Here is a 109,696-nt window from a genome sequence, read left to right as displayed (position 1 = left end):
GTTTTGGTCACTGATAACGGCACACACTTCACTGCAAAATTCCTCGAGGAATGGTTGAAGGGTCTTGGTTGTCGACATCTGTTTACTGCTCCGCGACATCCCCAGTCGAATGGACTTGCTGAAAATTTTGTCCGAATACTTAAATCTGCTATTATTTCACTCTCTCCCACTACTTTTGTGGAATTGGACCGTGGGATTGATAATTTTCTAATGCAATACAGGAACGCCGTCCATTCCGTTACTGGGAAGAGTCCCGCGCTTCTATTTAAATCTCGTTCGTTGCGTACGAGTCTTGACTGTGCCAAAACGGCTGATGTCACATTTTTCAAGGGTAATGATTTACGACCCGCAACTGGAATAGTGCTTTCATCAAATGGCAAACGAATGGTCACAATTCTCGATTTGGATGATCTCTCTTGTCATCGGAGACACATTGACCAGGTTGAGTTCAATACCAGAGGTCAGTCTGTTAACGGCACTCCTGCTGTTTCAAATACTAATGAGTCCTTTGTAGGTGATCTTGTGGTATCCGAACAAAATGCTGTATCTGAAGAACGTACTACCTGTGAAGATTCTGAAGTTTCCATTCCGAGAAGATCCGAAAGATTGCGGTCAAGACCACCACTGGACTATAAACACCCGCACGCTCATTCAAGGTGTGGTGGATGTGATGAACATGACTGATGCTCTATTCATTGCTCTATTCATTCTTGTTTTGTTTTAATATTCCATATGCTGTACATATTCGCCAATTCGAATATATACGTGCTGGTTGCCACTCTTCGCTGAATTCTGGAAGTTTGTCGGGATATACGTACGAAACTTAATTACCACACGATATTTCACCAGGCTTATTGAGGCTCCATTCGGGCTCCTTGGCTCTACCCAATCTGGATTCAACACGCCGAGTTGGTTAACCTTATGGAAGAGTTGACTAACAAAAGTCTTGCAGTAAACACCATTTTGGTTATAAGCTGCTCGTGAATCCACCTTGTCAAGGTCGAGTGGGGTGAGGTTACCGATCAAGATGCACGCCTGCATACCGTTCTCTGCAGGCTTCTGATGCGACTCTCTGGTCACTCATATGGTCCCCGCTTCTATACCTCAGGGAGAAGCCTGTTAGCTACTTTCCAGGATGATTTCTCATCCCCAAATAGCACATCTTTGATTTTCCAGTCTGAGCCTAGTATCTTGGCTTGTTTTTTCTGTTGCATGGAAGGATTTCTTACCTAAATTGGTTCCGCCACTTACAATATGCCAACTTGTCTTTCTAGGTTCTTGTAGTCATCTTTTTGAGTAATAGTCGGGACCAGAGAATCCCGAATCATTTGGGTAGCTTCCGCTTCTTCGGACTGCGCGCTGGCCTCTTCAATACGAACGTCTCATCAGCTTCATGACTTTTCTGGACAATCTCCCTCTACTGTCCTACACTGTCTCCACTCCAAATTTGTCAAGAAAATGACGCACCCTGAGTAGTCTGTTATATAGCTATATGTATTTCACTCTAACTAAGGAGGGGCATGCAGGGAAATACTAATGTGAACAAACGTCAAAACAAGCGTGCGCGAGTCGTAGAATTCGACTCTCAGATATGGCGTCTGGATTCAGGTTTTTGTGGTGGCCCTACAATCTTCCGAGTTGGTTGGAGGGGAATAGGCGCATACGGTGCAGTTGGCTTTAGTGATCCCTATAACTAAGTGCCATTTGGATAGCCGCGGTGGTTTTAGGTACACAAAAAATATATATTATGACTGCAGATAGAGCTGGCAACCGGACCATTCAGTTTCTTGGGGGAAACTGGTTGTCCACAGTGGACCGAAGTGGAGGGAAGAACAGAAATAAGGAACGTTTTCCGTTGCTCGTTTAAAACCGTGAAAAAGCGCTTAAAAAGCACAGTTGTGAAAGCCATTAACATAATAGAGCTATTAGGGGGAAGAAGGACATTACGCGCAGCCGAGACGCAGTTGCTTAAAGAAGGGCTTACGTAGGTCGCTAAGTGGTTGGGAAAAGTGAGAGAATAAGAACAATCCAAATAAGGCCACAGTATAACCGGAGGTGCCGGAATGAAAACATGCAGGGAGCAGAATACGAAGCCTGAGAGATCGAGCTAATAATCAACTAGATTATCGCACCAGGCTAGTGTATTACTCTGGAGTCAGGAGAACTCCATTTTTTCACCCATTCTCTGGATACCATCGCACTGTTACCGCTTTCCTGTGCATTGGGGTGGTTACAACCAACGTTTAACTACTTGGGAGATCCTCTTCTCTCTTAGAAGGGGACAGTGACCATGCTACTAGGTTTTTGTGAAGCGCCTCACAGGGTTCCTGCATGTAGTTCGTTTGGGCCAGCTGACTTACCCACGTCCGAGATTTTTACCCCTCGTAGGCTTCATTTTTCATGCTCGCACTGTCCACAACGTTCAAGCACGGAAATTTTGAGCGACATGCGGACGTGCGACATCCTTGATGTTTGATGTGCTATTCATAAAGATGTTAAAAGATGTTATTGGCTGAATGTGACGGAATATTTGGAGGCTGACACTTCTATCAGTCACATCGCCAGCCACATAACGAGAGACTGTCTGAACATAGCTTAAGTGTGCTTTGGGACCGCAACCGGTATTTATTTCTGGTTCCAAGTCGCATGCCACTACTCGTATCCGTGTTTGGTTGTACGGCGCCAGGTTATGTTTCAGTAAGGCTGGTATAACATGCTTAGGCCACATTTGCTTCTACGCCGGTATTGAAAATGTTGTTGAGGCAGTGTGACCTTGAAGGCTCTAACTCCTTCAGGGCGTTCACGCCATATAAACTGAGCAGAGATTTCTGAGGCCGCGAGCGCCCTGCTCTAATTTGTTCAGCTCTTGACCCCTATTTGGGCCTCTCGAGATTACCAAGTCTGGCGTGTCTTCTTTGTTCCGGATTGTTGGTCGAGATGCTTTGCGCGCATGCTGATATAGGGCCGGGTGAGTTTAGCAGTTAACGAGGGCCTCAAAAACGATCCCATTAGGGGCATTCTAGCACCAACTCCGCTTAGCATTAAATTACCATGATAACATGGTTATGTGATTCGTGATCGTTGCCCGTGTGATTGAAAAGCAGTTTGCTTTGTTCTCTGGGAGTTAGGTGTGGTCTAAGTTATTGCTGGATGCATTACCTGAATCTGAAGGTCGGAGTACAACGACCACATGTTTTTCGTGGTTCACGTAGATCAAAAACGTAGTGCGTAATGATTTGGTACCGACTGGATGGTCTCACCACTGCTCAGCCCCCTGTCCATCAGCTGCTTGGGCAGTAAATCTCAAGGGACGTGTGCTACCTGTGGCCTTCAGCAGTAGAGTTACTTCCGTGACTAGTGTCCCTGTGAAACCTCATTCTTCGGCCATACGCTCCATCCGGTTTTTAAGCACTGCATGTATTTATAAAGACAACTACCGATCACACTATATCCTGGAATTTTTGAGCTCGCATATTGTGAGGAAGTTTCTATACATTAAAATTGCATGTGCAGAGTAGAACGAGTCTTAAGGAGTGACATCGGTACCTTTAGGATAGCGGGTGCGTGGGCAGAGCGTTTCAAACGCCACAATAATACGCGACCGGCAGAACGGGTGTGAAAACTTTCATGGCAAGAATTTTGCCATTGGCCGTACGACCATGTAAACGGCCATATTGGTCCATTCATCTGTACGGCCTCTACGCAGGAACCCTGTATGTCCGCCCGGACAATGCGGCCGGATTTTGAGCTCTTCGGTCCTTTAACCAGGTAGCGTTTAGGCGTAAACAATAGGCAGCTATCCAGAAAAAGGTCGACAATGGTCGCCCCCAAAGCTTCATACTCTCCCATTTTCCGGTGAGCAAATCTGTAGAAGCTAGAACCAATTTGCCTGTGTTACATGGTTGATTGATTAACTAATTGATTAACCGGGATCACCGCGGATATTCTGCTACCTTGTCTAAGCAAAACACTCGATACCGTAGAATTTGACGTCATCCCAGGATTGAAGAATTTTTACTTGCTACCTCGCAATGTAGTCAGATTTATCCAAACATGACCCCAGCCGCTCTATCACTGACCCCTAATGAAACTTTCTTACTTTCGTGCATATCCTCTTGGGTAAGCATTTACCACATTCCTTGTAACATTAACGTGCAGTTACTCAGCACCCCGCCCTGAGAAAGACTGTGACCGAAGTCGTCGTAGCTGAAAAAATCACAAAAATCCACTGACTAACACGCAAAAAAACAAGATCAAAGAGCTTGTAGAAAACCTGACTCAGAGCGTAAAAAATGACAGACCACAATCATAGAGATGAACAGTGAGTTAAGCGCTACTGGGAATATTTGCGAAAAAATTGAAATCACTCCCAAAATCAGCTTTCAGTCTACTGATAACTTGGAGTATTACATTAAAACAAGTTTGGATGAATTAACAAACGTCCGCTCCCAGCTCATGACTCCTGTTTACTGCGACATTTCGTTAGATCGAGGGAGCGCGATTTTCACTACTTTCCTCAACGTCTCCAAAAATGCAACTGGGACGCGAAACCATATTTGACTGCGTATTGTATTCTCTTCCCAAGTGTATAGACTAGGACTTATCGTGCGTTCAGTTCTGCGGCCAAACTTTCAGTTCGCTGGAAAGTCCTCCCAGCATGCCTCACTGAATACGAGCCATTTTGTGGAATAAGCCTCTCTGACAGCCTCCTCCCCATGGAATAAGCCTCTCTGACAGCCTCCTCCCGATGGGCGTGCCTCGTGGCTGAACGTGCCGTTTCAAACGGAGACAAAAGAAATCACGGTACATCGAGGGCCACATGACAAGACTGTCACTGTGGAATGAAAATAACCGTTTAAGATTGCTTTGTGGCAGCAGATGGAATGCAGTTCCTCAAAACTGTCGTATTTTCACCCGTCTTGTCGCAATCTTCACTGGCCTCAAAATCCCTCATGTATCTAAATTCGAAACTGTGTTCATAACATGTGAGCTCAATAAAAAACCTAGAACCTTAGACGATTCTACACGGAATACCCATTAAGGTGCAGCAATCTCAATGTCATTTGTAAGGAGACAATTTTTCATTTATCCCGACAGAGAAATTTTTGATGTGCACCTGAAAAAGCAAGTGATCTATGAACGAACCCGTTGGGATGCTCCCGGAGCCTGCGTCTGGTTCCGATAAAACGTCCGTGCTCACTACTCTCCCAACTCTCGCAAAACAACTTATTGGATAGCACACTTCTGTAACGCTATTGGCCTTCAGTTTTCAACGGATATTAGAGAGTTCCCATGTTAGGTGCTTCCGGGAAATCTCGGTAGATTATATCAGTCCTTTCATCCCCGTCTTGTGATTAGGTTATGTCATCTGATGGCACAAGGAATCATTTTCACCACTCCACACGATAAGCTTGGTAGACTTATTGGACAAGAGTTCGTTTATCGGAATGAGGAGTAGAATAATGGTGACTTTTGCTCCATCTTCAAGCGGTTTTTCTTCAAAATACCGTCTAAATAACCAACAGATGAATGCACAGTAGCATCTGGCAGCTTCACCAACTGTGGACGGATATGTTGACGATTATGTAGGGCTCTTGTTCACCCACTCTAGGTGCAGCGCTAGAGTATGTACGCAGAAACCGAACTAAAGTAATTCACCATAGTATGAGCTATGCTACTTGGTAAACATCTCATATCTGTTTAAATTGTTTGTACTACCCACTTCCTTAGCCCAACCTGAGACTGCACTTATCCAGCGAACCCGTTTGACTGTGTATGGCTCCTCAAGCGGAATGCTCTGATTCTCCTCATGCATAAATGGTTGCATTTTGTGTCTTTTGAATCACCACAGAATTCAGGTACTTTGGCTGCTGCCGCATTCACCAGACAGCTTCACAGAACACTGATTACTACCTATCGTCAATTTTCATATACAAAGACGAAGTATCACGGCATGGCAACTTGGGTAACGCACACAAAATTTGTGCAGAGTAATACGCGCTCTTATGAGAACAACACCGGTCAATGAACACATTCAGTCATGTATCTGCAGGGCAGACATTGTTTTTAGCACCACTGTTGTGGCCTAGAGCAAACGATCATCAGACCGTCAAACAGGAGAATCACTGAAAGAAAAACAGCGTCATTCTAGGTTACGGCTCCCGAATGGAACTTGGTTATTTATCATAAACATGATGGAAAATACCATGTTGACGGGGCGGAAATTAGCGTCCTTGCCAAATCTGACCGACTGTAAATAAAAACGATGGGTCTAACAGGGCTCGGAGCCAGCACTATTGCGCTAGGAATGCATTAAATAATCAGACTCTGGCTTGGAGACTGATCGGATGGTTTCACACTTTCAGCTGGCTTGCTTTAGGAAAGCCGCACCTCGGAAGCTGAGGTCCCCGTTTGTGTCGAAGGGGTTTGAGCTTGCTGGGGTGTCGGTAACGTCTCTTAGCCTGGCTTGAGATGCGGCGAGTAGGCTCCTTTCATACATGCCAATATTCAGGTATTTATCATTGACGATTTACAAAGCATCCTTTTAACCATACCGATAAAATACAGTGTAATTTCGGGAACCTTACACCTACTCCGTTTTTTAAAGTTCCACACCAAGCGAATGCGCCGTGGAAAATATTTAAGATCTAATTTTTTTAATCACCTGGCATGGGAGCGTGTGCATGTAAATATCAACCCTACAACATAAACTGTACAGGCTAGGTTGAGCACGAGTCACTTGAAAATGTGTCGGCGTCGTTCATAGACGATATGAGATCCCCAGAAATAATGCCAACTCGGCCCGCGAATCTCTTCAAGTCAAAATGAGCTGATCCCAGAAGTGAATAGCCTCAATAATTACAAGTGGATAGGTTTTTTGGGCGCCTTTTTAGGTCTCACCCTGTTTTTTACAAATTTTGCATGTGTACTTTAAATGAATGTGCGCGTATTTTGCATACAAAGCATGCGAAAAGAAAATGCTAAAATCCGCCTGGCAAGCGTCGCGTGCTGCTCGTCATTCAAATATTTGAACCAAACATACGTTGAAATATTTATAGAAAGACTACAGCATCCTTGTGGTTAATCCTCGCTTAGACTGGCGTCAGCCAAAAGAAATGGCGAGGCAACTGGTTGTATAGATTTGGCAATACAGGCGAATACGTATTTTTTATGCTAAAACATGGTAGGTGACCGGCAGCATCGAGTGAGTGCTGAACCACAAAGCGGCCGGTACCACGCACGGTCTTACTCAACAGATCTATGGATAGACTGTAATTGCTTTGGCAGAGTTTCTTCATTTTTTTCAGCGCCGTTTGTTCTAACTCACACGTTTTAAACCTGGCACAGGTCTTTCGTCGGGGCCAGTGGCCGGGACCGAAAAAATAAGATCCTGCTCCAAATACTTTTGAGTGGGAAACGAAGCTCAAATTTGAAGTGTATTATGTAAACTGCAGATAAGCTTCTATAACAGCTAAGTTTTCCAAAATGATGACATAAGTGGCTTTAGGTATTTAATACTGGTGGGTACTACAGGAGACGTATTGCCGTCAGCAAAAGGATTTTGGATGACCCAGTTGTTGAAACGATGCGAGAAAAATTGTGAAAGTGGGTATGCTATATATTCCTTTGAGGGCCTCAAAAGAGTATGAGAATCGTGATGTTATTAAAGAACGAGCCTTCGCTAAATGAATCGTCCGAACTGCTGGTATGTGTGTGAACGTACACGATATGGAGCGAAATAACCAAATTCTAGAATGAATTGGCTTAGGTTGTACATCACGATCAGCCAGTTATCTCAATGCGTTTATATGTGCATGCCTGTTCGAATCCTTTCAAAAAATATAGTTCGTGAGATTTCTCTCCCTGAAAAGTGAGGTAGACTCAGGGGCATTCCTAAACGCACACCTATGGTATGCACACGTGCATGAAAAGTTCAGCGCATGGAAGCTCTCTCGTTTTTTATGTGACCACTTTGTTGAGCCATACTAAGGAACTAATTTGTCCCTCATTTTGCAAGTTTTCTTCTCATCTTTAAGCTGATGCATTTTCCTCAATTTTCAGTTAGCTTGGCGATTTTTTTTTCAGTCTTTGTTACGCGTGTTTTTGCGTTCATCTGGGTCCATTTACACCCTAGAGAAACCGATTGCCGGGAGGTTCGCCGACGAAACGCTTAACGACGACAGATCGTTAGGTCTTGTTGTCTGGCACAAATATGAGGAATCTCAACTCATTTTCAATTGAAAGCGTTCTCGATAGTGTAGGTCTGTGGACTCGTTTTAAGCGTACTCGGTGATAGAAATAAAGCCTACACAGCTAAAATGAGGTGGTATAGAATCAACATTTTCAGCTTTAAAGCAATGGTTTGAATAATTGGAGTGGTTGGACACTGGTTAGATGACGTTCAAGATCAACCAAAGAAAAGCAAATGTGCACAATTTAGTTTATGTCCATAAACTGTGACACGGCGAAACTTTTCAAATCGTTTTTGATACACTACCAGCTACAGTCTAGTACATGAGTTACCTAACAGAAAAATGGGACGCCCTTTGAGCGGTACCGTAATGCCAACGGCGGTATTTCCAGCCGATCGGCCTGTGTGACCATAACGGGCATCAAAGAATGCAAGCGTGGTCGTGCAGACGGTACCAAATTATTTTAACATAATGGGTAAAAGTGGAATCGTTTTTTGCTGACAGGTGAGCGATTGTGGTTTTCGGGATCGATAACGAGCCCTTGGAGGACACAATGCTGTACTATAATAAGCGTAGTGGTGACACATCCAACTTTTAGCCAAAACTTTTTTCAGTCGTGAGCGGCTCACGTGTAGTTTCGTGGAGGTTCGGGGGCTCTTATGGTGCGGCCTTATTCTCAAGAAAAGTGTTGCCCAACAGCACTATTGGTTGCAGCACCGAAAGACGGATGACAAAGTTACTTTCAAACCCTCTTCACTCGATTGTGCTACATCTACATGTGACTTAAAGTGCGATACTTTTACGCAGCTCAATGGTGATAAGGGTTAAATTAGGATTCGTTTCCAATGACAGGCCACCATCCAGGCAGCCACGTTAATTGCACCAATACGTTCTGAACTCAAGCATGACTCGACGTCGACCCCTTTTCCGCATGTGCTAAGCTGGAGTTGATGAAAGCAGCTTCTTATTGGTACATATATGTCTAGGGATATGTCTCGGATGGTGATGTGCTCGCAACTAAACGGGTATGAAAAAATTCTAAAGTCGTCTGCTGCGTACACCGGAACCACCGAAATAGGCTACTCCACCACTCGGTAGCAGTGAGCAGGGGGTAATTCACCCACTTACAAGCTTAAACAGATGTGCAGGAAATTTAAGGAGTAAGGTGGCAAAAAGGCGCCGCCAGTAAAGTCTGTGAATGGCATACTTGACGTTCTCAAATGTGACCATGGTGGCTTCGCTTGGTAGGACGAACGCTTGGTAGGATAGGATGAACGTACATCCTTGGTTTGCCACAGGAATGAAACCGTCGATTTCTTGTGAATGCGCATTCCGCCCTACCGCATACCAATTCAGGGTCAAGCCAAGATCCAGAAGGCCCCCGAGGGATGCTGGCCACCCAACCAGTGCAACCACATAAAATATCGTCTCCTGCATCCATGCTCCTTTTAAACAACAAGGATTTGGCCCGGGGCACAGTAAACGGCTCCTCCTGGAACAAAACAATAAACGGGATTCTTTCCCAGTTTCGAACAGACTATATATCTTGCCACATAAGCACTATACTTAAAACTTTCTCAAGGCATGATTTCACCCTTGGATTTGCCTCGCCCACCTTGACGCTGCCAGTATTGAGGCGGCTCGCCAGACCCCAGGTTGCCATTCTACAACGAGCTTTATGAAGCCCTGAATGGGGTCACTTTCCAGGTGCAACAAATGGAATACTGGCGCCTCCAAAATCAAATGAAGTTATCTTAGGGCTTGTGGACGGACTCCTTAAAAGAGGCACAAGTATAGAACTGGCCAACCCAAATACAGAGGAGGAATCTTCCAGTTCACCGGGCATTATATCATTACTTCAGGTTGGATCCGGACTTGGAAAAAAACAGCAGCCCCACTAAATGAACTGGTTTCTTCGGCGGAGCTGGGAAAAACCACCTTGTAGGCCACAATTAGGGACATTGGCTAGAAACACACCCAAATTATTACGTCGGAAACATAATGTCTTCGAGATTGTGAGTTAGCCGATCCATTTGCACCTCCCGGTGACGTTGGTTGTAGCATTTTAAGCGAGCGAATTTGCAAGTTCGTGAACCATCAATGCTTCGCATTTTGTGACCAGTTTACGCGAGCTAAAACGCGAAGAAGCACTTCAGCACATTTTGGCTTTCTTCATTAGGAATAAAAAACCTCTGAGGAGTATTCAGTGCACTTTCGCAACTGTTGGGCTCACATCTACGTGCGACGCTGATTATGAGGCCTTCCCTACGTACGGCAGCCAAATCCAACGGCTACCCATAGCTACAATGAACATCAGACCAGTATCCATGCGGGTCAGTGAAAACAGGGCCTCAATTGTACGTGATAGCCTAATCCGGCGGCCTGTCATACCCATTGATGCACTCGCCTTACCCGGCTACCTATTGTACCGTGTCCATGTGCGGCGTTGATTAACCTGTAACCTAATGCAACCTAATCTGTCGTACTCGTAACCATAAGTGATTTCTTATATCTTTGCTACTTACGATAAACACGTGCTAGTAGTTGTGCGAACTAATGAATACGAGGCCCAAAATATGCACGCGTACCTAATCTAATGGCGAACGGTGGGCCTCACACGCGCGATGTCCTCTACATTGACTTTTTAAACTGCCCGGGGCGCTGATTATTAGGCCTCAGCTATGCGCAATGTCCTAATGTAACTAACAACGACAGCCCCTTATACCGATAACTCTGCACGCCCTCACTCATGTCTGCCACCCATAGTGAACATCAGGCCAGTATCTATGCGAGCGGTGGGAATTATCCTAATCTAACAGCTAACGACGAGCCGTCATACTCGTAACTGTAGTCAATATCGCCTACCTTGGCCACCACTAGTAATTGCTAGACCTGTATCCGAGTGCAGCACTGAGTATGAGTCCTCAACTATTCCCAGTAGCCCGGTCCAATGGCCAATGTCCATCCGTCATTCTCGTCAACAAAGCCGCAGTTTCTGAACTGGACTGAGTCAGATGTGCGGGGACAAGAAGCGAAGCGAATTTCCAGCTCCACTCCGTCAAAAGCGGCCTCTCTGCTTGTGGACACAACCGTCGCCCAGGACCCCGACACCCAAAGCCATAAACATGACTACAGCCATCCTGAAAATCCCTCGTACACCCAGTTGGCTACGCTGATCGCTGGCGGATCGGCTGTTGATACAAACACGAAAGAAGAGCGACTGCAGCCAAAAGAGCCATATTAAACTCGCCATATTAGAAAACTGCTGGCTGGCTTCAAGTTGCAGTCCTCCGCGAAAACGAGCCTCTTTGGAGCGCCACCAAAATCGTTACTTCTTGGTGCCATCACCCAGCGACCAGGGCTCCACAGCGACACTTTTACGGTTAAACCGCACCAAAACGCCCGAGGATCAAGAAATGCGAAGGCTTACAGCAAACCTTTGATCAACAGCAAATCTGGTCAAAGAAAAAGGGATGCTGAAAGAGATACAAAGAGCATCGGTCGAAATTTTCGCGCATGGGGAAAAGAACTCCGTCCCCCAAAGCCAAAAAGCCCGAGCAAACCGAGCTCTCACGGAACGAAAAAACTCGCAGGCGAAAAGCACCCCCAGAACCCACAAAGGCAGGAAGCAGACAATATCGGCCCAGAGGCCCCCTTGGAGCCTTGGACTCAGACTCAAACCTGGTGCACAACTATTAAGTCTGCTAACCATCCTGGTCACTTAACATTCGGCTCCTCACCCTCGGAGGCAGCAGAGACAGTGTTGGAATGCTTGTTTACAAACTGGGTCAGCCTTTTCAACAAAATGGGCGATGTTAAACAGTCAGCTTGCCTTGAACAACCGTCCATAATCACCCTCACAGAGACCTGGCTCACACCAGATGTCTCCGACGCGGAGATCTCAATAGACAGTTACTCTATTTTTCGAGCTGACTCAAAATGAGTGGGGACTGGTGGGGTTGCTCTGTACTTAAATTCGGCCCTACCAACCTCAATTATCCTCTCTGACACCACTCCTGCACTCTTCTGCGATGCACTGTGGATCCAAATCCAGCCGCGCGGGTCCGATTCTCTCCTCGACCTGGTCTTCCCTAGCCCTTCGAGTCCCCCTGAAGATTACCAATTCCTCATACAAACACTTGAGTAACTCTCCTCCAACTACAACTTCACTCATTTCTTCCTGGTAGGCGACTTCAACGCTTCAAAGGCCTCCTGGATGGAACTCCAGCGCGTCGAATCAGGCGGACTTTTTGCAGCGGCGCTGTTTGAAGTTGTCCAACAGAGCGCTTGGACCCAACATGTCGTTGCACCCACCAGATACCGCGCAGGCCAACTACCATCCCTTCTGGATTTGGTCATCACCAACGAGGGACACTTCGTTGATCAGGTAATAATTAACGCTCCAATGGGACATAGCGACCACTGTGTGCTGACCCTTGATTTCATCTGCTATTGAGCCAGGAATCACAAACCTCAAACTTGGTTTCGAGACTTCTGCCGTGCAGACTTCTCAGGAATGCACATCTTTCTTGAACAAGTCAAACTGGGACCACTTCCGGTGGAAGAACTATATGGGACCATTGTCCAGAAAGTCCACAAGGCTGACCCGACGTTCGTCCCAAGAAAACCTGCACACACTTGGATGAAACGCAGGATGCCAAAAAGAATCCGGCGAATTCTGGAAAAAAGATCCCAAATCTTTTTCAAAAAGTTGACCACAGGGGATGCAGAGGATGAGCTGGCAGTTCGTAAAATGCGGAACTGCTGGAAGTCACATACGAAAACAAGCCACCATTCTGGACCTTGCTCGAAAAAAAACGTACCGTCCAAGTGCATGAGACATTGCGCAGAAACAAGCCATTCGTGTTCTCCTTGGAGGACAGAAACGGAGAACCGACAAATGAACCAACGGTGGTATCTGAGGCTTACAGAGAACACTGTGCGTGTCTATACACAGCCCCAGCGTCCTCGTCACTTCCAATCTTGTGGAAGTTTCCACTCTGGAGAAACCACGAACAGCCTATAACCGACTAAGTCTTCACGGTGAAGGACGTTTGTCAACCCTTGCAAAAGGTCAACGCATTCTGCGCGTAGGGGCCCGACGAGGTTCATACAAGCATCGTAAAATAACGTCGTCCACACTGGAAAATCACTTGAAACTGGTGATTCATCAATCGCTTCACGAAGGCCGCCGTCTCTTTGCTTGACACGCCAATGTAAAAAACTGGAGACCGATTATCGCCTGGCAGGTACAAGCCTATAAGCCCCACTAGCGTGCCGTGCAAGGTGATGGAACGCATTCTGAAGCGAGCTATCCTAGATCACCTTACTTCCAGCAATCTGATATCCCCAGCCCAACACGGATTTCTCCCAAACCGTTCTTGCGTGACAAACATGCTCGTGTTTATGGACAGCTTAACCCAAGCCAAGGACGAAGGACTCATATCGGATGCCATATTTTTCGACTTCTCAAAAGCATTTGATAGGGTCCCACACGTCCCGCTGCTCCACAAACTCGAGTCTTACGGGATTCAAGGGAAAATCCTTCGCTGGATCAAGGCGTTCCTATCAGACAGGTCATTCCGAGTGAGAATAGGCTCAACCTATTCCTCTCCAGCGCCGGTCTCCATTGGAGTTCCTCAAGGCTCCGTCTTGGGACCACTCCTGTTTCTGATCTACGTCAACGACCTCCCAGACGTTCTTGCGAGTCCATGTTTACTTTTTGCGGACGACTTGAAATCCTGGAGTTCCAATGCCAGCGCCCTCCAAATGGATGTAGACGCTGCCAAGCAGTGGTCGTTGGACTGGCACCTTCCTCTGAATGATGAAAAGTGCGTCCATGTGTCGTTTGGAGGGGATTCAGCGAATGCCTTTGTTATGCATGGTGAAAAGGGACCAGAAAACATCATGAGGATAGATGCCAAAAAAGATTTAGGCATCTGGGTCTCCTCAAACTTGTCCTTCGCACTACACCATGAGAAATCGGCCCAAAAGGCATTCGCCGTTTTACGGATGATCCGACGTACCTTCTCCCGTATTACTCGCATGGACTTCCAAATACTCTATGGGGCCTACGTCAGACCGCTCCTGGAGTACGCCAACCAAGTTGTCTACTCAGGACGTACGAAAGACGTTACCCTCATTGAGCGTGTCCAGCGGGCCGCCACGAGAATGGTTGCCGGCCTCAAGTCCGTGGACTACGAAACGCGTCTCGCGACGCTTGATCTCTTTCCCCTGGAGTACCGTCGCCTCCGAGGGGACCTAATTCTTACCTACGCCCTGTTTGAACAAAGCTTGGCAAACAGGTTTTTTACCGTTGACCCAGCAAACACCCGGCGGGGACATAGTAAGAAAATCTTCAAGCTCAGGGCACACACATCCGTTAGACAAAACTTTTTTTCATTTCGGGTAGTAGCTGCGTGGAATGACCTTCCTCCGACGGTTGTACACGCTCCTTCTCGAACCCAATTTAAAGCACTATTAGACATTTATTTATGCGAATCCTCGCGCTGGCGAGCATACTGCCCCGCGCTGAGAACATAAAGAGCAGTGCTACACCCTTTTTTCACTTGTGCCTTTCAGGTGAACGACAGCCACTGACCGACAAGAACAAAACCGACCCGGCAAACTTGGGCAAAAGCCTCGACCCCGTGTATCAGTCCTTGAATCCGTGAATAACTGTACCCGATTTCACCTGCCGAGTCTACTCATAGTAACTGCCGGGCCCGTGCAAACGCTCGTAGCTGAATATAACGCCCCAACTATACACAACAGACTAATCCATATACCAGCCATGGTCCTCCATATCCATCCGTCGTCAGCCCACCAAACATATGCCTAAGAAACACAACCACCTTTAACAAATCATGTTTTTAATTAATAGTTTCATCGGTACAAAGATAATGCGTGGCCAATCTAGTTCCTAATGTTTTACTCAATATTCGCAAAATGGAACTGATTTATCGAAAACCACGAGGTTTTCAAGATTACCACTTCATAGTGAAGAATGTTGACGTCTACTGAACGTTTAGCTACTTATTTGCATGGATAATTTTTTAAGTCGGCAAATCTTCAAGGTTATCTGTCACCACCAATTGGGAAACGGTGCTTAACGTAATGAGGTGTCGCGGATTGCGGTAAAATATGAACCACTTACAATACATGGAAGTTGCAAGTAGTTCTCCCACTGGGATAATTTACTAAACTTTCTGGAGTCTACATTTTACCTGTGGATGCAAAATATGCCGAAGTGTCACTCCTGTAGTTACTTTCTGCTATGTATACCCTATTGACTGGACGAATGCCGAAATCTGTGTTCTGGGACCTCGATAATTGCCATTCTGAGTTATCATCGTGGTGGACGCAATCACTTTCTTTCGACAGCTTGTACGATGCTTGAAGAACCTTAGGTTGCAGATCGTAACGACCTATGGCTTTATTCACGGATTCACGGATTGATACACGGGGGCGAGGGTTTTGCCCAAGTTTGCCGGGTCGGTTTAGTTCTTGTCGGTCAGTGGCTGTCGTTCACCTGAAAGGCACAAGTGGAAAAAGGGTGTATCACTTCTCTTTTTATTCCCAGCGCGGGGCAGTATGCTTGCCAGCGCGAGGATTCGCATAAATAAATGTCTAACAGTGCTTTAAACTGGGTTCTAGAAGGAGCGTGGACAACCACAGCTACTACTTCAAAATGAGAAAAAAATTTATCCATTGAACGTGTGTGCTCTGAGGAAGAATGTGTGCGCTCTGCGTTTGAAAATTTTCTTGCTATGTCCCCGCCATGTGATTTCTGGGGCGATGGTGAAAAACGTGTTTGCCAAGCTTTGTTCAAACAGGGCATAAGTAAGAATCAGGTCCCCTCGGAGGTGGCGGTACTCCAGGGGAAAGAGATCGAGCATTGCGAGGGGCGTTTCGTAGTCCACGGATTTGACGCTGGCAACAATTCTCGTAGCGGCTCGCCGGACATGCTCAAAGAAGGTGGCGTCTTTCGTGCATCCTGAGTAGACGACTTGGTTGGCGTACTCCAGGAGCGGTCTGACGTAGGCACCATAGAGTATTTGGAAGTCCATGCGAGTAATACGGGAGAAGGTGCGTCGGATCATCCGTAGAAGGGCGAATGCCTTTTGGGCCGGTTTCCCATGCAAAACAGAGACATTCACTGAGCATCCTCTAAACGACATATGGACGCACTTTTTTCATTCAGAGGAAGATGGTAGTCAAACGACCACTCATTTGCAGCGTCTACATCCATTTGGAAAGCAGATGCACTGGAACTCCAGGATTTCAGGTCGTCCACAAAAAGTAGACATGGACTCGCAAGAAGGTCTGGGAGGTCGTTGACGTAGATCAGAAACAGCACTGGCCCCAGGACGGAGCCTTGAGGAACTCCGATGGAGACCGGCGCTGGGGAACAGTCGGTCGAGCCTATGCTCACACGGAATGATCTGTCTGATAGGGACGCCTTGATCCAGCGAAGGATTTTCCCTTGAATCCCATAAGACTCGAGTTTGTGGAGCAGCGGAATGTGTGGGGCCGTATCAAATGCTTTTGAGAATTCGAAAAATATGGCGTCCGATATGAGTCCTTCGTCCTTTGCTTGGGTTAAGCTGTCCATAAACAAGAGCATGTTTGTCATGCGAGAGCGGTTTGGGAGAAATCCGTGTTGGGCTGGGGATATCAGATTGCTGGAAGTAAGGTGATCTAGGATAGCTCGCTTCAGAATGCGTTCCATCACCTTGCACGGCACGCTAGTGGGGCTTATAGGCCTGTAGCTGCGTTTAGGTCAGGATTGGTGGTAAACTGTGACAGGGTTCTTCTTTGTAACTGACAGGGCATACAAGGACAATCGTGAAGTTTATAACCATGTTGATTCCAGTGAACTCAGGTGACACATATATTTAAAATGCGACTAGTTTCCACGATGCTTAATCAACTAGTCCCATGGAACCAACTTTGATCATATCAGACAGGTTAATGAATATACCAAACGCACACGACTTACATGCGCCTGGGGGAAGTCGAGTTCCCATGTCATCGGCGATCAGGAAGATGTACACCCTGTGTCTACAGGCCACATTAGTTGCTCTGAAAAGGCTAACGCAAAATGTCCGTCGCGTGTGCTCCATCGATATTTACGACATCTGGGAAGCGTCGAAATGGTGACACCTGCTGCCATCTGAAAAAGCATATGTGGCTGTAGCGACCTTCCTCTGACTGCAGCACAAGCGCGCATCCGGACTTCCGAAGTTTTGCCGGGACTGAAGACATATCATCTGCCGCAGTTAAACCCGACTATCGGTCACTTACTCAACAGATAAAGCGGTAGTTGTCTATGCCCTGAGGGGAAGGAAGCTTGCCGAATTCACCAGACACCAACTGCCGCTCTCTACACGTTGGCGCTCCATGCTCCAGTGGGGCCCTGCAGATGCACAACTTCTCTTCGGTTAGCCGTCGATTTACCGGGAGCCGGTCGTACAACCCTTGGAAACCTTATGGTTGTGTTCAAGATCATAAAAGGTGACCGAGAGGAGGTTCCTCCACCCTATTAAAAAACTTACTGGATAATCGGTGCTTTGCGTACTTTGGTAATAACAGATACGTTCAGCATACTGGCTTCTTTTCATTCCCTAACTTTCCGTTGATTTTGCTGGCCACCTTTTTTATTTCTGGTTTGCCCACTCGTAACGCAAAATAGCTTTAGGGTTTTGATTACAAGCTACGCGCATGAATACCGCGTAGTTATCCGACATATGATCCTTTTACACCTCAAGAGGATGAAAGGCGGAAAGTCCCTAATTTCTCAACAAACATGTGTGAAGCCACTTCGGTAGCCATAGCACAGCAAGTCCGAAGTCGAATACGCATCAATAAGCAAAATGGGAGATTAATTAAAATGGATCAAGATAAAGAGGAAGTAGACCAGGGTGATTTTTGGTTTAAACACACATACAACAAAATGCAACGTTTTTGCGTAAACTTTACCATGTGATCTACATAGGTTTTGCAAAAAAGAACATTATCCGCATAAGGGTCGACCAATTAGGCACTGTTATTTTCAACAATCCAAACTTGAACGTTATTCTGTAGAACGTTGGGCTTTTTTCCGGCCCACCCGCAAGACGAGGCCCAGTCGGTTGAGAATGGGCATCGACGGCCAACTGGCCGCTATCCACTGGGTGCCCGTTGCTAATGCTGTGTTCAGAGATCTTGCGAGTTTTCCAAGCGTACGCTTTAAATACATGAGATTTTGACCTCATTTAGGTGTTAAGCACACTTTGTGCACCTTTGAAGCTCTTCTGAAAACGATAGCTTAGGGGGATTAGACCGAAAACAGAGCTGGGGCATTACCGATTTAACAGAGTGAAACACATTAACGAGGTTTCGAAAAGCCCTCTGCTAAGCAACCATCCCAGAATTTTCAGACGTTTCATCAGTTACCCCGCCGTTTGTCTTAGACACTGATGCAAATGACCTGGTTATCTAACCTGTCCAATCACAGGGTGAAGTTGACTACTGAACAACCGAAAAGAGATGTTTGCGTTGTTAGTTTTTCATGTACTTTCGACGCTACTGAGCCCACCGTTCGCTATACGAACAGATCACACAGAATATTTTGATATGTTTGAAAAATCAATACCATTATGTCAAACGCATATGACCTGTGAAGGCAGACTATTTTAGCAAAGTAGTAGGACTAAACATCATACTACCGATTTTTGTGAACTGCCTCATTGCGGTTATAGTTGATTACTTCAGCAAATGTCCAGGGGCTGTAGCAACATCAGCGCTCTGCAGCTGTAGACAAGCATGTTAAGTAGAAATATTCATAGTATGGAGAAATAATAACTTGTGGCCGCCAGTTTTCTCCTTCCTGTGCCGAGTGGAAGCGACCGACAAGGAAAATGAGAACAGTAACAAGTATGATGAGTCGGGTCAATAACTGCCGCCTCCCTAGATGGATACCCCGGAATTCAACTCACCAGTTGTTAATCGCATGTTAGAAACCCCCCTGCCGCGCAGTCAGTGGCGCTCTTGCAACAAAGCTATTGACTTCATTGTCCGGCTAATTAGTGTTGCAAACTGATTTTCCGTGCCGTCGCATCTAACGCCTGGCTGTATCTACTGCTATACCATTTTACGGTCCGCTAGAACCAACTCACCCTTTCTAAATGGTTTGTAGCTGATAAACCACCTGACGGACTGCATCTTGGAAATATGGTGTGTGGTGAAACTGGCTTGACTGATTCCGTTTTGGAGATTAGTAGGTGGTTAATGTTTTTTAGCATGCAAATTGCTGCCGTCAAGAAAAGCAGAGTTTATGTGTAGAACACGCTACGAGTGCTTCGCAGAGGCATGCACGGAAGACGTTTGATAGACCAATGCAAAACACATTTCACTGTCGTCAGTAACTAACAGTTTACATCCGAATGTGTTGCGACGCGTTTCCTTGGACAGAATATGTGTAGAAAAAATAAGAGGTCCGCAGACATTTTGAGACCACAGGTTGCAGCTCCAATGACCATTGCAAAATTCTACGGCAAAACTCAACTGGGCACTGGCATCAAAGTGACCGGGCGTTTTTGCTGGAGCAGTATATTCTTGACATCTTCAATAGCACACCGTGCCTTGAGTGAAGGGTTGATTTAGCCATTTGTGTGACCCTTGGGCGCATTTGTAAACGGACACAGAAGAGTAACGCGGTCGAAGTACCTTTCTCCGAAAAAAAATAAATCAGTGGTCAATATCATGAAGAACTAGAAGTTGCAATCATCATTGTCAGCAACACCGCCGAAGCTCACTGGTGCTTCACTGCCATACAGCCATGTCAACTTATTTGAATGAGGCTCTATAGTGGGAAGAAGAATAAATGGGACTGGGAGATGGACCTAGTGCTAACCTAGCACAAACATCCGAGAAGCCTACACATCCAGAACCCAGTGAGACAATCTGTATGGAAACGGGCATCACTAACGCTATTGACATCGGTCAGCAATAGTCTTGTATCAAGAACCCCGTTGGCTATGTGACAGCCATATGCGTCAGGATCAATAACGGTTGGTTCGTCTTATTTCGCGGTCATAGTTAGGGAAAGCGCCACTTTCCAATACGGCTGAGTTGATTAGTAAGAGCTTTCATGCTTTGCTATCAACTCATGTGTTGACTGTCGTCTCCATCCGATACAAGGTAAGACGAAGATAACCTCGCACATCGATCAGTCCTTTGCCATACAAAGTACGTGGCCTAACCAGTCCAGTCTATTTAGTGTGATCAGCTGATGTTTGGAGGGAGGGCGATCTTCCCCGAACCTCTGTAAATAAAATGACCTAGTAGCTTTATGATGGTTTAATTGCCTCAATGACCCACTGAGCTATACTGAGGGACTCCATTTGACACCCACAGAGTTTCTTCTATCAGGTTGGTTGGTAAATATAGGTCTGAAGAACAGTCTCTGGATCCTCCAGGTTGAAACTTAAACAGACACGTGAACTTGTTCATTAATAAAACCCGTGTTGCTAGAACAGTATGCCGGCACCCATTCGTTACCTCGCGGTCAGGATTTTGAACCGCAGGTTTCGGATCAGGACTAAAACCTTTCTTTCTGTTCAGATCTAATAGTCTTTACATTATCCTAGCCGATGCACAACCACAGACGTCACAACTGGTTGCCTGGTTGCTTTACGTGCTGCATAAAACAGCAAAAAAGCGCAAGGATGCTGCTGCTAGCGCCTCTTTCTTATGCTCTCATGCATTCCTCCCCCAACCTAGCCCCACTATTATTAGAGTGTTTTCTCTGTAGTTCCAAGCAATAGTACTGGTTTTGCTGTTTTTTGTGCATCACGCTCAGCCTGAAGCTCCTGTACGTACTACCCCACTAACAACCCAATATACCTCGAGCACCAACCGAGATTTCGACCGGGTAGATGCTATATGGACCACATTTTTCCACTATCTCGGATGCAAACAATCCTTGACTCCAATTGTGTATTGGATCCTGTTGATTGCTTAGTTTCCATAAGCACATTTGCTCAACCTGGGAGTTTTTGGATGTAATCTGGTCCCTATTTCGCATACTTTGTGTGAATGTACGGCGATCTGTCCAAAAGCTTTCCTACAAAAAGTGGCTCCGCACAAGTATATTCTCTCTCTCAGGGGTCTCGTACACCAGGCTACGGTGAGAGCCGTTCTGTTGTATGGTTGCGAAACACTGTCAGAGCCAAGCAGTTGTCAGAGCTACAGTCATCATCTTCATCATTGTTGTAAGAACCGCGTAACTGCCGTACATTTGTTATGGCTGCCCCAGTTTCGATCACATGATAGTAGGAGAACATGAGGGATGCAGCCAAACATTTGAGGCGATGGCATGTACATTTAGTTCTAGACCTGGGTAGCCACGCGCCCAACCGCGCAGTCAGTGGCGCTCGTGCACCGAAAGTCAAACACTGATAACATTCTAAGGGATGACAGTATAGCTTGTTGAACTCGCCCCCATTCATCCTCCAGGCAATCATCGTCATCCTCGTGACTGTGCGGTTCCAGTAACTTTTCATCCCGATCAGCTCAATAGATTTAAGCTACTAAATCTTTTTAAAGTCGAAAAGTGTGGTTCCTTCGCTTTGGTACGCGTAATGCTGACCGAAATGCCAACCGGTACCGCGCTATGTCATGGTCAGAGTCACGGTGCGCGCTCCAGAAGAGACGGCCATCTTTAATAGAGGATCTAGCTCGGCAACCGATAGCCACATGGTTCATCTGGGTCCACGACTCTCTTGCAGTTGCCGACCTTCAAGTGACTCAGTGTGAGTGTTCGTTCTGGAAGTTCGTACAGGCCAGGAAAAGACTAATATCAGCAAACAACTGAAGAAGTTGCTTCACATTGTCCGTGGGCTGATCACCGACTCCAAATCTACCATTAGATTGTACTTCCTCCGGGCTTAGTCGTCGAACCTGGATACTCACATCACCCAACAGGCTTAATATATCAGTCTTTATTGCAGACAGAGTATTTGCAACAGATATCGCTCAAAACCCGTTCTTCTCAACACCAGTACTGCATCTGTCGGAGCGTATGCTTGTACGACAAATAAACACCGTTTACCACATCTACCTGCGTTGATCTTAATTGATCTGGACTACCGCACAGCGTAGAAACGACTGTTTACTGGGATCTAACACAGTAAATCGCTTTCAGCCTCGTAGTTGAGCGCAACTCTTACATCGTCGACACCACAAACCATTGTGTCAGGATCACTAGCTACTTAAAGAGTGAAGTGTGGAACGTCTGGACTAGTCCTGAGCGGCTTGAAGTGCACAATCGTGGCGTGTTTTGGAGGTACAACGTACATTCACAGAGAAGGGAGGTAAGGTTTCAGCAATGGATGCTGGTTGCCCAATTTGACATAGATCACGGACATTGAAAGCTGCAACGTGCGTCAGATCTCTTGAGGGTAGTAAGTCATTATTTTGATTTGTTTTTGTGGTCGACAGTTCATACCGGCAACAATGGCTAGGGTACTGACAGATGGCTCACGCGCACTCCATCATTCGATGAGTGGAGAGACGAAGGGCTGGCGGGCGAAGAGCTGCAACGGCGAATGTTACTTCCTTGTTGCCATAGCCGAAGAAAGGGGGTGGTTGAGATACTCCATCTTAACCCTTTGACTTGAAAGCCTGACCCACGAGGCAGTAAGGGGTGTAGGGTTCTGTTTTGGGGCTCTGTCACTAACCTGACTCAAAAGTCCCAACTGCGAATCAGTGGTTGTTAGAATCATCTTAACAGACCCTTCCAAGAGCCAATAACTCAATGGCCAAGCCCATTTGGCTTCCCAGAGCTGGACAGACCTAATGACGCAGAGAGTAATGCATTGCTGCTTCACTCCTAATGCGACTGCGCACAGCAACTTCTCTTTATCAGCACCAGAACTGTTGTTTTCGAAGTATTTTGACCGCATTTAATAATGTATCAGCGGTCACGGTCAATCTTTGGGCAATCGGAGTCTTCGATTTTTAAGGCCGACCTTTTCATGTCGCTCACAGACATCGACCGTGGATCAGATTTTGCTGTGAATTGTGGACCGTAGGTGGCTGAATCCCCGGACGATATAGGATCCGATCCATCCCCACACGGAAGGCAGTTTGTGCAAGGTAAGGTGAAGCAAGCTACATAACAGTAGCGAAGAGGTTGCACAGCTGGTTGATTTGCTTTGGTGTTGGATATACAAACTCATTGCACCGTCCAGTTGGACTGACTGCTAAGTGCATTTGTCATCGCTCAATGTGAGAAAAAATGCCACCATCGTATTTTTACTTCAGTCCGTTGTTTTGTTATATTACAGGTTGTTGCACCCCTACATTCACAAATGACCGATCAGCCAAGCTCCATCAAACAAGCGACCTCTGCACAGCGTGGAAACAATGTCACCAAGTCACCATATGACGATCGAAACTACAAATACACAAGCTTAAAAAATGGTCTTCGTGTGCTTCTTATCAACGATCCCGAAACAGAGAAAGCGGCAGCTTGTCTATCTTTGAATGTAGGTAGGTCACACGTTCATCTTAATACGAATTCGAAGTTTAGGCTCACTTTGCGACCCGCCACAGTTGCCAGGACTTGCTCATTTTTGTGAGCATATGATATTTTTGGGATCAGAGAAGTATCCACAAGAACACACGTACACAAAGTATGTTTCCGAACACGGAGGACAATGCAGTGCCTGCACCAAATCTGACGAAACTTCCTTTTCCTTCGAAATAAAGGAAAATCACCTTACCAAAGCACTAGATATGTTCGCTAATTTTTTCATCAGACCACTGTTTACGGAATCGGCAACAGAACGTGAGGTACATATGTTTGTTATACTGTGTATTATTTTTATGTAATATACAAGAGCTATTCGGAGTAGTATTGGGCACTGTTTACCTCCCGCCTAAAAGACTGTATACAGTGGTCTTATGCGACCTAGTCTAAGTAGTTTCTTGTAGAGAAGGGGGTCAGTTAAAGAGAATCGGTCGAGGTCTTTCTGGTGGCTGAATGGTTCTCTCATCATCCCGTCAATTTTTGAAGGAATCCGCTATATCTTTGCACTCCAAAGTATTCCTTCTTTAGTGCTTGACATATTTCTAAAACAGCCCATTATTCTTTACGGAAACCAGCTGGTTGAGGTGCGTACTAGATAGCTTTTGCGTGCTCTAGAAACCTGTCTGCTGTTCTTTAAAATTCCTTGTTTTATTCTCATCTCAATTGTTTGATTTTTGGTCCTCAGCTTCGTCTGATTTTGTCATTCAGCATTCGAAATACAACCCATTATTCATGAAAGAGATAGTTCTAAGCGGCACACCTTGTACCTTGGCAGATGCTATTCGTAGCTCTGCAATCAAAGTTGAGTGGTTCGTCACAAGATTAGATGTCGAAGAAAATTTTATCTTCAATTTAAAACTTGAAAGTGTGTTCAGATATAAGCAGGAGACGACATATAGCAGCAATATGAGCACCATTTTCAGTCTGTCATCCTAGTTTTGGTTGACTGTTTCGGCGATTGATTTTCGACGATGGTGTCGTTGTCAGTGATAGCGATAGTGAGGCTGACGTCAGCGAGGAAACGACGATGGTGAAGTGACTGATGCCAGTGACAATGGTGAACAGAGGGGTTTGGAGTAAATAGCTACAGATCAGTATGGTAAGTTAGTACGAGCTTTCGTATCAGCTGGAACATCACCAAAGCCTGGCACTGAATACACATAGAATCCAGCCTTTTTTGCATGGCCTCACGCTTATGACGAAGGATATCCTTTAGGGACTAGTCGAATTGGGACGAATAGGAAGAAGTTACTGCCATCATGTTCTCAATAGAGTCCTAGAGTGTGAAAGTGTAGTCAGAAGCTTTCTGATGAAAGGAATTTTTGCATGGTTAGAGAGACGTTGTCAGATATGGCCTAGTCGCGCTTTCACTGGCGCTCGTACATTCAAGCTGTTACCTTCAATGCATAGTTCCCTTCCTGATTTCCCAATAAAAGTTCCACTGGCATCCCTGTATCTATGCAACAGTCATATCAGCTACCATCTGTAATGGATAGCTATCTGCTCAACCTCTGCAAATTATCTGCAAACTATCGAAACTGTCAACTATGACCACTGCACAGCAAGTAGGCGGTTTTTATATCTGATGATGACGATACTTGATATTCTGTGGTTCAGCCCTACCTTTGACTTGCTAGGAAGACAGTATCCCCCACGCTGCTTATAGCTCTGAAGGATAGTATCTGGATTAAGTCATGGCCAGTAAATCAGTAAGCAGCCTAACCACCCCTATTGGTTTTCATCAGTTCTGGTGTTGAGAGCACGGAGGACTAGCTAGTAAGATTAAAATGGTGTGGATTCATCCCAATCTCCCTGGACTGTCCATCACCCTTTTGAAATTTCGTCACAAACTGCTAGTCCCTAATCCGCTTTCACAATCCTTTAGATCAACGCCATTCAGGTGGAACATGAAAAGAACTCTTGCAACGACACACGCCGGTTGTATCAGCTAGAACGCTATTTGTCACTACCAGGACATGACTATTCCCGCTTCATGTCAGGCAACCGGTTTTCTCTTTTTCAATCCGCATGTGCTCGTGGGATGAACCTACAGGAGCAGTTGCTAAAGTTTTATAGGAAATGGTATTCGGCCAATTTGATGGCTCTGGTCGTTCTTGGATCGGGTAAGTTATCCGGTGGAAGTTTGTTGGAGTCTTTTTCTACATCCGGTGATTCAGTGTCATGGTATATACTAACAACCCAATACCCAACTCAACAGACAAAAACATTAGTTGCAAGGCTCATGGTGACAATAGTCTCTTCGAACGGCACTTGCTGGTTGTAACGATATCCTACGTCAGTCCCCTCAGTTTGTTTGATGATGCAGCGCTCTTTCAACAGAGTTCACTTCGGACAGTCTGCTGCCGTAGAGTCTGTGACAGTGGTTCTCGTTAGCCACTATCTAATATGCCTTTCCACTCATGGATGACTGAATATCCCGTCACTTTTATGTAAAGATCATTGTATTGGACATAAATTCCCGGGACGGCAAGGTTAGGTCTCAAGTCGCATGCAATATGGTGCCATGCTGATCACCCTTGTTTCAGTATTTTTTGTTTCTTAACCACCAGTAATGTATACAACACCCAAGAAAATGCATCGAAAATGATATTTTTCCTTCGCGGACGATAAGACACTTAAGAGCAGTATCCTTGAGAAGTTATGGGTCTTCATACTAAAATCTGAAGTTGCTTACTTGATTTAATGACCTTCAAATCATGTAGGTGATAATTTGGCCAGAAGCCCTTTCTGGTATGCTGTTCTAGTGCGCTTACCTGGATCAACACCCGATGGATCCACCCTGCAGTCCTGACGATCCTTGCAAGCGTCCCATGCGCAATGTTCATCGATTTGCTCCGTCCAAATCCCAGTATAAAGTGTGTGTTTAGTTTCTAGAGAAAGGTCTGCTGGAGATGGGGACTACTTAAACGGATTATATTCTGATTTGCAAACCCTCCGGCCATTCATTTGACTTGGTGCCGATTGTTTTCAGAACCGTAAGACTCACCAAAAGCTTCGGTTTCTAATAACTAGGGAAAAACCCCGTACCACTATTGGCAGCGTACCTTTCAGAAGTCAGTGTGATTCTTCACATATTACTCCTTCCAGAATTCCCGAGATTCATCTTCAGAACTGGTGGGTTTATCGTCGATCACTTTCTGGCCTCACGTCCAGCTTTGAGTGTTTCGGGACAGTGCAAGCAATTTATCTACTTATCTACAAGCCGGTATTACTTTGGATAAATAATGGCGATTTTTCTGCGTACGTACCCATTTTTGGTTATGACTAACTAACTTCCTCTCTTTTTAGAACCTGTTGAGAAACTAGAAGCCATGGTTCGCGACACATTCTCGCTAATCCCGAACTTCGATGTCGATGTCCCTGAGTGGGAGGACTCCCCATGGGTTGAAGTTGTTTTGAAAGTAAGGAACTCGCAATGCAACTTAGTGCGCTTTTTCCTTCAAAGTTAGCTTATCAGAAAGACGAATCTCTTCTCTATTCCATCAATCATGATGCTAATGTGTCCATACTTTGGCTTACTTGGCAACGAGTATACAAGTTAACGACACTCAGTCATACACTTTTCGAGTCTATTTATGAGACGAAAGGAAACTGACGGACGTTATTCTGCATGAAGATACTGTGGACTTGTGTCGTTCATCAGCGGGACGAAGGCTAAGTAACGGTGGTTTTCTCGATCCGTGTGGTGTCAAAAAATGTACACAGCGATAGACATGTGTCCGACCATGATCNTAAGTAAAGTAACGTGTGGTGTCAAAAAATGTACACAGCGATAGACATGTGTCCGACCATGATCTTATGACGCAACTTAGAATGTGCAATACCTTAGCATGAATTTTTTATTTTGATTGTGTTCCTGTTCTTTCCAGACCTCTGTATTTATGCCGCTCGAATGTTTTTCGTCGTGAAAACGTACGGTTTTTGAGGCTTGAAGTTACTGTACTTTTAAAGCAGGTCGTTCGTTAGTGCCAGCCTGGTTAAACGCAATAAAAATTCGTTTTTTGGGTCTTCAGGAAAACAATCAAAACCAGTGGAGAATTTACCGGATTTCGAGTGCTTTGACCAGCCAATATCCTTACATGATAAGACAGGGGTTCGAAGAACATAGCTAGCTAAATCCCATAACCGTGATGAAAGAAAAGGTTTGCTCAGTTTAGTACATTTACGTAGCACAATCTGGGAAGGCAGTCGAATTTGTGAGTTTTTACGGTTGTTCCAAATGGAAAATTACAGCTGTATGATTAACCTAACTTATAGTATCATGAATGATTTGCTAAAACAAAACCAAAATGTGTGACGTTGGCCGTATCCATACAGCAGTTTCTCGCGGACGATCAAGCTACTCCTATTAAGACGCAACTACTTCGTCGAGTAGAGCCGTGAGAATTGATTGCTCCGACAATCCACCGTGTTCTACAATAAGTATGTCTAGGCTTTTGCCTAGCTCTCGCAGTCAGCAATGAAACTTACTGCAGATGGTTTGTTTTTATTAAATGTTCGTTCATGTCCCGAGTATTATGCTCAGTGGCACTTCTTGTGTGACTGAAGGAGCTACAAACACTTTATATATACAGTACTTGCCAAACTCCCGCGAACTAGTCTGGATGTGCTGTGATGTACCAGATGTGAACCACAATCCGATCACGGCTTGGTACAGCCACGTTGTGAGTTTAGCAGGTTGTGCAATCTTTTTTTCTAAACCAGCACCAAAATCCTCTTGTCCGACGCTTCGTACTTGCACTCGTATCTGCTGGGTTATACTTGAAAGAACTCGCTCGTGTAATGAACCTGTGGGTCGTTCGAGAGCCCTTCGGTGCTCCCGTATGGCTTCGCGATGTACGAGGCATCATCATTGTTGGCAACACTACAAGCAGTAAATGGGTATTCAGTGCCCTTACCACTGCTAGAGGGAGTAGTCCTCATCCTTTCAACAGCAGTTGTAAAGTTGCACATCAGTTTGAAAGCTATACAGTGAAAATCATGCGAAACAAGTTCATGGAACACACAACATTTTCCTTACAATGTCTTGTGTTCCAGAAAAAAATTTACATGACTCCACTCACGGAGCTGAATCAACTCCACCTTATGTGGCCTATCGAGGATTACACAGATATGTATGCATCTCGGGTGAGTCTTTGAAATATTCCGATAAGTTTCTTTCCGCTTATGGTTTGTGATTGAGGGGCTGTTGGATATTTGGCTTTTTCATTTCCGGTTACAGCAAACTTGTATGCCTCTAGATTTTTAGAAAACAGTATGCATTAGTTGGTGTTTTATACAGATTTTACTGACCCTAGCTTTTGAAGTTGGAACCCAGCAGAGTTTTGAGACTTTCATTTTGGGCGTGACCTCGTAACCAAATGATTTGCACGCCGTTCGTCTAAAAGTGGTTGAAGTCCCGGAAATACTCTCAAGATAGGCAGCGTGTGTCAGTTGACTCCGACCTCACTTCTTTTGCGCCTTGGCTTAAGTTCCCAAGTAACCAGTATTTGTTTAGTCATTTACTCCAACTTGATGGCCTCTTCACAAGTTCCTGGAGTGGGATAAACGTAATGGACTTCTGCAACTTTGCTAGAAACCGATCACCGGTGGAGTACTCCGAGTGCCAGTGAACAGATTTATCGGAAATCGGTGGTCGAAATGTGTACATACATTTGCGATAACTACAAACCCCATATTTATACTGTTTTGCTGACATACTAGTGCTCATTGGTGTCCCGCGATTCAAACAGACTGGAAACATGCTGAATAGTCACCGTGGGATGATTGCTTCGACTAGCTAGAAAATGGTTTCTAAGTGAAAGACGGAACAATACACGAAACATTTTTTATCCGTCATCCGACTAAGATCTTGTCTTGCAACGAGGTATTAATATTCAGATCGCGAGGATGATAAAGTTGATTCGTGATGTAGCTTGGTGTTTTGTCGCAAGGATATTGGTCAAGCACAGCTATGACCTGTATATTTTCAACGAAGATCATGTTTATCAAACCCTAATCTATTGCTTATTCGCAGGGATCAAGAGACTGGGTATTTGGAAGGAGAAATGCACTTTGTTAGGAAGTAGTCTTCATCTTTAAAGTACATTCATTAGATGAATAAACATTAGAATTGGCACAAGAGTGCTATCTTACACTTGAAAATTTGGTTCCACTCGATGCAGTCCGTTTCTTTCTCTAATTTTCGTTTCCCATCCAATACTGAAACAGCGCACACCATAGAACGCCCCAGTGTATTGATTTGCTGTATCACGGAATACTGAACTGATTACCAGAGACCCAGGGGTGATCGTCCACTGAGTAAGCTGGACCTTGTTTGGCAGTTTTCAGTAACAGGAAGTGAGCAGATAGCTGAGATGCATGTGAAACTGGGACATCACAGTGGACCACGGACCCTAATAGTAAGAATGAACTTTAAGAGAGCATAAACTGGCATGGAAGGTTGGTACATTGTGCAAATGCGGTTGCTGGTTTTTTTTGGGGCGCTTTCTTTGATACATATAGTTTTCATGTAACTGCATGACAGATTAGCGACTGAACCCAAGGAGCTAGGTTGTTGTATCGTGTATGACCCCTATAGGTTGGTTGTTCCTCTGCTTCACGGACAACAGCATGAGGTAACTAAGGATTACATATATATTTGCTTATCGTTGAACCCTTTGGGATCAAACTTTCTCAAATCTGAGAACCCGGTTTCACCAGTTTGTTGCTGAAAAAGTCAAAGTGAAACGCTTGCCCCCTGTATATACTTTCGGAACATTGCTACTGAAACCATTTGTAAAGCCTAATTGTTTACCATTGAAGTGTACACTTGAAGGCGGTGTAGTAATATAATGAGCCAGAAAGTCATTTTTCAGTTAGAATTACTACCAAAAATTTTACATTTTCCTCTTAGCCAACTGCGTACGTCACTCACTTGCTTGGTCATGAAGGTCATGGAAGCCTTTTGAGTATGCTGAAAAAGTTAGGCTGGGTAAACCGATTATCCTGCGGCGTAAGTCGCCCTGGAAAAGGATTTGCTTCGATCATCCTTAGCATGGATCTTACTGAGAATGGCTTGGGTACGTCGGTGGTTTGTTTGATTTCGGCAAACTCTGTTACTTTCACGGAGCTATATTTGGTTTACCTGGCTTTGTTTACGACGTGAATTTGTTCACAGGTCCATTTTACACTTCTTTTTAATGCAATGTCTTGTGCCTTGCTGCTGTCTAGGTCATGCTGATGACATTGTCACAAAAGTGTATCAGTATCTAAAAATGCTCCGCAGTCAGGAACCTCAAGAGTGGATTTTCCTCGAAAACCAAGTAAGTACTCCTTGGTATATTCTTACTAAGGAATGTGCTACGATGCACTGATGATGTCTTCTCAATTAAGTTGTCCAACTGAGTGAACAGTACAATGACTAAGTGACCATTTCATGAATCCGCTATTCATCACAGTATTTCTTCGGTTTGAGTCTTCCGTATGAGGATTCCCGACCGAATACGGTTATCACCCTCCTCCACAACACGTCGACAACGAACACCGGCGTTTCACCATCGTACAATTCTGAGTTCACTTGAAACCATTTTTACGGAAAACGAATGGGAGGATGAGTGTAGGAACTTAGTGGTTGTGTTGCGCCACAACTAGGAAACCTCTACAATCTTCAGTCTTTATGCGTTCACCCGTAATCGATGTTTGGTTGTCCTACTTCAAATAGGTGTTCACCAAGCATCGTCCTTGCTTCGATGTTGGATGTTTCCACTAGACGAAATACGTTGAAAAAATTTCGCTCTAATGTATAATCCTTTTAAGCCCAACCGAGTACTAGTTTTGTTGTGGGATAGTGAAGCATCAATGCCATCGTGGAATTTGCTTTTTGTAACTATATTATTGTCTCATAGTTAAAACACACTAGAAGTGGCTGAATTTTTTTGCTTTACAATGTAACAACCAACAGAATTCTTTCGTTATCATGTTGTTGATTTGATTATTTGATAATACATTGAACGCACACAAATTAATGTTGATGCACTTATTCGGGACCTTAAATGATTCTCTACATCAGAGACAAAAATGTACATTTCTGCCGGGGATTTTGGCCCCAATTCTACTGAAGCGCAGAACAAACTCTCACCAAATTTTAGCTATAACATTGGATGTTTTCACAGAAGCGTTGATTAAATTAGGTATGACAGTTGCTGGGCTGCGTTTTCCGAATATATACACTAAAGCAGTCGGAACTAATCATCGCCTTCAGTTCTTGTACGTTGGTCAGCATTTTTTACATACGTTGTTTATTTTCTCGCTGCTTGTAAACGGTTTACCTCAAGTAAGAAATACTGTATAGAAAAATTAAGACTTTTAAAGCTAATTCCAGAAATCGTTGTAGTCTAGTGTTAGGAGTGAGCATTTATGAAAATAAAGTTTGGCCCAAAGAGCGGACGGTAGAATTACAGCTTTGATTGCGGAAACGGTTGTTTGTGTATTCACTAAACTGGAGTGTGGTGACTAGCCAAGATAAACCCCAAACGTAAAAGCAACCAGAGTTGATAACATACAAGACGCAACCAAGAAAGTTCAACTCACAGAACTGAGTTGTGCACTTCACGCACATCAAGTATGTTCACATGAAGAAGTTATACATGCCACTGGTCGATATGCTGGGAGTGGATGTGCAAGCTTCCCAGTGCTTGTTTGCCTACTGATTCTAGCTCCACTGTACTTATGACCATCTTACTAGGCTTATCATAGTTGTTTGCTTCTAAGGCGAACAGGTTCCATGGACTCGTCCTTATCCGTATGGTTCTTCCATCAAGCTTTTCTCATTTTTTTCACAGGCCTTAAACAACCTGCATTTCCGGTTCAAGGACAAAGAACCCCCGTACGAATACGTCGTTCAACTGGCTACAAATCTTCATGTAGGTAGTTTGGAAGGCTGAAAAGTAGACTAGTTTGGTGGCTATTTGTATACAGTTTTTATTCACATCCATCAGCCGGTAATAAATCATAAAACTGATAAAACCAATTCGGTGAATTGTCACCTAAATGTATCCTTATTTTGCGTCGTTTTATTTTTTATATATCACGCAAAAATCCATAAATGTTCATCAGTGCGAACGAACCGCTGTGATTGAAGATGAATAACAAGTGAACTTTGACTGTGTCACTTTGATTTATAATAGTTCTGATACAGAATCTCCCTTGTAAGACGATAAATGGTCTAACCACAATCGATTTTTGGCCGAAGTCTGTCTTACACACGCTACTCGTTTAGCTGTTCCCACCTGAAAATGGTGAACAGGCTTCTGGTCCCACAGGGAATGCATGGAGCATTCCAACCATATATATTGAGTAATCTGAAGCAGAGGTGCAAATCAGATCTAGTAATCCGACACATACAGTCGCACCGCTTCGCATGCGCTTCATATCTTCAAGTTCCATTCCAAAGCCTTCATGCTTGCGACTGAACTGATCGGTGTGGTAGGTAAATTCACTGAACTGACCAGCTGCACAATTTTTGTGACGTTTGAAATCACTCCCCACATCAGGAAATTCACGGTGCTTTCTGCCCATATCTTACATTCGTGTTGCTGCGATGTTGTCAGCTGGTCTGTCGGTGACGGTTTAGGACGTTTTTAATTATCCATACCTCTCCATGCTAATTAAAGTGATTCGCTTATAGGGTGTTTAATTGTCGATAAATTCAAAGCCTTGGTGTGTCTATGTGTTAAGAATATTTGATAGCCTTTAGACAAAAAATCTTTTCCACAGTCGACAAGCCAGTCATTTAAGCCTTTAAACAAGTAGTTTTTCAGCCTTGGTTGGTCAAAATGACCTAGTTACTGATGAGACCAGGAAAATTATTCATTAATAAACGCGGATTCAAGAAGTGCAGGGTGATGATTGCGCATGAATCGCGTCCTAAGCAGATTTATTCATATCAGCCTATTGGCCATTGGGTATGCATCCTACCGTAACCAGAAGCTCTGTTTTATTTTGTTATATCTGCTGATTCATCTGTGGTGAGATTTATTCATATCAGCCTATTGGCCATTGGGTATGCATCCTACCGTAACCAGAAGCTCTGTTTTATTTTGTTATATCTGCTGATTCGCCAATCTGTGGTGTCTGCAGCTGACCCGCTCCAGTGTTCAGTGCTTGAAAAAAAGACTCACAGAAGGGAACACAACAGCTATATTCCGAACAAGCGAGTGCGAGAGCATCGGTTCGTGCGAGTGCGAGAGCAAAAGTTACAACGGCCCCACGCCATTCAAAGAGGACTTTCTGGCATTGATCCAGGCTGTCTGATAGGCGCTGGTGAACACCCGTCAACATCGACTTGCCTCAATGAAGTACCTGAACGCTGATCATATTCGGTTGAGTGCATGAACACTTATCAGCTTTTGCTGAATTAATTGAATGATTGACTGGCCTGGATGCTTGTCGGCTGTCCTCTTGAGATTTTGGTGGAGCACTAGGTTCCGGGCGTTCTGAGGTTACTTTCAGGAATCTGACCTTCCTGACGTTCCTTCCAGACTTTCTGGTGTTCATTCATAGGATACTTCCGAAACGGTTGGAAAAAATTACCGTCCATAGTATGCATGGAACAACCAGAGAGTGCCTTTTGGACGAAATGTAGGAAACTGTCGCCCTACGTGTATGGCGATGCAACTTATTCAATCAGGATATTGTAGTTTTTGAAACTGTGGTAAATTACCCTCGTTAATGTATCAGATGTTTTCTTCATCTATGATAGTTTGCAAATTACATACAAAGTGCACTTCTACGAAATTCCTAAATCGGGTAGGTGGTACAACTTGAAAAATATCCGGTTGTCGGACTTAGGTCGTTGCTACTATTTTGCCACACAGATCGGATCTGGTGGGAGTACATAGACGTCAAACTGTATTGACTAGACAAGAATGGATTGACCGGTCTGGGGTGTGCCTTGGTCGTAAAAAAGCAGATCATCTGTGAGCTTTGGGGACATAGAAGTAGAATACTTATGCTACTGAAGCTCAGCTCACATAAACTGGCTACACAAATAATCTTCCAACTCGTGTCACACGCCTGAATGCGGAGCAGTTGTTAGATGCCAAATATTCAATGAACTATCTGATGAGTGGATCCAAGGATGGCTGTGCTACCTAATTTGGTGTCACTATTTTCCTCATAGTCTGTCGTACAATGAGCCTTACGTTGGGATGTATTGTTTATTGACATCGTAAATGACAAATATTCCCCTTTTTATCCAGCGATTTGCTCCCCAAGATGTCCTCCGCGGGCCATACCTGCTGAGGACTTTCGAACCTCAACTGATAAAGGACGTCCTTGGTTGCTTGCATGCTAGCAATTCTCGGTAAGCCTTTCTCGCGGTGCACAGATGTTAACTTTGAGAAGAAGCTTTTCGTGGACGGGTGAAGGTAACTTTATTGTAGTTTTATCGTAGTTTGCCCAAAAGTACTGTAACCTATAGGAACTGTTCCGAATGTGGACTCTTATTACACAAATCGGGCTCTTGTTTATCAACTCATAATTGAGTAACAATTACGCCATCTTGGCGGGATGACTAACGATTGCCTACGTTACCTGTCCCATAATTAGCTCCCATAAAGCACTCACCTCATTCATCAGGGGTTTTAATCTTCGTTAGACAGCTCATCGGGCTTCGTGGACTATCGCATTTTAGAAACTGGCAATAAATTTCCAGTGAATTTCAGGGTGAGCGGATTCCAGCGTCGTGTACTTACCTTCAAGTCTACTCTCTATCAACCTCTGCCAGAGTGGGTTTACAAAAGCGCACATCAAATGCATTATTTATCGTGATTTTATTGACGAAGGTCGTTAAGCCTTCCTGGAAGCATGCATACGTCACACCTTCATAAGATAGTAACAGAACATGCCAACATGACTAGTCCATTTTACTCGTACACCTGAGAAAAACAGAACAGACCTCATCAACATACTGAAGTACACTGTATCCTCATTGTTTTCTTGCTAACATTCACGTCTATACTTGATTATTCCGAAGGAGGGCTATACTGGACCCGAGCTCTTAATATAGTTCATCAGAATTGCATACCTATTCTTGCGCTAGCAAAACTTGAAATCCAGTCGTCCGATCGTCCTTCAGCACACGCTGGTTACCCAACTCCCGCCTGAGCAGTTTGTGTTGCTTCGCATGACCACTCAAACGACCACCCAGTTACTGTCCTGGTTACACCACCCTCTGGTATCTTGGATCTGTTTAGTCAGATAGTGCTACACACACTAAAACTTCCACACACCCACATTGCTTGTAAATAGCCGCGGGAATTCCGCGCTTCGCATCCACATCACTCGACTGAATGATCCTACCGCCCAGGCATCGGACATCAGGTTCTTGTACACTGCTCGCGTGTGTTGGTTCAGGAAAATCCAGCCTCCACAGACCAAGTAGCAGTTACACGCTTTCATCGTATATCAAACTGTCGAGAACCCGATTTCAGGCGCGGCCGAGAATTTGCACGGTGGACAAGACCTAGTGCGAACGGATTTCGAATACACGTTTTTTTGTCCCCCGATGTTTACCAACCAATAGTCGTGCTCGCAAATTCCCCAAATACCTACAACCAAATTACTGTGTACGTTTTCCTTAACTGTGATTCTAAACAGCCCTTAAACCGCAACTGTTATATTCCCAACATCCCAGTGTTCATTGAAATTTCATGACGGATACCTTTAGGCTTCTTCTACGTCTCAGGTAAAAAAAGTTCTCGGCTTTGTATCTTCTTCTTACTGGAAAAGTTTAAAAAGTGGAAGGGCATCAGCTTTACCGGATAATCGGATCACTTGAATATCCCCATGTGAGTGGGCTTACTGAGATCTATTTGTTTGTCTGTACCCGTTGGAATATCTGGCTGGGTCCTGTCCGGTCTCATAGTGCAGGCTGGCGGTCGAAGTTTCGAACACCTGGCTTGATTTCACGCAGCACTGTAGTACGCATTGTTTAATCAAATCGTCTATTTGATCTTTTAAACGGGTGCACAGGTTTTCTCAGATCGGTTGGTCATTCAACTATGAACTGACCAATTTACACATTAGGTTTGCTGTTGTACTCTCTGCTTTCGGACGCTGATGGCGTGGGTAGATACGGTGACCGTCCGACATAGTCGGCTGATGTCATCAGTGAATGAGACGTACGCGTATTCACAGCTACGCGTACGTTATTTTTGGTGCTACAGTGATTGCGGTTTTGCTTATCACTAACGTTGCTTTCACAAACCGCCCAGAATCAACCGATGGTCGGTATCCGTCGATTTACCACGGAATATTTATTGGGATCAGTTGACTGATGGAAAAACTAATCGGTGTAGACCATTTTTCCATATCCAATGATTTTTTCTCAACGGCACATTATAAGCAATTTACCCTTATCAGGTTCCATCTTGTAGAACCAACCAATAGTGCGTAGTCCGATTCATTTCTACTCTTTCTGCAGACTGTTCCTGGTCAGCCGATCGTATCAGGCCCACTGCAATGACATAGAACGGTGGTACAACACTCACTATCTACGCGTGGACATACCAGAAAAGACAATACAGGTAACGCACTCGTGTCCAATCTTCCCTCTCTCTACGAAATCTCTTGAAGCCGTCTTTGAATGATGGTGAATTATTGATTTGGTTTGTCAACAACTGTACACTGATAACATGCTGAATGTGCACCTGAGTTCACAAAACCTCCCTTAGTTCCGTCTGGTATGACGTGATACCAAGCTCTTACAAAGCTTGGCACCTTCAAATCAACTGCCAACTTCGAACAGATACACGAGTTAGCGCATCAGAAATTTCTGCTGAGAAAATGTGCTGATTATTGACTTGGTCTCTGAAGCGTAAGATTAGGAGAGTGCTTAGGCACAATTCCTTCTTTTTTGTTTCGTTCTTGGATCGACTACTGCTGCTCCAGAAATGAGTTTTTTCGCTGGACTGTAACCGACCTTTCTTTGGCAGATGATACGATTGACGTATGGAATTCTACCTGAATCGGTATCTGGAGAAACTTGGCTTCCTGCTGCTTTGGCGCCCACCCATACATGTGATTGTGGGAGAGAGGGCACTAAGTATGCTGGATGACACCTGATCCTCAGTCAAGGGTTAACTCTGCGCTTTCTCGACAAATTGCATGCGAGATTCTTCGGGCTTAGGTTCTGGCTGCCCAGCTCAAGAAGACTCCTCACTTTGGTCTGAACGACCGAGTGGTATCACAATCCTCAAACCAGCCGTGAACGAATTGTGTGTGTTGCATCGGACTGCTTCCATTCTCTAGAAATCTGTAGACGCTGTTCATTCTCATGTGACCTGACGGTGTCTGTTTAGCTTAGATGACTTCTGTCAACTGGCCGACGCCAGGTATCAGCAAATGACTTGCTGAATACACACTATTGGTTGTTGCTTTTTTTGGTAGCATGATGCATGTAATTTCAAGCTCTATCACTTGTTCATACACGCGGCTCATGTTCGGTCCGGTCTGGGTTTTCTGTACGGTAGTTATCAGTGTCGGCTTTCGCCGTTATGGCGGCAGATACAACGACACAACTGATTCCATCTTTCACGGTCACTCACTTGGATTGTCTTAAATACGGTGATAACACTGGGACTGAACCTGGCAATGAGACTTTCTCAGGCTCGGGTGATTTGTAAAGCAGGAATAAATCCAATCCCTCCATCACTTGCAAAATCATTCTGGCTCCTAGCTACCATGTCAACCGAAGGAAGGGCTAAGATACTTCCAGGTCGTCTAAACCCAGGCAGAAGCAGTCGGGTTCGAACCACGGACCTTCTGGCCAGTAAGCTAGCCTCCTAACAAATCAGCCGTCTTGAGCTAACGAATGATGAGGAATGGATGGATAGATCGGTCCAACACCCTGTTATCCCGTTTCACATGGAATTTGTCACTACAGCGAAACATGAGCAATCTTAGCAAAATCGAAACTTTTGCGTGTGCGTTTCGAGGAACTCTTACCGCGGTAAGAACATCGAATGGCACAACAGACCAGTATTACCATCACCTGATGAGGCACATGTTAACACGCGCGGGTATCTTTGGCCTGACCTGAAAATTACAGCTAATCAGCTCAAATTTCGAAGACAAAATGCGAATGCTTATTATCGGCCGCGTCAGCTACACTAGGAGGAGCTAATTCCGGCCGTTTGGTAGGATGCGGATACGTAGGTGTAGGACTGAAATTATGGCGGGAAACAAGTGACTTCTATGCTCCTATTGAACTCACTTCAAGAGCGCGACGAAAGATAGCATGAAAACGTTGAATTTTTCGAGCCACCCTTGAAATTCTACGACTAACACTCGTCCCATATGTGGGCATAATTTGCCTGAATTGCAACGAAAATCTACACTTGAACGGAAGGCCATTCAAAGATTCCAAGCCAGTTGTGCGCAACATGAAACTTGTAGACTGATTCGACCGGCTGGGTACTCGGCTAGACTAGACGGTTTGTCTTCCATTCTTTTTGGGGCAGACTGTCATGCACACATCTACCGGGTCAAACTAGTGCGTGCCACATTCCGCAAGCCTTTTTCCTACCTTTAGCAGTTCTTGTTTACTTGATAGTGTCATTAAGAAGTAACTTGTCAGAAAATGCGATACAAATACCAGGTTGTGGGGAACCGCACTCCAACGGTTGAATTGTATTCTGCGATTGTGTAATTATTACTGGGCGTCATAATGCACTGGAGCAACTGCCTCAGACAGAAAGTACTTACAAGCACGCGTCTCGCAGTAAACCTCTCAAGATCATGCGAACTACTTCAATAGGTGTCCCTTACCTTTACTAACCTGTTGCTGAACACATGTCGATAAAATATGGTCCGCAAATGTTCCAAGATTTCAGCTAGTATTACGATGTATTTTACCGAGCACTCTACTGTACTGTCTCACTGACCAATACCGGTGTTTCTGTTTTCATGACCATTTACAAAAGTTTTAATGACAAATCACATACACAAAGATTGATTTTCGAGATAAACTTGCTAACAGGCCTCTCTGCTTGTCAAAGACGAAATTCGATTCTACAGCCTACTAGCAAGAAGGTGGTTTTTGAGCGCTATCCAACATACAGTAGTCCCCATTAGACGGCGAGATAAGTAGTCCTGAATGACCTTGCCTTTTTGGACAGGGGGAAACTGCTTTTGTAATAACTGAAGAAGGCAGTAAAAGTGTCATGAATGTAATCATGTATGTATGTTTGTTATTTTTTACGACCTCACCTTTCGGACAGCCATTAGGATAAGGAATTCAATTGTCTGGTTGTGGTTTAGCAACGAATTTCTTGATGAGTCAATAGTGGTTCGTGACTTCTCTTTGTGCTGGTCACAGTTATGTGCTCCACCTTTCCTTTTCCCTCTATATTCGAAAGGCCTGGCAAAATGTGGAGTGTGACTTCGACATGACGTTACCGTCCGCAAATAAGTATATAGCAACTGACTTCACCATTTACCCGAGACCTAAAGATTTCTCAACTGTGGCCCCGGAATTGCTCATGAATACAGATCTCTCTCGTTTATGGTATTATCCGGACAGTTCATTTGGACTTCCAAAGGCATTTGTTACCTTTCACATTATCAGGTAAGTTTATCGTTTGCTGTTTGTCTTTTTTCCTGAACCCACTTCCTTTGACCCGTTTGCGTGCCCCCACCGGATTCACTTTCAGACTGAATGCAAGCCCATCTTAATCATTTCGTCAACAACCTTAGAGTTACAACCAAGTTTTAGGGTTCCCAATTAGGCTAATACCAATATCTTTCAGCTCCAAGGCCTATGTTGATCGGACTCATCACTCTGTTTTGTTTTGGAGTAAGGACCGAAGAATAAAAGGAGACTTTCAAAATTATCTATTAAGGTCGGTGACACCAAACTTGTTCAAAATCAGATTCGGATTTTCAGTCAGTTGAAAAACCCTCTGAACCGACTGGCATGCTGGTGTACGTCGGTTAATCGCTGAGCGGTTAGGCCATTCCTTTGTGTGAGGAATGAATTGGCCGCTGATAAAGCTGTTTTAGCGGAAGCTTAACACCTTGTGACCCACCCTAGAACACAAAATCTCTTGGCCGACACCTAAAAGATCTAGCTTGACTTAGCTGATTGGTTCTCCTCCTGCCTTAAATCTCAACTAACCTCGTTACCTAGTAACTTGGTCTGATGAAACTTTTGTGTCAAAAGCAAAACGTTGCCCGCCAATAAATCTACCGATTGTTACCAATCTTTTTCGAAAATAGATTTAAGATTATTTTGAACAGTAAGCGACGTTTTAGTTTGCTAATCATTTCATTCATGCTAATTAAAATTTGTCAGAATCAGATGCATCAGAATTGTCGAATGGCACCATCCGAAATACAGAGAGATTCTGTGCTGTGTTCTGATCAGTCAAAGGCCGTTTTAGCTTGAGTTGGAGGAAGCTTCATACTCGCGTCCCTCTTTTATTTTTACTTCTGTCAACTAGTACGTGCCATGAATTCAAGCGATCTGTGCTGTTGATGGGCTTATATCCCAGAGGGGTCGTCTGACAGTGTTTGCAGCTAAGTCATACAAACATGCACTCACTGTTTCACTATCGCTTATAGCGTGAAAATCCCTGCGACCCTATTCTCAACTGTGTCTTCATTTCGGGCATGTTCGGCGAAATTTTTCGTGTTCCTACGAGATTCCTTGGACATATTTCTTGTGTATTCACGCTATGACACCCCGAACTATTCCCTTACTCTACAACGGATTCGGAGGTGATCATTCTGTCTGCAAGTAATTACATTTCCTCACAGCAGTTTAAATCCGCCGATGCAGTACACTGGATCGGCTCAGTTCTGCTGTTTGATCGGATTGTCCGTTTCACGTGATTTCATTGAATGCAGTGGCTTTTATTATTGCTTGAACCCTGCTTCGCAGTTAAATACAAAGTGCCGCCAGCTCACATAGGCTCGCGAGGATAACCAAGTGCCATAATACTAAAATTAGCACCTTAATAAACGAGCAAATGACTCACATTTTGACTGTTTTGTTGATATGGTTCTTTTTGTTAATTAAAAGGTCTTGTATTTTGAGATTTTGCATTCCGCACCGTAACCATCAGCCAGGCATTGTCAAGCAAATCGTCTTATGGCATTCCCACACATTCCGTTTTATTTGATTCTCGTGATGTTTTCATCATAGGACAACTGAAGCCCTTCTTGGTCTGACCTGCATTTGATCTGCATCGGTCTTGCGTGGAACTGAAATATCACGTTTTTTAGCCCCATCAAAAATAGCGAACGACGTATGTTAGCCGCTAGACAATCAGACATTTATCTTGATTTTTTGTAGCCAGATGCGGGAACACACTGCAGTATATCCTCTGTGTTGTCACTCGGTGTAACGAATCTTCGCATTTTTTTTTGTCGCCTGTATGCTTGATCATCCTCTGGATATCCTTCATCAAATAAGTAAATGAGGCCTATTCCGTCACAACGACCTCTTGATTTAGTGCACATTATGTTACTGGTAGGTTTGTTACTACGATAACACTTGTGTTGTGGCTCTTGCGGTTGCGTTTTATCCTCTACTGCCACACCATCCATTTTGTGGCTGGTAATTTAGGGGTATGACATTTATAGCTGAATTGGATTCTTTTGCTGGTCTGTACCTTGGTCATCACCAGTCTCATGGTACGCGCAAGTGACTCGACTCTAGCTAGTTTACTGCTCCTAGCCGGCTGTGTAGATATTCTGGGTGACTTTCGATTTCGTCCAATCAAGTTTACTTACCAAATTCCAAGCGCTTCACTGTGACATTAACGACTCACTCAAGTGCTTTTGAGAAATAACGCTTCCGTTTGTGCACGAATCGTGCGACGCTGGAGACTTCATCTATTGCAACAGGCATACGTGACACTGGAGAAATCTGTGAAATGGTCCCTAGTAATTTGTGTCCAAATTCTATCAGAATTGCCTAGAGAGTTCAGACATTTCATGCCACACATACAAATCACCTCACAAACATTTCCCTTCGCTTCGTTACAATGCTCAGAATTGATATTTCGGATTTATGTATACAACAACAATAGGCTGAGAGCTCACGATTCCCCAAACCAAACAAAGGTTACGAACTAACCATTGCATATATATATATATATATATATATTATATCGCTGGTCACGTTCTTAAGGGCAGGGACTATCTTGGGGTAACCAAACCCTCGACTATAGAGTAGCTGAACACACACTTCGTTCTTTTCTTTAATTTCCAAATATGATTTCACGTGACACAATCTGTTGAAACACAACTAACCTACTCATAACTCAGCATTTAATAAATATGCTTTATCTTCTGACATCGTATCTTTTTAGTCCATTGGCTTTTTTCAACCCACTGAAAACACTTCTCACCGCGTTGTATGTTGAACTTTTCGAAGATCACATTGGGGAGGAGGCGTACAACTGCCTGTTGGCTGGAATGGTTGTTGAAATACGACGCACCACTCAGGGAATCAAGGTGATTGCGGAGTTCCTTCTCGTTCAACCTAGATATTTCTATTGTTGTTTTGCGTCATCCCGTGTTGTGTTTCTGTAAATAATATTGGTTCCACTTTGCGATGACAATGATTTCCTAAATTTTTGAGACCACTGTTGTTTAGTTTACTTCAAGCTTAACCTAATGGTCGCATAACTGATCCGCTCGCACCATCCTGGGTCGAGGTCCGACCACACTCAATTTTCGAAACTGCAGCTTAAAATGTGAACTGTAGATGGTCCTTAAGAATCCTACTTTACATCTAAGTAGAGGCTTACATTCACGTTATTAATACCCTATCAATACCCACTTCTTCATCGCCCAAGGACTCTCCAATATGATTAAAGAGAGAGAAGAAGGGAAAAAATCAAAGTAATGCATGCAAGAACAGTGTATTTTCTCCATTGTGGTGTGAAACGCAGTTTCTCTTTGGGCAGTGGTGGTTCGATGTCACCGAAAAAAGTTGTTTTGGTCTTGGAAAGCGTTCCGGACTTTTTCGTATCGTCCTTAGTGGTAGTCCAGCCCCCCAAAATCGCTTTCATCTCTATTCTACTCACGCTGTGTGTTGTGAACATGGTCTACGAACCACACGAAAACCTGAGGATTGTCCGTACATAAAGGGTCATACTAAACCACAGTACTTTCATCTGCTTCGTAATGAATTAAACGATGTGATTGTTTATTAGTCCTATTCTAGATAACTTTCGGTCAATTTATCCAACGGGCACCAAGTTTGTGGGAAGCTGCACTGCTTTTGCCCGGCATTAAATCCGCGTCCGCCATTGTCTAGCAACCGTGTTTTTAAGGCAGTTTGTTGATGGCCTTCCAGTATGAGGGGTTTTCGTACTTATGTTCCATTCCGTTCTTTCAGCTGCACACAAATGTCCGTTTTGTGTTGACACCTAGATATCTCGTCGATGTGGAGTGTTTTACTTCGAGAGAGAAGGAATTAATTGGAACAACCTACTGAATCTAGTTTGTCGTCATGATAATTTCCCCGTTCATTTGTTTGCTCCGTCCCTCCACACCCACGATTCACCTTGCCGCAAAGGCCACTCCGTCTGACACGGTTATACCAGCTGGTGTGTGCGCACCATTGACCTACATATCGATGCCTGTTCCTGCCCCGTCTGCTGAGCCTGAACTGACTCCTTTCACAATCTTCGTGTGGCCGTAGTGCCAATCAGGATCAGGAGGCTGGCCTCGGAACGGATGACTGCGTCCCATACCACCGAGGCAACATGTCGCTCGCCGTTGTCTGGTTGGTCTGTGGACCTTGACACAGCGCTGCGTTGGCCAGTAACAGAATTGCGCACGTGTTGACACCCTGAACGTGGACTACTGAGTTTTCCTGTGTATTATTGCTCACCTTTGTGTAAGTAGTACCGTAGACCTTCGAACCCAATACTTCCCTTCAATCGTCAAACCTACGCGTCACTCAAAGTTCGGTATGGGGAACCTCAACACCACCCACCTACCTAGCGACCGGAAGTTCACTCTGGGGTCTTTTCAACGGTTTTCGTCAAACTGCAGAGAAGTATTTACCCGAATTAATCGATTGCACCTAGTTAAACGAAATGTATATTGATTCACTGACACATTGGACTTGTCTACTGGTCCTTATTTCCGATTGTCTAGACTACCAAGAATGAGCAGCTTTCGTGTTGTTCAGTAATATTCAAGACGATTTATAAACTGTTGTGACGCAACACCTAAAAACCCCATGCATCAAAGAATGAACAGGTTATCGCATTGATCCCATATTGCAACTCTCTGTAAAACCATTTTTTAAAATGCTACCGTGTACACAGAATGAGCCAAACAATGTCCCGAGTTCAGTCAAGAAAAGCCATTAGACTGGCTTTATGGTATAACGTGGCAGTAATGCTGTTGATATCAACCGTTCTTTTCGAAGGTCTGTAGGTCAATCACATGGGGGTATTACAATTTCTGGACTTTTTCCTTTGCTGGGTAGAGTAATAACTTTAGGAACCGAAAAGTCTTTATGTATGCTCCCGCAGGGTTACCGCCACAGAGAGGATTTTAATGAAGCAGCGTTGAATCCTGTGAAAATGTCTCTTCAGTGAGGGTGCCTCTTTCTGGGGCACAGCTGAACAAGGCTGTTACGATAGACGGTTCTTTATCATTATCTTTCCCCTCCTTTCCCTTTCTTTTCGGTCTCGTTAAAGTTGATGTCGCGATTTCGGTATTGAAAACAATCAAATGAGGTTATTCTTTAATAGTACACTGGCATTTTTTCAGTGAGATGATTTGTACGAATTTGGACTGGTCTAATTAGGAGATTATCACAGCTAGTGATGAATTAAGTAGACAGTTAAAATGACGCTGTACAATTTCGTCCTAATCCACAATTGTATCTCCCCCCTGACCTAGACTACAGTGAGTGGACCAGTGTTGTACCAAAGTTCTTCAGCGCTTACGGAGGTGATTGATTTGGTCAGTGATTGTTCTACAGGTGATGTGTTGTATTTGACAAATTTTCTCCAACGGACCCATCTTAACCGGACACTGTAAACAGAAAACTAGCTGCTAACTACTCAAGCTACCCTGTGCTCCAATTCCACCTTGGCTATGCTTGAATCTGAGTAAAATTTAGGAATCAGGGTATTCAGGCCCCGTATTGTTTAGAAGATCTAAAATCACGAAGAAAACTACTTGCAAAGTAGCTGAAAACTCTTCGACAGCCCACGACTGGTTTTGTCGCTCTTGAGGCTCATCAGGTAGGCGCACTCCGCAAGTTGCCGTCAACTTTATGCTCTGATTGAACCCGAACTGGACAGATCTTGACAAATGAGTGTACTTGTCGACTTAATATCAGTTTACACAACCATCCGTTCGGTTTGGAGTTTGAGGACGAGTGCCACGGAAAAATCGTCGTGTGTTCAGAGTACATGGTTTGATTGGTTGGGTAAATGTGAAAGGAACGATAGTATGTTTTCCCGTCATCCTGGCTGAACGGATCAATTGTTTTCGGTCGTCCATTGTTTTTGGCTTTACTGTTCCCTTTTTCGTTTTTCCAACCAGCTCTCATTCACTGGCTACTCGCATAAGCTTGGTTTGCTTATTCGAAATGTGATCGACACGCTTATCCACTTCTTCACGCCTTCGGTAGACCGGTATCGTTGTATGCGTGAAGAAATTTGGCACGAAATAGCCAATTTTGGAATGAAAGCCTCCTATCAACAAGCGGGAATATATCTTACCAACGTTATAACTGATCGGTCGTGGATCAACGATGAGCTAGCCGCTAGTTTTCCAGGTGAGAAGTTTCGGAAAACATACCACGTACCTCGTTTTTTTCGAAAACCTAGCATGAGAATGAGATAGCAATTCTTTACATAATCATAAAGTACAGCTATGCTTTGGTCACTTTTCTAATCCTAAAAAGACCGACCATCCCAAAGACTTGACTAATCTTTCGCCTCATATTGCACGAAATAGCTATGTTGTTTCGTGATCACAGCGCCTATTCCGGCCTCTGTGACAAATCAGGAATTGCGTATCCTGGATTGGTGATTAATTTTGGATGGTTAGGTTCGGTTTAATTCGGAAAGAAATCAGATAAGTGTGAAATACTTGTGCGACCACGTATGATAGCTAGGTTCTGCGTGAAAACGGCAGTGTTGCGTTATGTTGATAACCGTTCCAAATGTATTCCATGTGTAGACCAATGTTCAAATTCATACTCACTCAGTATGAGTGGAGTGCGAAATATTCAGCCAGAAAGTAGTCTCAACTTCCGGTTTGCATATGCTCACAGCAATATACGAAAAGTCCCGGGGTGCATCATTGCTGTCGGATTTTGTAGAAGAGAAAATAGATCGTTGGATAAATGGGGCAATACTAAAAGTAAATCTATCCAACGGGGTAATAATTGAGTTTCTGCTTCCTACGGCTTCATATAGTGAAGGACCACTTGGAACATCCGCAAATGAGGCTGGCTAGAGCAATTTCTGACAAGCTAGTGACAGTGACAACTCAAAAAAGTTTTTACCGGGAGACTCAATGGAATCTCAGCTGAATAGCTCGATGTCCGAGTCTCAGTCCCGGTAGAGCTAAGGATGTGCACAGCTGACCGGCTTGTTTTAGTGTTAGTTCGGTTTGCACATCTGTGGTCTCTTGTTGGCGTTCCGAAATGTTTCAGTTTGAGTTGTAAACCAGTACACAGAGTAAAATAATGTAATGTTATACGAATCCAGAAATGATCCAGCAACTGAATACATTATAATGGATGTGTAATACGAGTATACCACAGATAAAAATCTAACAAACTAGCAAACCAGGGACTTGTAGTAGCGAATCACGCGTGGCTCTTAGGGACTGGGACAGTAGTACTTCCCCAGACAAAAGTGAGAATAAAACCAAGCGTCAGCATAATTATTTTGGTCATTCATCAGTTTCCGTGGCCGAGGTGCCACCTGTCAAATATGGCTATGTAGAACTGGTGTACTATCAGACTGTATTTGTACCCGTTAAACCTCTGCAAATGCATGGGACCCGATGGACTTGTATTTGTAGGTGTTTTGTTCGTTGAATCAGACGAAGCAGGCAACGGAAGATGCAGCCTTTCAATATCAGTGTCCTTTTAATGTTACATAGATGAAAACTAGTGATGCACAGGGTGAATCAGGACATCAAATATGATTAATTGGGTTCGTACGTCACTTTCACTATTTCACCGCCTTCTACAGTAAAATAACAATAGTAACAAGTGGTGCTCAGACCTCGATTTTGTCACTCCGTCCTAACCAACCCTTTCTTTTCGCCCCGTATTACAAGTTTTTGACGGCTTTTGTTTGTTTTTCCAGGTCATCTCGTTCAGATTGGTCAACAAACCTACCTAGTTCCTCAAACTTTAGTCGGACTGCGACAACCAACCGGGACTTCACAACTTTCCATTCCCCACTTTGTTGGTGCTCCTGGTCCCACAGCAACCACCCTGGCAACATCGGTCGCCACTGATCATTCAAGCTTCCCACAGGTAAGCAGCTCACTTACCTTTGTCATGGACTGTTATCAAACTTTTCGTTTTTCTCACACTGCATCTCTGTTCTCTTGCTGTACAAGAAAAGTGCCAGGTCATCCTATCCAGTGTTCCGGGGGCGGGGGTTGGTCTGTGTAGGTAATTCTCAGGAACAACAATTATTCTGAGTTGTAGATCGTAGCAGAGGAATCATCCTTTCAAAGAAAACGGAGGTGACTCACATTCTTCTACAGTTTAGATTTCATTGTTGTGTTGTAACAATGAAATCTAAACTGTGGCGTCACTTGTGCTTCGTCGCCTTACAGTGGAGACACTGACTCCAGAGCAGCAAGCGGGATTCCGGCCTGGTAGGAGTTGCGTTGACCAAATCTTCACACTTCATCAGGTGCTAGAACAACGCCATACGTACAAGCGACCCCCAATTCTAGTATTCCTGGATTTCCAAGGTGCTTTTGGCTCGGTCGACCGGTCTGTTCTGCTTGACACTCTTGCCCACCAAGGAATGCCCAGACTTTCGGGCGTTTGAGAGTATACGGTGGGCTCTCCAAAAGCCTCTGTACACAAAGTGGTGTCAAGGGATGCCTATTTCCTCCATTCACATTCAACTTCATGATCGACGAAATCATGAAACGAAGGCTAGAGTGTCTCCAAAACCCTGATGTTCAAATAGCCGGTGACGAAAATCTTGTCGATCTGGAATATGCAGACGACATCGTTCTCATCTTCGAAGAGAAGACGCAGGTGTTTTGGACGAATTGACCAAAGTTATCCCGTTCTTGGTGCGTATTTTGCACTCACAAAGTGTAAGCTTATGCTCGTGGACATGCAGTCACTGAACACGCCACTTACAATCCAGGGACAGGTACTCGAAGTTTTGCAGTGTTTAACGAATCTTAAAAATTGTATTAGTTCTGATTGTAGTGAGACAGATGAGGTCAATGCACGAATCTGCTAATTTGATACACTTATGGCGTCAAAGCGGTATATCACTGAATCTCAAGGGACGTGTGTATCGGATTACAGTACGGGCCGTTTTGTTGTATGGCTGTGAGACTTGGCCTGTTCGGATAGCGGAAATGAGACGTCTTTAGGCCTTCGAAAACTGTAGTCTCAGAACCATAGCCCGTGTAGGTTAGTGTCGGCAAATCTGTAACTGGGCAATGAGAAAGTAAGTGTTCGGTTGTGCAACGGAGGCTGTCATTGAAGTATCCAGCACCAGAAGCTGTGTTAGTTAGGTCATGTGTTGCCTATGCCAGACCATCGTTTGTCGCACAGAGTGCTGTCTTCTATACACAACTCAGAGAAGTTGCCAACTCTTATGCTGGCAGAGGGGTATGAAAATGATTACGAAATGTCTGGGTGCTGTCAGTGGCTTCCAGGATGGGGACCGCGTGACTCACACTGCTCCTAGTTGGATACGCTGCAAGTTATGGCTGCCAACCGAAGTCATTGGCGTTCTTGTTCCCGGTTTCTATCCAGATTGCCTGAATGAGTGTCTGAAGGTGTAGGTACCTCGGAATGATTGTGGTAAGCTAGCACTAAGTCTCTTTCCCGTCCACCGTTATTCTTCTCTTTACAATAAGGCTTTCAAATAAATCATGGCAATGAAGCATCGGTGTTGAACACTGATTTCTTGCTGCCGATGATGATGCGAACAGTTCCAATTGAACACATCGAATGGACTACATGGGGACATGAGCCGATGACCAAATTGACTACTGTTGAAAATATTATTTGATTAACTCGGTAGCATAAGACTTGGTTTTTGTGTTTCGTTGATTAGTAGGAATAGTTTCCGCTTCTGAATTTACGTTCTGTCAATTGCCTGGTCTAATCGTCCTCTGAATCCGAGAGTATTAAGTTTTTAGGCTGTTGCAGACAAAGTCAACTAAAAGGTTGGTTTTGGAAACAAACGCTTTTCTAAACATTACTACAATGAAAAAATTTAGATGGAAGTTGTTCTTTGTGACCAGAATTCTACTTCGATTCATGAAAAGATATGATCGTTCAGTGTCCTGCTTAATTTGACTTAAAACTTAGCGATTTATGCTGAATACCCTAGTACCTACCCCTAACTTGGGACTTTCAGAGGTTGGTTGAGTAAATCGGCTTGGCATATCGGGATCCAACAGCTAACAAGGTTTCTTATCACTCAATATTCCCTTCTCGTGATTTCAGAAATTACTTTTGATTTGCTGACGGGATTCATTCAAGAGTTCTACTCCCAGCTCTTCATTGAAATTCTAGCATATGGAAACATTACTCTGGAGGTACGTTTTATCCAATGTCAACTGCTGCCAAGCTATGTATGGCTATGTATGGTACTAGTTCCAAAAGTCTGTATCTTTGACAACTGACTGTCTCTAGTTGCTCTGTTAACTCGGTTGGTGCTATCAGTCACTGAACCTAACGGATTTTTAACAGCTATTGGGGTGGTGAGAAAAAGCACATCTAGTAGAGTGAGTTCTCAAAGAAGAGAGACAAATCCCCATAGGAGCACGTACACTGGCGTTTCACGTCAACCAGAAGTTAGTATATTCCCCACCGAAAAGAGATCCACGCCCAGGAGGGGTTTGCTTCCCTTTTTTACTTTGCGACTTTACTTACTTTACTTACTTACTTTACCAGTGGCATTATTTCGGTTGGCATCCATATCGTCCTTGGGTCAAGATCGTGAACTGTAAATGACAGGCCTATGTGGTCGATACGTCTGTGCTCAGCTTATGAGGTCCAGCAGAGGCTTAATATTTCAGCTAGCTGCGACTCCCGACAAACCTTATATTTTTCTGCCTTAAAATCTAGTGCAAAAGCAGAGTCTGAAATTGGCAGGCGGCAACGAAATCGCGCGTCCTGCAGGATGCTCTACTAGCTAAGTTATCGCAGACGGTAGGCCAAGTCTAGCATATATGCCTCAATTCTCCATGTGACTCATCATGAGTCTATCCAATAATTCAACAGTCATATAATTTCAAATCAACTAACGCACCCAAGCTACTTTGAAAACCGTGCGTCAGTTTATTGATTGTCTATCACAACTGGTCAGAGTGGATAGCCCGCAGACGTCTAAAGTCGGGATCAATATATGCGTTTTCAACGAGATACTTTGGTGTCTGTGTTTCTGTCTGCATTATCTAGATAGGAATTCCTACTCTAAATTAACCGGTCGATGTATTGTTTGACCTGGCCCTACTCACTTTAATGGTACATTGTGTCGTTGGCGATCGAGTTAATACTTCAACTAGGTTGATCACTTTTAATACCTGAAGAGATATGAGAGAAGCATAGTAATAGTATCAACGCAACTATGTTTGTAGTTTCGTAACAAATATGCATTGACTTTCTCAGTCCAGTGATTCCTTTTTGTTCAGTTTTTTCACCATGATGGTTGGAAATTGCGACTGATCCTGTACAGTGTACCTTCATTATACCGTGAATTGATGAGGCGACACCCTTGCCCTTCGTCACAAATGGACTTGCACAAACAGCTATTGTTTTGTATCCCCAAGTGTACTGTCGTCCGCCCCTCGAGGTGCGTTATTCAAAGCCCAAATTGTGTTCACCCTATTGAATAGACAGCACGGTCAAGTGAAAGCAGGTGTTTTCTGGCTTCGTTGCTAACGTCACGTGACCTGTACTATGCGATATATGATAACGCATATATAGTACTTAGGATAACATGTGGCTGTGACAGTGGTACATGGTTTTTTGTCCACTGGTTACTCAATTAAGCGGGGTCACTCTTATTCAAGTGGCCGGTCCACATTCACTCGTTTGCTCATGCCTGTTCTAACCTGTTCTATCCAAATACGAGGGTCTACTACCTAAAATGGCTAACAAGTCCTAATCGTTTGAGAACGGCAGTATTAAATCGACGTTGCCGTTACGATCCTAATGAAGACACGATAGTCTGTCTTGCTGTACCTCTTCAAGCGTGTACTACAGAACAATGGCAAATAAATAAAAAAGAGCAACAATGTCCACAACATGAAGGTCAAAAGCGAGTCACCAATGGAGGGTCAACGGTATGACAGACTACTTCTGTCTACACAGGTTCGATTCCCGTCTTCTGATAGCAAACAATTAAGCTAACTTCATCACCTTACCGTTTGTGACCCGGAACATGATTTGAAACACAATGATCAGTTCCCAGTAAATGACGAGCTGTTCACGAAGGCGATATTGGTCATGTATTTGTCCCTTGATTTGAATTTGTACCTGGGTTTGTTCGGGTTGAGTAACATACACTGCTGCATCCAAACTAGAATGTATTTCACCTGCCTAAGTCGAAGATGCTTTGGTTCTACTCGCACCTGATACGGTCGACAAGATTGGAGAGTTACTGCTATGGTGTAATTTGGGCTGCAGATGTCGGCTAAGGCGCGGAGCCGCTAACAGAAAAGACCGTGGCTCGAACCTAACTCAGACTTTATGATTGCTCCTGTCCAGGTTTGGTCAGCCAGGAATTGTTTCAGCCCTCATGCTTTCTTCGGGTTGCACGGCGTCTATGCAACCAAAGGGTGTCGCAGCTGAGCAGTTGATCGTAAATAGCTTCCACAAGTGCCCGATACCTTGCCAATGTTGACCTCGTTATTATACGACTCTTGATTGTCGCCAGTTTTTTCGCAAATGGGGGATGATCTTATAACGATGATGAACTGTAATGCGTACCGTTTGCTTAGATGGGTTAGTTGATGATTCAACTAAACATGTGCCGGTTCACTTACTCTACCGGTTGTGAATCGGCTGATTCCCACTTATTTGTCGAACCACGTGTCTCGATGCCGTTTAAAATAGTGATTCGCGCTAGTGACATTGGTAATATCGGAGGAACAAAAGTTCCCGCAAGTTACAGGTAGCGTTCTAATGTTAGTAATGTGGTGATGATCGTAGTTTTGTGTACGGTTAATGTTGTTTTGATAAATTAAAGCGATTCACCACAACCGACCAATCGGATTTGCTGATTTACGAAAAATCGAGTCGATGCATCTTTGGGAAGAGAAAGCTTCATATTGAAAACAATAGCTCAGACTCAGAAGCACCATTGGAAGAATGATATAATAATATATGTTGGCATCTCCCACAGTTACTTCTTGAGTCCTGTCTACTCATGCCCTGGAAAACAAGAAACAAGTCACGTTTGTGGTAGGTATTCAACTTAGTCACGATAGGTCTACACGTCACATTCGCTCAGTGGGCCTGCGTTCACCTGGCAGCTCTCATTCTGCAACAGTACATGGACCCAGTGTCAGGTTTCTTCATATCACCGCTTACCGCACTGTTGCGATGTCAACTGCAGTCCACGTACATTTGGGAAGGCCATTTACTCACTTTTTCCAATCTTCACATTGACATTTGGAAACCTTTCGGTCCCACCTACTATCCTTGTTAAAACTGACCATGAGTCAGCTTAAGGTCTCACCTGGTGTAATATAGGCTGCGCCTACAGATACACTGGAATTGTATCAAACGACCTTACTTCTGGGTCTCCAAGCCGTTCCTGCGCTTAAACGAAGCATGCTTATTTCGGTTGTCGGTTATGGACAACGTAACTTTTGCTTGATACAAGATGATCATCCATCAGCCGTTTTTACATCCCCGTCGTGCCACATATTGCTTTTCCAAACGTAATAGTACAACAACTTACCTCATTCTCATTTCACCCTATTAGGCATGACCACGTGACATGTTTTAGATGCTGCCCCCTCACTCAAGCAGATCTGAAGACAGAACAACTATCATTTTTACCAATATGCTCGATAATGTATGGACTAAATCCATCTATTTTTACACTTCATACCTTATTATCTAGGATGCATTGAGTCATCGTGATCTGATTGAAGGCGCCTTCCAAATGCAGTTCGGTACGAAACCACTGGGCCCTACACAAATCACGATGGCCCGAGAAACCATTTTACCTGGACGTAAGTCCCCTACTTTATTTCTGTAAATGATACAGATCCTTTTCTGTAACCTATATAGATTGTGCGTCCAAAGTTATTTGATACTGGATAACTGTTTATTTCAAGTTACTGAGAGGGACGATACATTGTCTGCAGGTGAATTTAGAAACACCTGAATTTACCATAAGATTCTAACTGTGATGGACTATTTTGAAAATCCTCCCACTTACCTTTGCTAAAATCTATTCAGCATGAACCATGCAACGTTATGTTTGAAAACACTTCCCAGCATTGAGGATGCAGACTGGTGTAGCGCGAAAATTACTATACCCCATTATTCTTGTCCAGCTAGAGTTAGCTCAGTGGTTAAGGCGCAAACGTACTGACCGGACAGTCTGCGGTTCGATCCCAACCTTAGCATCTCGACTAGTCCTGTCTAGGCTTGAGCAACCCGCCAGTATCTCAGCCCTCTTGCTCCTTTCATTTGGCCTATCAGCTAGGCACCGAAGGGGTGTTATGGCTGGACGATTCTCGTAGTGTTAAGTATATCTATTCCTCCACAACTTAAGGGGCTTCAATATTGAAATAATCCGCACAACTAAGGTGTTTACTAAAGGCGCACCAATTTTTCAAATTAAATGTACAGCTTGTCGAAAAGCCATATTCGTCTTGGGAATACAACACGCTAATACTTACTGGTTTCTTATCAGATGCGTGCATGAGTAGGATTGTTTCCGTAAGTTGCAACTCAGTCGTATCATGTCATTGATATGATTTCCACCAGCGAGATGTACTGTCCAGATGAATGGATTGATAGTTTATTCAAAACGGTCAAGAAATGGTTCATGAGTTCTCAAGGTTGACACCTGAGAAGGGAAAAGTAATAACGTACAGTACCTGGAAGAGAGGTAGACGGATCAAAACCAGATTATGTACTTCGCAATGCTTTCAAAGGCTAAGCTGACTCACGACAATGTTCGAAGAAAAAACCAAGAGTATGTCTGATTATTGTGTAATGACACCGATTATCTTTCTCGTTTCATTTACTGTTATCAGTTTGAATGAGGCTGTAATTTGTCAATATGACGACGGTTGCGTACTCCTACCTCGTAAACCAACTACACAAGACCACCAACCCATCGCTACGTTCCAGTACTTTCTCTAACAACGCACTGATAGTGTCACTTCGATTGATAATGAAACTTTTGAAAACAAATCGTCCAGCTCAACGAACAAACCAGTGACTATCTACCTGAGCTACCTGAGCTATCAATATTATCCACTATAGCAAACCTCGTAAACTCTTGGTTATTTTTCCACAACGTCCATTCGCTGCTTTGTCCGACTCATGGACCTGACCTAAACCCTATTGATAAAACTCGGGGAGGTCGGAAGAAACTTCGTACGACAAAAGGATCAAATTAAGTGTCTAATTGTCCGAGAATAAGGGATTTTTACGTTTCGGTGAATCGCCCAGTTGTGCGACCAACTCATTTTGGCCGTCCTAGCGATTCCCAACAACGGGTTCGTGCATTCAGTTACCATCACGTGGCGCGTTTGCTCGTTTCCTAACCATATGACTTATTTGGGGTTCGAAAATCATCAGTTGATCGGTAGCGGAGGTCCTTGAAAATCTTGGATGGTTTCGTTAGCACTATATCGCTTTCCTCAAGCGTTTTATCTGTAAAGTCACTTCTTCAAAGCTTCTCTAGTAAAATAGTTTGGCGGAAACATCCGTTGGTTATAAAAGGATGAGTTGGCTTTTCATCATCCACTCAGACTGAGTAGCTTTCACGTGTAATGTAATGCTGTCGTACAGAAGGATGTAGCCCCCTTTGATTTCGTGCTTTTAAGCTCAATCGCTTCTTGTTTGTAACACCAAATAGACAGCATTGGAAAAACTAGCATTGTACTCTTCAGCTGAGAAGTATGTGAGATGTCGTCACGTCACCCGACGATCCAGTTGACACGCTGTTTAACCACGTTATGTAGCTTCTACGATTGCAGTATGAGTGGCGCTATATCTTGTTATACCAGAGTTCTTCACGGTGCCCATCAGCCGTTCGTAGCAAACTGGTTGTTGTCCAACCGCTGGCCGGAAGATCGAGCGTTCGTGAAATGCTCACTCCTAATGGATCCCAATAAGGGTGAGATGCCTCTACAGTGCTTCCTGGCTTTTCAGCATAGATTGGCTTCACTCACAGGAGGAAACACCTTCCTACAAGCTCCTGTTTCATGGCAGTTAGAAAGGCGGGAGAAGAAGGATCATTGTCCCAGATTTATGTTTGCCCGATATCCCTCAAGTTATGAGTTGCCCATTGACAAAGATTTTTTTTTGTTCAAACTGTACCGGCGGCTAACCTTGTAGATTCTCTGGCCACTCCATGCGAATGAATTACTCTGCAGTTACTAGAGACGTTTTCATCCATCTATTTACACATTAACCGTCTGTAATCGCCAGCCGTTTCTGTGTTCAGAGCATGTTTACCACATCTTTTCGAGTTTTTCAGCTGCTTTTTTGCTTCGGTCCTGAGCTTAAACTCCAGCCGTTCAGGAGTTGAAAAATTCACAACTTCGAGGAATAAAGTTTGTAGAAGGATGAAATTCGACTGATTTTCTAATAGGGAAATATTGCACGCGGCCTCGGGAGGGTGCTCCATGACATCGCAATACTTACGCTATTCACAAATTCAAGGATGGTGGTGGATTCCTCAGCCAGTGTCTGTCTGGCTTATTTTAGTCTATCTGAGTGAAACAGACCGTTCCAGACAACCGGGGTGAGTCGATAATAGTGAAGTTTTCAAAAAGGATATTCGCAGTGAATGTAGTAAGCATAGGGATGTCAGTTTGACTGTCGTTGTAACAAGGCTTTTGGTGTCACTGATTCTTATCGTCTTGCGGCAGCACGCGAATCCTCGATCCGTGGGCATGAGGCGGCATTTCAAGTGGGTTTTGTCTGAGCAACAGACGACCCATAATCGTGGTATTCCCTGACCTCAAGGGTGGGTGACTCTACCGACCGGTTTACCACTCTTGCTGAACAGGAAATGCGTCAGAAGTTTGTGATCGTGATTCGGTTTCTATATTCACATACTTCTGGGCGTGTGAGCTTTCCAAAAGCTTTATTACAAAAATGGTGACCGACAAGGATGTTCACTCTCTCCGTTCTCGTTCAACTTCGCGGTTGATGAAATAATGAGGCGAATGGTCTTCAAAAGCCCGGTTTTCAAAGTGTTGCTGTTGCGAACCTCGTCAATCTGAAGTACGCAGACAACGCGGGTGGCAACACCAGTATCTTATTTGATACACACTGAAATTCACGCGCATCTGCTGATTGTGATGCAACGGTTGCAGTCAGCTCATTGCAGTGGCCTCAATAAATTTGAAGACGTGTGAAATGCAATATCTCACTGGAACACTCAAGGGTGATGTTAAACCAATAATTTAGCCTCAGTTTGCAAATGTTGGTGCGTGGATGGTGTTTTTGATTTTCAAGAGAGGTTTGTCTTTTATTAGAATATCATTTTTTATGAGCAAGCTCACGCTTCTTATTGGCGAACATTTGTTCCCCCTTAACCTAGCGTCACTTGTTCTACTTGTTCGCTTTTCTAATTAGTAGGAGGGTTCCAGTCTCTTATCCCCAACATTTTTTGTCGGTATCGAAATACCGTAAAACCGTGTGTTCAACTTCATGTGGCACAACTCCTGGGGTTGATGTGAAGTCTCTGACAGCCCATTGAGGGTCCCGCTCCTTTTGTGGTTTACCTTGCCCCCGAATTTCTGCCAGATTTGTTTTGTATTTGAACTACAGATTTGACGTATATCAGTTCTTCTCAAACGACTGATGCGTTGTCTGTGGACCGAAAGGAATCTCTTATCTGTTTTCCACGTTGTTTGTTTGCTTCAAGTCAACTACTATTAAACCAACCTGTATTTGGGTTATTTTGTAAAATTTTACTTCATCGTTGTCGTTCTATCTTTTCTCCATTTCACATCACAGAGACAAAGGCAGTTTTCCAGCGATTGACACAGCATCAGCCTAATTCAGCCATCTGTTACTACTTGCAAGGCCCACGACAAAGCACGCGTAAGGATGCTGTGCTGAATTTATTCTGTGAAATTATCAATGAACATGCACAGAGCGTCCTGAAAACGGAAGAGCAACTCGGTAAGATGCTGTGTCGTTTGTATTGGTTTGGTTCTTTAGAGCTTGGTTTTCCGCATCTAGTGTCAAACGTACTGCTTACTGCGAACTGTCTACCTTATAGCCGCAAAGTGTTACTGGAATTCTTGAGCTTCTAATCACATGTGAGATCTTCATGCTGCCTAGATATTCAAACGGAACTAGAGTTCATTAGCTGCGCCACATGCACTGGTTGTGAAACATTAGACCGTTATTGGAGATACGCCTCTGTCGCATTAGAATCATGTTAAGTATCCGTATGAACACTATTAACTACCCACGTGACCAGCTCTCACTGAAATGTCGGCTAACTTCGCGGATTCACAGTACAACACCAAGCGAGTGGAAAATGACACCCCCACAGGATCCGATTATAACACCCCTTTCATAAACACAAATACATGTGGTCATAACGCACGACGTAAAAAAAAGTTGGTTTAGTCAACTTTTACTTGAATGGATTACCCCTAGCAGCCAAAACTCTTAAACTTGTAGTTTACAACAGGGTTTATCGTTTTTATCGAGAGTTTCTTCACGTTATTGTGACATTCCACAGCAACTATGGGTGGATCGATGGTTATGATTGCAAGTCTGTGAACTAGCAAGCTGGCCCTATCCTCGGTTTTTGGAAGTTTCGAGTGACTTAGGAAAGTTAAATAATGTTTAAACGCAGTTGGGTTGGAACATTATCGCTGCATTTTCTTCTCGCCGTGCAGGTCACATTGTCTATACAGGCGCTCGTAGGTCAAATACATTGCAAGGATTTCGTTGCATTATTCAATCAAATATGAGGCCAGATGAATTGGAAAGATCTATTGACAACTTCCTGTACTCATTCAGGGTGAGTTTTTCCTCTGGTTGAAGCACATATTTGAAACGCTGTTAGACAGTAAACATATTAGACCCGAGTTAAAAGAGGCCAAGAAGCGTCAACGGCTAATTGTTCCTACCTAATTCTGAAATATGTACGTTGTCTAACCGAAACCCCTGGCAATAGGCTCAGTATCGTTTGAACCTGTGGTCTGCGGAGCACTTTAATTAATCGAAATTAGCACAGATTTCTGAGCAACATCCTTCCCACGGAAGGATGTTGGAAGGTAATCCCAATGAACCGCTTCTGCACACCTTGTTCGAACATGCGGTTAATCGTGAAATAATAATACTGAATAATCGTTCACCCGTAGCACGCTTTTGGTGCCTAGCTGCCATGCCGACGGAAGGAGGTACGAGGGCTGGAATACTTCTAGGTTGCCTAAGCTTAGACATGAACAATCGAGATGCTGAGGTTGGGTTCTAACCATGGACCTTCCCTCTGTAAGTTGGCACATTAACCACTGAACTTTCTCAGCTAATCATTGGAATAATTTCTTTCCATGTATTTTCACCTCAGCTTATCAACAAAGAATCGGACACGAGATAGCCTACTCTATGATAATTATGCTCACAAAGACCGTCTCATATTCCATCTGGTGCAAGATATAGTAGTATATTTCGTTGGTGTAATGTGAGATTTGGGACGAGTACCATTGCGTCTTACCATACCTGGTTAGCTCCAAAAAGGTCAGGACTTTTGATGGGTCGTGAAAGGTTCTTCGCCGGCCTTTCAAGTAGTGTTTCATATCACGGAAACCCTGCTTTTTTGAGACAGTATGTGCATACTGGCAAATTCAGCTGAGGACTTAGTGGAGAGACCAGTGACTTGCAGCGAGACCACCGGCGTCGCTGTGCAGGATAGACACATTACGTCCGAAACCCACCCTATACCAGTATGTGATCCACTAAACTGCGAGGATGAACAATAATGAGGACAGTCCTATCGAACCCCAGTTCAAAGGTTGACAACTGTTTGCCGTTTATTAGGGCTCACGTGTTTGTAACAACCTCATGAGATCTCAAGAGCTCTCTTAGCTTCATTGGAATATCCCCCACTGGAGTGTATCCTGCAATTCTTCCTGGTTAAGGCAGTGGAACGCAGCCTAAAAGTTGATAACGCATGTTGAAGTTCATAGGATTGCTGCAGAACACACCGCGTCATCAAGATTCGGTTCATGTGACCTTTTCCTGGGTGAAAAACTGTTTGGTTTTATTTGGTGACTAAGTGTCTCCCATTGACAAAGCTGGTTAGAAAGAGAATGGCGGAAACTTTAGCTGTCAAAATAAAATCATGCCGCGATAGTTATCACCAAAGAATCTGTCATGTGTTGTAAAAAATGTATGAAAATATAGGTATTCCATTCGGACGATGCATGGCTGGCAAATGTGCAAATTTTTCATACTTCTATGAGAATTCCACTTTCGTCCGGGACCCCCCAGTTTTAGAACCAGCCGATAGTCTCGGTTATAGCCTGTGTTAGCGGGTTAGGGCTTGCATCGTACGACAAACTAGGGACACAATACTCATCCTCATACGTGCGATCTAGGAGCACGATAACACTTACTGTAAAGTTGGTCGGGGTCTCTTGCAACCTACATTAGCAAAAAGTTTCAATGTTTTGGATTTTTCTAATATCCATCTCGTCGAAGATTTTAGTTATCATTGCTTGAAGGCTGTTGCCAAAACGCAACCTCGTAGAGCGAGATGTTCTCGGAACTGGACGTGGATCGGTTACGTCCTTGTGTGCGACAACGGACATAGATGGTCACTGGTTTGATCATTGAATGAAAAACGATATGAGACATGTAATGTCACATGTCACATCTTTCACAGCCTTCTTCATTTATGCTTGTGTGCGACCTATCCTACAGCACTCAATTAGTTCACTCTATGTAGCCATCTCCGGCGACATCATGTCAGGTTTCGCATTCCAGAATTCCGCAAGACAGCCTGTAGCCACTCCCCTATAGTTCCATGTTATTCCGCAACCTAATGATGAAACCGAAACGTTTCTCGGTTGATCTTTACTTACCCTATTGGCTCATAGGCTGCTATGCCGTTACAAATCCTCAAGTCATGAGTGACTGGGGCGAAGTGACTCAGTATTTAGAGCGTGGAAGGTCAGTGGTTCGAACCCGACCTCTGAATCTCGACTTACTCTATCTAGGCTTGTGCAACCTAGCAGTATCCCAGCCCTCGTACTTCCTGCGAGTGGTATGACACCCAGGCACCGAAGGAGTGTTACAGGTGAACGATTATTTATTAAACGGCGTAAACTATTGTGACTATACATCCGGTGCGTTAAATATAAGCTGTTAGAGATTCCTAACTTAGATATGAAATGACAGAAGCTCCACTTTGGAGATGATGAAGCAAGAAGAATGATGAAAACCCTCATCACCTCCCGTTTCTTGTTAACCTCTGATAACCAGTCTCGTATGTGTGCACCACTATTGTCTGCGCGGTTTGGTCTGATCCGTATGTTATAAAATTCAACGAATTTCGTAAGTTTAGTGCCCCTGGAAACGAGGTTCTCAATGTGTATTCTCTGTGTGTTGTGACATTCATCGTTTCATTTCATTTTCATTTAGGACACGATCATTTTCATGTCAGCCGAAGAGTTTCAAATCCACGTGGACTCGCTCACATCGCGTCTGTTGGAGAAGCCAAAGAACATGACGGAGAAAAATGCCCGTTTCTGGTCAGAAATCGCTTGTCATCACTACAACTTTAAACGACGTGAGTGGTTTCTGGTAATGCCGACAAAAAATTCGTGGCATGACCGTCGCACAACCTATCTACTCCTTGTTTAGGATCGGTCTGTCACTTACCAGAACTAAATCCATTGATAAATTCAGTTTGTAGTTTTTGACTGAAGTTGCAAACAACTTAGGGTAAATGTTTGACTTGAGTACCCCATTTCTGAAAACATACAAATCTGTCGGGAAACACTCATAAGTAAATCAATCTAAGATGGTATGGCCCTCCACATATTGAGCCCATCAGCATTTTGGATCACCGTCATGTTTTGTAAACCTTCATTTTCAGAGCTACTTGAGGCCGAAATTCTGAAAGAAATTACTCTGACCGAGATGCTGGAGTTCTTCGACGTAAGTGCAGCAGTTTTACCTACTTGAGTACCGCAACCGTAATGTGTTGCATTCATTAATATAACAACAGCTAGGTAGGCTTTCCCATCAGCTAGTGCGGCATTGATTTCGGCCCCTTCATACAGAAGTCCCGGAATATTTCGGCCGCCATTTAATTCAGAAGGATTATCGCTGGTCAAAATTTGACACTCCCTCAGTCTTTTAAGTACGGTTTACTTAGTCTAAGATCTCTTCGAGATGATGATGACTAATTCAAGCAACGTGGCTTTCGCCGAACTATCTTTCAAGGGAGGCTACCCAACCGCAGCCATCAGGCTGGTCATCTAATTTCCCAACTACCCTGAATACCCGAATCGGTTGCGCAAACAGATAAAGATGATCGGCGCCATGGAGATCTACTAACAGGGTGCAATTATGAAAATTGTCATCACGAATACGCGATTCATTGCTGGAAAAGCGACATCCTGACCAAGGTGAAATCATTGAAATCTAGTGTACTATACCACTGTCCGTGAGAAGAATCTAAGAAGAGTTTATCTGATGAGAGTGTTGCGATGGGCACATTACAACACCGGTCCAAGGTCCTCCTGGCTCTGAGGAAATTTCACTGGTGCGGGACAAAGCTATTTTCAGTCACGCTTAATATTACCAGCTGTCAAATCGGTCAGCACTACCGAAGTCACTCGCACGTTGTCCAGCACAACGGGACTACTACGTGGGAACAATAATGAGTCAGGATCAAGTACAACATTGCAAAGGTTCCATCAGTTTCGAGGAGAAAAGGCTGAAAAGGATGAATTCACCTATATCAAGATAATCCAGCATTCGTAGTAGATATAGGCGTGTCAGGAAAACTGCAACGTGAGTGTGAAAAACTCGAACTGCATAAGCAGATTGAAGAATGAATGGTGGGTTAAGAGCAGCCAAAAGATCTGGCGTTGTACAGATGGTCACTTCCACGTACTATTTACAATCATAGAAATGTAATTTAAATACAGGACACCTAGACCGTTTGAAAACCCAATACGTCAAGAAACATCCCGGCTACCTAGAAGACATTTCCAGGCATTACTTAACCTATACCACAAGACTTTCCACTGTGTTGTCCAGTTATATCCCATGTGAAGATGAGCATTTTCAACCTACTTACGATGACTGGACTTGGAAAGGCGATAAGTAAAATGTAAAACAGAATGGCTGTCGGAAAATATGGATTCTCTGCGTAAGCTAAATATCCGCTATCCTCGCCCGTTGACTGTAGCCCCCGTGCAACATCCTGATGTGGAGATTTTGGTGTGAAGACTGTGAAAATGCATGACCTCTAGTTTGAAATGAATGCTTTCGAATAGATATTAATGTTATAATCAGCTGATTTCTTCTTCCTCCGATTGTCATGAGTTCATGTGTTCTTGCTTACATTGTGTCATCTGGTCCATCACAGCATTACATCTCCCCATCATCCAATACACGGAAGAAGCTCTCAGTTCATGTGGTTTCTGTTGAACGTCATGGATGTAATCTGAAATCTACTTTCCCCGCAGTCAGGGTGAGTGAGGTGTTCATATACCTTCCATAGCTCACCGATCAGTCTGTACAAGGTATGCATGTAGCCCCTACTTTATGTGGGCTCTTAGGGACTTTTACTTTGAACTTTGGCATTGCCGAACCGGTTGCCCAGGACTTCTGCCGTGATAAATATCTAGTGTTCAGCGACCCCATGAATAGTGTTTTGCGAACAGAAAAAATTTGTTGGAGTAATGCTAACAGAGTGTGTTGAAAAGCGTACAACTTATTAGAATATGACTGAAGAGGATTCTATCTCCTTACCGAACTAACCCAGACTTTGGATGAACTATTGTCAAACTGGTCCATTCTCATTTGAAATAACCACCTGGGTTGGCAGTTTTACAATGAGCAAAGGTTCAATTTTTTGGGCAATCCCTTCAACATTTCCGTTCTCGATTCAGTTTATGCTGCTTCCGTTCAACTGAACACCCAGCAATAATACAACCTTATTGACCTGAGCGGATGTATTGCAGAACTTTTTTACTGGTCTCCGAATCAGCCTTATACTATTATTGAGTAGTATTCTTCCAGATGGCTACTTTGATCTTCCTCATTTCTTCACGATTAACGGTTTATCATTCGTTGTCACGAGAAGAACATCGATGCCTTGGCATAGCATGTCCAATTGTCGTTGCTCTCACAACCAAAAGCTGTCTATCCTGTGTCCCGCCTAAGTTGGAGTTGCCGAGGTTTGTTGAAAACTTTATCCCTTACTTCAGTGAAATGCACGCGTCACGCTGTTACTTCTAAGAACAGGTGTGTGGGTGCCATACCACCGCAAAAAATACTTTTTCGTTGGGTGAACTATCCCCGTATCTGGTCGGTTTGGTTCCGGAATACCGAGTGGTGGTAGAAATATTGACTGCGTTTGTCTGAGATTCCAGGATGAGCCTTTACTATCCACAATAAAAGTAATTCATTACAAATTGCGTAACATGCGATTACTGGGCAGTTACAACTGGTGATCCTAATGAACTCAGTGAATGGGAAGCTGCTGGCTGAGTGAACTTGGAACATGTTGCGTTTCTTCTTTTCTTTCTCTCTCTTCTCAATGGATACTTGACAAAACCCTTGATTTTCAGCATCACCTGACGAGATAGTTTTATGTTCGGAGAAGCCACTAACTCTGTAAGCGAATAGCTTTATGTGCCTAGGTACTTTGTCAATAGTAGTTCGACATTTCGCCGTTTTCTGGCGGTCTGCTTTTCGGAACCGCGAAACGTCCGCATTGCACGTACGTAAGTCCACTTTAGCAATCTTACCACGCATACTATATAATAACGGGATGTTTATGGTTCGTTCTTTGTGGAAACTTCCTCTTACGTCCAGAATTTTCACGGTAAGCTATAGGCGTTACGATGACAATTTATCAGCGTTAGTAATTCCTCTCTGAATGGTACATACTCCATACAGCTACATCCGCAAGAGCCTGGAAGCCACAATCATAGTAAACTGTTCGTGAAAACCATTTAGAAGTTCTCCAGAAATGTCAAGCCGACACCACTGTTCCCGCCCACCAGCTAGCACAAGGCTGTCGCCTTACATGGATTGGATTGAATGCAATAGGAAGAAACCATGTCCATTTACTTTGTCAGACCTCTTTTGACCCAGGTTTTGAAACCCTTAAAATTTATCTTCAACGACAATTTCTTTCTGTCTCGTCTCTACAGGGCGATCTGATAAGGGACCACAACAAGTTCAAGGATGGATGCAAGTTGAGCGACCTAGCACAACCCTTCGTTCCTTTGAAACCGCTCTACACAGACACCGACAATCCTCTTCATGCAACGAAAAAAGATTAATTTGTGACCGTATGAAGACTTGTGCAGACAACTCTCGAATCCAACGACCAATTGAGATCTGTGGATGTGAACAGTTGCAGAAACTTTTCTGGGTTTTTTTATGAATTTTATTTTGAATTCGCACACACACGTTTTCTTGTATTCGATTATTTGGGCGAATTTTGTGTAGACATTAGCCTAGCGAATACGCGAGGACTAGCGTACCGAATACTTGACAGACTGGTTGTCTCAAAGTGATGCGTATTATCCAAACCCGCTACGACCTTTCATTGGGCCTGAGCATTCAACAACCAGCACCTAATTCGGTCCGTTGAGTGGTTCTCAATGGAGACTCCTTCCCGAATTAAGTAGTGCGGAATTGTTTTGCTGGCTTTGCCCTGTTTGGGACTCATCGAGTGGGCGTAGTCCCCGGAGGCTTGGGTACTTAATCATGGACCTCAACCGTAATTTGGCCAAATAAGCTCCAAAACATAACGAAATCGCTGAAGCTAGAGCTTTGATGGGGTTCTTATATTCCTTTAAACCAATAATCCATTTGTAAAATGAAATTTCCGCGAACCACATTCATTTGCGCACCAATTTTTTTTGAAGGGAACCTCAGCTGAATCCCAGCCGAAACTCTCGTTTAGGTAAATGTTCTGCACAAAGGTCGCCTTATGTTTTAGTTAGCACGGTAATCTAGATTTTACAGTATACTTTCTCGAATAAAACTACTCGAAAGTTTGCTAAAGACTCTTCGACAGCCCCTCTTGTGGCTCATGTTTTACTTGGACCCAAAATGCACTAAACTCGCGAAATACACTCATCTGCACTGAAGTTAGAGTTCGATCAGTGCTGCGACTCTTATAGACCAGCTATTGAAGGAGGGCAAACTCACCACTTTTGGATTCACTAGTGGAGATGGAGTAACTCGCACAGCATCCTCCTAAATTCGGCAATAAACCGTCTATTTAAGTCCTAGCTTTACGCTTATTCAACGGTGACTACTTAATGTATAGACTTGCTGATAGGATGGAATGAGCCCATTGCTAAGGTTACAGCTGATTTTACCACACGATAAAGTCATTCTGCCTGTTGTTTATTGATCCAGCAGCGCATGGTCAAGCAGAAGAGCATCTACGGATCCAAAGGGCGAAGTAGGTCATCAAACCACCGTCGCCTCCAGCGAACGACCAACGCAACCAATCGTGCGCGAGTCTTCTTCCAGAAATAATCGTCCAGGTTGAGATAGCTTGTATGTCGTCGCGCAGTAATGTGTCGACCGATGTCAACAGTACTTCCGTCAGAGCAGAAGTAAAGACTGAACTAAAGCTCGGAAAATCGGACGAACAGGTTCCACAACTACACCTTGCTCAGTTGTCCAGACCCTCTAGCTTCGACTGAAAAAAATGGGTAACCAAACATTCATCAGCTGAAGGGATGCGTACACATAATTGATGATTCCAGGGTCAATCGTAAACATGTAGATCATTGAATCCGCTTCTCGAACCCCCGTAGAGCCAGTAGATGCAGGGGAAGAGTAGTGGTTCTTCCTATACAGGAACAGTGAGTCCCCAGTTTTCTTGTTTTCTCAGCCATGTGTATTAGCCTATGTTACACACGAGTAAAAAGCCAATGCGGCTTTCACCTGATACGATACTCTTTATAGGGTTGAAAACACGAGAGATTCATTTGAGTCTCACGTTAACACCATCTCAGTTTATGAATGATTGCCTTCGCACAGCCCTACTTCGTCGAATTCGTGGGTTCGCACCGCAATGGCAAGAAAAATGATGAGCCTCTCGGTTCACAAATTCTTACCTTCCCTCCGATGGATACTGGTAGAAACTAGTGAGTGAAACGAGAATTAAATTGCAGTTTGCACAGGCCTAGTTGTCCATGGCCTGTACTGACCAGCTTCCATCCTTTTCCTTTCTGAATTTCATGCACATTATCACAGTATGTCCCTCCATATAAATGAAAGCCTGTAATTCACCCAAATTCATTTTCTGAGCATTTACAAGTTGAAAAAGCGAGTGTGGTTAATGTACGTAAGCGGGAGATGGGAGGGGCAACACAGTTAACCCCGTTTGTCGGAATGGGGCCAAGTAACAGTCGTTTTCTGGAGGAAACAGACACAGCAAACTTCGCAGTGTGATCTAGACATGAACGACAAAAGAGTGAGGTCAGGAGGGCCTAGTAGTCTGGACCTCGACTAACAACTTCTTTGCACGTTGGTCGAAGTAGGATAGTGTGTTCCCACTGAGCTGTGTACGATCCTCGCTGATCACAAAGAGGAGGGTAGGGATCAACGACTCCCACATCACATAGGTTTTTCAGAGCCATAAGATACTTTGTTTCACCTAGTCGATCCAACCAGCGACGACAAAAGGCTAACGTGCCAAAGTTGCGGTCGATCACGCTGAGTAACTGCTTGGACCGGGATATCCTGATAACAGAATAAAAGCAAAACAGATAAACGCAAGAAACTCCCAAAAGTCGGTCTACGAGGCCAACTAAATCGCATGAACAACACACTGAGTGCGAAACAGAAAACGGTAAGAATAATTGAGGGTGAAGTGTAAGCTATTAGTGGCAATCAACGGGTGAATGGTTCTCAAAAACACAAGGCTTCAGAATTTTTGACGAATTTGACAGTGCTGTACATCGTGAAAATGATATGAGATTTAGCGAGCACAACACATCAGTGAAGTTTCTGGATCTATATTGGCTCTCTGGAGAGTCTAGGGATACAGACAGTCTGGAACAAAGAGCATGTCTTATATGAACGATTCGGCAAGGGCTGTTTGCAAGATGCAAGCGAGCTACCCAAATGCTTATCAGAAAGCTCCTCATTTTCTACTCAGGATATCTGTGGTAAAGGTTTCGCGTCAAGAAAGACTGCTGTAAGGAAGTAGTACCGGAAGCTGAATGAAGCAACGTTTACTTGCAGCTATTTTGGCCGGTATCTGACGTTACTTAGCTCTTCACAGTCGAGAAGTCAGTGGCATTACTCTGAATGAAACTTCTTACTCCAGTCCTCAGTGGAAAAATTAGATGAAGCCGTTCATGTAAAGTAGACGTCCAAGTCGCATGGAACCGCGACCCAAACGGATTTGCAAGTTAACAGCGGTCAGACCGCTGAGCGCTCGCGCATAGCTGGACAACCATGGATGATTTGAGCATAATCGAAGGTGGTGTTGTGGGAAAGCCCCGGACACCGATGTAGACCAGAAGAGAAAACAACGCGTAGAGGCTTGCTTCACATCATCAGTCAGTCCAAACATGATGGCATAAAAATAAATGCCACTCCCAACTACTTGTTTGCCATCTAAGTGTCGACGCCATTCATGTGTATTACCGTACCTCCCTCCTTGAAGCGCGATGCCGATGTTCCCGACGGTCGGCCATTAGCAAATCGTGAGGGTGGTAGTGGGTAACTTGTTGTTTCCCATTGACCAGAGCGCCAATGGTACTGTCGCCCGCAGAATAACAGCATTTCAGACAAGTTCTGATAAGGTAATGAAGCGAATGCATCTGTTCCAAAAGCTTACGATTGGCAGCTAGGCCAATCCTAGCCTAATCCTACTGAGGCGTACGCCACTACATCTTGCGTTTGTCCATATGGTCCTGGCCGTACTGGTAACACTACCCATCTTCCCAGTGGTCCGCTTGTTGTGCGGTAGCAGAACACGTGTCTCCAAGTTCTTGTATCCCGAGTTAGAGCTCAACTCCTTAGCTGACTGTAAATAGGCTGTTCGAGGATGCGGGTGTCCGTCGTTCGTCGCATATGGCCTAAACAGCCGAGCTGATTTTGCGTCAGGTTGCACTCGCTTCTACTACAATTTGCTTTTCGAAGAGATCTGTCTGTACACTCGACCCGGATAATTTTGCGTGAACATTTCTCGAAAATGTCACCTGCCCAGGTTTCGTTGCTGTATAGAAGTAAAGGCAGCACAACAATCAGATACAATACTCTCGATATTAAGGCACAAAAACGGTCACAGGCTGTGGTGTCGTTAGTTATCAAGCGTTGGGTAGGGAGATGCTGTACTACCAAGGTAGCAGACACAGGTACAACACGCCATCCACACCATTCAGTCGAATGCTGCGTTCTGTGTTGAATCTCTTACGCTGATAGAAAAAAAATAGGATTTTTAGAATTATCTCCATTTAAATTCTTGCAATGGCGAAAATTCCCAGCACAGAAGGCTGTCAAATATGAGTCGAACAAAGCTGAAGTAAGGACGAAACACTAATTCAATCCTCTACCAAATCGAAGCTCGGAAGAGCGCCACAACCCGGGCTTTTACCTTAGTATGGAAGGTTTTGATGAGGTCTCCAAATCTGCCCGGACAACCAAGCTGTTATGGGATGATCCATAGTGCCTCTATGTCGACTATATCGAAGTGCCGCTGAATTTCACAACCAATCCATCGAATGGTTGCTTCCGTTCCAACGTTCTCCTATTTGTCATACGGTACGGAGTGCCAGTCTTACTTCAACAACCTCGAAATCCACACTGGTCTTCGGGGGCGTTTCCCTCTATGGTGCCAGCTAGTAGTTGACTGAAGGGGATATCAGTTAAACTTTTGCCCATTATGAGTCAGCAGAGGTTTTGTTCAGTTTTTCCGCTCACCGAAAAGTAGTGGTTTCAGCTGCTAGAGCTTCGTTCGCGAATGATAAAGGGAATAAGGGAATGAGGGTCACGCGTTGTAGGCGGTAGCTCAACCTGTGCTTTGACGGCAAATAAAACTGTTTGTCCAGTGTGACAGGAAGTGAAGGCTATCTAGTGAAGGTGATAGCTTTGATGCAAGACCACCATTGGCTGCATGACACAGCCATATTTGTCAGGGTCACCAACCATTGGTTTGGCTCGTCCCGAAGTCCCCACCCAGAAAGACGGCAATTATCAACGCGAAGGCTTTCATGCTCATTTACCCAGTTATGAATTGGCCGGCACTGGATTGTCTCCATCCTGTACCAGAATGGGTGAGGAGGGCTCTGTGACGCAAACGGTCCTCTGACATACGAAGTGTACGGCCCAACCAGCGTAACCTGTGGAGTGTGAACAGCTGATCTATCGAGGGAGAGTGGACTTTCCCGAAATCCATCTGGCTTACCTCAGCGTTAATGACCTGATGTTCTCACCAGACCAGCGCAATGTTTCGGAGGCACCAATGATCCAAAACAGAGTCTCCGAAGATCTTCCGCACATAGCGGCCACATCTCTGATTAATAAATTAGGAGGAATCGGACGACGGAAGTGTACACTCTACCCCTGACAGTTAAGCTGATGCCATGTGTGCGCCATAAATGCCAAATTTTAGCAAACGCTGAAATTCGGGAAATGAGTTCACCTCCGGTCAGTCCGCCGGGATTTATGCAGCTACCAAGGTAGGTGAATTTTCCCACCACGTCGGTCGGTTCCCCCTATCTAATCTTGCAGTAGCACTTTACACTCTGCAGGTGCGAAGTGCACATCGAACTGTGCAGAAGAATTCTTGATTATTGGAAATAGATTGAAGCAGTTGAATCTCTTCTATCGAATCGTTTTAAAAAGTTAACATCCCGAGGTTTATTGCTCGATATTCTGATTAATCCACTCCTGAAGGTTACCTAAACGGTGAGCAATAAATGTAGGCATACTAGCGTTATGTTACTCCACCAAAATGCAATCAAACTAGATGATTTATGCAAGGCCTGATTAATCCGGCCTCATTCGCCCTGAATTGCGTGCGGGTATTGTAAGAGCGGCAACCTGGCAGTTCAACTTAGGAACGTTATTTACTTAGGTATCATAATACTGAGGGGCAGGACGAGAAAAAACGTGCTCTCAAGGTTCCACGTCAAGGTCCAGACAGCAAATAGCGGAAGACAAATGATATCGACCATTATAAACGAATAGTCACCTTAAAGGGACGTGCCCAGCGTGGAAATTCTTCATATAATGAGAGACTTCCTCTCCATCGTTCACGTATCCCCGTCCCGTACTGCCAAAGGTCTCGATAGCATAGTATTCGTTTTCCTAGAAGTAGAAGAGAAATCCACTGTTAAACGAGAACCGAAGATAAGAAACAGGTATGTGTTCGAGTGAGGTACAGGCAATTGAGTACCAAGTTAGTGGTCGAATGCCTTTCGGAGTATTCAAAACTGACATACCAAACCCTCATGATGCGGGGCTGGAGAGTGAAACAGCTTGAGCATAGAAATTCTCATTCCGTCCTTAAGTTGTACAACGCATTACGAAGATCTGAAATATGCATACCGTGTAAGCATTTCGGCCATTCAATTAACAATGAAACAGATTAGCGATCCTAGCTCCAGATGGTTAAGTGGTTGGGGCGCGTACCTGCCGGAAGGTCCGTGGTTCTCGATCACTTAAGCAACCTGCCGACATCTCCGCCCTCGTAATTCCTTCTGGTCACACGACAGCTATGTACCGAAGGGGTGGCATAGCTGACCGATCATTATTAACACTGACTAGATCACTAATAACACCATACGTTATAGTATATAATACGCGCACTATTACTAGGTTAATAGAATAGAACACCTTTGATGAAGGCACCGAATACTCAAAAATTGAGGAATGACTCCGAGATTATATGTGGGATCTTTTTCCGTAACTGAAACCAGCCTATGTCAAAAATTTCAATCATTGTGCACAATTGTTTCATCCATATTTGGAATCATCAGCAATGTGCAACTCACGAAACTCCGGTGGATTCGAACCTGAGACGTAGCTGAACACCCAAGTGTTCAACCACGGCCCGCTGATCAGTGATGGACTCGCGCTTAGATAGGATACAGCGCCACTCATCGTTCAACCACCGAAGGATTGATTGACCGGTTCCTCGAAAGACGACTTCTTAGCGGAAGTTTCATCAGTCGTGTGAATTATTCTGAGCTACCTAGATCGTCGGTTCCTGAATCTCCCCAGAGCACCAACAATCCAAGATGATAGAGATTCAAATACGGCTTTTTTCCTCGACGAAACACCTTAATAAGACTCCGAAGTGTCTCACTGACGGGATTTCTCTTAGGGAAAGGTGACCAGTGAGAACCGTAACGCAAGTTTTGTGTATTGATGAACCGGAGTGGAGTCTAAATCAGGCTGTTTCCTAACCTCTTTCATGGCATAAGGTACAGGTTTTCCATCTTGCCTGAAGTGAATGCCCCGGAATTCAATACTCTTACATACCCGTGAAACCAGTCAAGTGGAAATCACGATGGTCATCCCCCATGATACAGTACATTAGGAACTGGTGACTCGCTCACCTAGTTGAGCTCGAGGAGAAAACGGTAAAAAAAAAGGCTGTCAGTTACCTCAATACGTTTCCAAACTAGTGAGTGACTGTACGGTGGAAGGAGCACTTTAAGATCAGGTGTGGGATCAGAGTTTTTCCAGGGTGACATAGCAACACAGAACGCCGATAATATAGTCCTCCTAGGTTCAGTATTCTCCCAATTGCGAGCAATGTTGGAGTTTTTAGGAACAAAGACAGGCCTTTAAGGAACGCACTTTATACTTGAAAATTGCAAATTCATGCTATGAGACTGGATTGGGAATATTCTAACTTTACAGACCAGGAAACCTGCACGAGACTATCGATAGGTTCACCTGCTTGGGAACCGCAGTTTTTTTTTCTCCTGTTTTCTGCAAAGCGCATTGTGTCAGTTGTGGCAGTGGAGACCGTCCTTGGGTTAGTAGCAATTTTCTCGCCTAAACATGAGAACGATGAGAGAAAAAGCAACTCTGTTCACAAGACGACTTTTTCCAGTTACAAACGGATAATTTTCAGCCATTCCACAGACAGAACGGAACGGTCGCTAAACTACAAACTTACCTCCATTCGTGTTTGCTCACCACCTCGTACAATAGGAACTGTTTTGCCCGCATGGATTTGATATGGTCCCAACGAATGTCCGTTCAAATTACGGATTGGTTTGACTATAAAGATGGAAAGTTAGAAAAATAAGCACAAGGCTAACAAATCATGCAGAGGTTCGATTTTTGGATGTAAACTACAATAAAGTTCAAAATACTATTGTATATTAAATCTTATTATTACTATTGTTATTATTGGGGGTTACCTCAATCTGTAATTGCGGTAGTGTGGGACACCAGGTGATGCTCCCGGTCTAAGGGTTTGCAATTCCAGTGATTAGGTACATGAAGATCCCAAAATACCACCAACATTTCCACTAGGTTAGTTCAGGAAAAACCCACGCTAGTTCCAGCAACTAAATTCGACGTTCCAGAACAGTTCACTTCAGTTGTTTGACAGTGAAGTATGCACGTGAATGTTCCACGCAGTGTGTAAGATAAGGTGTGATAGTATGCAAATGAAATTAGCAAGAAATGACGGAATAAAAATTATACGAATCAAATAAACTCGATGTGTTATTGGAGGACATATGACAGTGCTACACCAGTAAGTTTCTCACTATTAGTAGTGGGCTGTTAATCCACCGGTACCAAGCGATTGCTGTCGCGCATCACGGAAACAGCCCAACCTATCAATCAATGTCATCGACAAAATGGGATAAATAGGGCTAGTACCGAGTTTTCACCTTCAAAAACTCCAGTAACTGGCGCATAGGACCTTGTAAGGCAATGGCCCAAGGTTCCGGATGCACGACAGGTTCATGGATGGGAATAATTGGTGAGGGGTAGGTACACGCTCAAAGCAAGTGCTCAGATTTAGGGACATCTGTTAGTGATAATAAACCCTAATCAACATCAGCGAAACCAACATAACAGTAGTGACTAGTACTGCTGGTTTCGAAACCAGCTTCAAGCATTCGAACTGCGAAACAACACTGCGGGAGCAAGCTAGAGAGTCAATCTAAGGATATAGGGTTTGCCACTTCTCAGAGGCCACACTAACCCAGCATCTGAGTACTACTCATCTTGGTTTATTGTACGGAACATTGAACAGAGCCACTCTCTTCCCTGATAATCCGACATTGCCCGTACTGTATGACGATTATCATATCGGTCTGTTTCTCATCGGCTTTGGCTCATGAGGTTTCCCCTCTTTTCCCTCCCACCCATTTTCGGAGAAACAATACCTCGCGATACTTCGACAGTGTGCACGCCACACGACTGACAACTTTGTGTATCTGAGAGGTGGTCTACATGACTCCTATACAGCTGCAACTATAGTTCTTCAGATTCCTCTTAAATGCCCTCACTTTTGCACCGCTTCCAATCAGTTACGCCTTGTTGTCATAATGAGCGGCACCCCTCTCCTTCTATAAATCGATCAAACCATTCCGTTTCTTTTATCTTCACCTTTACCCACTGCCTCCGATCACAGACCGATAGGTAATAATTGCTCGAAGTTCCACTTAGCTTCATTTTTCGTGTTATGAATGCTTGTCCTAACCTTACGGCTCAGCTCTCACCAACGCTTCCAAAGCTTTGGTGTCAAAAACACAAAATCGAGAGTTCAGGAATCACACACAAATGATGATGAAAGAAAAAATCCGCTGGTTGGGTTGTTTTCGAAATGATCAGGAAATAACACCACTGCGGTCAGCAGTACACAGTTCCTTACCTTGATATGTGTTCCCATTCAACTCTACCTCATACGATTCCATGGTTTCCTGAATGGCCGCGCCAACATCACATAAACGGACATCAATACCGGCTGCCTGTAAAGATGAAATTAGTGGTCAACTAAAGCTGAGTCAATGGATAAACGCTATACGCCCTGCGGTTGCTGTTGCTAGGTGCAGAGCGTCATGGGAACAAGCAGAGGAAGTAGGATATTTGCCTCAAGCATGGTCTGACAAAGCTTGCGAATGTAAAAGTCTCTTCGTGCAAAACAAGGTGACATGGGTAATGGATTTACACACTCAAGTATCCCTCCCGCAAACCTTATCGAACATATTAGCGACAGCTAAGACCACAATGAGGCGTGACTGTGATTTGTGGCTGACGAGACTAAGTACTGCACAGATCTAGTTGCGGGTCAAATCATCTGAATCAATGCTACTCCGTTTCCGATTTCAAAATGTTCGATCCGCTTCGTCCATTGATGAACGGGAAGAAGAAACAGCAAGAAAACACGTAAATAAAGTTGGAACTTCACACACTCAAGGTTAGGACGCGGTATCCTGCCTCGGAAATAAGAATGGTGGGCATCAGTTGGGCGTTCACTAGCGGAACTCGCGTACGACTTAGTCATGCCCAAGGAGAGTCTGCCAACAAACTTGGTGACTTGATCTCCAACACAGCCCACTTTCATCACCACCGGTAACAACTGTACTGCACAGATCTAGTTGCGGGTCAAATCATCTGAATCAATGCTACTCCGTTTCCGATTTCAAAATGTTCGATCCGCTTCGTCCATTGATGAACGGGAAGAAGAAACAGCAAGAAAACACGTAAATAAAGTTGGAACTTCACACACTCAAGGTTAGGACGCGGTATCCTGCCTCGGAAATAAGAATGGTGGGCATCAGTTGGGCGTTCACTAGCGGAACTCGCGTACGACTTAGTCATGCCCAAGGAGAGTCTGCCAACAAACTTGGTGACTTGATCTCCAACACAGCCCACTTTCATCACCACCGGTAACAACTGCGGTTTAATTAGTCCAACAAAGCTGTAGATGTGTGGACCACGCCCTCCTAACAAGGTCGTTATTTCAGGGGTTGCAATAGCAAAAAAACTAGCCCCTAGTGCTGAGAAAATGTCAAACAAACCGTATCTAAGCAGGCCACGCTTGTGCCAGAAACATTAAACATCTGGCTCTCTCAAACAGCTGGGTTATGAATGTCTCAACCAATTATTTAGCATGAAAACACATAGGTAAGAATCTGCAGCAAACCACCCAGACCTCACCATCATCACTGACGATAGCAACATCAGTGCTGACACTGATGCTTCACTGCCGTACCACCTGAACCCAATAGAAATTATATCCGTCCATCCTGGAAAAGGTCTTTTCAGTTTAACCATGTATTTGAACCCTGGTAGCTCGGGTGACTGCTTCGGTTGTCGCTCAATTTCTGATGGCTTACAGTCTCAACCTAACCGGAAGTTGTACGTCAACACCGGTGTGGTCGCATTCTAGTCGACCAATGACGAAAATATGGTCTAAACATCTACTGAAAAGAAAACACTTGTAAGACGGCGAAATGGATTTCTAGTGGGGGGTCAGGCTCACCTTTATCCCGGTATTAGTGGCATCTTTCACCGCTTCCACCAGTTTGTCGTACTTTGGATTGAAATGTACAGTGAACGCACAGTCAATTATTCTGCCTGATGAATAAAAAGTAGGTATACCTGTATAGATCACCACAAGAGAAGACCAAGGAAGAAGTCAAGTATCTAACTAGCAGGCTACAAAAACAAGGTGGGAGAAAGGATCAGGATTATAACACTATGTATTGAAACTGGTAATGTGCTATTTTGGTAGATCGGACGCATTCGTTGGTAATGGATCAGGTGGCTGCTGGTCTGTTCACCGACCCTGAAAACTGACTTGCAGATGCCCCCCAAGGAGGCATCTTTAGTGTGTGCGCTACTTCAACCGCCAAGCTCGGCGAACAGATCAACAGGTACCTGATCAACTACTAAAATTGGAACTGAGAAGGCACTCGAAAAATAGTATCCGGACATTGTGAGTATGCTCCTACAGGGTTTGATTTTCTACTACCGCTGACAAAATAAACAAAACAGGAGGACGAAAGACCTGGATAAACTTAGTGACACTCAACTTTCAGAATGAGGTCACTCCTCTTTTTGTCCATTCCACAAAAAGGGTTTCTTTGCACCAGTGCTTTCCACAGTAAGTTAATGTAAATGAGGGATCAGGACAAGCTTTGAGTGAACCTCCCGTTTAGTGTCCTTCAACTGAATGTGCAGTGCCAAGATAGCCTCACGATTCAGCTGGGCTGATGTTCAAGATATCCCAGCAGTGTTCCCCGTAAGCATTGTGGTCAGATTGACTGAGATCCGCCAGCAACTTAATATAGAAATGAGTCACAGAACACCTATGTGTTCAATATGGTAAAAGAGTGAAAACGATGGCTGAATTCCCCAGAAACCCTGTTCTTAGAAATACGTTAGCACCTACAACCGGCAATGGTATTGCGATGTGTGATGACGATTCTTGGAATGCTGCCGGCTAACGACAACCCGAACAGGTAGCACTAGTGTGAATAGCAGCTTGAAACTAACGCAGCCAGCACTTTGATGAATACAATGCCCAAAAGAGATATAACAAGGGAAGAGATCCTGCATATCACACTGGGCTGTATTATCCGTGAACAATCAAAGCCTGATGGCCAAGCTATTGGTTTTCCCGCATCGAGTCGCAGTGGTTTTGTTTGAAAGAGTTGGTAAATCATGAAAATGCAAAGTCAAGTTACGAGTAAAATGGACGAAGACACACGCCTACACAAGCCATATATCTCCGGCTTACTTAACAGATGCTCTGTTAAGCACCGAGAACGCTTGTGCACCTAAACTTTACACGGCTACGATTCCGCTCAATGGATTAGACGTTAACATCTACCAACCCCATTAGTGAGCTCCATGCGCAGCAGCCCACACGTTCACATGGACAAGATGGCAGAGGTTTAGTTGAAGGGGGCCCTGTTAACCGTAAAAACATGAAGCCTAAATACACGCAGTATTGATAGGGGTAAGAAAGACGCTCCTTCCGAGGCGTCTTCTGGTCCATGTTACGTGCACTCGTAATTCAGACTTTTTTTCAAGTTTTTCATAAATTGGCATCGATCTGAACAAATGGTCATAAAGAGTTTGGCATGCACGGGTATGGAGAATGAATTCACTCAAAGATGTAAAACGCGTGAACAACAGACCACCATACCATTGACATGAACACCAAAATCAACTTTGCAGACATCATCGTAGCTAAGAACCGTTGTGTCCCCAGCGTTTGGCGTATAATGCGCAGCAACATGATTTAGAGAACAACCGGTAGGGAATGCCAAGCCAGCCTGCAAGCCACGTTCCTTGATGAGCGCACGACTAGTACGTTCCAACTCCTCACAAAGCTCAATCATGGTGACTCCCGGACGGAGCCACTTCTTGATGTGCGCACGCGTTTGTCTATGAACTTCAGCGCCTTCTCTGAACTCCTGATACGTCTCCAGATGAGCTCGGTCCCGAGCCTTGCACTCCTCAGAAGTGGTACGATTTATGGCCATTCGACTGAAGGTAACAGATGGCATTATTTGCTCGATAAGTGGGCTTAACGGTGAGACATATGAAGTGAACATATCAAAATGACCGATGTTCAGTGGTCTACTGACTTAACACTATGTCCAACTGATAATGTTATAACCGAAAACGTCAGCTAAAATGCCGTCTACCCTAACTAGGAAAATGAATATCCAAAGTAGTGAGCACGAAAAAGGTCAAGAGATGGAAATCAATCACACAGACATGAAAAGTATGCAGATCGCAATGATCTCAGTAGTCTGTTTACTGACAATTGAAGGACTGACAAAATTGACACTAAGCTAGATCGTTTCGAAAATGATGTCTACGTTGGAAGCAAGCTTGTGCCTACTGTGAATAGTCATGTGCCTATATGGCGTCACAATGTAGAAAAACCGGAAACGTGAATTTTGCAACACCTTTGTAGGAAGAGGAAATTGCTCCTTGGGGATACCTATAGTTTTTGTTGGAAATCGGGAAGTGGCTTCTCAAAAGGCATCATTCGGAAGCAAGACTCCATGGGACTGGAGTAGAGCAGTTATAATTGGGAGGGTGACTTTGCTCTGTCAGAAGCAAGAGTACACGGGACGCAAGTGCTGTAGCTGAAATGAGTGCTCCCTGGCTGTCTTCCGGGTTCCTGCTGCGCACCTCTGGTAATGTAGAAGCCACTGAAGCTGGATATGCCGGCGTGAGTAATGTATTGAGCGACCGAACAGAAGCGTCTCTAGTTGATTGGATACCAGTGATGGCCGCCTCTGCGCGATTAGTTTAGCAACGTCCGTGAGAGAAGTTCGATGAAGTGAGGTCTATCGTACCCTGTTGATTGTGTCTGCTTACTCCCCAACGGACTGTAGTTCTGAATCTGCCAAAGACAGTTTCAATGGCGCTCTAGGTACAACGGGCTAAAAGCTCAGACATCGTTGTGGTTGGTGGTGACATGAACACCGAAGTACATGGATTAAGCGCTGCTGAGGCTGGTCGTCTTGGTTCGTATACGAGACGCATAGGCAACGGCGAATCTACTTTAGATGTGTGTCGATCACAAACTGTTCCTTTGCAGTACCAATTTCTGAAACAGCGGAAATTGCCTGGTAGCGTGGTGCCCACCAACGAACTAGTCCTGAATACAACTAGACAACTTCGCCATCAGTTACCGGTGGCGAGGGTCGACAACTACCTGCCACTCCTTCTGAAATACCGGTGTGAACTCCGACAATGCACAAGTGCGTTGCTGCTTTTCAGGCCAACGCTAAACAGGTACACCTCGCTCATCCACCGTGAACCTTGTGGATTCCGGAAATCAAAAGAACCTATCAGAACATGCTACACAAAAACTTCCTGGTGGTCCTATATTGGATATCAATGACCACTGAGGACAGCTATATAAAGTGCAACTCAAAACTGAGTGTCGGTGCCGACCGAGAAGCTTGGTGAACCAGAAAGGTTGAAAAAATGGAAAAGGTAAGAATGCTGGAAACATCCGCCAACTGTTGCGATTGGTTCGTCTGACCTGTCCACAGAAGCCTCTTACTAGGGACTAGAATGGTATCCCAAAAACGACCACTTTCGGACTGTTTGGCACAGTATTTCGAACAACCATTCAGTTGGACACTTGATACCTCCAACCCGGACTTCCGGCCCTGAACAGAAAGGCAGATCATCATTGTCAGCTGTGAGCACCGCGGACTTGTCGTATACTGGTTGCGCTGGAACATGCATGGCACCTTCATCTGCAAAAATGCCGATGAAACTGCATTTTCAGCTGAAAAACGCTGCTTTGTTGTCAGGTCCCGGAAACAAGGACTTTGGTCGACGACCCCAATCGTCCTCCTGTCTAGGTCTGAGCGCCCTGGAAGTATCCTAGTCCATGTACGACAGTGATACTTGCAACTAACAACACTATCATGCCACATCGGCTGTCACGTAGTGTCGCCAACCGGGTCGCCTTACTTGCTGCGTACAGTAGGGCAGGCAAGCGATAACATGCTACCGCCTACGCCTCTCTTCGTACACTTTCATGTATTCCCCTTTCTACCCCCCCCCCTACCCTACCCTTCTACCCAAATATAAAAACTCTCTCCACAGGTCAGTGCTAGGACTGACCTCTTTCTTCGCCGTGCATCACGCTCAGCTACAGGTTTTGTGTCCGACTTCAGGACAAGCCTTAAACATGTCGACGTCTGTTTTAAAACCCACAGAAAATCAGCTTACTTAGATGCCTTTAATGTTTGTCTACTGAAGAAAGTAGGATAACAATGAGCTCTTGCACGTACGCTGGACTCCCTCTGCATCGACGTATGATCTCTGTCAGAAACAAGAGCACACGGGACGCAAGTGCTGTAATTGAAATGAGTGCTCCCTGGCTGTCTTCCGGGTTCCTGCTGCGCACCTCTGGTAATGCAGAAGCCACTGAAGCTGGATATGCCGGCGTGAGTAATGTATTGAGCGACCGAACAGAAGCGTCTCTAGTTGATTGGATACCAGTGATGGCCGCCTCTGCGCGATTAGTTTAGCAACGTCCGTGAGAGAAGTTCGATGAAGTGAGGTCTATCGTACCCTGTTGATTGTGTCTGCTTACTCCCCAACGGACTGTAGTTCTGAATCTGCCAAAGACAGTTTCAATGGCGCTCTAGGTACAACGGGCTAAAAGCTCAGACATCGTTGTGGTTGGTGGTGACATGAACACCGAAGTACATGGATTAAGCGCTGCTGAGGCTGGTCGTCTTGGTTCGTATACGAGACGCATAGGCAACGGCGAATCTACTTTAGATGTGTGTCGATCACAAACTGTTCCTTTGCAGTACCAATTTCTGAAACAGCGGAAATTGCCTGGTAGCGTGGTGCCCACTGGCCTTCTTAGACTGCATGACACATACGGTTGGGGGGAGACTAAAGACCACGGTGTATGAGAAGCCAACCGACACTGGGGCAATTTCGAACTACCCATCTGCCCATCCGAAGTCGGTGTTCGCCAGTATTGCCTCATCAATGTTTAGGCGTGTAAGAGCCCTGTGCACAGGAGAAGCTGATCGGACAGCGGCCCAAATTGAGGTAGAGAACAAACTTCGGGGTAGTGGATATCCAGCTAGTTTGATTAGGCGTCAAATGCGAAAAGTGTTGGTACCGGTATCGAAACCCAACAAGGAATTGATCGGGACAGCTGTTATTCCATATAAACCAGGGACATCGGAGGTAATTCGAGGAATGCTAAACACGGCTAATATAAGAGTAGCCTTCCAGAGGAGGAACACTCTGCACTGGTGCAATTGAAGGATTGCCTCTCGGTAAACAGAACCAGGGACTGTGTCCAAAAAATTAAGTGTAATGACCGCACCAAGGTCTATATAGGACAGACGGCCAGGGAACTACACATCAGATTCGGAGAGCATGGTAGAAAAATAAACAGGCCGCCGAGAAACGCAGATGCATATCAAGCGTTAATGAAAGACTCGGCGATTGCGGAACACGCACTCGACACGGGACACAAAATAGCTTTAGAAAATGTTGAGGTTTTGAGGTGAGGACTACGGTCCACATCACACAGGCTGATCGCTGAGGCGGTAGAAATCGCCAAGCACCCCAACGTTAACAGAATGGGAGGCGTGGAACTGGCTAGCGTGTGGAGAACGGTCTTGGGTCGCTCGAGCTGACACGTGCTGGTGTGCGGTTATCATCCGAAATTCGCTTGACCTCAACCCCCCTCAAACTAAATTGTCGGAGCACTCACAACCCCACAAAGACCAGGGAAAATCTAACAGCGGCACCCGAGGTGAATCATCAAGTGAAGCACCTTGAATTGGAAGATTAAGGAACGAAAAGCGATCGGAACTAATTTGGCCTCCATCCAACCCATCAATTCTAGATTTTGGCACTTAACACCACAGGTGACGCAGGTTCACAAAAGCTGCTCTCCCAATCCGGATATATCATTTTTAATTTGGAACCCCTCCAACCCATCAATTCTAGATTTTGGCACTTAACACCACAGGTGACGCAGGTTCACAAAAGCTGCTCTCCCAATCCGGATGAAAATATCATTTTTCGCCAGACCACCAGGACTGATACAGCTGCCCAGGTAAACAGATTTATCGACTACCTCTATTGGTTCATCCGCATGAGGCTACGGTTCGAGCCCACCCGGTCTTGCAGTACCACTTTACACTTTGCAGGTCGTGAACCTCTTTCAGACCCAGAAGTGTCCGATTGTGTATATCAACTGAAGCGTCATCGCGCTCTTTATCCTGACAACCCTCCATGGCATTATTCAAGGATGGCGGTGTGTTCCTCAGTCAATGCCTGTTTAGACAACATGGGTCTATCTGGGGGAAAGAAACCGTTCCAGATAACTGGGATGAGTCGACAATAGTGCCCATTTTCAAAAAGGGTACTCACAGTAGATATGGTAACCACATAGGTGTCAGCTTGACCCCGTTGTAACAAGGCTTCTGGTGTCAATGAGTCTTCGCCGTCTTATGGCGGCACGTGAATCCTTGACCCATGAGGATCAAGTGGGATTTCGACCGGTACAGGCTGCGTAGACCGCACCTTCCGTCAGCTTTTAGAGAAATACCACGCATACGGACGAGCGACAATCTCGATGTTCCTTGACTTCAATGGTGCGTTCGGTCCCGTCGATCAACTAGTGCTTTTAACCACACCTACTCAACAGGATATGACTTAGAAGTTTGTGAACATCATCTCACACACTTCTGGGTGTGTGAGAATGTATAATGAGGGCTCCAAAAGCTTCACTACAAAAAGTGGTCTCCGACAACGATGTCCACACATTCCGTTCTTGTTCATTTTCGTCATCGACGAACTAACGAGGGGAAAGCTCGAAGGTCTGGAAAACCCAAGCTATTAAATCGTTACTTGTGAGAACCTTATCGATGTGGAATGCGCAAACATCGTCTTCATCTTTGAAGACGAAAGTGAAGCTAAAGGTCTGTTGAATAAACTGACCACCATCATACCATCTTTCAGCATGCGTCAAACACCTTCAAAGCGCAGTCAGGCTTCATAACGTGCAGTCTCGGAACAAATCCCTCACAGAAAAAGGAAAATTGCTGAAGGTTGTGGGGAATTTTATATACCTCGGTGGTTGTATTAGCTCTAAAGAAAGTGTCTACAGAAGTTTGTGTACGAAACTCACGTCTGCACAGTTGCGTCATTTGTGGCGTCCAGAAGGTGCATCACTTGGTCCCAAGAGTCACGTATGCTAGGCCGCAACCGACAACTCCCAAAAACTAACAATAGTGGCCTACGTTGACTTGAAAGACTATCGGTAATCGAACCCTATAGCAGTGTTTATGGGGTAAAGGTACTCTCATAAGTCTCTGACCCTCACCCCTCAAATCGCTGTACGCCAGCTATTGTGAATGTGTGGTCTATTATGAGCTCCAGTGTGAGTTCACGACACTCAGTGTTGCCACGCAACTTCGCAATCGGCATTATCACAGAAAACTCGCTCCCAGTCTACCGATGTCCGTGGGACGGAAGTGCTTGCACGACATTTGCTCACATATACCGAGTGCAAGGATGACACCTATTTTCCGATCCGATTGCCTAGTAATGCAGACAATATCATATAAACCTAATAATTCTGCCTCACGGTCTGGTATGCGCTTCACATTCGAAGCGTGGAGTGCTGCTGCAAAACTGGTTACAACCAAACACAAACCTTATCCTTGCGGATGAGCCAATTGAGGCAGTCATCGCCACCATCATCATCTTCACCGATGGCACAACCGACAGCGATGCTCCGCTGCGAAACAACTATAATTTAGCTGGATGTATTTGAAGAAAAAGGAACAAATAGACGGACAGGGTATTCATTGCTGACGTACCACTATTACTCCCAGATGCCTACAACTCGAGAGCCCCCTTAAGAATATCTGGATAGATGTTGACAACAACAAAGCAACTGAGACCGAGTAGCAGCAAGATCTTGAGGCACCTCTGACCGTTCAGTGGGGATCACGCGAACTCCATCCTGTAAGCCGGGTGACACCGACAATATTCAGGTTTTCCGTGATCAATTTTATATCCTTTCAGGCCAAAAGCTGGCCACCTCTCTATTTGCGCGAATGAGAACTAGGCACAGTAAACAGAACGCCTTCCAGCAAACGATGACCAATGCATGACCACTGGCGATCACCGACTACAAAATCAAACATACCGGTCAACTAAGACCAATGGGCCTTATCACCGTTGGCTGGGACAGTTCGCTTATCCAAGATGGAGTCAAACAGATCAGACAAGTATTGACTGAGTACTTAATCCCATCTTTGAGCAATGCGGTTGGGAGCTCATTCAGACCAGGAGCTTGGAAGAACCTGAGAGAACACCCGCAGACACAAACCTCCAACACCGTAAGAGATTCTAGTTTCGCCATCCAGGGTTCTAATGCAGTTCGATAATCCAAATAAGTAGCAACTTGTGGCCACGAGACCCAGTAGTTAAGCCGCCCTTATCGAAAATCGTCGCACTAGTTTGATCCTTGATCACATCGACCACAGGCGGTTTCCTGAGACCGACCGAAACAATCAAAATCACGGGATTCCCGGCACTCTTCGTCCCTCCCATTTCTTTGACCGTCTTTTTTGTAAATCAGATTTCATGATCGGCGCGCAAACTGAGTTCCACTTGAGGTCTAATAATTCGTCGAACTGAATTATGTTCTGGACCACGGGTACAGAGAAGGGCATTTGACTATCTAAACTGTGATTCAAACAATGCAAAGGTAATGGCACCGACTCGCCATTAAATTTTTCCAACTAACAGCCGATCCTTAGTACCGCTTTACGCACTGGTTGAACGAATTCCCAGATATTCCCGGCTGTAATAGCTTCCATCATTTCCAGAGCCCTATGATTCCATCAAGTTGTTCTGTCCGAAAGCCGACCATGCTTCAGCTGACGTCTAATGGTACTTTTGGTTGGATTATGCTTAGCGTCCGAAGGAAGCTCGATTCGGGAAGCGACAGTGATTGTTCAGAAATCCACAGCTATTTGGCGAGACTTCAAAGATTACCGCATGAAGAATTTCCTGTCCTATCAAAGGCGGTGCTTACCCCATCCTAGTTACGGCTGACATCTCCAACGAATATGGCTAGTTTTATAACATTGCTTTACTTTTAGGTCAGGTTTTTAACAGCTAAACGAAGGGTCTTTTCCTTCGGATTCCTAGGAAACCTATTGAAGATTTAAACCAGGGAACATGATCCAGGTCGACAGTCACGGTGACCAACGGCGAATCATTCAATACTGTCCAACTACTTTTAAAACCAGAGTCTGGTGCTGTTCAAAAGGCACCTACAGTGCGAAGCATTAGGACTAAGGCAGTAATGGCTCACACCCTGCGTCCTTCGGTCAGGCCGGCTCTCTGCGGGCGATCGTGTAAGACTTTTGTGTCATTCGCCCAGGGAAGAGTCCCCCAAGAAAACACCAACGGAATGCTCACCGCGGTTTACATTACTGAGTCAGAGGCTAGGGGCAGGGTTTCTGAACAAAACTCCATATCCCCTAACTAAGTCAAGGGCTTAAAGTAGGTACCATAACCAAACCCCATTCTTCGCTCTGGGCAACAGGGAGGTATCATTTGCCATTGCAGCTCTTCGCACACAGTCCTCCTCCATGCCCATCGAATGACTCGGTCCGATCAACCCATCTGCGGATCCCTTAGACATTGTTCCGCTTAAGAAAAAAACAGGCCAAAATAGTCACTTACTACCCTCAAAAGAGCAGCCTTCACTGTCCATACCCCGTGTCAAATAGAGCAACAGGCATCTCTTGCTGAAATCTTACTTCCCTTTCCGTCTATAGATGTTGTCGCCGAAACACGCATAAAAGACCCCACTTCGGTCGTGCACCTCAAGCCACCCAGGGCGAGCTCAAGTATCCCAAATATTCAAACATTTCAAATATTCTTCGGATAACCAATGTTCCTGATGGAATGGCTTGCGGTGTCTACGGTGTGGGCATTGCACTCACTGGAATGGATCTTTGTACACAGTCGTCCATGCGCTGCGTGGTTGTCCAGTTCGATTCGGATCAACGCAGGTCGACGCGTTATTAGCATACACCCCGATCTGCAGTTCTGAAACTGGGAAGATTCCTGAAAACCTAATGATCAGAAGTCCCAAGAATACAGAGAAAGCTGGTGGATTTATACGGCCCAAAGGATGGAGGCTTCTCCTGAAAGCCCTATTTCAGCTGCTTCGATCAACTGGCCGAAACAGAACAAGTATCAGCGAATCAACAAGCAAAAAAGAAGAAACGGCAATTCACTCACAGATAGGATGAACACTTCAAAAAACAGTTCAGCTGGCCTATTTCAACACAATTGTTAGAACCCAGTGGGCCTGAATGGAACATCGACACCAGCCTATCCTCAACGACAGAAATCCAGTGTGAGGTGTCATTCCTTTAATGCGACGAGACTCCTGGCTCGGATGGCCTGCACCTCGCATTCTTCAAAAAAGGCTGTAGGGTTCTGGCGAATAGTCTAACGACCGTACCGCAGGAAATTTGGAACGAAAACAGACTACTGGAATGGTGCTCCCCAAACGACAGCCCAGCCTTCAAAAACAGCGAAAGTCACCGTGGCATTAGTCTGGTGGCCGTGGCAACAAGAGGATCTATGGTATTATCTTGTACAGGCTGTTCGATTATCGGAGGTTCGTGAGAATCAGGCTAAGCTTCGCCCTAGCCATACATTCCCTTAGAGGTAGGTTCTTGAATATTGTCACTCTTCCAAACTTCCCACGTTAGTCGCTTTTCTTAATCTGGAAGCTGCTTTTGACTCTGTCGACCGTCGAAACTTTGGCGGTGTCTGGCGATCAAGGATGTTGCTTCCAGACTCATAACCCTTATGAGGGTACTGTATTCGAACTTCTGTTGGCTGGTACGCGTATACGGTAAGCTTCCACCAACGTCCACCACTTCAGCGGTGTACAACAACGCAGCCCTCTTCTACCTTTGCTCGCCAACTTTGTTAATGATGTGCTGCTTGTAACTCTTGCCTGGTTCCGAAACCGCGGGGATCGAAGTGCTCTCCGGACGTTCGCTTACATACACTGGGTATACGGTCTGCATTGCTCTTCTTGGTACAGATCCAGTTTAAATAACCAAAACAATTTGATCGCACGGTTTGGCATGGGTCTCACACCTGCAGAGTGTAAAGTGCTGTTACAAGACTAGGTATGACCAAACCCAAGCCTCATTCTTGCAAACAAGAGAATCTGCGAGGCAGATCAATTTTTTTACCCGAGAAGTTGTAGAAGTTCCGATGGACAGGCTGAGGACGAAAATGCTTGTCGAGTTGGGAAGCCACGGTAGCTTTTGCCAATCGTCGACACTCATGACCCTGGCGTGACGTCAGTTTGTCTATCAATGGCACAGCATACATTGTGCTTAGCAAGAAAAGCTGCAAGATACAGCTATAATGGATACTGACAGCCTCCCTATTATCAGTTCCAGGCAACCCGGAGTGTTCCCGGTAAATAGGCTTTCCTCCCTTCAGTCTCTTCTCAAAATAAGGATTTGTAGACTGGACATAAGGCAGAGAAGCACGGGCATTAAGTACTACTGTTGTACAGCCAACTACGATGCTATTTGGCGTCTCCGGTCAGCCGTCGTGAAGGGACTGGACTTTCCCGAAGTGTGACGGTTCGTGTGCCTTCGCAACCCACCGGTCTATATTCAGGGGTGTCCGTGAGAGACCTGCAGTCTCTCACACCAGCTCCGTCAATGGTGAGAATTCTGGCAGTCTCTCGACACTTCAAGTTGTTCAAAGATAGCGAAGTCCTCATTCATAGCTTATCCGGTCTGTTTGCGAGCATTCGTAAGAAGGAGGTTGGTCCAGACAACCGGGGACAGTCGAAGATAGTGTCAATTTTCAACAAAATGCTCATGTGGTAACCACAGGGGGATCAGATTGACCCTGGCTGTAACGAGACTTGGCGTCACTTGTACTTCGTCGCATTACGGTGCTCATGAAACACTGACTCGAGAGCAGCAAGCAGGATTCTGGCCAGGTAAGGGTTGCGTCGATTAAATCTTCACACCTCATCAGGCACTATAAAAAGCCATACCCATAAACAACCCGCATGGAATTCCAAGGCGCATTCAACTCGATTGACCGGCTTGTACTCCATGACAAGCCTGATTATCAAGGAATATCCAGGAAGTTGGTGAACACAAGTATTCTCAGACTTCCGGACGTGTGAAAGTATACAGAGCTATCCAAAAGCTTGTCCTTTCAGGGGGGGGGGCAATCCCTCGAACGCTGAAAGGTTTTCAAGACGCCGGTATTTAAATAATCTCTGACGAAAATTTTGTCGATCTGAAATATGTGGACGAGATCGTTTTCGCCTTCGGAAAGAAGGCTCAGGTTCTTGGATGAACTGACCAAAGTCATCCCGTCCTTTGGCATGCACTTTGCAAGGCCATACTCGTGGACATGGTCAGAGAACACCACTTACAATCCCGGGGGAGGAACTCGAAGTTGTCGATCGTTTTAGGTATCTTGGAAGTCGTATTAATTCGAATGGTAGTGTGAAAGATGAAGTGCACGAATCTGCAATGCTCGGGTCGTGTTTGTTAATTTGACACACTTATGGTGTCAAAGCGGTATATCACTGAATCTCGGAAGACGTGTGTATCGGGTTACGGTACAGGCTGTTTTGTTGTATGGCCTGTTCGGATAGTGGAAATGAGACGTCTTTAGGCTTTCGAAAACTGTAGTCTCAGGGCCATAGCCTGTGTAAGTTTGTGTCAGCAAATCCGTAACGGGGCACTTAGAAAGTGAGCGTTCGGTTGTGCAACGGGGACTTCCACTGAAGTGTCCAACACTAGAAGTTGCATTGGTTAGGATATGCATTCTGTATGTCGAAGCATCAATTGGCGAAGAGATTGCTGTTTTCCGCAATCGATTCAGAGACAGAAGGATATGACAGAAGGGTATGAAAGGGACTACGAAGTGTTTGAGTGCCGTTAGTGCGAATCGCCTTCCAGGATGTGGACCACGTGATCTTCACTGCGCCTGTTTGGGGACGCTGCAAGATATGGCCGCTAATCAATATCAACTATGCTCTTGTTATCAGTTTCTATCCAGATTACATGAATTAATGTGGAGGTGTAGGCACCTCGGCATGATGGTGGCAGGCTAGCATTAGGTCCATTCCCTGTCCACTTTTGTTCTGCACAATAGGGCCTTCAAATAAATCATGGATGTAAGGCAGCGAAGCGTAAGTGTTGAGCACTGATGTTATGCTGTTGACGATGACGATGGCTGCCCGTCATTCAGAGTTCCAAGCCACATCTCATATCTGAGTGATCAGCGCTTACTAGCTAATGCTATTGAGTGCCAATGCGCTTCCTGACACCTAAAATTATTGAATATCGTGATGTCAATGGGCGATAACATGCGTTCTGGGGAGTCGAAACAACCTACATTAACGCTGCTCACGCTTATTTTTAGCTCAAAGGTAAAGTGAACTCAATTAAGTATAGCCACATTAACTTCTGTATTCTACGGTTGGCGTATCAGAGCACATGATCAAATATTTCGCAAACTAAACGTCCCTCTAAATCTCACAAAGCCTTTCCGGTTGTGAAAGACTTCCTGAATACTTCAGTGACTCAATCGGGCACTATCTACCCCGGCAGCAAACTCTGCTGACAGGTTGCATAAATGAGGGAACTATAGAAACCTTTAAAACATACTGTCCTCAGCCTGTCAATCATATAATACGAGGAAAGCAAATTTTTGCGAATCTTTTGTATTCTATGATTTCACCAAAGCAACCTTTCTATGCTTAGCTGTCTGAAGGTAGCACAAGGGATGAGATGTTGCCAGTTCGTCCAAGCCCAGACACAGGAATTCGGGATGCATGTTCGAATTACGGAACTCCGGGTCGGTAAATTCGCACTTTAACCACTGAGCCATCTCGTCCCTATTCCACGGGTAAGCACAAAACTCACCCGTCTGCGTCCGGCGGATATTCGAGTATCTCACCAACTGGATAATCACGGTCAGGAAACAGATCACATATGGGAATTGAAGGAGGGTAAGTCTGCTTCATTCCACACGGGACCTCCCCATTCGTGTCCCCTTTGTTGCCGGGCTTCTTTTTCTTCTTCTTCTGAGTCCCGCTGAGCTCAGATCCTGCAGGTAGTTCTCTCTGCATTGGCTCTTTGTGCTCGTCTTCAACGACATTTGAGCTACCATCAATACCTATAAAATGGTATGACTGAATGATATGAACAGACAAACGCATGCCATTCAGTTTTTGGGTTTTCTTCTTCCTTTTCTTCTTCGAAGTCTTGTCAGGACAAACATCTATCTTGTCCATATCCTTTTGCAGATTCAGTTTGGTCTCTATCTCAACACCCAGGAGTGCATCCTCGGCATCGGAATCCGATTTTGTGACGGCACCACTCATTTTGACAACCGCGCTCGCATTTAACAACGTCCTTCCGACCAAGTGACCTTCAGCGCACACGGCAATGTGTCACAAGGCCAGCTGCCGTTCAGTTTTTGCACATGGAACCTTTGAGGATCATCGCGTATTGCAACCACGAAGCAGTACATATGTAATTGGAATGAGATATGCTTGGTCTTGCGTGGCTGGGTTAGGCCTCATATTCAACCGAGCTTTCCCAGTTAATCAGGGCATTCTCGGTTCCCACTTTCGGTCAACACCATATGAAGATGTGACCCTCCATCTTTTACATATATGGCCTTCATATGGAGCATAAAGTTGAAATATATCGGGAAAACAGAAAGATCTTCCCAGAGGAATTTCTAGGATGCAACCATGTTGCAGTATACCAAGCAGAGGGGTCATTAATAATAATAATGATAACAAGAATACTAAAGCCTATTCCGGTGAGTAACCACCTTATTGGCGAAGTAACAAAATCCTTCCAGGAAACTAGCACGGCCATTTTTAGTGTGAGCGAGTGACCGCCTTATCTTCAATCGCTAGCTCCTCCCAATGATTCTTCTGCGTCTTATAAGTTCTCAATTATTCCGAAGATCCAATGAGATTATGGAGCAGACAGTTGCTTCAACTGAACAGAAATGGTTTATTCAAATCAACGGGAAATTACTGTTCGCGTACGCCTTCTGCTCTGCTTGTGGCGCGCTGATCGCTTGCGCGATCAAACAATCCTTGCAACCTTACGTCGAAGACCTTCTCGAAAGTTGAAATAATTGGCTAGTGTTTTCGCCAACCTATTAACTGTTTGAAATTTAAAACATGGAACAGACTGGATTAGTCCATTGGAGTATCATTTCCGCAAGTGGTGGTTCGCACTACCAATCAATTTTTGGATAAGTAACAGGCAGCTTTGTCCTAGATTGTTTTTTTCAAATAGCCTCAGAATCACTGAAGTGAGACAAATAGACCAGTAGTCGAGCGAGTCTTCTCTGTCATCCACTTTTTGGAGTTTCTCGAGGCAGGTCATCTTTCAGTTTATTTGTATCTTTACCGCTTTCTAGTTTTGATCGCATCGTTGTAAGGTGGCCGAGAATTAAAAGGGCAAATATCTTAAGCACCACATGCAGGGTCCCGTGGTTAGGCCCCTTGAACTTTGTGAAGTAGGAAACCGTATCCTTCACCTCGGTGAGAAAGCATAGATAGGTAATTTTGTGGCCACTGTATACAGGTACAAATCCGGTGACAACAACACATATCGGCGGAAGTGCGCGAATTCTTGGAATGTTGCGCCAGCACCTTAAACCTTTTGCCATTTGAGCTTGCTGGACTTCCCAATTACGTCCTCACGTGCGCTGAGAGATTCCTGCTACTCCGTGTTGCGCGTAGTGAGGCCATTAGTTCGCTTCTGAACCTCCTTGCAGGTCTCAGATTGTGTTGTTCTCGAGTTAACCCGACCCATCTTCTTCCTCACAGATAGTCGAGCCAAAAAGTGCTGACCTTGGGAGGGAGGCTGCGTTCGGCCCACGTTTGCCAATTCAGGCTTAGAGCCTCGAGTACTGCTGTTCGGAACCACGATTTGCATCCCTTTCTTTTAATTCTTTCAACGGGGCGAATCAGTTACGATGTACCGGCTAGCTAGTCTTAATTATTCACTGTGGGCCGTTCGCAGTCGCTCCGTGTAGGGCTTAGTTGATGGTGCCAGCTCCTCGAAATTTCGGGGGGATTCTGCACGCTGAACTTCAAATTCGGATTATGTATAGCGTCATTGCTACCGCCCTAGGAAGCGTTCCTTTAAAGTTTCCTTCCTCACTTGGACCTTCGGTAAAAATGTCAAGGGGTGCCGGCGTCTGGTTGATCTCGCAAGATGGAAGTTTATACCGGGTTCATCCTGAACCCATGGAAGACGCGTCCCAAACGAGCCCACTGGGGCACTATAGGCTTTGTGCCTTATTTCACGAACATGTAGTCCCCGACGTCAATCCACGGTTGTTTGTACAGCATTGAAAAAAGGGATGGCTTAGTGATTCCATCCTGCTATTCGACGGCCAGAGTACTGTAGCGGAAACGTGGAGGCAATAGCGTGCTGTTCTCCCAATTCAGGGCACCAGCCATCGCCATTGTATGTCCCAGAATAATGAAAATGCATATTGATCTTTTCACACGTTTCTGGACAGCAAACATGACACCGATACAAATGCGTCCATCCTGCTTCACGCGGGATGATAAGAACACTTGAGTAGGCGTGCCTCTACAGGTTTAACTTCAGGGTTGACATTTGATCGCAGAAATCATTTCCTGGTAGGCACACCTCAAAGGGCGAGAAAAAGTTGCTCATTGGAGATAAACCTTATTTCAGACAATGTTGATGCGATCTCAACTTCCATGAGGAAAATCGCGTTAGCAAATATGAGCGGGGGCGGAGGAAGTAAAGCACTCTAACCGAAAGCACAACTACGTTTCGTGAGCCCCAGGGCCGAATCGCAGCGATTCGTGTAGTTTGTGAGCTTTTATCCTCGTCTTGACTCCGTTCGTGGTCGACACTTTCTGCGAAAGTCGTGGATGTCTTGAGAAGTAAGGAGCCTACCGAATCCATGCCGCGCTTTACACGACAGCATCCTACACTTTAACGGAGGCTGGTGAGGTTGTTACCTTGTAATTCATCTGCTTTGTAGGCATTTTGAGCCAGAATGTGTGCTACCGACGTCATTGATGTGTCCTGCTGATCGAGCACCTTTTAGTACGGGGACTCTCCACTTATTTGGTTTCTGCCATAGCTGTCTTTGTCGCTGCCTCTGCACTAAGTTCTGGACTTTTGCTTTGGTGCCAGGAACACCGTTTTCGGGGGGGTTCTGGACACCGTGTTTGTGAATTTGGGTCAAAAGTCGGTAAACCAAGTGCCAATTATGAGGCATCGTGCAAAATCGATCTCAGATACCGTACATCAAAAATTCAAATGTTGCCTGATATTTCACCTGCTTCGGAAGTCGTCATGGTCGTCAACTAATATGAGGTTGTTTTTTGATTAAATTCGAAGAGATCAGATGCCACTGGTCATCACGAAAGGTTCGGGATTCCTCACAGCACCGTTGGCTCGATACTTTGTCTGGCATTGGCAGTCGGATGAGGCAGAGAATCTGACGTCAACTACACAGACGGACGGAGACGCAAAAGTAAGGAACCGAGTTCAGTTGACTCAGGTAACGAACAGCTCCGGACCGAGTATTGATCTCTGCGGGACGCCAGGGAGTATATAAGATGTAATCTATACAGTTCCGCGACGCTTGCACATCCTCCGTTGGTGAGGTAACCACGAAAACCTTGTGTAAAACGTCCATATATGATCGGTTTCTGAAACAATTTGAAGTTTTGGCCCAATTTTCCAAGTGGACTTATCAAATTTTATGTGAAGAACGGCATATTCATTGGCTAAACATATAATCGGTCGGTCATCCTGGCATCGGTTCAGAGCTGCCACTGTTGTACTGAGGATTTGGATTGCAGAAGTCTAGGAGATGTATGAACTAACCGAAATGTATTTGATAGAGTGTTGGCTAAAACCCATATCAGGTTTGTAGTGGACTAGGACCTTATCAGCGTGTTCAGATAAATGAAGAAGCAAAGTAACCAATTCAGAATCACAAAATCACTATAGCAATGGAATGAGTAGTCAAATGGGGTCTCACGAATGTGTAGATCCAATAGTCCACTACACCGATCCAAATGCAGTAACTGGCTGTGAGAGGAAATATTCCCTTGTCGGAATCTCCCACAGATGGTTCCGCGTGCGTGATATATTCCATCGTAGGAAAATTATTCACGGCTAAAAAATGTCACAGGGATTTATTTTGGCGTTCAACAGTTGACACAAACACAGAGATCTGGTCCCACTGGTTCAACAGTCAACAAACAGTTCAACGGAGCGTTAATGCACTCGTTCAGCAAGAAGTCACCAGGTCGCACCGGAAAACTGTGTATTCGTAACATTAAAACAAACGTCATGATACAATGTGAACGACAGTTACAAAGTGTGTTTCAAGTTCAGGAATAATGGTAAATGTGACAACAGATTACAGACAATACAGGTTTGTCAAATTTACCGATTAGACCCTTTCAGAATCCTTGGGCCTATTCGCATCAAATGGCGGTGGTTTGAGCGTTATATGGTTTTCGTGTAATTTTAACGGTATGAGTATAGAACAAGAGACTTGTGTCTGTGATGACACCCCTTGACGTCACATTATACCATTTGATACTATTGGTGAGGGATCTACGGATGTGATATCTACAGCTACCTTCAAGTTATCCGGTGTTAACGACGAGGTTTTAGATGGGTGATGAGAAATTGGGCAGATCATTTGGATATCTATGTACATTAGGAGCCCCCTTAGCGTGCAATACCAGCCAATCCGGAACGGAGATTTAGATATTGCTTTGTTTCTCGTCTATCAGCGCATAGTAAGCCTCACCCCATCTTGGCCACGAGCTCGTTGGTGCTAGCCTAAATTCAATGTCCAGGCTTGCGCCGTGCAGGTTTAAAAAGGTAGCGTATGTGACGACAGCTAGAGCTACATTGTTCCTGGACTCTAGAGACGATGACTCAGCACCTGACTGGGAAACAGTAACCGCAGTTATATTGGGAAAAAACTATCCTCGTTTTTAGAACCGTTTCATGAGTGTAGCGCCAGCTGAAAAATAAGCCTTGAATGTTGCAATGTAAGTAATATTGCACACAAGCGAGATTAACCGCCGTTTAGCGCCAGTGAGAACAAGTTTATGCACAGCTCTGAGGGCAAACAGGTTGGCTGATTGTAAAGGGCCAACAATTGTAGTTGTGTAGGCTCCATGAAGCGTATAACTGATCACGTTCAAAGGGTTCCTGAGCTCGCAGTCAGCATTCAACGACTAAATGGCCGTAAGGATTTTTTCATGCCTTTTGAAAGGAAAAAATTTGTTGCACGTTTTAATGGGGAATGGCAAAAATAGTTTTTTTTTGGGTTTTCATCGATGCGTTTTCGGGTGACGACGATTACTTGGTCAAACGCGGTTCTCGCGGAGCACCAGGGAGTCGAGTTTCAAAATGGTCAGTCCCCAACCTCTTTGTTTTATCCAGGTTGTTTGTTTTTGGTTCAATCTATGAACATCCAGTTTGGGATTATCTAGTTTTGTACCAGTGATATCTTCTGGTTCCAATTTTCTTGGATTCCCTCGATGCACGTGAAGTGTGTTGTTTGTCACAAGAAGTTCTTCACCTTGGTGGGGAACACTATTCTTAGGGTAGTCGAAATTGTTCAACGACCACCGACATGTTTTGTCCTTTCTTCTATGTTTCCGTCAACATTATACTTGGCTATAGCTAACTCTATAAGTATTTTACAAACAATACCACAAACCAGCTGGGTTTAGCAAAAGGCCCACCCAAAACCCAGCCGGATCTCTCAGTTACGGTATTTCGTGGAAGCTAATTAGCTCCAGGAAGGAGAAAACCGGCGTGGGCTGATAACCAGCCTTAAAATCCTCATGCGTGTTGCGCTCGATCAAAGCAGGGAACTTCCAATGAGTGGTGGTGTACCTTGCACTAGTTTGCTGCAATCTACCACAGTGTCCCGAATAACCTTCCAAAAACCGTCCTCTTAGAACGCATGCCTTAATACCATAGAGACAATGCACGTCACAATTAAACATAGAATATCAAACAGTCGTTTGTGTAGGCACGGGGGTGACGTTTGGGCTGCAGGATAGAACGGTCTGCCTGTAATATCTTATAAAATTGTGGATAGTAAACTATCATTGGGAAGGTGTGGTGAAGAACGGTATAACTGGGAGGAAGTTCAAGGGGAATACACATTCCAAGGTAGTGAATGAGGATTTGTAGTAATCAAGACAAAATGAGATTCAACAGCTGTCCCTTCACTTGGGGAGAAAAAAGAATCTAAGGTTGGTGCAACAACAACTGGCTATCTGTGAATGGATGATAGGAGAGTTACCCCGTCTGCACACGCTCTGCCAAGGTGTCTGTGTGGGGGGTCAGACAGATTTTTTGACCTTCTGTTGTGGGTTCACGTTTTCTATCCCGGCGGAAATCCAAATGATAGGGAAGAAAATTCGTTTGGGGGAAGGGATTGTGTTCTGATGGCAGAACACCAAAATACCGGTCTATGTTGAAATTTCGAACCAAATGGCGTGTCTTTCCTAACATGACTAAGTAGATATGGTTTGCTACTATCTGACCTGAGCTCTCTTCAGCAAAAAAGAGGTCCACGGAGCGGTATTTCTGGCCGATTTTGCCATAGCAGATTTGGCCAGTGCTACCCTTCCATGCACTTTTGCGATTTCTTCAATCGTTCTGTGGTTTTCGAGACAGGCGAGGCGATACATTCGTCTCTAGGCAAAGTCATTCGGTGGGTGATAGCCACAGTACTATCAGCTAGTTCTCGCAGTGTTTCGTTATCCGGGAAAGATTTCAGGGTCAGGATAGTGGATGGTAACTTTCGTCCGGTTTGTGGAGGTTGGCCGGTGTGGCAGGGAAGCAGACGGATCCAGAATGAAAGGGATCGATCAGCTCTTCAGTATCCGACACGCTTGAAATAATTGCCTTGATATAGAGGAAAAGGGAATTATTGATGCGGGTGAGATAGAAGAAATGAGCGGTCGTTGGATAAGGGCAGGTTGCAATCGTGAGTGTGCATGACTGATGCAAACCATCCATCTGTTCCCATGAGATGTGCCAGAAACGGCAATAGCTTGCTCTTTGAGGGGTCTAGTACAGATTTGTTGGTACCCTCCGGAGCGGTCGTCTCAGTATTGATGGTTATCAACATGGTGGTCACATACCTTTGACTGTAGTTGCGCTTTGAGGCCACGTTTTGTAGAAGAGTAGCAACTATTCTACCTAAGGGGATACCCAAATAATCCGGGAAGGAGGGAAATAAAAATGGGCCAAAATCTGGGTAAATTTAAGAAGAAAACAAACTGGTTCCAAATTTGTGGTGCATGTCTGCTAAAATACTTTGTCTGTGGCTGGCTAAAGCTGTAAAATGGTAGCGGAAAATTTCATATTTTTTATTTTTCCTGGTTTTTTTATGAAGCTCTCGTTTATATCTTCGTTTTTCTGTTCACTATATTGTGCTTGTACAACCATAATTGAAGCGACATGAGAATACGGAACAAAATTATACTAGGACTTGCTACACCGGTTGTCAATGATTAATATGCGGCCGCCAGGTTTCTTAGGCCCACTTTGATAGGTATGGCGCCGCATGGGTTAGTAGCCACTGTTATTATTTTTGGAGTTAAAATAAATCACTTTTGTGTTGTAAGTTTAACAGGTTGATGGTTTTCATTCTGATATGGGTTGGTTTTAATGGGCCTTTTTTGCAAAGGACTTTTCCGCTTAAATGGTCGTTGGTTCATTTAAACAAATCTACTCTGAGCAACCGTACTTCTAATTAGTGCACTTTGGTTGTAGTCCGTAGATGTTCTGTTGTGCTTTTCTTTCTCCGGGAACGCTGAATTGATTTGTTTTAAGCATGCTCTTGGTGCCCACGGAAACACGAGAGTAAAGGGTGACATATTCGGGATTCGACAATCTTCATTTGAATACTGTCCAGCCAGCGTGCTACTAGCTAAGCCCGAAAAAGGGATTAGGGACTACATCTTTATGAGGTTCTGAGTGGGTGGCTGCTTGTTGGCTTTGTTCCAATCGCGACGCCAAAATGTGGTGATTAAGTTTCGTACGTATATCGGTACAACCCGACAAACTAGAAATCCAGAATTCAGCGAAGAGTGACGACCAGCACGTACGTATTCGAATTGGCGAATGTGTACAGCATATGGAATATTAAAACAAGAGAATAATGAATAGAGCAATGAATAGAGCATCAGTCATGTTCATCACACTAGGCTTGGGGATTAGTAGTGCCTTGACGCATTGTGTTTGCAACCAAGTTGTTTCAGCTTAGTCGTCCGCAAAGGTTCATTATTGCAATCCACCACCAGTTATGTGGTAAATACTCGTGAAATAATCGCTGCCTGACGTTCAGTGAAACAAACCCCAATGATGGCTCAAGGTATTTTAAACAGGATGAAAAGAGTCTCATCCACCATTTTTTGCGAGTATACTGGCGAGGAGCCCTGGATGTTGGAATCACACAAAGCTAATATATCTGCACTTGGGATTGCGCTGATTCTCAAAGGCGATTTCTGTGTCATCTTACCGCTGTTCGAATTGGTGGCTGAATGTCTATGGATTCACATGACTGTGGTGGAAACTCTAAATTTTCCATGCGGCACTCTTGTAACGGTGCCGGTTGGCCATATTTTGGTGGATAGCGGACTTTATGCCAAGCGTATGAGACAGCACAGTTGAGGTCGATCTTTTCGCACGGCTTGGCAAATAACTCGTGAAGGTTTATCGGTCAGTTAGAAGACGGAAAAATGTCTGAAGGTCAATAACGAGGCTAGATGAACAGGTCAACTTCTACTCGATCAATGTTTCAACGACACGAACGAGCAAGCAATATTCATGTACTGACAGCAGGTTCGTAACAGGGGCAACCAAATCTATCAGTCAATTTTAACTCAATTGTTTATATTTTGAGATGTACAAATTCCCCCTGAGTTGTCCAAAATGCAATCAGTTTGGCCGTTATTTTGAGCAGTCGAGCGCGAAATGTGAGATGAAAGTTCCACTTACTTAACCGACAAAAGGCCTCAAGTAAAGGTATGCCCTCATTAGTGAACAAAAGTTCCATAACATAAGTTGGCGGTCACGGTGGTATAATCTGAGAGGCCTATTGGCCTGTTGATTGAAGTTAAAAAGTAGGTCAAGACAGCAAACAGTACCAACGCCACTTGAACCTCATCCTCATTTTTCCTCAAGAACATCCTAACGGTTAATGTTGAGGCTTCAATCTCACTATCTTCCTTAAAAAACGAGCCCTTCTTAAATGATATATTTATTTACCTTCAACAGCCCAATTGTCCTTTTGTCAACCTACCCGATCTCCGGATGATTTGCAGTAATACCACACCTCTCTTTTTCATTGTAACCAATGTTGCTCCGCCAGCTAAAGAAAACACTGCCCCTTTATGCCTCTTGAGACTTCAACTAACCACTTTGTTTTCTTCAGCCTGCATCAGCCTCCAGGTGTCTAGGCCGTCCCATCTGGAGTCACATTTTTTCAGTGTCCATCGTTCTGTCATCAAGGAACTTGGTGTAATCGCGTTTCGGTCTGGATTAGCCCGGTGTTCGTATCAGAAACCTCCAACTATCGCCTATCACCGCACTGTTCCATCAAACACACCGATCTACAAACCCTAACATATCTTATATCTGTTCTTGTCAACAATGCATAATTCCGAACTCCTTTCGTACCGTTCTATTTTGGAGTGTCCGCACTTTATTTTAATTGTGGCTCCAGTGAAAAGTGACTCACGGTTACCCACATAGGAGAAACGAGCGCCTAAAGACACTAAACTGTTTCAATTCTGACTGGCTAGATGTTTAATTGCAACCGTTTTTTTTTGAGCATTTCACTAGTCCACTGCCGTTGTCTGAAAGTTGAAGTGAAGATTCTTATAAAAATCATTTCGATGTCCCAATAGATATGGACGAATAATGTCCAAGTGAACAGCTAACCATTCGTATTGTTAGTTGTAACATCTGGTACTCAAATATTGAATATAACCTATACTGAGATGCTGCCAAGTACTGTCCGGCAGTTTAGCCTTTATTGGAAACCATCAGTAGTGTATATTTCACGAAAGACCTGAAAGTTTCGAACCCGCGACCTTTCGCCTAGTTGTTTGAACACTTAACCACGATTGTCTGATCAGCAGTGTGAGTAATTGCATTCCGCCTAAGTATGTTGCTACTCATCACCCACTTACGGGAACCACGTCACATGGTCATGCGTTCACTGTATATCCCAGGTGCCAGTTAATCACACTGTCTACCAGCCGATTGTGGCAAGGTGGTGAAGTGTTCGGACTGGCAGCGTGGAGGTCTCGGGTTCAAAGTTCACTGGAGTTTCGCAAGAGGCGCAATGCTGATGATTCAAAGTGAGGATGAAACAGGTTTTCAACATAGCTTGATCTTAAGTAAGCGACGGAATCTCAATTGAGAAATTCCTACACACACTGCTAACAACTGCCCATTTATCCTGATGAACGTCTGTAAAGACGAAATAGCGTACTTATATGGCATGGTTGGTGCTACAGTGCAGGCAAATTGACCTGCCACTTTTTGTCGTTACATGCTGATTGGATGATTTCCCGATCACAGTTTGAAGAAAGAGAATTTGGCAACATATTGGCACGTAATAAAAAACGCAACTTTCCCTGTCCTCTGACCTAAGTTGCCTTCTGCCATTGATTGGTTTCCTCCACCTACTGACTATTTCCCACTGTTGTGCGCATTGAGGTTTATGCTTTTTTACTCGTGGTCCTTTTCTTACTAATGTACACTTTCCATCCATGTGACTATGCTGTCCTGCCAGACAGCAGCCCTATCCTGTATACCTACCTACCTGCTCTGCCGTGCGGACTAGCTGGTCAAAATGTTCCCAGCTGATTGAGATTGATTGATTGTTTGATTGGCCGAGTTATGTGAGATATATAAAATGTCTTTTGACTCCTCTCGGTCTTTTCCCCCTTTTTTCAGTGATGAATTTAACGGTTATGTATCCTGCATTCATTTCCTTGGGTTCCACGGAGTTGTTAGTGGATAAAGTGTACTGTTTCGTTGGACAACACTTTCAACTACTCTGCTCCATTAAAATCCTTTGGATAACGCGTCCTCCAACGCCCATATGGGGGCGCTAGAGCGACGGTTCTGTGAGTTGGCTCCCAACTGTGTATCACACCGGAGAATAAATTGAAAGCTTTAGGACCGTGCCTGGTAGCATCAAAAAGTTGGTTTGGTACACAGCACCAGCGTGGATTGGTACTTTGGTCTTTTGGTACTTTGGTACTTTTGGTCTTGGTCAGCCGGATGAGGTTGTTTAGTTGCAAAGCAGGCTCAGGCCGTTTTGTTTATTACCAGCACCTCAAAAGGTGTACCTATGTTTTTCATAGCTGTAATTTGTCTGGCCGCAACAGTGAGTAGCCTGATATCGTGACGCACTTGGTAACTGGAAACCTCTTGTCTAAAAATTACGAATGATTTCAAAAAACGAATGTGTTCGAAGTCTAAGAATCTTTGCAGGCACCGCGACAGTCATTCAACTGAGCAGGTCGTATTTTATCAGAATTGGCTAGACTATCCACAGCCTTTAACTGACGTGGCTCCAGCAGTGGTTAGAGGATATTTAGTGTCGTTCGTGCTGTTTGAAAAAAGCAAGGGATAAATTAGTGCATCCCCCGAAGTACCCGTGTCTACTTTACGGTATGAAAGTGACTTCGCCTTCAAGGGTTGATAATTTTCGCGAATTTTGATGACTACTTATGTGAAAAATCAGACAAATCCTCATTCAAACTGCTCTCAAAGTTGGTTAAAATAAAACAGACCGTTCTAGTGGACTGTTATTTGTAGAACTGTGGTGAAATCACACGGTAATATACTTATCCTCACTGATCGAAGACTTGGGCAACGAGGTTGTCCTTCGCAAAACGTGCAATAAAGGCTCAAGAAGAAAATGGTCATGAAATCAGCTGGCCAAACGGCGTCCTAAGGCTCGAATCAAATCATAATCCAAGTCTGTTCTGGCGGAATATATCGTATTTAATCAGTCTGTTGGCAGTATAGTTTCTTTCAGTTCCATTTGCTGCTAGTTGTGGATGCGGAAGGTTACCGTATGCAGCCGTGAATGATTAGTGGTACAAAATTACACTCACCTAGCCTTCAAGGAACGCACTATGCAGGAGTCTGAACCTTGAAGCTACTAATCCTCAGCTTGATGGATATATCGCACGATGAGTTCACTGTCGACACCCTGGAAGCGGCGATTGTATCGGAAAATCATTGAGATATGTGAAGGTCCATTTTAGCCTACCCAACAATTTGTCTATCACTATATCGCTTGTAGACCTCGGTGTTATATCTTGGTAGTTTAGTGTGAGAATTTCGAAAGACAGCTTTAAAGACATCAGAACGCCGGCCGATATTGTCACTTGACCGATGAAAGAATAAGGAATTTAGCCATGTTTGCATTCAGTGACTGTGACAGATGATAATAGTTTGAGTGTAGATTTTTTGTTTATGTAAGTGAGTATATATTGCGCAAAACGTAATGAATCGTAACGTAATGGATCGTAACGTAATGGATCCAGAAAACTGATTGTCCATTCATAACTAGTCGGAATTCAGGTGACACCCGGCTAGACATAGAACAGATATGTGTTTAAGCCATCGGATCATCGATGAAAGTTCGCTTAATTTGATAGAATGAGCCTTCCAATCAGTTCGGACGTCTTGAGGTTTGCTGACAGGCGCAGTTGTCAGTTGATGTTAGCAACAATCAAGAAATGAAGTTCATAATGAAAAGTGATGCCAGTTTAGATGCGGTAGAAGTCGGCTACCCAATGTCCCCATCTGTTGTTGTAATGAGCGTGTATAAAAATATCACCCCATAAAATCCTCACAGAGCAATAAATGCACCGATTGTTTACCAAACCTCTCTGAAATCTGACTGAGCGTTTCCGCAATATCCAGCACGGATAAGGGACTCGTTCTAGTTATTGTTGTGAGTGAAGTTCAAAAAAGCAGAGTCCGGTAGTTAAATGAGCTTTTTTGGATTTAAAGTGTACGCACCACCGCTTCGTCCGGCAAGCACATTCTTTCTTCCTCTGCTTTACCTTGAAAATTCCCTGATAAACTCTTCCAACCAATGAACAACACTTGAGTAATGTTCAACTGCATTAGGATAACGGAGGAGCGCGATTCGACAACTCGTCATCGGTATTGGTCTCAATGACTTCCCGCAAGGAATTCCATGCAGACGCCCCATTGATAACATGCTTGGAAAGAGAATGCTTGAAACTTCCTTCCCCTAGTTTGTTTTCTCCTGATGAGAACCATTAGTTGGGCCACGCATAAGAGTAGTGCAACTGGCTTTCCTGTTCTTGAAGTTATTAACCCCTCTATTTAAGCTACTCTCCCACAGCTGAAATTATAATTCTTCCGGTGGGTTTTAAATGATATAGTCTGTTTTGGATATTTCAGTCACGGATCGACTCCTATGTGGGCATTCATTCTGATCCCCTCTGGCAATATATCCTTTATGTGGACCTGGTGCCTTCCGGTTGTGTTGTCTACCTTATGAAGCAGGATATAACCGAATATATTATTTCAGACGTGCATTGTTGATGAGTGGTGTTCGTGATGAATGTGACGGCGGTGCTTTGGGGTTGTCCTCTTCCTTCGAACTCTTCTATCGTCCTTTGTATTAAGGCTGTTGCGTAACTGCTTTTGGCTCAACATCTTTCCCACACAACGTTCAATCATCCCATCTGTTTTCGAATCGAGTAGAGCTAGAACATACTCAAACAATTTACAATAGGTATCAATTGGGATTTCATCCCGAACATGATGCCCATCCACGCTGAAAAGCCCAAAAGTGTTGTACAGTTACTTCACCCTTATTGGGAGTCATTAGCATTGAGTGCCTTACGAAGCTCCACCTGGTAGGTTAAACAGTTAACCGTTCGGTCATGGGTGACTGATCTGCAGTGTGAGTAACGAGCAGTTAAACCGGTTATGGCGACACCCATCCTCCAGTATATTAGCAGGAAATTCATTTTATGTGGTATGAATCCTGATACTAAAGGCAAACACTACAATACCAATCGCCCTGGAACTATTTCGGACGATTTTTTCAGCATACCTTCAAAAACAATCCGGTGCACTTAATCGGATCGTTAATCTTTAATGTCATCTATATTCAAAACCTTTTGTATTTATCACTGCTTTCGCCCTTTCTAATGGACCTTGTTAAACAACCTCAAGAAGCTGTATGTGTATTAGAGCTGTTTCGCGCTATCAAATCTACTGACACACATGGTGAAGATGTTACGATGTCATTCGAAGTACGTACGTACGAAGAAGTACGACTACGGAACAAATCACCCATGTTTGTTGGCCATTCGGCAACCTATGAATCAGTGACACTGCCTATTTACTGATCCGTTTACCTTAGTTATCAGAAGCTTGATCTGTTGAGTAGTCTCCATTTCCGACTCCTCGTTCAACCCATTGCTGTTGGACATTATTTCGAACTGCACTCCAATCCATCGCTTCCAGTAACTCAGTTTGAGTGGACCGGACCTGTCACTTGATACAACCAACTGGAATTTTGAGAAGCACGAAAAAAAATAGAGAAGCGACCACGTGGTTACGCGTTTTAACTGCATTTTGACTATTGTTTTAGCGGTCCAGTGAAATGGACATAGCCTAGCTCATTTAATAGACTTCAATGAAATTAATGAGAATACCTGAAAACTTTACTGAAATTCACATGATTTTTCAGGCGTCCTGCTTATTTGTCCCACATGTTTAGATAGCTTAAGTTGTGTGTGCATCACTTTCTGTGGGACAGGGCTTTCCCAGGGTGGGTCAAATAACAGAACCCAAAGTAGCATAGTCCCAGCAGTCAAATGAACCATCAAATGTATCAAAATACGCGCAGTCTTTACTTTTACTCTCATCATTGTGAACGGCAAGTATGTGTATACAATCAGGCGTTTTGAGTTTCGGAATAAAGACAAGGGCAGGCGAATATATTTCAATCCAGTATAGTCATACAGATTAAGCAATAAATGCTGACAATTTAGAAGCAGTGTGCATCAGTTACCGTCAACGGCGGTCTAAAATAATCCCGGTTTATTCCACAAAACAAAGATTATGGGGCTTTTAGCTCCAACCACGGGACATAAAAGTGATCTTGTGGAATCAAATGCATTGTCTAAAACCGATTCGAATGAAGTGCACTCTCTATCACTGAAAAACTCTGGACATTTGTACATCCTAAGAGTTTTCACTTCGAAATTAGATGTACAACCAGAGAAGGCTGTTCAAAATGGCCTGGCAAACCAATGATTACCTTAATGCTGAAGGAGATAAATATATATCCCTTGAAATGTTTGACCTGACCACTGCGAATTACGAGATCATCAATCTGGATACCACTCTTTGCGCCAACACCAAAAGTGTATCCAGTTTTTTTCCCGTGTATGAAATTACGTAGCAGTTACGCGCAATTTGACGTTGACTGACACTTTCATTGAAGTGTCTAAAAGGCAGTCAGAAGTAAAGGTTATGTACATTGAGTTGTTTGGACAGACGTAGCATTATCTCCCGATTTCAGCATGGCTTAAGGTGAAGCAGATCTTAGGAAATCCCAATATATTTTCTCCGTTTGCAAAAAAATTTCCTGGTATCTGCAGACACTAAAAGAATATGGCTTGCTTGGCAGTCAAACCAGCTTTAGCTGGATTCTGATGAAGTAAGATGGACGAAAATAATGGACTGAATCCCGATTCAAGAGAATAGCGAGCTGCCAATATCGAGACGACGTGGTGATTAAACCTAACCAATAAAATGAGATGGGTATTATGTCTGGCACATGCCAGTACTCAGGATAGGATATAGTAGACTCAGCTAAAATAGGGGATAGGGCGGATCAAGAACATCACTGAAAACCATTTGAACAATCCACATTCGTGAACCATTCTTCTGTTATTTTCATAAGGAAAATTACCCACAAGGTTGCTGAAAACTATTCGACAGCCCACGACCGGTTTTGCCCTTTCTGGGGCTCATCAGGTGGGCGCAGTCTCCGAGTTTCCGTCAACCTTATGTTCTAATTGAACCCAAATTGAACTGTTTTCGGGAAATATACTCATTTGCAAATCAGTTTGGTTTCAACGAGAGACTCAGCCGTTAGTTGTTTGTTAGTTTTATCTTGACAGCAGTTGCTTCAGTTAATTTTTGTGCCCATAAGTCAGGAATTTCAGTTGAGTTGACATCTGTTTTAGCAATGTACACATGAATTCCAAAGGTTGCTATGCTGAAATTCTACTTTCTGGGGCGCCGAGTAACAATAGACCAAGTTTCAAAAAAAGTAATGTATTCTGTCGAGACCATGTACTGAGATATCTCGAAGATCATCCCAACCGAAACGCCAGTCAGTCTTTGTACGGCACATTCACTGAAAAATATCATAAACGTAACTCACCCGGTTTTCTCGTTAAATTCAAACCAGTTCACAAATGAGTACAGGTCTCGAATTCTGTTCGGTTGGAAGAAACACGAGGCTTACGACAACCTGATGGGCTCCAAGTAGGGCGATACCGGTTGTGAGGTGTCGACGAATTTTCAGTAACCTCACACGTAGTGGACTTGGTCGATAATTACAATTATGTTGTCACACACGCCTCATGATTATTCCATGAAATTTATGATTTGTCCACCTAGCTGCCAGGATATCTTGGAAGACTGATATTTTGCCTCCTCTTTTGAAAAACAGACTTAGAATGTGGTTTGTTACCAATGATCTCATTATCTATGTTGCCATTGAGGACACAAGTTCATCGAAGCCCCTTCATTTCTTGGTGAGATTCACAGAGAGGGGCAATGTAGCTGTCGTAACTGATGTAACTGTCTTAAAAATTAAATATGATTGTCACTGCTAAATTTGAACGCTGTGTTTATCATTGCTTGCAATGATGCCTTTTTCGAGTGTATTCAGCAAGGAAATAACTTGTTTCGTGTTAATCTAATTCCAACGAGGATTTAACTCTCTGCAGAGGGTGTTCTTTCCAGTAGTCAACGTTACTGAACCGAATAACCGAAGTTTCGAAACAGTTTTTTTGATACTTATCTCGATTATGTAAGCTTGAGATACAGGGTGGCGTTTTACACCTAGATGTAGGTTTGAAGCTCTGTTATCGAAATTCCGAAGCCATTAGACCTTTGATTTCACAAGTGCAGAAAGAAATTGCACAAGGCCTTGGAAGCTTTGAGCGTTGGTTACCCTCAAAAAGAGCAACGATAATGTACCTTGTGGCGATGTCAACCTTCATACGTCCAACATCAACCTAACTAATAACTTCCAGAATATACCAAAGGAATCCTGTACACTAAATACTCTGAAACCTGAATTTGCAGTTTACATGAATAAAACTACTGTCTAATGAAAAGAATCATGTGTAAGAAACAACTGAAGTGTTTGCCAGTTCAGTGAGTAAATAAAACAATAGACTGTTTTCAGACTTTTTTGAAACCAACAGTCGTCTGGGTAAATGATCGGAAAGTATAAAGATGAAAACGTCGAATTTTTGAACTGTAATTAGGAAATGTTCCCTCCGTTTGGTTTGAATGACTGCGGTGTTTCGAGAAGGCTGTGTAAAAGAAACATGGTAATGGTATGAGAAATTAAACCCATTGGACGGCACCGATAAAGCACTTACTTTGCTACCATTGGCTCCTGTGACAGATCGCCAAAGTATGTGCGCACGATTTTTTTCATGTGATTAAAATTAACGAACACATGTAGACACAAAAATGTATCTTAACGGGGATGAAATTGGTGAATATACACTCATTTGCAAACTAATTTGGTTTTTCGAGAGACGCACCTGGAACTCAGCTGAACCTCTCGTTTGTGGTGTTTTCCGGTAACTGAATGTGCTGCACCAGGCCGCCTCATGTTTCAGTCGCTACGATTTTCGAGATATTCAAGATATCGCGATACATGTAAATATTTGTGATGTACTACTCATAAGGTTGCTAAAAATCCGTCGACAGCCCACGACCGGTTTCGCCCTTTTTGGGGCTCATCAAGTAGGCGCAGTCCCCGGGGTTGGTTCCGTCAACCTTATGTTCTACTTGAAACCAAATTGTGCGAAATTCGCGAATGTACATAATTTGCAAACTAATTTGGTTTTTTGAGAGACTCACCTGGAACCCAGCTGAACCTCTCGTTTGGGATGTTTTCAGGGGATGAAATCGACCCAACACTGTAGTCGGACTCATAAGAAATGCGAATAGGCTCAGCCAGACTGCCAAATTTCCATAAATTTCTCAACACAAGAACAGTATAAGTTGGGAAAAACGGCTACAACTATTCTGGTGACATTTTATTTTGGCCGGAGTTAGATCTTCTCAAACCGGTTTTTGAGCTTGAATTTTGCATTCGCACTTTGTGAATCGAGGTAGTCCAAGGTCATATTTTTTGCGGTGTAGATGTAGTAGTAATAGAAGTTAAATTTTAATCAAAACCCCAAACTGGCCTAAATTTTAGAGGATGGGTCTTCAAACCCGAGGCCCCTTAAAGAAGGCTTCTCCCACTATCGAGAAAATGGTAGTATATATATATATATAT

General features: G+C 44.3%; 4 protein-coding genes across 4 annotated transcripts in view; 1 reads left to right on the top strand and 3 right to left on the bottom strand.

The window, feature by feature from the left end:
* Positions 1-23,524: 23,524 nt before the first annotated feature.
* T265_04051 (hypothetical protein) lies at positions 23,525-65,873 on the top strand (the record flags this gene model as incomplete). Its single annotated transcript, XM_009168686.1, has 21 exons — positions 23,525-23,729; positions 23,770-24,032; positions 25,655-25,892; positions 27,079-27,191; positions 28,828-28,917; positions 30,686-30,851; positions 31,003-31,094; positions 32,613-32,693; positions 35,031-35,134; positions 37,256-37,358; positions 40,191-40,399; positions 43,149-43,293; positions 46,357-46,591; positions 50,495-50,586; positions 54,126-54,237; positions 58,217-58,384; positions 59,116-59,240; positions 61,865-62,012; positions 62,322-62,383; positions 63,825-63,929; positions 65,620-65,873. The coding sequence occupies 21 exons, from the start codon at positions 23,549-23,551 to the stop codon at positions 65,749-65,751; spliced, it is 2,964 nt and encodes a 987-aa protein (XP_009166950.1).
* A 1,852-nt stretch (positions 65,874-67,725) lies between these two features.
* T265_04050 (hypothetical protein) lies at positions 67,726-91,422 on the bottom strand (the record flags this gene model as incomplete). The annotated part of the gene is made up of 7 exons (XM_009168685.1): positions 67,726-68,179; positions 71,643-71,758; positions 73,581-73,684; positions 75,297-75,393; positions 76,911-77,005; positions 78,582-78,925; positions 90,919-91,422. 7 exons carry the CDS (start codon positions 91,377-91,379, stop codon positions 67,927-67,929), a joined length of 1,470 nt encoding a protein of 489 aa, XP_009166949.1.
* A 1,323-nt stretch (positions 91,423-92,745) lies between these two features.
* On the bottom strand, positions 92,746-92,961 carry T265_04049 (hypothetical protein; the record flags this gene model as incomplete). Its single annotated transcript, XM_009168684.1, has 1 exon — positions 92,746-92,961. The coding sequence occupies one exon, from the start codon at positions 92,959-92,961 to the stop codon at positions 92,746-92,748; it is 216 nt and encodes a 71-aa protein (XP_009166948.1).
* A 15,499-nt stretch (positions 92,962-108,460) lies between these two features.
* T265_04048 (hypothetical protein) overlaps positions 108,461-109,696 on the bottom strand; it is a gene marked incomplete at both ends in the record, with an annotated part of 26,908 nt that continues 25,672 nt past the window's right edge. The window contains one exon of the mRNA XM_009168683.1: positions 108,461-108,713. Within this exon, the coding sequence (XP_009166947.1) occupies positions 108,516-108,713 (198 nt within the window). The remainder of the gene's footprint in view (positions 108,714-109,696) is intronic.

This window comes from Opisthorchis viverrini (genome assembly GCF_000715545.1).
Source record: "Opisthorchis viverrini unplaced genomic scaffold opera_v5_63, whole genome shotgun sequence".
NCBI classification, from domain to species: Eukaryota; Metazoa; Platyhelminthes; class Trematoda; order Opisthorchiida; family Opisthorchiidae; genus Opisthorchis; species Opisthorchis viverrini.
Note: the sequence above shows the minus strand (reverse complement) of the source record. Positions and strands in the feature narration are given on the sequence as shown.